This window comes from Prinia subflava, chromosome 2 (genome assembly GCF_021018805.1).
Source record: "Prinia subflava isolate CZ2003 ecotype Zambia chromosome 2, Cam_Psub_1.2, whole genome shotgun sequence".
Lineage (NCBI taxonomy): Eukaryota > Metazoa > Chordata > Aves > Passeriformes > Cisticolidae > Prinia > Prinia subflava.
The window spans coordinates 37,748,113-37,892,291 of record NC_086248.1 but is presented as its reverse complement, the minus strand read 5'-3'; the positions used below and the strand labels follow the sequence as shown (position 1 = coordinate 37,892,291).

The following is a 144,179-nucleotide window of genomic DNA, read 5'->3' as shown; positions in this document are numbered from 1 at the left end:
CACAGGGCTGACCCCTTCGTTCCGCTGAGGGGCAGCTCGGATTCCGCTTGCTCCGGTGCCTGGGCTGGCTCGGGGTGAAGCCAAGGGGCTTAGTAGCGGCACCGCGACACTTTCCTCCCCTATGCTCTTTTGAGGAGATAACTTTAACTGATGATAGTATTCTCCATCCTAGACGTTTTCTGGGAGAGGAGAAGAAAAGAAATAAAGTCGGAGGTCACTGATTCCCCAGATTCAAATTTACAGGGACTTTTGAGGTTCTTTTAAAATAGATACTCATTTCTGACTTCTGTTAGAGACACAAATCCCAAGACTGGATAGTATCCTGCCCTATCCAGTAAAGTAACTACCAACCAAGGTGCATGTAATGGTATTATTTCACTAAAGGACATCAGTTTTTTTTTATTCAGCTTCTGTGAGGACTGGAGATTAGTGCTGTAGTGTCAGTATCACTAACAGACTGTGTCAATGTGTTATTTAGGAAATTAGGTGGCATCATGCAGCTGCATGTGGTTTCAAATCCTAAAACCAATTACTGATTGCTAAAAGAATATAATCCCAGACATGACTTCTAATAGTGTATCAGTTATTCACTAAACTGAAGTGTCCTAATACTGATAAATTATCCTGTGTGAAACAGGCTTCATGTTCTTCAAAACATGGCTAATAACAAGTCAGACTTATTGACCTGACACAATTAGTAGTTAAAGTGTTAGAAAAACAAATCCAGATTTCTCTGGATCTAACACTTGTAGCTTAGAATGTCTCAAATTTTTATAATAAATTTATGAGTCCCTTTTTCTTTTTTTTTCATGTAGAAACAATAGAATATACAGGTAGTAAATAGTGTATACTTCAAATATTTTTATATCATTCACTAATATTATATTGCATTAGTGAATAATTGCAATATGTATATATGTATATAAAAACTTTTGTTAGAATATAAAAAATATAATACTACAGCATTATGAGCCTGGAATTGGACATGTGATGTGGAGTGGCTGAGATCACTTGGTTTGTTCAGCCTGGAGGAGACTGAGGAGAGACCTCATTGTGATCTTCAACATCCTCACAAGAGAGAGCAGAGGGACAGATACTGATTTCTTCACTCTCATGCCCAGTGACAGGATGCTAGGAAATGGCATGAGGTTGTGTCAGGGGAGGTTTAGGCTGGATAGCAGGAAAAAGTTCTTTACCCAGAATGTGGTTGGGCACTGGGACAGGCTGCCCAGGGAAGTGGTCACAGCACTAAGCTTGAGAGTGTTCAAGAAGCACTTGGACAATACCCTCAGACATAGGGAGTGATTCTTGGGGAATCTTGTGCATGGCCAGGACTCAATGATCCTGATGCATCCCATCCAACTCATAATATTCTATGATTTTATGATTCTACAAAGATTTTGTCAATAGACCAACATATAGTAATCACTGAACTGAGAGTCTGGAAGCAAAGGCAAAAATGTTTGAAATTGAAAAACAAATTTTAAGGAATAATTCATTGATTAAGATGTCCTTTTATTGAATTGAAAATTAAAATGCAAATTACCTGAGACTGATATTGGGCCATAATGAATAGGACAGTAATCACTGGAGAGTATTCACTATTCAATATCAAAGATACAGCATGACCAAAGAGCCACTGTTTGTTCTGAGTAAAGTAGTATCTCAGCTGATCAGTAAACCTTGAGAACTGTCTCATATTTCTGTTGCTTAGTGCAACATATTTTATTCTGTGAGGTATATTTTGCTCAGTACTATGAGCAGAAAATGGTGTGTAAAACTGTCTTGTCCCCAGAGTGATCTTTCTCAATGTTTGGCTTTCATCATCTCAAATTAGAGAAACTAGAAGATAGTTTTGCAAAATAAATTTCAAGCTACAGCATGAAGATATCAATTAATAATTGTCTCAAGTGACTTAAAAATATTTTAAAGAAAAGACAACTAGATATATATGTTCAATATATGAGCTCATAAAACCTAAACAACAAATTTGAAAAATACATTTTAAATGTGGACAAAATGAAATCAATTTATACATTAACTTGATATATTTAAATGTCTGCACCATAAGAAGCAGTTTTCTTTATGTGTCCTGTGTTATATCTGTGTATTTGAGCAAGGCAAACTAATTTTTTCATTCCTGTTTTTTGCCTCTGCACTTTGCTGAACTTGTACAACATTACACACAATCAATACTTTCAAAAACTGAAGACATCTTATTTTTCTGAAGCAGTGTTAGAACACTACAGGTACTTCTGTTGGGAGTCTGCCACTCTGTGACTAAAAATGCTCATATAGATGTTTTTACTTTTCCTGGAAGGACTTCCATTCTTCAACCAAAACCAAATGTCTTCAGTATCTCAAAAGTTGTCCATCTTAAAGGGTGTATTTTTCAACTAAATTGTAACAAATCTTAAGGTAACTTAAAATTTCTGAATATGCTAATAGATTACATAGTGATTTATATTAGTGATTTACAAAGACAAGTATTAAGTTTTCCTCTGGTAAAGTTTTCTTTACAATTAATGGATAGTAATTTATAGTTAAGATAACAGTACTAACTCTTATAATTGAAGGTAGATCTAGTTTTATGGACCACATTTTAAAATAACTGTTCCAGCAACTTTTGGATTTTGTCTTATAGATTAAGATTCTCACCTCAGAAGCAGGGTAAGGAAGAGAGGTATTTAACAATTTTATGTAATGATTACTACTTTAGAGAGTATTAAGAAATTGTAATATCCCCAGATATTACACATTTTGGTCCAAAATTTTGTATTTGTCTATAATGGATGAGCAGGTGTAACAGTTTTGCTCATTCCCATCTTTGCATGCAGGTTTTGGCTCAGGCTGCCAAGAGTTTTCTTGCTGTTTCTTGAGTGCAATGGTTGTGTTGATCCTAACTTTCAGAAAGATGAAAGAAATTTATCTGTTTCTCTGATCACAACATGAATTTTGAAATGTGGTATGAGTCTTCTATAGAGCTGCAAAAGGTGAAAAAACATTCAGAATATATACATCACAATTTTCTGAAACTTGATCACCTAATAGTTGGGATATAACATTCTTCTTTGATACTTTTACTGGCAGTACAAAAAGAATGGAGAAGGTTAACAAGTACTTTCTAGACTTCTAAAAAAATAAATCATGTTGAATGAATCACTGTCAGAACACAATTTGACTCTTTTCCTTTTCTTTTTGACTGCACCCTTCTTTTTTTTTATCTGATATTCATGATTATTCATATGAGTCATCCTCTCAGTTTTTTATCTCACTCCTAGCTGGACTTAAGCCTCACCAGGATAAAAAAATAACATTTGAAAACCCTAGATGAATCTTGTTTGCTCACTTTGAAAATGTTATTCATTACAACATGTATCTTTTAATCTTTAAACTTTGGCCACAGTTATTTTTGTTGTGAGCGGCAGGGGCAAAATGTTTGATCAGCAGCTTGCTTTCTCTGGAAATCCCTTCAAAACTAACTAACTAATCAGACTTCTATTCTTGCATCCTTTTCTCTGTTTCCACTCCTTCTATGAGTATTTCTATTAATAAAAATAGCAACAGTAATTATAACAATGTGAAGCAAACAAAAAACCACAACCTAGCATGCATTTATTTCCTGCAGGCACTAATTTGCCAAGGACATCTAAGCAATCAGAGAGTATTTCAAGGCAACTTCAGAAAATATCTGTTTTACCAACATTTAGAACTTCTAAATGTTAGTCTGCTGATGTAAGATTCTGTGGTTTGCCTGTGAATTGACTTTACAGCTTAACTTCTGGGATAAATCAGGGAAGTCAAGTAACTGACCACAGTCACAAGTTACAGTCTTAGACATTCTCCTTGTTCACATCAGTTTTACAACAATATATTCCTGCCCCACTGAAGATATGGTATCTCCTCTCTGATATCATTGTTACTGAGGGGGTCACCCTACTACCTTTAGCAAAGGTAAAGGGTTAGAGTCACATGACATTACATTGTCTCTAACGTACGGCTACAAAAGTCTTGTAATTTATTTTAGCAAGTTCAAATTATGTCCCGTATTTTTATTTAAAATGAATAATTTTATAGTGATTGAGAGATAGAAACAGATACAAAATAAAAATTGGAGAAAAACTTGTAGATCTTCATACTGAGCCAGGCAAAGCATTATTTGTAATAGTACTGAGCATAATTTCAGAAAACTCTGCAATGAAGAAAATATGTCCTTCTTACTCTTCACAAACACTTTGCCCCCCTCACCCCCCCCGATGCAATTAATCTACTATGAAAGTCATGGAAGAGGCAAGAAACCATTTTTCTCCAGAGCAGAGAACTTAAGTATGTATTAATTTATTAATGTAGAGGTTTATCTAGGGGACAGAGACATAAAATCTAAGTAACAATTTAAATGAGTGGACATGTGATATTTCACCTCCAGACAATCAAAGGATAGATGATGCTACATGCAACTGTAGTAACCCTTCATCATTTCCCTTCCTAAGCATGTAAATATATCTTACACCCACAGCAAAAACAGTAAATGAAGATCACAGAGGATGAACTGGGAATTTTAGAACATCAGGCACAGGATGCTGTCACAGGGGTAACTCAAATCATTCTAAAGAGGTTAAAGTAAAATATTTAATTGCTAAGGAAAAACCATGCTAAGCTGTCTGACAGTTCATGTGAGAGGGAGGACATGTCAGAGCTTCTCTCCACCAAACATCATCTTTCACAGCCTATATCTGCACCCAGTAGGCCAAGTGTGCTGTAGACATTGTTACAGCTAATTGAAACTTTCCTGCCATGTAATTTGTATCTGAAGCACTAGCTGTGATTTTGGATTTTTTTTTTTCTATAGGCTCTACCTGTATGCATTCTTTCCTCTTGAGTGATGTTATCTAGATTTAGTAACCTATTTTTCCTATGACTACATTTTTTTCTCTTCCTTTAATATAATTAACATTATTCTTGGCTCCACTTTTTAACTCATAACTGTTATATATCCCTCAAAGAATGCTAAAATGTGCCAAATATATAAGCAATATGGACTAAATTATATTTTCATTTTTGTAGACTTAATTTAGTCTTCTTTAATCCTTCTATCAATAAGTCCCACAGTATATCTTTTTCACCCATTCCAATAACATTTAAACCATAACCCTGATTGACCTTTAAGGGTGAGTGGGTTAGGAACAGGGAGAAATGCCAAAATATGTAGTGCAGGATGCAAGTCATGAAGAATATATTTCAAGCTTTAATTTTTCAGATCATGCTTTCCCCAAATCAAATAGGACCTAAAAGATTGAACTCTGTCTTTATTTACAACTGCTTGAATCTATTCTGAGGGTAATAGTACTAAATAATAAATTTTTTATTTCTTTCATCAAATTTCATGCACAGACAGTGCTTGAATTTCCCTACTGGATCTATGGTTTCATGGATGATACTTCATGAATAATTTCACTGTATTCACCCAAACTTATTTCCATTAGTTTAATAACTATTTTCTGCCCTCATAGCCCTCCCTGAGGCGTACTACTAATGACTCTCCTGAACCTGGACTTCGTGCCACTCATCACTACCCTTTGAACTCAGGAGTTTTCCCCAGTTTTAAATCCATGTCACTGCCCACTTATCTGGTGCATATGTAGTCAACTTGTATATGAGGATAGGAAAGTGCTGGAAAATTTACAAAACCCAATACAGGCAACATTCACTGGTACCCCCTGGCTACTCAGCAGGCCAGTCATCTCATTATTGAAGGGTCTCAGGCTCATAAAGTGTGATTTTTTTCTCCATAAATCCATGTTGACCATTTTTTTTGCTGGCTGCTTCCTGCAACGAGGAAGAATGGGGAACCAAAGAAAAGTGACCTTGGCTTGGCAGAGTACTTGGGAGGTAATTTTCCTTCTCAGGCACTTTCTTGATTTGAAGCATGGATTATTTTAAAGTACTTTAAAATAGATGGGTTGAGCTCCTTTTGCTGTAAACTAAGGGTAATTTCTGTCAGATATTCTGAAATTATCTGTAATAATAATAGATGGTGAGCAATTTTCTGCAGAAAACATGCAATTAGTCTTATTTATCCCTATTTTAATTATGTGACTTATAGAGAAAACTCATGAATACTTCTACACTGTCCAGACATACAGCAAAAAGTATTCCCATGGCAACATGAGATGGGTCTGCTTCTTGTTATTCTTGTTTCCCAAACCACCCATGCTGGCTTTTCTCTTAGAAGAACCTTTTGTGAATTAAGAGTGATGTGCTGCAGATATGGCCCTTGGGCTGCTCACAGTTCAGTCTGTGAAGTTTCTCCTGTTGTCTTTAAGACTCCATGTGCTATCTATTACACTTCCGGAAAACCTTAATTCCTACAGCAAACAGTAACATAAAATAATGATTTAAATGAAGAGCAGGCTACCATGCTGTTGAAATTACAGAGACACTGATATTTGAAAATGAATGAGCTGCTGAAGACCAGCTCCTTTAAAGCAGTCCATGGTAAAACATCCAATGGTCATATTTTTCTACTTGGATGAGGTTCAATAAAGGTGTGCTCTGAAAAAAAAATGTAGTGGGAGATTGCCTCCTCAAACCTACTCAGTTTAATACTGTTGGTGTTCAGGACTTCAACTTTGAATGTGAGTTGTTGTAGGACAAAGCTCTCAATGATGTCAAATAAAACTTCTCTCATGCTTACATAAAATAAAGCAGTAATTTAAAACCAAATTAACACACCACACACACAATAACCAAACAGATTAATCAAAAATCAATACAGAAACAACCATATTTTAATCTAGTTCCTGGAAGTCTGAAGATTTCAAGAAAGAAAAAAACTATCTGAAAGAAATATCTGAGATTCCTATTTAATTGCTTTAGAAAATACTTAACTCTAAGAAATTTGAAAATTCAAAACAAGGATATAGAGACATTTATTCTGTTTTGAACTATTCTCCTGGGTTACCACATGGCTACATTTAAAAGTCTATCTTGAGTGGCAAAGTATCTCAGTGTTATTAACTGAGGAGAGACCTCACTGCGGTCTCCATCATCCTCACCGTGGGAAGTGGAGGGGCAAGTACTGAGTCCTTCACTCTCATGACCAGTGTCAGGACTTGAAGAAGTGGTATGAAGTTGTGTCAGGGTAGATTTAGACTTGATACCAGGAAAAGGTTCTTCACCCAGAGGGTGATTGGACACTGGAACAGGGTCCCCAGGGAAGTGGTCACAGCACCAAGCCTGACAGAGTTCAAGAAGCATTTGGACAATGCTCTCAGGCACAGGGTGTGACTCTTGGAGTGTTTTGCATAGGGCCAGGAGCCGAACTTGATGATTGTGATGGGTCCCTTCCAAATCAATATATTCTATGATTCTGATTCTTTGATATATGAAGAACAGATTGACTGCTCTGTTACATGAAGCACTGAGATCCATACAAAAAGTTACCATCAAAATGCCTTAAGGAATATTGCTTTCAAGTCATTTAACCAGAATTCTGTATTATGCCTAGTGTTTATGTTTATGGGCACACAATCACCAGATGAAATGAGAGAACATGTGCCATGCAGCACATGGATAATTAAGTCTAATACATCTGGAACTTGTGACCTCTTCTGGGCATGGTCAAGTGAGCTGTATGCACACATGAAGTCAATCTGTGCATGCATAGTAATCATTTGTCTGGAAATTCAGGAAAAAAAATCCTGTTTTTCAAGCCTGAAGAAAATTACAGTTAAGCTAGGAAAAACAAAGATGTATTGCCACCATAGTTTTCTTGTCCTTGAAAATATGGTCACAACTTTTCTTTCTGTATCAGAGACAGTAGATATTAATCACTGATGGAATGGAAAAAATTGTGTTTTAGGAGAAATGAGGCTACAGTTCAAAGGTTTTGTGCCACTTTGATAGCAGATGTGTTTAAGAATACAGCCTCAGTCATTTGCAGGAAGATGTTTCCTCACTGTTCTCATTTCCTTTGTTCCTGTTATGAGCTCGTCTCTATTGTTCATATTTTGGAGACTTTGAATTTCTGGGATGATGCTGAAATGAGTTACTAGAGGGTTAAACTTTGAACAGTTAATGTGAGTGGCTAGTTTCAGCATTAATATACAACAAATGAGTTAAAATGTACCAAGTTTGAGCAGCTGCCCTCAGTGCTCTGTGTAGGTTCTCCCGAGCATATTTTTTCTTCGTAAGAGGTGTCATTAAAATAATCTGAAGTGCAATAGAGAATGTAGGAATACTTTCTATTCCTTTGCAGAACACAGATTTGACCAAACGAAGCCCTGAGTAACTTAATCTCATCAGACCTTCTTTGACCAAGGGTTTGCACTAGATTATTTCAAACTTGGTTCTAGCCTGGGTTACTCCACTATTCTGTGATCTTCAAAATGCACTGACTTAGGAAGTGTAATGAAATTGAGGGTTATCCCTGCATTGGGAAAAGGAGCTGGTGATATGAGTGCAATCATCTTAAGATTTTCCATTTTTCCAAAGAAAAACTATTTTTCTTCAGAAAGAAATGTATAGAAAATTTGCACTCAAACGTTCAAGTGACATTTGTAGTGGGAGATTTAGTAAATATCAGGAAACCTTAAACTGGGAAATTGTAAATTGCAGGCAAAATTCAATCCAGAGCACTATCCAAAAAGAAACTGTGTCTACAGTTTTTCAGAAACTAGGGGAGTGTAGTTTATTCGTAGTTATAAACTTTGCAATCTAACTGGGTCATGTAATTTTAGTCTGAGCTATCTTACTAGCTCCAGTAATTTCATATATAGTTTAAGCAATTACTGACCGTGAGTGATTATTTTATAATCTGGTCTTCAAATATCCATTTTCTAGATGCATAAATATTTTTACCAAGTAAAAGAAAAAAGGAAAATTTAACTGAAAGGATCATGCTATTAAGGTAAGATTAAAGTTATTTTCTCAGTAAATATATCTGACATGGATCTGACTGATTTTTGCAGAGTTGAATTTTGAAAAATCATTTTGCATTATTGAAATTTGGTATATTTATGCCAAAATATGTTTTTACAGCAATTCAAAATGAAGACATGAATGAAAAATGTGTCCTTGTTTCTATTCTAAAACAAAAATATTATTTAATGTACATGAATACTAATTTAGTTTGAAAATCTATTCAAAACCATTCATGAAAATAAATGGGGAGACAACGTTTCTTGCAAAATATTCCAGGTGGTGATAAAATCAATAAAATCAGCCTTAATATTGATTTCAGCCAAGCCATCAGAAAGGTATCATGTAATCATATTTGACCTCCAAGGGTAGAGAAGTTGAGAAAGCTCCTCCCAGGTGTGTAGCAGAGCACAGAAGGAGTGCAGGGAGAAACATCATACCTGCCTGGACAGGAGCACAGTGCCTGGCTGAGCCAACTTTTAGACTTTGAGTTTCAGGCTCAGATCCACAGGTGTGTAAAGATATCATTGTTTAGCTTTATCTGGTAAGGTTGCATGGCCCAACTCTATGTGCTTGAGTTTCTGCTGTTTCTTGCGCCACAGCCTCACTATACCAGGTTTTACAAAATGGATTGCCTCTTTTTTTCTGTTTGTTTGTCAGTATAACTTGCACAACACTTATGATAAAAGACTAAGTGTATTCCTATTTGGTTGGTAATGTTTAGATAGGTAATTGTTCAGTATCTCTGAGTGTAATTAAGAAATTATTAAAATATTTTGTAGCTTTCAGCTCTACTTTTGATACTTTCTGAAGGAAAATAAAACAATTGTAATAAGACCATATCAGACTACAAAATGCAGATTAGTGAACAGTAATGTAGCTCACCCAGCAATGCAGAGGTAACTGAAAGTAACTTAGTTATGCTTAACTTCATCACCCAAATATTTCTATGGAATCCACAGAGGTAAATGGGCCTCTGAGAAGAGTGATTCCCTTCATTATAAGGTAGGAGCACTGAAAAGCCTGAATCTTCTGCAGAAAATCTTTAATACTTACCAGTTGTGAATACTGTCTGGAAAAGTATACTGGTTAAAATCACCAGACTAAGTTTTCCTGGACAAAAGATAGTTCTAAACACCTCATTTCTGTTATGCTTTCCTTATCATGCACCCCTCATCATATTTGTTTATAAAGTATTGGGCAAGACTGACCATTGGACTGACACAGTATGGTTATTCTTAAATTCAGTGCATTTATTACTTCTCAGATTTAGAATAATCTAGGAGCAGAAGTCTATCATTCATGTAAATGTGGCGGCAAACTTCATCCAAAAGAACTCAATGCACACACGCAGTTATGTCAACTGTTCTGGAACAGGAAAATAATAAGCATATCTCCACATCTAAAGCATTATATTTTGTCTAAGTAGCATGAGATGAAGATGTTCTGTCTGGAGACAATTACAAAGAGCACTGAAGTAATTACATCCATCTTTTCAATCAACTTTTTTTTCCTGCTTTTCATTATATAATTTGTGTGTGTAAATTTAATCATCTTGGTGGCTGATGAATTAAAAATAAATAAATAGCGATGTGTTCTGTGGTTTATACATAACTTGTCAAGCTGAGAGGTTGGAAACATATTTCTTCTTTCATTCAAAGGAAAGCAGGATACAGGATCCTGATACAGGATACATTTCTTTATTTTCATGTGACAATACTTCTCCTTAGCTGTGGGTGGTGAGTTGCAGTGGTGTAGATCTGCCTTATACAGGAAATAAATATGTGAGATAATTATACAAAGGAGGAAAAAATTACAGGCTGAGGAAGTGAGGAATAAAAAATTTTCCTAACGTCTGTTCTTTGCATTACAAAGGATCAAATTCAATTATGTGCCAGACCCCTAAAATTATGAAACTTTCAATATATCCCTTTTATGATTTCTTACTCTCTGTTTCTCTTAAACTTCAAGACTGATATCTGCTTATATTTTTAGATAATTTTTCATCCTTAAATTTGAAAATATATTTCCCAAATCTCAATTCTTACATTTTAAAATAGGTAATTCTAACACCTGGTATTCTTAGAAATGTAATAAGTATCAAATGAGTTTATAATGAACATGAAGGATATGGCAGAAGAAAAAATTAATTCATATGCAGGATATTTGTGTTTATTTTCTGCAATTATTTTAGCAAATAAGCACCCTGTCAGAAATGCTCACGGAACTAACAAGTAGAAAGGTCAAGAAACTGTAAAATGTATAGATATTTCCCCAGCAATGAAATAGAGAAAAATGACACTCATGCTTAATTACATTTAGCATTAAAAAAGTTAACAAACTCTGGACAGCTGAAAAAAACCTGATACATAAAACTCATTTTTAGATTTAAGTGCATCCAGTCCCGGATCATAACGATCCAGCTGTTTTTTGGTTGTTGTTTTCATTAAGAAATGAAATCACCAAAGCTCAGAGATCAATCACTTACTTTAAAGAACATCACTGATTCTTTTTTTCTGTATGCTAAACAAAAATCTCCCGCTTGGCTTCAAGAACAAAGTACCAAAATAAATAACATTCAAGTATTGCAGGAAGATTACACCTTTCTATTGAAAAATGCACCCCTTACAAATCACCTGGTTTGTATAATTGAATTTTCTATGCAAGACAGATTCAGGCTTCACTAGGAATCAGATCAGAAGTCAGAGCTTAGAGTTTCTCGTTCTTGTTGCAGCGGTGCATGGATATTTCAAACAGCTAAAGAAAACAGCTTGGATGGAGTTTTAAAAACAAGTAGACAACAATGGAACAAAAATCAAATAGACTCCATTTCCTTGATGGTATGGAACATTTATTCTGACTACCTTCTCAGAGTGTTTTATGAGTTCTTTTCAAGACTTATCCTAAAAATCTTTCATTTGTATGATCTTTTATAAGCTTGTTAGATAGATGTCTGGTGTACTGAAAATTTGAATTTCTTTAACTGCAGATAAAATCATCTAGGCTGACATTTGTCTGCTTTATTTATAGTGTAGAAATAGTTAATATGCTGTTCTCAAAGACAGTGCTTGTGTCTGAACTTTAAAAAGTAAGAGAAAAATTAACCAGTGAAATACTAAAGTGAAAAAAAAACCAAACCAAACTATTAAGTGCTTTATACTTTAATTTTGCTGATAGAAGAGTTTTCATACATAATCCCCATCATGGTAGCTAGTGCTATTAGACAATCTAATTAGCTATTAACAACTACATTTGCAAAGAAATTTTTACCCAAATAGACATATTTGTAAACACTTTATGTGAACTATCAATTTCTTGAATGAAATCTTATTATTTTGTGGAGTGTTTATTTGGAAAAAAAAAAAAAAAAAAAAGATGGATTATGGGACATGAAGTATAATGCATCAAAAGATACCTTAATGGAGAAATACCCATATTTGTCTAGAAAATCACTGGTTTTGTTTATTATAAAAAATGAATCCTCTATGGTCAAAGCAGAGACAGATGAGCAAAGTGCATTCATGGAAAACATTGCTGCACTCAATACAGTTGCTGCTGTTACTTATTTGTCTTCTGTTTCATACTTCAAGGGATGCATTTTCTTCATGATCTCCATCTGCTGTTGCAGGAAAAATGTGCCTAAACTTGGATTCTTTTGTTTCTCAGACTAACAAAATCCACTTGCACCTAAACATATGAGTAATAAATATGAATTCTGAAAAAACAAACCAAACTAAAATGAAGAAAACTGTACAAAGCATCTCATTATTAAACAAATAAACAACACAAAACCCCCACCCTGGATTCTAGATACCAAAGCAGAATACAAACATTCAAAAATATCAAAATCTAACTTTTAAATGTACTCTTATTTACTTTCTGAAGGACAATACTGAATGCCTTGTAGCCACTGAGAATTATTAAACTTTATGACAAAGTCTTAAATATATTTTCAAAGAAACAAGAAGAGTAATTAGAACTAGCCTCACTATAGATGATATGGATACTTATGGAGATTTTTTATTCATTGATTGTTGGTTTGTGATTTGTGGTTTTTGTGGAATTTTTTTCCCCCCACAGGAATAAAAATCTGATATTGAAAAAAAAAAAAACAGTGACGACATATCCAGGTTGGCTCAATGAAATGAAGTCTAAAGTTTCCTATTAAATGCAAAAGAAAACAGATGAGGTATATTTCCAAGCTGGTAAAAAAAACCCCAAAAAACTATAGAAACAAAATATATTCCTTAAATAAAAGGTGAGAAAAATATACTTTAAAAGCATTCTATCTTTAATAATTTGCAAGTACATTTATAGATTATTAAAAGTATAAAAATTTAAAATTTTACAGGTTTGAATTTTTTATAATGTCAACGTTTTTCTCTTTTCATTGTAATTTCTGTGTCTGACCTTAGAGAAACAGTAGCCATCTTCTTTACAGGATATTTAATCTATAATCTAAGATCTATTTAATCTATAATCTAAGATTTCACTGCTTACTTACTTACACTGATCATGTCTTCTGTTGGGGGTTAGATTTGGTTTTTTTTTCTTCCCACAGAATTTTTTCCCATAAGTTTCCAAGAAGCCTTGATGACTACTTAGTCAGAACAAAAGGAGTACCTGAGGGATATGGCAGCACGAGGCTACACCTATTGTTTCTGAGTCCCTGGGAGTGTCCCTCAGAGGGGAGAGATGATGAGCTTTGGGAAAGGCAAGAAGACAGATCTGGGGGAGGGCACTCTTGCTCTCAGCGCTGAGGAGGACGGTCAGGCTGCCCTCTGCCTCTGCCTCGTCCTGGGAAAATCTATCGTCATCTGCTGTGTACCCGGGAATCCTGAACTCGTTTTCTCCAGCCTCTCCCCCCACCGCCGCTGCTTCTTCGGAGCTTTGAGGTTCCCCTGCTGCTCTGTAGCCCTGCACTGCCCAGCCCTGCCGGGACACCCCTGCTGCTCCAGCTGCCAGCGCAGAGCTCCTCATCTCATCCACCAGCCCGGGACTTTCCTCCCTTCCAGCTCGGCCTCTCGGAGTCCTGCAGGGGCGCCGAGATCAAACTGCTCTGGGCTTTTGTGAAAGAAAGCCCTCAAGGTTCTTTGTTCTGTTTATTATTGATGCTGTAGTTGTTGTTTGTTTATCGTTTTGTCATATATACTAGTAAAGAACTGTTATTCCTACCCCCATACCTCTGTCTGAAAGCTCCTTTAATTTTTTTTTTTAATTAGAATAATTTAGAGAGAAGAAATTTGAATTCTCCATCTCTAGGGAAGTCCTACCCCTTCCTAGCAGATATCTGTCTTTCAAACCAAGACATCTTCCCTCTAACCTTTCTACAGAGAAAAAACAGGGGACTATCTAGCAATGTGTAAGTGAAATAAGAAAATATAATCCTAATGACATTGTGTCTCAGTAGTAGTATAAACTGAGTGAATAAACTGAATCTTGCTATCCAAAATAGTGAAGGATAAATTTCTCCTCTGTTTCTTTTCTACTGTCTGGAAAAAGCTCAACTAATGTGTCAATAAAAGATAACATCCCTTAATCAATCAGGACAATGACATGTGAGAATGGAGTTGAATTTTGGTACCATTCACTCCTCCTACCTGCTTGCAGCCTTTTCTTCTCTGCTAATTTCAATATAGTTACACAGAAAGTTCTAGTAAAGATAAGATGCAGGTGTTGATGTGTCATTTCTGTGGCATAGCATAGTCGATGCTGAGAGTCGTCTAGGTATAAATCTGCTCTCAAAAAATTGATTAAGAATAAAGTATATATTTATATTTGACAGATCTGCTTGTGCATAGCTGTTTGCTTAAAATGATCTCCAGTAATTTAAAAAGATTTTTTTCTGTCCCTCATTTGTCCCTCATAAGATCAAGACAGGTATAAAAAGGGAACATCATTGTGTTTGCACATTGTCAGAAGAGCTCTTAATTTCTAATTATATAGCCACATGTTCTTCTGCACTTCTATAACTCACTGGAATTACTGAGATGTCAACAAAGCTCTAATTTGGTCTGCATAAAATTGTTCTTGTTGTTGAGGATGAAAAAATCCAAAATAGAATTAGGTAGGCAGGCTTTTATTTAGAAATGTAACCCACTGGATTTCACTCAGAGAAGCACATCATATAATGGGCACTCTACAACAACAACACTTCTAATACCAAAGATTTGCACTACTTAATTCTTTAATGTTTTGGATTATTTTGATTCTAATTAATTGTTTTCCTGTTACACTTCAGTGTTACAGTAAGAAAATCAGATTAAATAAAGGTCTAAATAACTCTAGAAAAATGTCTTTGCCCTTTAACCTTTTTTTCCTAAAAATGGCACTTCTTTCCATAAACTGTGCTCTGGAAGGCAAGAGTAATTTTTTTTTTTTAAATTTGGATAGTAGTAATATTAGCCTTTAAAAAAGAAACAAAATCAAAATAATTTTATTACAATAATAGGAAAGAACCACAAACTCTGGATTTCATTTTGACTTTCCCTTTTGACTTCTTGTTTTACACAAAAAAATCTCAAAAATAATGTAGATTGGCCCAGTCTAGCATACTAGAGAAGTGATCAAATTTGTATGAATATGGACCAACTCCAGAATTAGTGAAGTAACTGGGAAGAGTTTCTGGTCAATAATTACCTGAACCCCTACCTACCTTGTTGCCCTTCATTTTAAATAGAAAAAGAAGTAATGAAAGAACCTGATTATCCATTAAAATTATTAATGTTTATGCTAGTATAAACCATCTGCTCTACGGGTTTTTTCATCCATGCAACTAGTTCAACAGCATAGGGTAATCTATTATCTGCTACGACTTGCACTTTCATGATTAAAACTGTGTTATCAAAAATCCAGAAATATTACAAGATGTGCAAATAAGAGATCTGAGTTTCTAATAAAGGTGTTTAAATTACTCTCTTATTAGTCATATACTTTTGTTAGAAATGTACATCTTTGGAATAATATGTACTTTATGCTATAAAGAAATGAAAACTTAGCTGAATTTATTATGAAATGTTAGGTAGATAGCTTATGATTTCTCAATCAATGTTTTTGTTAACTTAAATCATATTTAAGATTATTGTCATTTTCTCTCATACATGCTTGAATCAATCCTGCTAACCTACTATATATTATTTGAAATCTGGATATTATGAAGCATCTGAGCCTCTGGATGTTTTTATAAACTCATATGGGAAAACCTATTACATTTTCTTCATCAGTGACATATGGAACAAATTAAAATGAAATATTTTTATATTGTTTTACTTAGTGTAAATTGAAAAGCTAGATCATATCTCAATCAAAATGTTTTTGCTCTCCTAGAACTGGCAGACCTCTTCAATGTATGTGAGATTCTCCAGCTATAATATGTCTTTAAACTTTTGAACGTTTATGACTATGAAAAAGATTTCATAAAATATAATGATCATAAAAGCTGACAAAACTGGGAATAGCCACAGGCAAATTTGGATTCACTAACCACTGTGTCACTTTGCAACAGTGCAGTCATAAAATAATACTATGTTTGGATATGCTGATTTGATTTACATTTCATCTGGAAGTTGCAGAGGTGTGTTATGCACACACAAAGAGAGAACAGCTAGACAGAAGGAGAGAAAACCTCGATGCTGACTTAAATCCTCTCTACCATAGGCAAAACTCATAGAAAATTAATCCATTTTTATAAACCAAAACTATTTCTGAACATTTTGTACAGCATTTAATCAGATGAACTGCTCCCTTGATAAATCTGCAAGTGACTAGGGAAAAAGGCTTCAGTTAACCCACGGGTCTCAGTGAACAGAAATCCCTTGGAGAGAGTTTTTGGAATGATATTTTTCCAAACATAGTCTGTGTTTAACCTTTGTAAATGTCTATATATGGTCTGTAAGCATTTTTTTGCAACTACTGTGTTGCAAAATCAATCTAGCAGTCTAATCCAGAACAGGTGTCCCATGAATGCCTTTGCAGGATTAACACAGAGAGCACAGCCTTATGGACGATTTTAGTAACTATGATTAGCATCAAGAGGCAAATCCCCCTCCATATTCTTGGTGTGAAAGGATCCCATTTCAGCACGTGTGCTGCTCCTCCGCACAAGAAAGGGAGCAGGATGTGGGGTCAGGCTGAAGTGGCAAGGCTAAGCTGGAGATGGAGGAATCAATGTGCTGCAGTGCAGGAGGCAGCAGTCAGCAGAAAAATGTCATCAACTTCATAAATTCTCCATTCAACATACCCCAATAACTGGTAATCAAGAAATGTCATAGACATTGCATAGACTCTAAATGAGCTGTTTTAATGCCCTGTTCTTGACAAACTTATTTCATTTTCTGAAAAATTAATACTAAAATGATCCAAAACAGTCTCGTGGTGGAAATTAAAAGAGAGAAAATATCACCACATTAAGGATTTTTTAGAAGTCTTTTAAACTGTGTAAATACAGACAAGCAGATAACATATTTTCTGGATTTAAAAATCTTCCAGATTTAATCAATCAGATGGAAAAAGTTTTCAAATACTTGAAATTATTAGCATTATAAAATGACAAGAGTTACAGGAAGTATTACTCATGCTTTTAAAATGAATTAAAACAAAATTCTGACTTTTCAAGAAGATTTTATTACAAATATTTTCATTTGTAAAAAAGGTGTTTTAGTGATAACACTTTTGCTCTCATGTGTTGCCTGTACATTTAACCTAAATATTTAATACAATTAAACTTCATTTAGCAGAAACAGACTTTTGCCAAATGCTCATCTCTAGCTGTGGCCACATTATATGGGAAGTAAACAGTGCCATAAACTCCACAGCCCTCCCTCCCAGTGCCAGCTGCAGTTCTTTAGCTTTGCTTTTGCTAGTATAAATGCCTGATTGCATATCTTTCCAATAAACTATAGTCTTTTTTACATATCGTTTTAAACTAAAAAAATTTATAGAAAGGATAAATAGGGTTTAAAAATATAATCACATTGTCATAATTTCTTAAACTGCAATCAGAAATAATTTCTTATTATCTAGTTGATCAAATTGGATCCCACAGTGCCAGACCACTTCCAATTAAGATAGAAATAAATTACATCCCAACAATAAAAGCTGGGCCAAGTCTTCATTTATGCTTTTAGTAACCCTTAGTGGATTACTTTCAAATGGAGTTCTCCCTGAATCCAATGAAGTCCACAGAATCCTATTACAAGGAGTTCAATCAAGCTTTGTTGCAGTGGCAGAGGATAGCTTTTTGGGGTTTGTTTTGAACCTGAGTCCTAGATCTTTAGTGGATGTTCCCTTGTTCTTCTGATGCAAAAGACACAACAAATATGAAAAAGGTCTCCCAGCATCTCCATGCCCCATGCATCTGTGAATCTCTTTTACAATATTTCTTACCTGTCTCTTCTGAAGAGTGAAAACTCCTAATTAATTATTCCTCCTATGGAAGTTCAACTTTTGATGTTGCTTGGCTGAATCATTTCCTGGTATTATTTTGACATTAAGTCAACACAGCAAATATAGTACTCATAATATAGATGTACCATGGATTTATATGGTAGAGTGGTCCTGTGATGTTTCAAGTTCTCTCCTTCCTTACAGTCTGTAACCTCTGATTTGCTTTTTAGACCACCTTTCAGTGCTAAGCTGATGTTCTAACTGAACATTCCTTAAGGTCTTGTGGCAAATGTTAATCTGCCCAACATTTGGCATGTGAAATAATTATTGTTTGTTCTCCCTGCTCTTGCCAAGTGCATCACTTGACACTCATCACCACCCAGTTGAACTGGACTTTTTACTTCCTAGGTGCTCAGTTTTTAAAACCTTTTTGGAATTCTGTATGCAATACCACCTTGAAAAAGTCACTGTCACCAACAGACCTTGCAAGTTTCCTAACTTCTCCACTTTTCCAGGTTATTTGCAGGCATATTCAACAGCACAGGTAGAGCACCAGCTCAGATAGGATCTAGCTGAAAATCTAAAATCAAAGCCAAACCAACCAACCAGACAAATCCAAAAAACCACCACCAACAAAAACCAACCAACCACCTAAAAAATCCCAAACAAACAAAAAAATCCCCCCCAAAAAACAAAAAACTCCAAACAAACAGAACCCAAACAAACAAAACATGACAGAACAAAATAGAGTACAATGTGATTTCTTTATTTTTTGATAAACTCAATCACTGGCTACAACAAGATCTTAAGCTACGGGGAGAATATGGATCAGAAAGGCAGTAGCTTTAAAAGGACTGTTAAACAAAATTTAAATTCTGTTTGAAGTTCAGAGACAACTGATGTGATACTCAGCTTACTTGGCTACCATGGAAACCCCATGATTTATTACTTAGCTATGATTGTTAAAACCACCTGTGGGGGGAAAAAAACCCCAAACAATAAAATAACCCCATAGCTTTATAGAAGCTTATTTCACTGTTTATTTACAATTAGTGTAGGTATAATCAAGAATAATTTTGTCTTGATTATTTCCATAAACTATGATTTATAATTATACCTGGGAACAGTTATTTTGGTCATTTCCTTATAGCAGAATAAAAATTTTATCCTGTCTTGGAATCTTTCATGAACAGATTTTATAACCAATTAAGCTGTTGGTCTGAGATTGCATGGGAAATATTAAGGCCTGTATATTTTAATTATGCTGAAGGTATTTTTTTCAGGTATTTATTTCCAGTTTATGTGTAGTAGATATGTGTAACAGAATAAAATAAAGAAAGCAAAGTAGTGAAAACAGAAGTCATTGTCACAACCAAAACAGATTCATTATCTAAGGGATAGAAAAACTCCTTCAAATCAGCTCTCTTTTCCCCACCATAGATGAGTGTGATATTTTGATGGGCTTTTGCATAATATGATAATGCTTTCTCCACATTTTCATTCCAGAAATGGGTCAGTGGCACGAAAGGTGGGTCACCAGCAGTTTGCTTCAGAATGAGTACAGTAAGAACCGTCTTCTAGCTAGGATGTGGAATCCTTAAGGGAAAATGGAAGGTGCAGGGAATTCTCAACTGCAGTGTTTAGTGTGAGCTCCATTAGGGGCAATTAAACACAATGAGTCAATCCATGCACATCAGCCCATGGGGGATTCTCCATTAACCTGTCATATCCTTAATGAGCTGTCACTCAGACAATGCCAACCCATGTGGAATCCTTCTTTTTTTCTTCTGACTGTTCTTCACTAGGTGAAGGCAAAATAATGATGAAATGGAACAAACTGAGCATGAATGTCTTTCCAGATATATTTCTGTAATTCTCATATTTCTGGAGATTAGCCAGAAAGGTGTTTTAAAGCTTGCTAAAATGGTATTCAACCTTTGGCAGGAGCAGCTAACAAGGCAGTGGCCTCAAAAGAGATCTGTGCACCAGGATTGTCAGAGCACATTTTTCAGCTAGGTAAGAGTTGTCACCCCACCAGAAATTTCTGGGGTGGTAGATACCTGAAATCAATCTTGTCATCAAGGTCTGTGCAAGTCTGTGCAAGCACTTGATGAAGGGTTCTCCTGCTGTTCTTTCTGGTAAGTAGCAATGCTGCTACTACACGTTTCACCAGTGGGTTGGTATCTTTTTACTTTATTAATGAGAGTGGTGTTGCTACTTAGGCCAGAAATACTGGAAAGCAAAAAATTCATCACAGATTTGTTGAGATGTAAAAGCAGCTGAATCCAGAACGCTGGTGTAAAAGTGTGTCCCACCTTTCTGGAGACTCGAAAAAGGCTTTAGTGAACCAGGGGATGAAGTCATGATCCCTCTTTTATTGCAGAAACATCTGGAGTAGAATTTTCTTCAGTGAGCAACACAGCCCCCAGACACTGTGGATGCTGAAGAATGTAAAAAAAAAAGCTATCCTTTGCTTGCTTCTCTTGAGTCTCTTTACCTACTTGAACCTGGAGTACTTCTGCCTCACTGCATTTTTCTAAGCCCAGTGCTCTAGGAACAATAGTGAGCAGTTTGGAGTGGATTTCAGACAGATTTAAGACCCAAGCTTCTCGCTGGCTTAGATTAAAGAATCAAGGTGCCTTTCAGGAGCTGGTCATTGACTTTATGAGAGGATTTAGGAAGACAGCAAAAGAGAGTGCTGTGGTTGTCACCAAAACCCTGTGATTTGAAGTACAAGTTGCATAGATCTTGTCCCACCTGAATAGCAAGTACAGCCCAGCACCTCAGACTGCTTAAATGTGACATTAATTGTTACACAGGAGTTCTTTACCAGACTGGATTATTACGGAAGAATTCTTCAGCCTCAAAGGAAAACTATCTTTCAACAGAGGAAACAGGTGTAAAAATCACAAGACCTTCTCAATCAGGGACCTCACAATTGCAGTGCCTTCTGCATACTCTGTGCCAGTCTTACTAGCTGAATCTCCCTGTGGTTGGAGCAACGGCTCCACAGTGGTACTTTCAGGAGTTTTGGAGAAGCTTCTACTGCCTGGCTGGGGAGAAAGGAAGATTCTTAGACCATTGTTATTATTTTATAGTTCTGATTCTGGAGTTTGACAGTATTTAAATATTCAGAGAAAAACTTATGCAGAAAAAATTAAAATAAACAGAAAAAGTTGCTTTATGTGGATTCTGCCTCAGCTTTCAGTTTGGAGCCGCTTTGGTGGATCTGTTTCTCAGCTGAGTGAGAAGGAGCAGCAGAGGACCTTATTCTGATATCTGAATGGACTTGCTCTGGGAAATAGCAAAGACAATATATCTCTATATACACTATAATTTACAATGTGATCTCCCCTTCCTCTGCCCCTCCTCCTCTTGCTCCCTCTTCTGCTCCTCATCCTCATCCCCCTCCACCCAATCACATTCTGTGGTCAGCATTTGGGCAAAAGATTTTGTCAGTGGTGGCTGCACATGATGACTTTTAGCTACTGATGTGGTAAAGCAGAAGGAAAAGACTGCTTCTAAAAATGGGCAAATGAAGGAGGAGATCAAAACTGATAAGGAAGGGTAAGACTGAGTTTAGCAAGATCTAAGAAATGCAAGGCAGATCAGCCACCCTGAGGAGGGAAAACTAGACCTTCCATCCCCTTTCTCTGAAGGTCCTTCCTCAAAGGAAGTGCTCTGAGGATCTGAGAAGGGCAGAGAAAGTAGGAGACAACTTTTCCCATGATGACTGACCCATATCACAAAAAAGAACGTGAGGTTGCAACTGTGGTCCATGGAGACTTTGGGTCCTGCAACATCTGGGTAATGATGTTCATGTCAGCAGAAAGAGCTGGATGATGGCAATGGCCCTGAGGTTGTGATGTACTGGATGCTGGTGTGAAGTTCAGAGACTTTTGAATGCAGAGAGGTAATATAAGGTGGAGGGTTTGGGCGGGGGGGGGAGCGTGGGAACCACAGTATTTGATTTCATATGCTTTTTTCTTATTTAGGTAATGAAAAACAACCAAGTGAAGGTCAGGATATTATAAGGAGAAAATTTTTACTTATTAGAATTTATCAGGGATGAATAAATGAGTGGCAGAAAAAGACAGTGACTGTCCAATTTAGTTAACTTTTAAAAAACACTTTGATAAGGTCAGGCTAGAAGCTGCTGTGAGATGCAAAAGATCTTTTGCTCTCTGGAATTTTAAATTGGTCTGACTGTTTTTAATACTGTAAGGGATTCAGAAGACTGTATTGTTGTATATTTCTAACTTTAAACAAGAATAAGATTTAGGTGATGACATTAACATAATAGTGAGAGGTTTATGGGTTTCCCTTTTGGCAGTGGGGACTGAAAATACAGAACAAGACTCTCCCCCCTGGTGCCCACTAACTGTAAAAGTGGCAATGGGCACAAACTGAAACCTCAAATTGGAAAGAAAAAGGTACATTTAAGCACCAGAAGACAGCTTGTTTCTTTGAGAGTGGCTGAACACCGAACAGCTTGCTGAGCTGTTGCAGTTTTAGACCAAAAAACAGTGTGAAAACCAATGCTGACACACTAGCAGTGAAATCAGCTGAGTATACTTTATGCTAAATGCTACACCATAGAAGATGGGGCTTTTCAGTCTTTGGAGAGCCTCAAAACTCAACTGGACAAGGTCTTGAGCAACCAGTGTTAGCTTGCCCTTCTTTCAGCAGGAGCTAAATTATGCAGTCTCCAGACACCCCTTCCAACCTTAACAATGCTGTGATTTTGTGAAAGTTTTCACTAAATTGGAAAAAAACTTAATTAACTTTATTAATATAAAGAAATACAAATTTCTGTCTTAGAAAGAATGTAGATGCACCCAATATTTTGTGATGTATGATCTGCTTTTTTGCAAATATGATTGTCTTATAGCCTTGCCTGCTCTTGTCTCTAATGGTTGTTCAGCTTGTAGTCACCTACAGAAACAATAATGTGATCATTCTGTCTTCAGGACCAGTATGAAAATGAGATGTGTATCACAAGCTAAGAGGGAACTTGTTTGAGTAATGGCTAGGGATACATTGATTTTTGTTGTATTGATATAAATCTTGGGTAATCAGTAGTACAGCTGGTTGCAGAAAATGAATAACTGATCTCCATACCTACAATAATTTGAGTCTAATTAGTGCAAGCTATAACCAAATTGTATTTGGCACCATTCTTTATTTTACCCAAGAGACATTGTGATGAGTGAGGGAACCAGAATGACCATAAACAGGATGGGGTTGAGTGGACACAGGGTTCCCTCTAAACAGCAGAAAACAATATTTAAGAGCATGGCAGAGTATGACATAAGTATCCGTGACTACATGGGGGTAAATCCAGGTTCTGTTGGGTCCAGACTGGGCTTCTACCAAGGTGTCACTGCCTGGTAGCTCCCAAGCTGGCTTCATTCTGTCTAAGTGACAAGCCACGTGGCAGAGAGGCAGGAGAAGACTAAGAAGCTTTCCATACTTTTCATTTCTCTAAAGCAATTTTCTAGGATGAGAGATGAGGGTCGCTAATGGAATGGCATGCCTGCTTCTTGTGTCTGTATTTTAAAACTCTTAAGACAAATTGACAAGAGGAGAAAAAGACATTGAAGATTGATTTGGTAAGTGGAAAAAACACATTATAATCAAAGATTAATGAAGTTCAGTACATTTTATTTAATCAACCATATGTTCTGGAGATGTAGCATAGAATTCCTGCCTTTGTATCTTTTTTCTTTGGTTTTTTTTTCACAGTTGGTAGTTTCATTTTTTTCCTGAATCTAGTAATACCAGGAGCTTGAAAATGCATCTCAAAAGACTGGGGTACTAGGGCATCTAACTACTCTGCTAGTCAACGTAAGCCATAGAGTCTCTGCCTTCAGCATATGAGGGAGAAATATTCATTCTGGGACTGTAATTTTTTTCATTATAATGTATGCTTATGACAAAATGAGGAAGAGAATCCCAGGTTAAAACTCAACCTTGAATTGATAGATTGCTAAAGCTGGAAGATAAAATGGCCCTTGTCAACTTGAAAGTTATATATTCAGGGTGGTATCAAGAGACTCAGTAATTTCCAGATAAGTTCTATGACCTGTGTTAAACAGTAAATTGTACTTGATCATCCTTTTAATGAATGTCTGATGGCTAATATTTTAAAAAACATATGTGTGCTCCAGAGGAACATCCCAATAGTAGATTTTTGAAGCAAATGATCAAGATAATTTTTGAAAGACAGAGCAAAGTCTTAAGGATATTTTTTTCATACCGGTTTTGAAGCAGCTTTCATTGGATTGCTGTTTATCTAAATGTCATTCACTTATGTCATTCTTGTATGTCACATGTGAATACCCATGTTTTCAGACAAAAAAACCTTGAGTAAATAAATTTGAATTGTTAAAACAATTGGTTGCTGTCTTCGTGTTTTAGAAGCAAAAACTTGGTCTTTCTTTGTTACAAGCATACAGGTGTATTCCATCAAGACGAAGCAACAGTATTGAGAATAATTCTTTCTGTTGACTCTCTGCCACAAAAATACAACTTGAATTTTTCATGCATGTGATGCACTGTCTGAGAGAGTTTCTTACATGACAGTTGAGGAAGTGTTATCATTGTCAGTGAGTTAAAAGTGCTGGGAATAAACTTCCATGTCTATTAATACTATAGAAAACAAGAAAATTTCATAGATGGAATTTCATCAGTAGTCTGTGAGTAGATTAAATTGTGCCTGCCAGTGGTCACTTCAATCTAAACTATTCTAGGATTCTATGCAATATAATTTACAAGATTGGAAAACAAGAGCTTTTGACAAATCATTGACTTAATTATCTCAGTAAATAAATTTGTGACAGTACCTATTCTTACTCTTGTTATTGTATTATTGTTATTGTTACTGTTAGTATTTATTGGAAAAAACCCCAGCCAACATGTTCGGCTCACATGAAAGGTTGACTTAAATATATAAAAAAATTAAAATCTTCAAAATACCTTTTAGTAACTTCATTGGTGTTCCAGGGCTCAGCAAGGGGTCAGACTGTTTTATGGCATCTTCCTTTGGACAATCTGCAGGGGTTGTGATTGTCTGTTGAGGACCTGTCCTGGTCCTGTTCCCTATGATGGGAAGTATAAGAGATATTGCCAAGAGACAAGAGTTTTTGACAGTCCTAAGGAAGGCCACCCAAGGGAAAAAAAATCCAAGATATTTTGCTTTCTTCATATTGTTCAAGCCTTTTTAATCCAGAAGAAGAGTGTCGGGATGCTAACCAGGACTCCTACTTACAGGTAATGTTTTATGTCCCAGGGCAAGAAAATTCACAAATCTTGTATCTCCTGGAACATGTCAGAAGAAAAAAAAAAAGTCTTCTTTAAAATGAAGACAATAATGTTTAACTGCTCTTCAAGCATGCAGAATACCAAGCGGAAGAAAACTCTGAGGTAACTTTGAGGCAGTGGAACCAGTCATGGGATTGACTTTCAGCTTGAGATGTGCTGTATCAAACAGATTACCCCCTGACCTTCAGCTCCTTCTTCTGCTTTAATATATAAATTTTTCTTTCCCAGACAAAAAAAAAAAAAAAAAAAAAAAAAAAAAAAAAAAAAAAAAAAAAAAAAAAATTACCACCAAAAAATGTCTTCAGTTAAGTCAGAATTCCCCATAGTGCCTCAAAAGATTTTTTTCTCTACCCTCTCATTAAAAACAGCACAAACCCAAAGCTGCTGTATAATTTTATATATATAAAATTTTGCCTACAAGTCCACCTCTAGCTTTACTATCCCATCATAGAAAGTAAAAGAGAATTAAAACACATTTTCAGGCCATAAAAATAAGCACAAGCCATCAAGGGAAAATAAAATTATTATAAAACCTCTGAAACAGTCTGAATGCTTTGCATAACCTCCACTTAAAAAGTCTGTTATTATGTTCTACTCAAACATGACAAATACCCTATGATAGTAAGTAATGGGCATGCTATCATTAAATTAAACTGTACAAACGAAAAGGGCTATTTTATTCAAATATTGAAAAGCCAGAGAACAAAGTAGGAATTTCAGCATGGGTAGGGTACAATGCTGAAAGTACAATCTACATTGGTAAATGCCAATCTGACCCAAATTGCCTTTAATAGAATTCACTGGAGAATCATTTCAATTAGGTGTTAATAATGAAATGTCCCCTTTTTTTTAATATTAATGACTTTTTGTGTAATTTCATTGGAAAATTCAGAGAACAGTTACTCAAAGTTCTGTATTCTTTGTAAAGGCAGACACCTGGCTTAGTATGAGAGAATGAGAGGAGTGAGGAATGTGATTTGGCATAGTATAGCCAGGAACACAGAGGACACTGTGTAGGTATTTCAAAATTTTGCTACTTGCCCGATCAATCTGTGACCCTCTTTCTTCTGCAAAATGACTATTTTTACAAGATGGAGGCTCTAATATTAAAAATGTTGTTTAAGATATATGTGATTTTCTGGTACTCTCACTTATTTTTGAAAAAAAAATTGCATTTCCATTAAATAGAACTTATATTTTAATGTACTAAATTTTAATTGTATTACAATTAAATTCTATAATTAATCAACATGAACTGCCACAGGAACTGTCATGGTGAAATACAATGGTGTTCAAAATGTTTTGAAACATTTTAAAAGTTATGTGTTTGGACTGGTAAAAGTAATAATACACTTATAGAATTATAGAATCATTAAAGTTAGAATCATTAAAGGTAAAAGACCTCCAAGATCATCAAGTCCAACTTCTGACCAAACACCACCACATCAATCATAGCATGCCATGTCCAGTTGTTTCTTGAGCAGCTTCAGGGATGGTGACTCCACAACCTCCCTGGGCAGCCCATTCCAAGTTCAAACAATTTTTCAGTAGAGAACCTTTTGCTGATGTGCAGCTGAGCCCCCCCGGTGCAGCTTGAGGCCGGTTCCTCTGGTCCTGTCAGTGGCTGCCTGAGAAGAGGCCGAGCCCCACCTGGCTCAAGCCTTCTCTCATGTAGATGTAGGGAGCAGTGAGGTCTCCCTTGAGCCTCCTTTCCTCCCAGCTCCCTCAGCCATTCCTCACAGGAATTACACTCCAGACCCTTCTCCAGGTCTGTCGCCCTCTCTCGACTCTCTCCAGCACCTCAAGGTCCCTCTTGTCCCTCCATCCCAGAGCTGGACACAGGATTTGAGGCGTGGCCTCACCAGGGTCGAGCACAGAAAGACAATCACTGTCCTAGTCCTGCTAGCCACACTATTTTTGTTACAAAAAGATATTTTGAAATATATAATCCATGTGTAACAAAATTTATGTGATATTTACCTCTCCTAAAATGTTAGACTGCTTCCTAACTAGGACATATTTATTTAATTAAGCATTTTTTTCCTTACTTCTTTTGCTTTGGAGTGTAAAAAAGTTTGATTTTTTTGGTGTTGCTTAATTAAAGATAAAACAATTGCATGTAAGGAATAAGTACGACTCCTTTCACAGCTTTGCAGATTTTGCTGCATTAAGCATTTTTGTGGAACTTCTGCAGATTTTTAAGAACAAATGATGCACAAAGCCAGAGCAAATTGGGCCCTAAGTGGGTGGGTGGGCGAAATAGAGGATTTAAAGGATTAACATTTATTGGAGTACCTTATATAAAAGATTTTTGCTGTAGAATAATGCAAATCAAGAAGATAAAAAAGCAGGTACCTGGTCATTTTTGAAGTGGAACGTGATATTAAAAAAAGAAAAAAAACAGAAGCTCTATCATGAGGCTAAACTTTAAAACCCCCTTCAACTCATCATCTACTGAAAAGTATGAAGAATGCATGGGTAATGTTGAGAACAGCAAAACTCTGGAAGAGCTTCCATTTCCAGCATTGCCCTCAATGCGCACAGAACTGCAGGGCTCTGGTAGATTTATTGAACCCATCCAGCCACACAGAAAATATCATCAGGAACTCCGAGTGCCTAAGACAGATATAAATTCCATATAGTAGCTTGAAGAGAAATCCCTGATACAAACTAAATTTACTTTTGAATTCTGCAGAAATTGTTATATCTAGTGGTATAAAATCTGAACCTAGTCAGTCCTCCTTTGCAGGTGTGTGGGTAATTAGTAAAGACAGAGTGAAAGATGTAGTTTATGTTAGAGAGATGTGTACATTTCTAGATAACTTAGCATCTTTGTTTTGTAGGCTGTCCTCCACAATGTGACAGAGGATTCTACTCCATAATATATTAGACATAAGGCAATCTTAGTAACAAAAGATTAACAACATCAAAAAACCCCATATAAATTCTTTTTCTTTCTCTTTGCGTGTCTCCTTAGGTGCACTTTAAGACAGCTTCACACTACTCAGCTAACTGCAAAATAAAAAGAAAAAACCATCAAACCACAAGCCAACAGTGCATATAAATCATGTCTGGATGCATTTCTATCTCTTAAATACATTTATTGTGTATCTTTCTTCTAAAAATATATAAAAATATTCTATAATTGAAGTTAATAGTTGAAAAAGCGATAAAAGAATTTGAAATGTTTTTGTTTAAAGAGAGAAATAGAAAGGCACATGAAGGATATTCAAAACAATGAATACAATTAGTAAGTCAATCTCAGTTCTCTCTTAGGAAAGAGATCACATGGTTTCTGTTTTTTAATCAGCCTAAGCAATTCCTCTTACATTGGAATTAGTTAAACAAATGATAAAACTAGGTATGTTGTCACTTAACCTCCATTCTGAATTATTAATTGCCTTATGCTAGCCTTTAGAATGTCAGAATTTTTCCTGCAAGGTTTATGTAGATGCACAAAGTGGCAATCCCTGCACTAGACATTGGTTAAACAAAAGAGGCACAGAGAAATGGAAAATTCATGCAGGATTGCTTGTTTGGGGAGCATACACCTTACTTATACAAGTAAAGATTGCACCATGTAATCCTTCTGATTCTGAGTTGTTTTCCTAAAGGAAAAGTTACAGGCGTGAACAATTGCTTCCAAGAAAAATACTTAAATTTATAAGCACGTATAAATATTTGAAAGCTAGTAATATTTGATGTTTTAAGTTTATGTGTGTTTTCTAATGCAATGACAAAGAGACCATATATGAGAATGAATTTTTGAAAGAAATATTTAAAATTAGAGCCATGAAAATCTTGTCAGTGAGACTATGTCTTGGATGGTTTCTCAAGAAAAACAATTGAAGTGAATGGGATTGAACTTTTAGTCACCACTTTGACTACTTTTCAACATCTTAAAATCTTGTACAAATGGAATTTTAAAGAAAAAGATATCAAAAAAGATGATGGATGAGTTGAACAAAGAACCCAGATTTCTGGGGATGAAAAAAGCTACTCAATCACTTTATGTCTTTTCTTAGCAACTTATATAGATCTTTCTTCATTAAATGCATAAACGGTGTATTTATATTGGAAGATATAGCTGAAATGCTAAAATAAAGCCACATAAAATATTGCGCTATGAAGCAGATACCTAACAAATGTCACACCAAACAAAACAAAACAAATCCTCCCACGGGTTTTGTTTTGCTTCTCTTTTTTTTTTTTTTTTAATTAGAACTGCAGTCCACGTTTTCACCATTATTACAAACACTGATAAACAACCTTCTCATAACTTCCAATCTTTAGATACTGTGCTGGGACTCTTTGCTTCAAACCTAGATGCATTCCCTTAGGCCCATGCTGAAGATTGAACACAAAACACTGACAATTGCACAGAACCAGTGGGAAATTTATGCTGCATTTGGTTATTCAAACCAGTTGAGTTGAAGTGACTGGCAGCATTCAGGGCATGAGTTAAGATACTTTTTTCTGTGTACTTTTCACGTGGTGTGTATAGGTGCTTTCTAAGCAGGCTAGAGGTTGGACTCTATCGTGCTGATTAGACAGGAGAAAGAAAATTGAGGAGAGTGTGACTGGAATAATAAGGGATCCTGCAGAAGTGAGAAGTGTATATTAAAGCTAAAGCAATTTCTTGGTGTGAAAAAAAAAAATGCTGCAACTTAATATTAAAGAGGTAGATATATAGCACTATGTCCAAATGATTGAATCAATTACAATGCAAAAATAGACAATACTTTGCTTGATTTCCAAACATAGTGAATCCAAATAGACTACTTAAAAGTCACTATTTTGAAGCTAAATTGGAAAAAACAAAGAGCATGTTATGGCAGAGAAAGAAAAAAAAAAAAAGCAATGGTAAAGAAAATTAGTAGAAAAATATTAAAAAATTAAGAAATGTCTTTCTTTTTTTCCATATTTACTAAAAGCTAAAATATCAGAGTGAAGTTTTTTGAGATTAGTCTCAACTGCCATGTTTACTTAATTTTTAATAAATTTAGTAATGGTTCAGTAAAAGATAGATATTCAATATTGTACTAAAAGTAAAATGATTAAATCATAACAAAGAAGAAATTATAAAGAAAAGAATCCATTACTTTGCACCTTAAGGAGAAGTAGCGCAGAGTGAGTAAGGCTTGATTTCAGAGGGTTTAAAGCTTGTTTTCTTGGTTGTTTCAGTACTTTTGAAATTCCTGTGCTGCCAGGAATTTTGCAAATACTTGCCAAACAAGGTGTGCCTTTTAAAAATCATAATATTTTGGACAGAGTATTCTCTACTATATTTCAGAAAAGGTAGCTTTTTTATATTTAAGGAGAAAATTATACGAAATATTAAATTTATTTTTTTACAGAGTTGTATTGCCACTTACCTTGAAGGCTGGGAATAGTTTGTGGAAATAGAGCACCTTCATCTAAGGATTTTCCCAAATTGATATTATCTTGAAAGGTCATTTATATTAAAACACAAATAAGTTGGCACAGAAGATCTAGTTTAGTGTCTTTATTTTTCAGGAAGCAAAAATTCCAAGGATAATTTTGTTACTGGATGAGTTCTGCTGGATTATACTTCCCTTGCTATGTACTTAATCTTTTGCTGTTGTTGTTGGTTTTTTTACCACTTCTAATTTTTTTGGGTTTTTTTTTCCCAATTTATACTGAACTGAATTCCTTAAGGATGGGGCTTCTCTTTCTTAGTGGCTTTCTCTTTCCTTTACCTCTACCAAAACTACTCAACCAGTGTCTTCAGTGTGTAGTTTTGTTCACACTCATCCTGAACTTGTCATTAATATACTGTTCTGCCCTGTTATTTTTGCCCACTGCTTCTAAATCTCCATTGTGCACTTGGACCTCAATATACACAATTCTACATTGGAGAACTAATTTATTTACTTTTTATTCTTTTCCTTGCAGCTGACTTAGACATTTCTAGTGCACAGATATGCTGGGAGACAGGATATTTGTAGTCCTTGCTTGCCACCTGTGTGTTCAAAAGTGAAATATTAAAAGTATACATATCCTATAATTATTTCCAGCATCATTTGGTTCCATTCATACATTATATTTATGTCCTGACTGGGTTCTTATAACTCACAAGATTCATGTGAAAATTAGTGGCAACAAGATCTTCCCCAAAGTTTACTTCCTTACAGGCTATTGGTACTACTTTTAGTACTACTAAAATCCTGTGTAAGGTACCAATTTTATTTATACAAACTTAAAGATAGATCCTACTTGATATTTTAATAAAATCTCTTTTATCACTATGCACATCACTAATTATTCTCTTGTTTGTTTGTCGGAGTTTTTTTGTTGTTGTTGTTGATTGTTCTTGGTGTTTTTTTGGAGGGAATATTTAACTCTTTCTTGAAGGAAGAACAATCCTAACTAAAAAGTCAAAGCATATTTTCCCATAGTTTAGATTTATCTGGAATACAAAACCCACTAGAGATCTGTGAAAGAAAAAGCATGTGTAAGTTAAAAGAAGCGTGAATGCAAATGCACAGAGAAATTCTCACTCCTTACACATGCCCACATTCATACACACTCCTTAGTGTATGTAATTAAATATTCTTCAAAGCACTTGGGCAGATTCTGACTACTGAAAGTGGTAATTAATAATAAAAAATAATAATTTTCAGAAGTACTTTCAGTAATGTTCTTTTGCATCCTTTATGGCCTCCGGCAGGTCAGTAGAGCTTTCCTTTACCTCAGTAAATCTCCACGTGAACCAGACACTCCATTCCCACAGTGAAAACCAGAACGTACATTAATTCGATGTGAACAAAAGGGATAGCTTACACACATGGACAAACACAGAACCTGAGTCACTGCATATGCTTGAAATCATGCAAGTATTTTCACATTTGTAGACACAGAATGCCATATCTATGGCATATTTTCAGTGTTGGGAATGTTTCTGTTTTATCACACAATGATGTAAAGCCAGGTTGTATATGTTCGACAATTTAGAACCATCTGTTCTGCAGAAAAAAGGTAACTACTGAGTCAGCCTGAGGTCAGAGATAAAGAATAACTTGAAGCGCAGCAGACAAAAACAGGCCTTTTCTGTTGAAGTTAAATTACCAGTAAGGTAAACCACCCATGAGGTGTCCAGCTGGGAAGTGAGTGAAGTGAGCAACAAAAGCCTCAAGGTGAAACTGCTTCCTCTACACATACTGTCATTTATATTGTTGTAAGCCTCCTTGAATTTTCATCAGCACTTAGAAGTGAAAAAATACAAAAACAAAAAAGCAGATGACAGGAGTTTACTATTGAAAGAATACTTTATAAATAATGTAATAGACTAATTTGATGCAACATTTTGAGACCCATTTACTTAAGTTATTAAGCAGAAACTTCATATAGCTTTTGAAAATGCCTTTGAAATACTGATATTTCATTTTTTTAAAGGAATTATTTACATACTTACATATTTAACAGATGAATATATATGTATATAAGTATGTTGCAATACATTTCTATTCATTAATGTAAACTGTTACAGTTAATAGCTTATGTCTCCTTTGAGAGGTTCTTAGCAAAGGCTTTTTGGTTTTTTGGTTTGATTCTGGATTGTATTGGTACTTCCCTCAATAAATGTCTGTATATTAATAGGTAGAAATTTATAAAATATTTTCCTGCCCTACTTGTTGTATATGCCTCATTGTCATATTGAAATACAAGGAAACATACAGCCTGCTGAGTCATTCTTTTGATCTCTTCAACTAAAATGGGCACTGAATCAGCAACTCTGTACATCTGTGATCTTAAACCTATGTAAATCTAATTAGTGCTAACTTTGACTTTATTAAGATTGCATTGCCTTGTTCTGTGATCAAAACTGATCACTATTATATTTAATCCTAAATATAAGCCTTTTATTCAGGCTTTGAGTGAAAACTCTTTCAAAGAAAATCTTTGGCAAGATTTCATTCTTGCCAAAATGGAGATGTAATTCATTCTTCTTTAATGTGAGGTTTTGCACAAGGCTTATTCAGCTCACATTCTTATTGCTGATGTTGTCTGAATTGTTACTTCAAATATCAGCAACCAGAACAGCAGAGAGAATATTTTCTACATTGTTATAAATCACAACAAAATCTTCAGGCCCTGCATTAGTGCTGAATATATAGGCATTATAAACACCATGCAAAACCAAAACTGTACTGAGGATGGATTCCCTTTTGTGCATGTTCTGTGTATGTCTATTTGGGCTTTACCTGTCAGGCAGCTTAGCACCACACAGCTGCCCACTCACACAGACACCCCTCACCCCCTCTGCAGTGGGATGGTAGACAGAATTGAGGAAAAAAAAAAGTAAAATTTGTAGGTTGAAATAGACAGTTTAATAGGACAGAAAAGGAAGACAATACAATAACATTAAAATTAACCTTAAAACTAGCAATACTATCATTATCGTTATCATTACTGTTATTGTTTTAAATTCCAGGGATGCACAATGTGATTGCCCACCACATGCCAACTTTAAACCAGGACAACTTCTCAGACACATCTTATTTAAAGTACCTAATTTTGAAGCATATTCAACTAAGTTCTCAGTGAAACAGGGTACAGGACAGAGGAGTTTTATTTTTGCACCAACACTTTTAATCTCGCTTATTCATAAAAGTTTTTAAAGTGCATAAATTGCAAGTGGATTTAAAGTATCTGAACTGTAATTACTGTCATTAGTGCTGTACCATCTGCATCTTTCAGGAACCAGCAGTTTGAACTAATCACCAATAATTGTTTTCAAGATGTTTAGCACATCTTAAATTTAAACATCAAAACAAAAGTTTATATTCGGCAGTGATTTCTGCCAGTCTTCTTTTTCCAGCATCCTACATCTACACTACTTTGATGTCCTGGATTAAGCCCTACATGATCTTCTCCCCTAGCTAAAACCTAATACATAGTTTTGGAAAGTGTTTGATAGTTTCTGGTTTCCTTTTTCCCCTTAGTAGCCCACATTACAGAGCCATCGTACATCATTGCAGGGGATCAGAACCCTTCCTGGGACCATAGCATGGAAAATTAATTACTTTCCAATACAAACACCACAATTCCTTCTTAAATCACCTCTTATAGTCACTGAAGAAATGTCTGGGGAAAGTTTTATCTGTGTAAATCTATCACACCTGACACAAAAGGAACAGATCACTTCAGCTTTAATAGAAACTACCATCGTGCTCTGACTAAGATAAAAGCATTTTTAGCTAATGTATAGGTGTGCACTTTTAATAATTTCACTCTTTGCTTTGTGAAACAGGCTTCTCCCTTTTTATGGTTGCTAAAAGGATTTGACAGGCCTCGTGTGAAAATGACTTTAACATTGTACTTCACTTCAAATACAAGAACACTCTAATACATATATTCAATATTTTCATATAAAACCACCAAAAAGAAGACATTTTAATGAAACAGGATTTTTAAAGAATGTTTAACAAATGAGAGTTAATAGCATTTTCTTCAGGCTTCTTAGTGTTTTATTTCTTTTCTTTTTGACAGTTAAACTTTGACAAACTGCAATAGGTATCTGATGCCTGTTCATACATAGAACTGCTTTGTATGAAAGAGATTTTAGAATGGAAATTCTTTGGGGCAAATGTATTATGCTACCAGTTTTATTTCTTAACCTTAACAGAATCTACTTATATATCAGCCTTCAGGGTCTTAGTGATATTGTGTAATCTTGTCCCAAATTCTTCTGATAGAGAATAGATCTGAAAAGGTTCTGTCTCCATCAGCCCTTTAGTTTTATAGTATTGTTAAGACACAGAATAACCTGAATTATTAAATAGCACAGATAACCCTGTGACATGCAAGAGAATTACCTCAGATACTTATGAAATATCCTACCAAACCAAAACCTGAACTGTGCAGACCTGTTCATTAATGCTGTCCTTCCTACACCAGCTGTACCTATGCTGAATCTCATCTGTGTTTTATTCTCAGCGCCTTCATCTGTTGAACAGTAGGGTCAGTGCCTCAATGTGACTTTAACAAAGAAATAGTCCCAATAGTCTTTGTTCCATATATTGAGACCAACATCTAAATTATAAGTCATAGGATAGTAAGCAACTAATAGCTCTCTACCTCCTGAATGAGTATCAATATTTTATTTCTGATCAGGAAAGTACTCCTGAAGAAAATACAAAATAGATGATGTCCAACACCAGCTTTGTTCCTTTCTCAGATTTACACTTGTTGTACTGCACTAATGATTATAGCCATGGATTATTCCATAAACTTATGCCAGGAAGAGATTTTTTTTCTTATAACAGAACATCAGAAGCTGTTGGGTTGGTGGGAACTTGTATAGATAAACCAATACAACCACCCTACTCAAAGCAGGTGAACTACAACAGATTGCTCAGATGCATGTTTACTCCATGTTTAGTAACACACTCAATGTCTCTTCAGACAGATGGAGACTTCATGGCCTTTCTGGGCAATCTATGTCATTGTGTAACCACTCTTCAAGAACTGAAATCTATTTTCTTGTGTTCAGATGGAACAATGAGTTTGAATTTGTGCCCATTGCCGCTTTTCTGTCACTGGGCACTTCCTTCTTCATTACCTCCCATCAAACTTTTATATACATTGATAATATCCATTCTGAACTTTCTCCAGACTTAATAGTCCCAGTTCTCTCAGCTTTTCCTCATATCAGGTACTCTAGTCCACTCTCATCTTTGTTGCCTTCACCACACTCAGTCCAGCCATCCATTTCTTTCTTGTCATGGAGTATCCAGAATTAGACAAAGTATCCCAGACACCACTTCACCAGGACTGTGAAAAGGAAAAGCATCCCTTTGCTAGACCAGCTGACATCACTCTTGCTAATGCAGTGGAGGAGGATGTTGGCTGCCTTTGCAGTTTGTTGAAAGGCTCCCTAACTGGGTCATCTTCCTTTAGTGGTAAGTTCTCCTAACTACAGATTTTCTCTCTGATTTTAGAGGCCTGAGACACCTGTAAGGCAGTTCAACTGGTAACGGCTGAGGCAAACAAGGCATTGAGAAACTCAGCCTTTTCCATACCTTTTGTCACCGGTTTCTCTGGCCCATTCAGCAGCAGGCTCACATTTCCCGAAGTGTTGTTTTTGTAGTTTAAGTATTTGTAGAACATTTTATGGGTCCTTTTCTGACATGTGGATTATTATACAATATACAAGAAAATAATTGTAAATCTGATTTTTAGAGTGTTTTTCTTTGTTTTCAAGAGGTATAGATCCTCTTAAGAAAGAGGTATTTTTTGTTTTTCCACAGTTCAAAAATTCTTTCAGTGAACTGTTCCATGAGTCTGAATCTCCTAGGAAGGCTTTTAACAATTTGTACATACCTGAGTAATGATATACTGGGTCCATTTGAATATTAACTCCACTGAATCAATCCAGCTTCTTGGAAATCGTTGTAGTTTAGGAATCGTATTTCCTAATTTAGCGCTTGCACTGAAACACTCCAAACAATGTGCTGCACACTCACTCCTCCCTTCTCCCCACAAGTGAGATGGAGAGGAGAACTGGAAGGAAAAAGGTAAAGATAAGGGTCGAAATAAGAACAATTTACTGGAAACAGCAAGTGAAGTAGGAAAATTAACATGAACAGCAGCATTACTAATAACAGAATGTACAGGAGAAGTGAATGTTTCATAGACAAGGGCTCACTGTATGGAACCTGACATTACCCTGACCACCCATTTCATCACTGGCCCAACCAGGATATATTATTATTATTATATATTCTATATTTTATAGAATAACCTCAGGGTCCTGGCCCTGCCCCTCCTGGCTGTTGCATCAATTAACCCTGTCCCAGTTGAAACCAGGCCAGGTATGTAAGGCCAGATAATTAAACTGAACATTTTTGAAGCCTTGTTTTGAAGATATTTTGTTATTTAACCATGTTAACAGAGTAGTGGAGTATTTATTTATTCTTTGTTTTTCTTGGTTTGATTTTAAAGATTATCATGTTTGTAAGAAATTATTTTTTAAAGTTTTTTTCCCAGTAGAAATTTTACATGAAATATTTCCAAGTGACAATGATTACTTAAAGAGCAGAGGATGGAATGAATCAAAAGCAGAGATTGATATCTTTTAGCTTGGCCCTGATTCCTTAGAACTGATAAACATATAATTATGTATTCTGAGTTTCTTTAAATATATCTAGTAGTATGTATATATGGCATTTTCAGTATATGTGCACACACAAAGCAGTCTCTGAATAAAAGAAAAAGATACAGCTAAACTTTATAGCATAATCCGGGCTAACCTTTCCAATTTTTAATTGGTAATGAAATACAGAGCCCTAAAAGTCTTTGTGTATTGTAAAGCTACTGCATTCAAAACCCAAGATCCTAACTTTGAAAGCATATTCTTACATTTACAGATTTAGAAAAGCATCAAAGGTTATTTGACTTTAGCAGAGAGATATAAACATCAATCAAGGATTTTATCTAAAATATGTATTTTGATAAACCATTTCAAGTTTTCAGATCAGTAAACAGAATTTGGATGTCATTGATCAAAAAATTATAATAAAATTAAAACAATGTATATGGTTTCATAAGAATTTTCTATTATTATGTGTCTTTTACCATCTTTATTACTCATAACCCTTCTAAGATTATAGATTTTTTTGAGATATAAATTTTGTTTTCTTTCACTTAGCTACAATAGAATCAATGTGTATTGCAAAATGGAGACTTCAAAAAGGAGTAGTAGTTTATCCATATGTATCACTTGCAATATTTATTGACATGTTTATTACAAGGGATTTTTTTTCAATTACCTCCAAAATGTGAAGATGGTGATCACAAGATTTTCAAGCAAAGAAATGATCCTCTACTAAAGGCATCCCTACACTGTAGCAATGACCCAACATGAAAGTTAGGGGGAAATATTTATTTATGAGTGGTATGGACAAACATTTGGAATTTAGAAGAAGTTCATAGAAATAGAAATATATCCTGCCCAAATCTTTTGATTGTTGTGTGCTTATCCTTCCAACCTTCATCCTACATCTATTTACTGATCAACTTGCTCTTCCTTTCTCTAAAGAGGACATACAATTTTTGGAATGTATTACATGTATCATCACTTAACACATGTACTGCCAGAGCATTTAAAGATTAAATAAACAAAGTTAAGTACATGCTTATTCATAGATGGGGAATCTATTATACCCAAAAGGTTTTAGGATGCAAAATAACATCCTGAAATACCAAGGGTTTTCAATTCTGTATTACTACATATTACATGAATGTGCTGAAATCCTTGATCTATGAATTTTAGTGAGAAATCATAACAATTTCATATCCTATTTATTCTTTCCAGTATGGAAAAAAAAATAACATATTCACAAGCTCATTTGGGACAGGATGATAACAAAATAATTTAGATGTGTACCTACAGAAAAAAATCATCTGGGTTAATACTTCATTATTTTGCTTTTGACCTCAAACTTAGGTGCACTGTGACTGCAATCAACATCCAACACCTAGATGACAAAATTATACTTGATTAGAGGCATAGTTATGAACTCTACAGCAATTTTTTTCATATTTTAGAAGAAAGTAAAGCTGACTTAAAGTATATATTTCAGATCCATTCAAAATAAATGAAAAGAGTGATGTCAGATATGGGATATATTAACTCCACACTTTCTCCTTGATTCTTGGAACAGGGCCTCAAATGAGTAAATAAAGAGACTATTTCTTTTTTATTAAAGGTGGCATATTGTCCTTAAAATATTTTAAATTGGGCTAATTTTATTTGTACAACTATGTATATTTGGATGAAATTCCCAACAGAAAAAATAAATCTGCAGGAAAAAAGCATTAGCAATGCTCATGCAAATTAATATATGCAGCCGAATTTAGGTAATCACTTTGACAGTTTGAATATGGCAATCTTCTAATGAGCATGCAGCAGCAGTACTATCTGACTTTGATGGTAGGGAACAACACAGATATTGTAGTTGAAAATAGTACAACTCCCAGAACCACACATGAAATTTTCTGGAAGTGATTCTTGAATATATTTGTGCAATCCCTTCATCAATTAAACTTTCTTCAAATAAATAAAAAAAAAAGTCAAAAGTGACAATGATTTCTTCTGGAAATTACATGGCTAAAAGTCTGTCATTCATCCTGAATTGAATACTACACCCAAATTTATCAGGTCTTTGTTGATTTCTAGATTAATTTTGTGCTTATGGAAGTGGGGAAAAAATGCTTCTAAAGATCTGTAATGGCAGGAAAATTTGGATAGAGTACTGACTGAAGCAGAAAGCAGAGACAAGCTATCTCTCATACAAATAAATTTTAAACAGAACCTGTAGTAATAATTGCTTTGTATATTGTCTTTGTACTTGTATATTGTCTTTCTTGTACAGACTAGCAACATTATAGAAATAAATATTTTGTATTGCATGCTAACTCAGCAGAATAAATGACAAAAATTAGTTGTCCTTTCCCTTGGGTCATTCCTGGGGTTGATATGGTTACAATTGGACCAGAAAATGGCATCAGGTGTTATGACTTTTTAGGGTTCTACACTTGTTTTCATCGATATATTAGATCAGAAGTTGACAAATATGGAGTTTGCCATCAATCAGTGTTGCAGAATACAGTGCCCCTGGCAAAACCACTGTTCAAGCTGTTCGCTGAAGCTGTTCACTGTTATCAGAAGCTTCAAAATCATCTTGTGCCAAGAAAAAAAAGAAAAATCACTATTGATAATAACTGAATTCCAATAATGACTTTATATGTAGGATAATTAGCAGCACTGTAAGATCTTGAGAGTGTTGAGCATCAGGCTAAAGTGTTGACTGTTTTGACTTGGGAAAAATATGTTACAAACTAGTAGGTGCAGTCAGATATTCCTCCTTTTACATGAACTAGCCCACTATCTGTATGTGTCATGAACACTCCCATCTGTATAAGACTGAATCCTCATTAAAGCTTTGATCACTTTGCTGGTTTCTGTTGTTGTTGCTCATTTTGTTTTCTGTTAAAAAGAACATTTAACCTTCTCAGGTTTCCATTTACTTTCTTTTCATAAAGACTTTATTTGCCTCACACTAGGTTGAAGTAAAAGATACTTCAGCACTGGAAACTTAAATAATATAATTAACACAGGTATTCACACCTGATTTTTTTTTCCTTTTCTTTTTTGACAACATTTTTACTTATAAATATTTTTAAGGAGGAACGGAAAATAGAAGCTCACAGAAATATAGCAGGGAATGTTTTGAAATTCATGGCTATTTGGGAGGATGGGCCATAATGGAGCTGTTACTCTTGCTCATGTCAACGTGTACTCAGAGTGTAATCCATGGATTATAAACACAATGGACCAGAGCAGATCCTGCTGTATGAATGGCTGCTGATATGCATAAAACCCAACATTCTTCAGATAATTATTTTGTCTAAATTTAGAATGTGAAACGTTGACATTATCAAAGGTACTTTTGGTTGGGTGTCAGAGTAGACGATATTACAGGACTTAGCATGTGTTAGCATTAATTGACTATTGTGTCTGTCAAGCAAATAAACTCCTACATAATGGAATTAAACAGAGCACTAGAATGAAAACTGCCTGGAATGCTACCATAAGAAAATGTAGCTGGAAGATGGGTAATTATAAAGAAATTCTGTACAAATTTTCTTCATGAACTCTGAAGTTTCACTGTACATAGATTTAATTAGTTTTGTGTTCTTTGTATGCAGCAAGCTTATAAGGAAAACTTTCCAAAAAGAGAATTACTTTTCCATTATAATGTTCCAAACTGTCTGTATGTTGCTATTTCATTTTTGATGGGTGTTTTATACTGAAAAATTAGATTGTTGCAGGAGTGGTTTATATCTGAAAAAGGCCTTTTCATTCACTATGTGTGGAATTTGTAGTTTTTTTACTTCTCTTTGTTTTGGTTTGGTTTAGTTTCTGTGATTTTGTTTTTGATACCTAGACATAGGTGCTTTTTTTTTTTTTTTTTTTTTTTTTTTTGCCAGCTAGATATTTTGAGAAACAGATACATTTTTAAGTTGAAAGAAGAGAAAATTGTAATAAACTTATAACTGCATTTCTGTGTTAGCTTCAGCAGTAAAACTTTGCTCAATTGGACCAACAGAGAAAGTTACGGTGAATATCTGACTTCCTGCCATAAAGCTCAGCATGTAATAATAAATGCCAATAACAGTTGCTGTTATTGCTCACTGAAAAACAGAAAATTATGCTTTCTAAAGGACACCTTGAGGAGTAAGGACACTGTGGGTTAGCAAATGAAAACCTGTGAAAGAAGTAGTGAAAAAGATCAAAATACATAAGAGTAATTAGTATCAGGGGTCTTCAGCATATTCACAGACAATCAATTATTTATTCCATCCTTCTTATAATCAATATAGAGCTGTGAAACTCATTAAGTATAATTTTATTTTATGGTAACTCATAATCCATAGAGTACTAAACTGGAGATTAGTAAAGAAAAGCACTGAGTTTACTTGAATGACTATGAAATGGTCATTCAGCAGCAACATACTCCTTTAAGTACACCCATTCATTAGGAAAAGGGTTTGTATTTGGATACAGTAATTACAATGGCAACATAACTTTTCTCTTTGTGTAGGTTACTCAGTTACAGGTGGAGACTTTTATAGCCTCCATGATACAGATTTTGTGCAAACAAAACTTCAGTTATCTTTAATGGCAGTGTGCACAGATACAGGACAAAGGAAAACATAAGCAAAAGAAGAGAACCTGGAGAACCAGAGTGAAGTTCTAGAAGAGTCTATGTAATTTTAGCCATTAATAGAACCAGTGGAATCATTATATTTGAGAAATATGAGACTTGAGTAGGTATGAGAGTTTTACATCAACTACTTAATGATTCAAACTGGGCAGGCCTCTGAAGCAAACACTACATGCTGAATGCACTCAGGGCTTTATTGGATATGTTAACATGGTCATTCTGGTTTCTGAGGACCACTCTTCTTTCTCATTCATGCCACATCCATCTGCCCTCTACTGTCTTTGTAGAGTCACTTCCACACCCTTCTTGCCCTGTGGTTTACTTCTGAAAATATTCCATGGGTTACAAAGAACTACAAGAGCTGTTGTTGTGGAGCAGCAAAAATTTTTGAGAAATTTGAGTGGATTTTTACGAACACTACAGACATGGGGTCTGATTCAGTGGTTGCTGCTGTTAGCTGCTCAAGTACAAAAGTAATATTTAAACTGCGGCCACAAATGTAAAATAGGCTCATCCCTCCTTCCTCCACATGCAGCCCATCATTCTTGATAATTGATTTACTAGTTGCAAAAAAAATGAAGTTTGATTCTGTAGATGAAATAAATTTCCAGTTGGTGAGCTGATTTACATCCAGAACTATTTTTTTCTTTAATTAAACTGATAGAGCAAGCTGTAATATTTCACTGACCTAATGCTTTATCACACTTGTGCTTAAGGTAAGTGTAACTTCATATTCACTAGGTTTATTTTTCTGAAGATCTGTATTTGCAGGCAGGAAATGTGCAGATATTTCCCAGAAATTTCCTGACAGTGTGTACAAAAGTTTAATCAGCACATATGTTTAGATTTTTTAGATAATATTGGATATTTTTATCTACAAATGCCTTTCAAAGCAGGAATATCTCATGTTCTTAAATATATTTTAAAAGTGGTATGAGAAAAATAAATACAATAATCTATGTCAAAAACAGACTATATCAAACTCTGATAAGTCTTATACACCCTTGTGACACCTTATGTGTATCATAATATGGAAGATATAATAATGATCTACTTGGGACTGCTGTATCATGAACTATAATGAGATCATAAACTCACAAAAAATAAAGCAAAATGCAATTAATATTTATATGCTGTTGTAGCTTACTGCTGATTTCTTATTAAAATAAAATATTAATTACAACTTTAGATAGAAAATCTCAATGGAAACAACACTATTTTATTAAAAAAAAGAATTATGAAATTAAGAATATTTTAATAAATAATATCCAAACACCTGTTGAACAACATTTTAAGTTCTTTGAAGTCTAATTTAGAATTAAAATGTGATAGATAATTTTAGATGTACTGAGAGAGTAAAGCGAGAGAGTAAAGTAAGAGATTCTTCGTGAAAATAAATGACATGACTTGAACTAGAGAAGATAAAAAGGAGTCGTACACTAGGAATCAGAGCTCTGCAAGCTTGGAATAAAATCTCAGCAAAGCTCACACCACCACTGACATTGTATGAGCAGAGTGATTCCTATGAGACTTTTCATTACATTCACAGATGACCTCTATTACACTGCTTTTTCTTGACAATTCTGAGAGGAAAGGACATTCCAGAATGCTATGAAATTGCAAGCTGAAGAATACATATATAAAAAAGGGAAGTTGAAAGTTACACTCACAGCTCTACAGCTATGTGGCTCAGTGGTCAAATGGTCAATTATCTGTCAGCAAAGTGCTTTTGGAAATATCTCATCTGGCAGCACAGCTCATCCGCAAAAATACCCTCAGTTGAAAATAAGTGAAAATAAAATGCAATATAATGTTATTTTTAAAGGACTATGAGAAATATTACATGGGATGAGTTTTTAATTCTACTTTAGCATGTGGTTTTATCCTATCTTTCAAAAAGCAATTTTATTGAAAAGGCAATGCCCCCATGGAAGGAAAGATGGAAGGAAGGAAGGAGGGAAGGAAGGAAGAAAGGAAGGAAGAAAGGAAGGAAGAAAGGAAGGAAGAAAGGAAGGAAGGAAAGTTCTATTTTCAAATATGAAATCATTTTTTTTATAATGACTTTTTTTTTTAGACTAGATTACATGATTCCCCTTGTAAGCTGTGTGGTTGTCAGCATATGTTGCAAAAGTTATGAAGAATGAGAAATAAATTCCCATTCTAGTGAATCCAAAATACAACCCAAAGAAAATAAAACATAACCTGTCAACCCACACCAGCTCATTTGTAAAAAGACACTTATACTCTTGTGTGTCATCCAACAAATAGTGTTGAATCTTGCACTAAGTACATCTAGAGAGGATTCAATTTTATCAGAAAATAAAGTTAATTGTTTCAAGTTATTTAATATCTTGAATGAAAGTTAATGATTCAAACTGAATATTTCATCCATGCTGAAGAATCTAGACAAGGGTGATCAAAAATTTCTTTTGTCCTATTCCAGCGTACAAGAAGGGAATACAGGTGACCCCATAAGTAACAGCTGTGTTAATTACCCAATACAGCCTCACCCCTGATGAGTCACAGCTATATCCAATAAATACAAGTGTGATGAAAGGCGGTGAGTTATCTGGTGAAGGGAATCATCATTGAGGATCATGAGTATGAGGATCATGAAGAAGAAGGAGCCTGGAGAGAGACAATCACTGCTGTGAGGTCAGTCTGGTCCTGCAGTTAGAGCCTGCTGTTGGAACCTGCAGTCACAGTCTAGCTGGGTAAAAGCCTGCAGTCAGAGCCTGCAAACTGATACCTGCAGTCACAGTTTAGCAGGAAATAGCCAGCAGTCAGAGACTGCAAGGGAAACCTACAGCAGGAGCTTGCTGCATCCAGAGGCAGGGAATAGTTGGAGTCAGGATGGCTGAGCTGTGAAGAGGAATAAACCAGGACCTTTGTCATGCTTTGATAAACAGGAAGTCTGTGGCTCATATTTATCCTCTAACAAGATGGTTATTGCAACACTCTAGTATTGTCTGTACTTTCTGGTAGGCATTGTATTTCTCCTTTTCCCTTAATGGTGAAGACTCCTGCAAGTACATTTGACCTTCTTTCCCTTTCTATGGAAAGAAAAAGGTTTGTTAAAATTTTTTGTATATGGAAAAGGGAATGATTCTTGTTAGGAGATAAGAAGAGTTATTGTACAGCATTTGTATTGTCTAAATTTGCTCTGGTGAAATACTGTGTTATTTTCATTAGACTCCTTTTTAATAATACATTTTCTATAGGCAGCAGAGAAAACATATGTCCTCTACAAAGGAATTCAGAGCCAAACACATTAAAGAGAAAGATCACCTGTAACTGAAAGAAAATATTTTACACAGAAATATTGTCTTAGTGAGATGATGATTTATAATATGATAACATGAGGTACAAAAACACCAATCAAGGATGATCAGAATTAAAAGTCTGGCAAATGAGATTTGCCTTTGCCATGAAGAAACAGTACCTCACCTTTGAGTAATGCATCATGGCTGTGAGAAACAGATAAACAAGAGAAATCTTTTGTTGTGGAGAAATGGCTATATCCATGCAGATCCTTGGCTGTAGTAATGTAAGCATATATCCTTTGGCAGTAGCAGTTTTAATCTTCTTTTATGCTTGATCTGCATTAGATATGACTTGTCTAGTGACAGATCCTGGCTCTTTGGCTCAGACTGAGGACGCTTAATGTGCAGTGCTTTCTCTTCAGTGCCAATGGTTGGCCAACTTAATCCACACAGTGGAGTCCAGTGCTGAGGGCACAATTTCTTTATACAGTTCTATATCCGTAATTAGCACTCCAAGCTCCATATGCTTTTTTACATGGTGATACAAAGGAAAAGAAAAGCATCAGGCCACTGTGGTTTCCCTAGATTCCTGTTAGGTAAGATGACAGTAACAGAAGGGCTTCTCCTGAAGGTGCCATTTCTCACAGCTGTGGGTTCAAATTTGTGTATGGAATAAGTTTAAGCTCAGAAACTGAAAAAAAAAGTATATTTTTGAACTCATCTTCTTATTGCACACTTGGAATTCTCTTATTCCTTTAGATGGTTGGATGTTTTCCCATTTTCTTATACTGGCAAACATTCAAGGGCAAGCAGTCTGACACATGAAAAAAATGTGAAATGACAGACATTCTACAAATCGGCAACTCAGCTAGTGAAAATAGAGAATATGAACTGAAACTCGCCCTGAGAAGAAAATCTTGACCCAACACTGTGGGAGAAAGAGCAAGCCAAGCAATTTCAAAATTAAGGGATCAAGGTGAACTGGATCATTTGATCATTTTCCTTGAAGCAGTGCCAAATATTTGAAGGCAAATTGAATTTGCAGCAAGGAACTTCAACACATCAGGTAGAATATGAGCTAGCTTGAAGAAAAAAAACATCTATGAAGAGGTGGAAAAACATCAGATGAGATCCTCACTCCTGATAGCATTTCTTTGAACAGCTCTGGTTTCTCAGAGGAGCTGCTAAATTATTCTGAATCTAAGCATCTGAATACCTCTTCTGCAAGGGAGAGGCAGTGCAGTAGCTGCTTAGTTACATGGCTGTGTTAGCTGTCTTAAGGGACCCTACAGCGCACACAGCACTTATTGGATAGTCTGACACATCAGAAGAGTTACAACTTTTGTTTTAACCCTATTTCTTACAGTGACTAAAATAGTACCAGTATCTACTCTACAAACACTTGAGCCTAAACAGTAGAGGAAAAGAGGTGAGGCAACAGTAACATTGCTTTTCTGTTAAATTCTGCCCCAAAACACCATGAGTGAGGGGGTTATGGGGTGTTGTTTGATTTTGGGGGTGTTTTTTTGATTTTGTTTAAACTGGGGGTTTGTGTTTTATTTGTTGTTGGGGTTTTGTTGCCTTTTTTGGGGGATTTTTTTTTTAAGAGAATAGTAGCGAATAGCTATTGGAATTTCTCTTTTCTATTTTTTTCTTTTTTTTTTTGCCTTCCTTTTCTTTTAGCCAGGGCTTTTGTGTAAAAGAACGTACCACAACAATATGCATCTGTCAAAAGCTCCATGATGTTGCTTAAATGCAGATTAAGAATTTAATTTTAATTGCTCATGCTAGCTAAAATCCCAGAAAAATTTAAAAAAAGAAAATTTAGGTTAAACTGTTAACATGAGAATCATGTACTACAGAACAGTTTTCTGACTATACATGGAACAACAAAGAAACAGTCATTTAATTCAACTGAGTGGCAGCAAGGTATTTCTGTAACTGAGGCTTCTGGCAAATTACAATTTGCCATGCATTTTGCATGCAGCCTAAGTAAAGTCTCAGGTTATCATCGTGTCTTTTTTAGGCTGACAGAGCCAGAGATTTAGAAGGATTTAGTCTTTTCCACTGAATGCAGTGAAGCCACATGCATAGAAATTCTACTGTCTAAAGGAATTCCTGTTTTTTGAATGATGTGTGCTACTCTGACTCCTCATAATGAGCATGATGGTGTTCCAAGACCTAAGAAAGGGGAAAATGGAAAATCCATCCATATTTTTTTCAAAAAGGAGAAAAGCACTCTGTGCTGCAAACAAGACTATGAAAGGTCACTTCCTGGCTTTCCTGGTTTTTCAGGTCTCAGCATCTGCTTAAGGTCCATCTAGGGACACTCTCAAGCTGTCCTGGTTGCTCCTGTCAGACTATTTAGCCTCACCTCTTTCTGGAGCACTCGTACAAGCCTCCAGATTTCCAGCTTGATCACTCTCTGCTTAAGCACACAGGTTTTGTACTGTTATTGAACAGGTCCTCATACCAAATAACTTTGAGAGCAAGAAGGCAACTAAAAAGAGAAAGGTGAAACAAAATTTGGCCAGAGGCAGTTCCCTCTATAACCTGTTTTTTAAGGAGACGGTGAGTGGGACATGAAAGTCCTTCCTTTCCATGCTCTGAATCAAATAAGTTTGTTGGCCAGCAGCCTGATGTGTTACTCAGAATGCTTGTTGACCATTCCCTCTTGGAAGTTTGATATAATTAAGGATTATCTAAAACTTTCTTCTCCCTTCCAGCAGAAAAAGAAGAGAGAATTAAAATTTTGATATGTGTTTTATGTGTTGCACAAGGCATAGAAGGAATTTCACAACAGATAGACTTGTGCATTTATTTCCTCATTAAGCATCTGAAATTGAAAATTTCCTCTACTACCTATTCCCTAATCTTACAAATGCAAAAAAAGGCAAAAAAAACACCCCAAAAACCCCCACTCAAACCAACAAAACTAAACCCAACAAAAAACCAACCAAAACAACCCCAAACAAACAGAAAAAACAGTAAAACCCCTGCTTTTAAAGGCTCTTCTGATTATTTAGTACATATCACTGAAAAAAAATTAAAACAACAGGAAAATATACAGGTAGTGTGAATACTGTCATTACTGTAATACTCATGCAAAGAGTAATCTCAGTGTGAATAATGCTTAGGTTATACCTTTGAAACTCCTTTTGATTGGACTACATTTTTGTGCTTGACATACTTATCTCTATCTTTCTTAAACACCTGAGAAACTATTAAGAGATTTGACATAAAATAGCAAGATTATCATTAATCCATCCAAAAATTGTCTGGTTATACCCCAATATTTCTATTAAGCAAGTGTAAGAAATGTTGAGAGATGTACTTCTATGAAATGGAATTTTCTGTATTTAAATTCCTGTATAAGAAAACAGTAAATTCCATCAAGTAGAATCAAGATAAGATATATGTTAAAGATAAGAGTAGATGAGTTTATTTTGTTTGAAATAGAAATCTAGGTAGTTTTCATTACCTGAGACAGAGAAATACTCTCACAAGTCATGATCCCTTCAATTAATTTCCTTCATGATGGACTGTCACCTGCAATTGTCCATGACAGAATTCAACTAGATCTCTAATTTTAGATGTCTTAAGCTAGCTATGATATATCTCACTCCAAACTAAGGAGCTGCCTGCATGGTCATCTCTTCTAAATAATATCACTGAATGTGAGATCTAGCCTACACAGCCTTTAGTATTTAATATAGAAATTTTATTCTTTAAAACAATATATTATTAGACTCTCTTTTAACAGAGACACTAGAAAACTAAACCTGAGTAGAAAAACCTACAAATTAACCCTACACCAGAACTATGCTTTTTCATGGGTGTTTTTATCTTGGTGGCAATAACACATGGATGTTATGGTGTATGTTTCACTAATTTGGACCTCTTAGTTGACCTGTCTTGCAAAGTTGCACTGCTGTTTAGCAGTGAATCTTTTGGTAAAATTTGAGATTCATGACAAGTTTTTATCCTTTGAGAAAATATATAGCACACAGAATGCAAAGGCTACAGGATATAAATTTGTGGTTGTTTGTTGACGTATCCTTTAAAACCTTCTAAATTAAAATAAGCTAACACTATAAAATGTTATCTTGACTATCAGAAAAAAAATGAAGTTATGCACTCATTAAAAACATAAATAAGTGGTAGATACATTTGACATCACCATGACCATGAATTGATTCCTTCACATAAAGATCAAATCTAAGAAAAAACCTGGGTGAGGAGCAGAGATTTGTGCAATGGTTTTATGATCATGGTATGCTATGCCTAGAAAAGAAGAATAACTGAAATACTGACAAAATTCTGGATCCAAATGGTTTCTTTCTAAAAATTTATTAAATATAAAAGAAGAGGAGATGAGAAAAAGCCTTTTCCCAAGGTTTTCATCACTCACTAAGAAGCAAAGAACTAATACAGGGGACACCTATTTGTTACTACATTGTTACAAATGTACTTGTACAAGAGTACTATTGTACTCAGTACAATAATTCTGTGTATCATAAATATATAAATACATTTACCCATCAGATGTTTTACGTTGAACCTCCAGTCTGCAGAGGGCTGACATGGAATAGAGTCTGATCTTGAAGCTGAAAGTGATATTAAAAAAAAAACAAACCAAAACACTCATGCTGGGGACCAAATAGTATTTGTCTTGGTTCGGGGCAAATTTTGTGAGGAAATTTTTGAAGGGGTCTTTCTAGACAGCAAATTTAATTAGTCTCTGTCCTTACTGTTCAGGAGGAAAATCTCCTTCAAGAGAAGTGGAAAAAAATGATTATTTAACAAGCAAAGTATGAGAAAATTAATGAAAAACATGAGAAAATTAATAGTATTCAACAGTGGAACTTCTTGTTTTGAAGAGATGGTAAATTCAGAGAGAGTCCTTCTTGTGGTATGTAGCTCAACTCGCTCAGTTTTTCATCAGTCCTTTCTGTGCTGGAAGATGCTGCATCCAAGGCTCCTGTGGGTTACATACATGAACTTCTGGTGGTTTTTTGGGGTTTTGGTCTAGAGTAGGTCCTAAGAAAAAGAAAAACCACAGTTCAGGAAACCTTTTTGCCTCAGTTAGTTAAAAAAAACTGACTAAAAGTAAAGGAGAGCTCTCTCGTGCTGCAGACAATACAGCCCGTGAGAAGGAATGCACAGGAGCAAGGGCAGTTTCTGAAAATAAACTCTGTGCTTCTTTTACCCCACCTTTGCTCTCAGAACCAGTCTTAAAGGTGCAGAACTTAATATCCAGCATAAACAGAACAGATGACTGGGGATACAAGCATCTTAAAGTCACCCTAGGACAATTACACACAACTGTGTATAATCAAACTCTTTAGAAAGAAAGAAATTCAAATTAGACATTGACATTGCTCTCAGGACTGGAAAACTATTTACAATAGAAAAATGAGGGTGATTTATATAATTGCAAATCTTACTTACAGGGAAGTAGCAAACTATGCTGCATATCCAACACAAAAAGAAGAGTCAGAGAATATATACAAAGGACATTCTTTAGGAAACATTCGTTAATGTTTAGAACAGTCTGGAGGTTTTTTGAGATAATGTTGAATGTAATTAACAGAAATGTGGGAGGGCACATAGTGGGCAGAGAAATAGAATACTATGAGAACTAATGGATTCCTCTCTCAGCTTTAAATCCGAGTCTGTTTTGTGAACTTTGCTGAAATATTTAGCTTTCCCAAATCTTTCTTTTCCATTCTGCTAAGAACAGACTATCTGATCCTCATCAGTATTGAGTGGACTAATTTAATTTTGTCAAATCCTTTTAAGTCCTTGAAGGAAAACCACTTCATCCACAGTACTGTGAGTACTACCAACCTTCTTTAAAATCACAATTAGCAGTGGTTGTTCTTTCCTTTGTTTTAGTTATTGGAGTCAAAGAATTATTTGAAAGTATAGTTTTTCATAAAGCATATTCTTTCTATGTAGAAAATACATCAGAAATATTTTCTATAGTTCAGTAGAAAGGTAACTATCCTTTGGTTTTGCTTTCTTATTGGTACACAAAAATACAACACTGTGCGCACCCTCGAGTGCTTCCAAAGGAGCAAAGCTTTTGAACAATGCTTAGGGCTTTCTTCTTGGATGAAAGAGCTACTGTTTTGAGCCTGGTGTTTCCGTCTCCTCGGAAAACGCAATTTTATCAGGTGATCGGGTATGGTTTTTTGTTTGGGGGTTTTTTTGGTGGTTTGGGGGTTTTGTGTTTGTTTGTTTGTTTGTTGTTTGTGCTTTTTTTATTTGTTTCTTTTTGGTTTGTTTTTTTTTTAACTGTTGGTGCTTTTTTAAAAGCATTATATTTTAAAATGGAAAATAACTCGTTTCCTTAAAGAATTTATTTGAGATGCTATAGACCAAGAGGCTAGAAGCTGTTGCCAGGAGTTGAAAAGCCATAGATTCAGTGGTGATTAATTTATTAACTTTGAGACAACACATGTCTTTTACATGTCTTTCTGTAGTGCCTTCTTCCCTCCGTTCCTTTTACATTGAGTTTTGGGTATTTTCTCAAAGCTATGAATTTTCTCTTGGGGACAATTGCTACAATTATTATAATTATTGCATTACAGATACCAAGATCCATATCTGATATCATTGGGAATTTCCCATATCCTGTTTAATAATTCAAGAATTATAAAGAGGACAAAATAATTACCATTACTGTAAATTCTAAGAGCCAGATTCATTCTCTAACACACATATCCCATTGGTGTCAGTGTAAGTTGCCTATGCATTCCAGCGGTCGAGAATTTTCTTGAATAGAAAAAAACATTTTAGCATAATCTGAGGACATATTAGCAGGAAGTACTTGGATGAAAGTGTGTATAGCACAATGCTGGATGAATATCTGCAGATGTATTTCTTTAAGTCTTTAGAAAAACTGGAAAAGGGTCACGGAAATGTAGACTGGACAAATTATTCTGATAAAGTATTGTCGAAAAAAGCAGTTCTGGAATAAAAATAAATCAGTTATCCTACTCTGTGATTTTGACCACTAATGTCTGTGATTCTTTTAGTCTAAGATAATAGAAAACAAAATCACCAAAAAATTTCTAGCATTTACAAATGGAGTATAACAAAAACATTTAAGCTTTTTCATATACTTCAACTTTTTCCAGTTTTAATGCTAGAATAGATTCAATAAAAATCACAGAATAACTGTTTAAACTTTACCCAGAAAGATGATTATAATTTTCCATTACACTATTTAATTGGGTCTACTGTAAAACACAAAGAAATGGTAAGATTTAATTTTGGCTAAATCAGAAAAGTGCTAAGTAAGGATCCATATGAGAGATGCAAAATGCATTTGGGAAAGTTCTAATATCTAATACAGGAAGACCGGTTCTTTTTCTTTTTTTTTCAATTTTTATTCAACCAAGTCACAGAAGAACAAAACGTCTGACAGAGTAAATGGGAATAAAGAAAACGAATTACAAATACCATAAAGGAAAAAAAAAAAAAAAAAAGATACTGGAAGTGTACAGGAAATGTTAGTCAGAACTTTTAGCAAGAAGGGAAGCAAAATACCTCATCTAACACAAAAAATGAGGTTAGGTTAAAAGAGTAAGTATTAGGGAGGTTGTTGGCTACAACAGACTCTGTTACACTTTAAGCAAAAAAAAAAAAAAAAAAAAAAAAAGACAGTTTTACAGCAGCTGTCATTAAATAATAAGGTAGAGTCTGGTTTTATTCCTTCAAGCTGCAGTGTTATAACCTGACAAGATAACATCATCATAATGCAAAGAAGTCTTGAAACTCATTCACGTAATTTTTCTTTAGCCGATATATATTCAAGAGAGAGTAAAAGAAAAATCCTTGTCACTGTAGTTCAGGTCCTAAACTGCTATGGATCCATTGCTTTGGTCCACAAAGGAGGATTGGGTTCTTGTATGTAAACTCTACCATGTAAAAATATGTTTGCACACACAGTGATCCAAAACTGAAGTTGCAAATATCATATTAATAGGAAGGCCTTTAAGATGCAGAAAAAATAAAGTTCACTTCTGCTGGTCAGTGAATGGACCAGTTCTGTACTATAACCTCTCTATATACATAAGTACCATAGAAATACATCTTAGAGCAAATCGAAGCAAATAAACTGGTCAAAGCTACATGTCAACTGTCAAAGCTGTATAGAGAGCATAAGGGAATAACTAATGTAGTTAAAAAAAGTCCTAACATTTCAACAAATAGAAATCAATTTCACATTTAGAATCTTAACACCATGTATTTTATTCCTTGTGATTTATGAAACATTGAGATCTATATTGATTTAGAACTTCTGATTTTTTATTTTTTTTTTTTAGTTCATTGCCTTCCTTTTTAATGGCAAAGAAACATGAAGTTGCTTGAATTTCCTGTTGACCTGAATTTAGTATTTCACAGTATCTCTGTACAGTTCTCAAATGACTGAAGAAATTTCTTTCAACTGTATTGGATTCTTTTGGTTTAAAATGACATGAAATATTTTCATGGTTTTTTGGGAAAGGGAGAAATCTTTTTTTGACAAGAGAAAAATTTGGAGGCTTTGTACAAAATGAAAGGCCAGAATGACCAGGTTATTTACAAAAGAGCAAAATCATAATAAGCAAAATTGAAAGTTTCTATTACAAGGGGATCTTGATAAAAATTCTTGCTTTCTTTCCCAGAACTGTGCCCTTTCTGGTTGGTGAGAAATTATTCTTGACAAATGTTTTATTTCCCCAGATCCAGTCATATTCAAAAGAAGTAATTAATCTATGGAATAGATATGGTTGCATTTTCTTGGTTTCACTCTTGTTATCGTATAAAAACTTTTTAATGAAACAATTGATTTCTAGAGACCCTTTTAACTCACCAGACAAATGCAGGGAGCCAACAATAGAAGTGGTCAAGTTGCAAGATCTTTGTTTTCAATGCAGACCACTGAAGGTTACCAAGTTTACCAAGGCAAGAAACACATTATGAATATCTTAAATCTAGATGAGTAAACTTTTTTTTCATAAGAGTAGGGTTGGCTTACCAGTTTTTTGTAATTGGCATTAATATTCACTTATGAGGGTGTCTTGGTTTGAAAGACAGATATTTGCTAGGAAGGGCCAGGACCTCCCTAGAGATGGAGAATTCAAATCCCCTCCCTCCAAATTATTCCAATTAAAAAAATTAAAGGAGCTTTCAGACAGAGGTATGGGGGTAGGAATAACAGTTCTTTACTAGTATATATGACAAAACGACAAACAAACAACAATTACAGCATCAATAATAAACAGAACAAAGAACCTTGAGGGCTTTCTTTTACAAAAGCCCAGAGCAGTTTGATCTCGGCGCCCCTGCAGGACTCCGAGAGGCCGAGCTGGAAGGGAGGAAAGTCCCGGGCTGGTGGATGAGATGAGGAGCTCTGCGCTGGCAGCTGGAACAGCAGGGGTGTTCCGGCAGGGCTGGGCAGGGCAGGGCTACAGAGTAGCCGGGGAACCTCAAAGCTCCGAAGAAGCAGCGGCGGTGGGGAGAGGCTGGAGAAAGTGAGTTCAGGATTCCCGGGTACACAGCAGATGACGATAGATTTCCCAGTATGAGACAGAGGCAGAGGGCAGCCTGACCGTCCTCCTCGAGTGCCTTCCCCTCCCCCAGATCTGTCTTCTTGCCTTTCCCAAAGCTCATCATCTCTCCCATCTGAGGGACACTCCCAGGGACTCAGAAACAATAGGTGTAGCCTTGTGCTGCCATATCTCTCAAGTACCCCTTTTTGTTCTGACTAAGTAGTCATCAAGGCTTCTTGGAAACTTATGGGAAAAAATTCTGTGGGAAGAAAAAAATCCAAATCTAACCCCCAACAGAGGGTTTTTTGAATAGTGTTTTTTCTTTTGAAAAAGATTTTTCTTTCGAAAAAGTTTTTTCTTTCCCTCCTCTCATTTGAATCATTCAGTTTAGTGATGTCATAGGAGCATCTGATCCGGCACTTAGCAGAAGCAGTAGAAGAAGAAAACTTAGCACTTAGCGAAGAAAACAAGGGTTGTTCTTAAAGTAGAAAACAGATGCAGTTCTGAAGGTTCCTTCCTTTCCACTTTCCTCCATCTCCTGCTTATTTTTGAGGAATGACATATGAACGATTAGAGTATTAAATTCAGATAATTTCTGCCAGAAAGTATGTGAAGTCTAAATCCAACAACTGGTTTTATTTTTTTTTAAATCTTTTTGCTCACCAATGTGATGAATCAGTCATCCATTCAAAATTCAAAAATAATAAAAAAATACACCTTTGTACAGCCAGATGGAGTAGACTTACTGCAGCAATTATTGAGCTGAATTTATTTCTAGAAGGACTGATTTCATCATAATTTCAGTCCCTTCTAAACAGAGGACTAAAGTTTCACTGCAGATACTGTAATAGATATTCCTCAGACTATGCTGAAGCAATTGGTCTCTGTCTTTCTGTGATACAATGCAATCATTATGAGTGTTTTTCTTTTGTTTCTTCTTGTTTCCCCAAGGATTCTCTGCCTGCTGTACTCTACTCACACTTAATGTTTATACATTCTTCACTGCTTGGATACCTGGTATCCATTTTAGGATAATGGCGCTCTTGCAATCAACTCACATCAGACCACCCAGACAGTTCCTCCTCTTTTCTCCTTGAAGCTGCAGCTTCCTGATTATCAGTTTGGCTGCGTTTCATCAGAAGATCTATAATACTTCCAGATTTTTTTTAGATATCATTCAGATGAAGTTTTCTAACCCTTGCATTTTACTAAAGAAATATGCTTATATAATAATTTTTTTGTGTATTTGAGGGCAATTTAGTTTGTAATTTGCTAATTTATTCCTATGGTATCTTGAAAAAGTGATAGTATAGACAATATTGTTTCTGATTTTATATGTACCTTACAATAGATGAAAATCTGTGCATGCCTAATGAAAACCACCTAGACTGAACTATAATTTATTTTCCTGTGATTTACAGTCAAATGTTCCATTTCCACAATAATTTGAGATCACCTCTATGCAGTTCTAATGCATTTACAAGTCATATATGTTCCAAAACATTTTTATGTGATTATACTCTTACAGATTTGCCTTAATGCCTGCGATTGCAGAGGCATTTCTGAAAACATTTTTTGAAGCTTAGTTTACATGGTTTGTCACCTCCAGACTTCTTTACTAACAGACTAAGCCATTTAAAATCTACAATTAGCACTTGGTCTAGAATAAGTTGAAAAACTCATCAAACTGGTGATTTAAGGTCTTTTCTTCACAGTGTTTAACAGTCACCAGCTGACTGAAAGGCAATTCCGAAGTGTGGACTTTACTTACCTACAGTGTGTGTCTCTCTCCTTCCACAAATATGTATAAATAAAGAATAAATGGCTATGTTATGATAAATATTGGATTAATGCCACTGGCAGAGTAAGTAAATGTGGATTCATGATTAATTCTGTAGTGACAAAACTGTTGAGCTGACAAATATGTAACCTAATTGAGATTGCTCTATCATTAAGTACATTATTTGTTATTCTGTAATTTGATTGCTCCTGGATCTTCAAAAGGCCTCATCCTGTTAAATCCTGACTTGATTTAACCATTTAAGTTTAAAAGTAGAGTTAGCAGATTAATTTTTCATTTCAAAAGAGACTTAATACTCTCTCTTCTTCACTGTGAGGAAAACAGGTAGCCAAACCAGAAATGTTAAGTGTGTCAGAATTCTCACCTATTCTCTCTCTCTCTTAAGTTTAATTTTCTCATGAAGAATAAAAGTAAAAAGAAACATTTTTTGGTGGTTTTTTTGTTTGTTTGTTTGTTTTTTGGTTTTTGTTTGTTTGTTTGTTTGGTTTTTGTTTGTTTTTTTGCTTTAGACCTTCCTTTTAGAAATATCACAATTGTTTATTTTGTTTATTTTAAAAAAGCGCCAAACAACATTTTAAGGAACATAAAGGCAGTTTTACATGTTCTTCTATGTTTATTGAGGGAATATAATACTAGATTTGTCATTTTAGGTGGAAAAATATTTTTTTCTAATATAAATGGAAAATTATAAGTATTTTATTGTAAAATAAAGGTATGTAGTGTGTAGCAAATGTTATTTGAATAACTATAGTATTTTCTATATTACTTACCATTTACACTGATTGCTCAGAAAGAATAATGGATAGGAATTAGCTTATAAAGGAGGGTAAATTCAAAGGTCAAAGTACAAAAATCAGTGGACTTATAGGAATACAAAAAAAAGAAATATGAAAACAACAAAAAAAATTGTATGTGACTAATATGAGGCAGAATGACAAAGACATTGTTGATTCTGTTAGGTACTGCAAAAATTTTTGAGGTAGATATTTCATATGTGCAACATAGAGCAATCTTTTGTGACACCATAATATTATAGAATAAGCAGTCATGAAAAGCTTTGTAACTGTGAGTGTATTTTCAGCAGGTAGTGAAATTCCATAGATCATTAATCAGTCATTAATGGAAAAGATTGAAATATCTTCATTTTAACAGATGCCAGAATAGATGAGGGAAGAACTCTTCTCTGATGACTCAGCTAAGTATCATTGCTGTGATTCTCCTGAGTGCATCTTATATCCTTCAAGGCTTATTAACTGCCTCATCATGAGCTGAAACAGTTTCTAATACTATAGCATGATTTGTGCTGCCTGAAACACAACTTTAAATTGTGATGTCCATTGAAATGTGCATTAAAGTGGAACTAGAAGGCAATGAACCCCCTGAGCGTGTTTTCATTGGTTTTTGCATCTTTCAGACTGGATACAGGCTTATCTCTGCAGATGAACAGAGAATAGTCTCTTACAATAGCATCATTACCATAAAGGAATTATGGTTCAGAAGTTAGAGAATAAGCTTAGGCTTCAATTGCCACAAATTCTACTCCTGATTTTTCCATTACCTTGCAGTGTCTCAGTTTTTTATAGTGGAGGAGATGATGATCCACTCCCATGCTGACACTGCTGGTTCTGGGACTCCTGAGCTGCTTCATAGATGTTAAGAGTTTCCTCCCTGGCAAAACCAACATGATGTGCACTCTCTCAGATTAAAATCCAATGGAAGAGGAAGTGTCTGAATCATTTACATTGCTGGAGAAGTAAAAGGAATTTTCAAAGGAATGTGGTCAAGATAAAGTCCTGATCATATCAGTAGTGCATTTGTCAAGCAGTTGGAATACAATTGCTTGTAACATATCCAAAATGAGACAGCTTCTATCATAGAGAAAATGTGCCTTCATGTCAAATGACTCCAATAGATATTCATATTAATATCCTCTGGACTGGTGTGAGTGCAGCTGAAGGGGTAAGAGCATTAGATAGACTTCCAAGATGGTTTTGTGAATGTTCTTTTTTCAAATACAAGCTCACTCTTTTTTTCTTATGCTGCCTTTTGGTTCACTTAAGCCTTTGGATAGCTGTCCCATTTGCTGGCTTTTGTGACTCCAGCCCCTAATACCACCTGTGTATTGAGTAGGCAATCCTAATATTGCTAACACTGTGGTTGGGCAGGGGCCAGACATTTCCGTTTTATGGCAGTGAAATGCTTTTGATAATTTATTACTGTGCAGGCAACTTCACCAACACTTGTTAACACAAGGCAGTGAAGTGCTAAGTTTAGTATACCTCAAAGATTTGCTTTAATTCTTAGATTTAAAATCTTGGCTTCCTAGAGCTAGGAAAAAAACCAGCAAATATGTGTTCATATGAGCCTGTTAGAAACATATATATAAATTCTGTTATCACTTATTAATTTAGGGCACTCTACTCACACAGAGTTCAGAAAATTAACCTCCAAGATGTACAGTTTACATTTTTTTGCAAAATATAGCAAGCAGAAAAATAGAAAAAAATGTCTTTGGTCTATTGCAAGATGTCAATCAAGTCAAAACATACAAGCCCATCGAAAAAGAAAAATAAAAAACAAAGTATACATACATATATATGAGCAAGTCCCTAAAGGCTGACTGGAGTGTCTTTGCAGCACCTAAACTGAGCTGTATATGCTTCTGGTGCCAAATGCATTCTTATGCCAGCTATCATTTTTAAAGCAATGAATAAATCCAGTTTCAATCTGTTTGACAGGAAAATAGATTTACTATAACAGAGTAGCTGGTCAAATATAGCTCCAAATGAAGCTTGCACTTTAGCTGATTTGTCAATAATTATAAAATTACTGATTAGTATAAGATGTGAGCTGGCTGGATCCCCTGAGTACTCGGTTCTAAAAAAAAATCCATCATACTTTTGTCAGCCTACCTGGAGATTAATGAAAGGTTCACACAGAAATAGCATTCTATGATTGCTCACAAAACACATAACAGCAATTATGGAATAGATCAACTAGCTTTTGTAATAGCAACCATGCTCCACATGATCTTCCTTGCTGGTTATTTAAAGACCCACAGCAGTTTATAAAATAGCAGAGTAGAGTATTTATTAGGTGTGGTTATGCCATGGTCTCATTTCCTTTTAAATCACCTATTTTTTTTCATTAATTTCAATGGGATTTAAATGGTAGCTATAATAATAGAGGTGACTAATGCAATCACCTTTGTGGTCACTGATTTTTATTCCTCCTCAGCTGGTAGTGACAAATGCTTTCATAATTAAATTGATGGGAATGTCATCTATAACAAACCAGGGAAATGGGACTTCTGAAGGTTTCCTCAGTTGCTGCAGTTTTGTTTTCCGTCTCTTTCCCTGTGTTTCACAGCCTTCCCCAAATCAGTGCTCCTGATCCTCACCTTCCTAGGCACATAAGCTCATGTCACCCCTTAGGAGAGGATTAGGTTCACCTTGGTAGTGAGTCAAGGTGACAGAAACCTGAAAATCAAGGAATTAGTCTTGTTTGTGAGTGCAGCTTCCAGAGGCACTCTGATCGTAGATTTGGTTTTTATGTGAAAGAAAAGCACAGTCCCTTCTTTTCAATCTATTTTTTGCTGTTCAATTTGCTGGGTGTACTGAAACCCAATCTAAAGCTCCTCACTTGCCATGCACTTTCCTCAGTATGCAGGGAGGGGACATCTCAGAATTTCAGTTCTAGGAACTATTCCCAAATTCTGCTGTAGTTTTCCTTTTAGTTTCCTAAAGCAAAAAGGGTTATGAACTACCTTTAAAACCACTGTTTCCACTGCTGGTGCCAGATTAAAGATTGATGTTTTCAAATAGAAGATATTATCTCATTTTCCTTTTCCCCTTTTTCCTTTTTCCTTTTTCCTTTTTCCTTTTTCCTTTTTCCTTTTTCCTTTTTCCTTTTTCCTTTTTCCTTTTTCCTTTTTCCTTTTTCCTTTTTCCTTTTCCTTTTCCTTTTCCTTTTCCTTTTCCTTTTCCTTTTCCTTTTCCTTTTCCTTTTCCTTTTCCTTTTCCTTTCTTCTTTTCCTTTTTCTTTTTCTTTCTTCTTTTCCTTTTTCTTTTTCCTCTTTTTCTTCTCTTCTTTTTCTTTTTCCTCTTTTTTTCTCTTCTTTTTTTTCTTTTTCCTCTTTTTCTCCTCTTCTTTTTCTTTTTTCAAAATATTGAAAGCTTGGTTTCTAAATCTTTTTGCCTAAATTGCTTCTTTTAAAATATCAGCATTTTTCTTAGATGTTTTAAAGGTCATAGAATTGTCATCTGTAAAATAATCCCATTAAAAATTTATTATTTCATTTGAAGAATTTGTGATATTTCTTTAGTGTTCTATGCCAGGACAAGGCAAAATAAAACACTTCTGTTATCAATACTTCTCCCTCTCACACTTCCCATGAAAGCTTCTTCCTATACAGATTAACATATCTTGCTTTGTCTTTTCCTCTTATTTTGTGATGCATTCATTCATACATTCACTCACTGATTCATTCATTCATTCAACCAGTGATCTGACCACTCCTGTGCAGTTAGCACAGACACCCTCCACAGTTAACAAATATGGCACAGGAATCATAAGGGAATGTTTCCACCTGGAACAGCATCTGGAGACAATGCAGTAAGCCCAGAGCATATCAAAGGTCACAGAGCATCTATCCATATGCAAGGTGCTGAGTCAAGTCTCTTGTCAATACTGTCACTTGGGCCAGTTCAGTTGCCTAAATTTGTGCCTCTGGCCATTTAAAAAGGGGTAAGGAATGTCACCTGGCTTCCATCTGCCAGCACAGAAAAGTACAGATGTCCACAGGTATTCAGTCTTTTTTATTCTCATAACTGAGAAGTTGCCCATTACTCCAATCTGTGGCAAAGTAGATAAAGAGAAGGCTTCACCTGTGCAACTATTACTGCAAAAGCAGACTTATAAGGTAGCACTGCAGGTGCATTATTTTCTTTTCCTGTGAATGTTGACTAAATTACATGAAACCAAAAATTCTTCCTGAAGGACTGGAGCAGCCTTCAACTTCTCCATTTAAAGAGTCTGATAACATTATAATACTGCTTTTGAGAGCTCAGAGCCCCATTGTGGTTATTACCTGACAATTCTTTGTTCAGGACTGCATCCTTTCTACAATTGTATACATTGTGTAGGCCAAGACACTGACTGCACATGTATCTAACAATTCTTCCCCATTCAGCAATCCCTTGTAGTCTCTCAATACTTACACTGAAAACCACTGTCAATTTTTCAGATCCTTGTGTATAACATCAGCTTATGGTTGTTGTAAAATGATCTGAACTTCTATCCAGGGGAGATAAGTAAAATTGGTAAGGGTTACCTTGCATGAGAGGGACTGAGGTGTTTTTTTGGATGGCATAGATGTTTCCATTAGGACTCATTAACTTCTGCAAAGAGGGTGTTCAGCTGTGAAAGGAATACACATTTTGTCTGTTGAGGTCCTGATTTCCTTTGTGTACACACAACTCTCCAAAGTCTGCATGCATGCATGTGTACTTACACATTCATGCCTCTCAGTATATATCCAAGCTTATAGTTGGATGTATAAAAAGCAACAAGTAATTATGGATATAAATACATACAAAATGTATTTAGTATTTGATCATGAAGTACTCAAAACTTTAATAAAAACCATTAGCAACAGCCTGAGATCTCAGTTTTTATTTTAATGAGAAGAATTATGTCTTTCACACAGTTGAGGATAAAGCCTCAACTTTGTGTCCTCTAATATTTCTGCTTTTGTAACACATAGAAGACATTTGGAAAAAAAACCCAAACAATCTAAAGCCAGAAAACCAGTCAACTTGTTTTTAAAGTTAGAATATTTTAATCAAATGCTACAAATGACTGAGAAAAGAAAAAGTAGATGACTAATGATTTTTAAGCCTCCGAGTTAATACTAGCAATCACTAGAGGGGAAATGACATCATTTACTGCATGGCGAAATTGCAGCAAAGCTGTGATACTACCTAATATTAATAATAGACATAATTTTAATTCTCAGACACATTGACAGAAGAAGTAATAAAGAAAAAACCAAATACTGACACCATGATTCATCGATGGGGGTCAAATTCCAGGGGGTAGTGGCTAAACCTGTTCTTGCAGAATTATACACATGAACAGAACCAGAGCCAAATTTATATTTTGCTTACATTTCCACTAGGCTATCCTTGGTTAGTAGCAATGCTTCTACTCAGCTGTTCACTGATTCTTCTGCCCTTTGGCAGGACCAAAGAGAATAAGTACGAAAAAAAGAAATAAAACTGTTTGTGGGTTGAGATAAAAATAGATTTAGAAAAAAGGAATAGTTTACCACCATGGGCAAAGGAGACTTGATTTGGGGAAAACTGACAAATAAAATAAATACTTAATTATTAATTCAGGTAAGAGGAAAGAAAAGGGAGGAGGTTGCAGGCAGTAGACATTACTTTTTGTCTGCTGATGCTTTTTCACCATGTTTTTCCTCTGCTCCAATATGTGCTCCCTGTGGCCTGCAGTGTGTATCTGCACGATTGTGTGGGTCCTTGCAAGGGCTGCCAGGAATGGCTTCTCCTCCACAGACCACCTGCTGCTTCTCCTCTGGCTTTGGTATTCCCTCAACTCTTTCTTACTCTTTTTGCTTCCTTTTGCTCTGCCTTTGAAGAGAATTTGCCCTCACATAACATCTTCCCCTTCAGTCTCTCACTGACAGCACCTCACCAGCTGCAATCAATGCAGAATTTTTAAGAAATTCTCCCTGCTTAGATAGCTCCTATAAGTAATATATTGCTGACAGGAATTCCTTCTACTGTGCCCTCTAAAGTATTTTTTAAATTTTGGACATTTGATAATTGTAAATTTTCTCAGATACTGTGAACCTACTCCAATATTTATATGCTCATACTAAAGTAACCAAGACATGTCTATTAGTGATTGATAATTTATTGTGACTACAGAAATTTTGCAGATAAATAGACAAATAAAGAAGAAATATTATCTGTTAGAGGAGCTAAGGCACACTATCTGACCTCTATAAGTTTGGTGGGTTTTTTTTTTGGTTTTTTTTTTTTTTTTTTTTTTAGAAAATCTGGCGGTGTCAAAATTGCACAACCTAAAACTAAGCAGTTTTTTCCTTGTGTGATGAAAAGACTGCAGGGTGAAACTGCTGTCCACTAGCCACAGCATCTCTTTTTATTTCCATTAATTGAATGAATGATTGACATAATTTAATTTTAATATTTTTAAAATCTCATTTAAAGAGGCTGCCCTATTTTGGTCACATCCTATCATGCGTTAGCAGTAACCCCAGCATAATGGGGTACTGCCATAATATTTTAATGTTGCAGTATAATATTTCTGTTGAAAATTATGATTGGAGCCTATTCCTGCTCAGATAAAACAGAACTATTCAGTGCCAGGATTCCAGTGGGTCACAGTACACTACATTTCTTAGGGCTTGCTTTAGCATATGTAAAATACAGTTATGGGCAAATCAGGAAAACAAGATTTATTATTTGCTGCTTTTGTGGTTCACCTAAAATTATGGTATATTAATATGGAATGATCTATAGGAATCTTTGTTTTAGAGAAAACAGTAAAGAGTTCTTATGAGAGATTATAATATGTAATCACAACCGCAGAATTTGCATTCAAACTTCCAGGTTTTGTCCTGTCATTTTTGCAATTTCCATCCATCTAAGGATTCAGTACTGTAATGTACTTCTCTTAACCACTAAAAATGCATAAGGAATATAAGGAGGAAAAAAAAAATCAATGTGTAATTAGTCTTTCCAGAAAACATTTTCATAAGTGCATAAAACTGGCTTAAGTAATTTTAATATAAAATTAAAGGGCACAGCTCTAGAGAAATCACAGTCATCATAATAAAACATCTTCATAACTAGAGGATTTTGGTCTACTAACTTAATGCAAATATTAACACAGAAGCTATTTCTACCTCTTTGCTCTTTGTAATGATTTGGATTATAAAGACCAAAACATATATATTTTCATGGGGGCCTCATATGTGTTGTAGAACCTGTTCCTTTCTGCATAAATTGCAGTTTAACTTGCTTTAGTCAGCAGCAGACTAGGCTCACCTTTCTACTGGTGACAATAACTGGTATAAGGGCAAGTAACTTACACCAAAATCCTAATCCTTTTACTTCTAAATTTGGCCTTGATGCCTTCTCACTATCATTGATAAACACTCTGAAAAGTGGAGGTTTTTTTGAAATAAAAGGTTCTCAGTAAATTGGTACAGACGGCTCCATCAGAACCTAATTATGACTGTGGAGCCGGAAAATAGATTGCATTTCCCATACATTATTAATGCTCTTCAAATCCTCATTTGTCATGTTCAAGGTTATGTAGAGATGACATTCAAGGAATCCAAACTTCTTGCTAAACTCATTTCAACAATCCAAGTCCTTTATAGGAACAACTTCTTAGGCTCTTGGATAATATTAAAACTGTAACACATTTCTCATGGGACAGTACACAAACCATAAATTTGTAAGAAAGTTATTGATGATGAAAATTAAGTTCAGCACCATAAGAAATAATTTCATTAGCAGACTTTCACTTATGTAATGATTAATAAAATGTGTATATAAAGAAATAATTTGTTTTGTAGGACAATATGATGTTTACTGCATGCACACTTTAACAATTAGGCACATTAAGACCTGCAGTTAATACAGAGGCTCATGACTAGAAGGTGGCACAAAATATTATTAGTAAATGAACATTGGTTCTGAAAATTCTTAATAGAAGAAAACATACTTCAAGTGAACAACATAAAATAAATAAGCAGTTTCTGCTGTTAGAAGTATAGGAGGCGTTTTATAAAAAAACTAAAATCTTATTGTTCACACTTACTTATTTAAGTACTCCAAAAAAAACTAATATAAGCTTTGTATGAGTAAAATAAGTCTTAGACTTTCAGTATTCTGACAGTTCAAAAATAACTTTGAATATAAAAGTGAAATGAAATGATCTGGTCTTTTCATAGCATCCAAATTCCTCTTAGTTTGCTGGTGTGTCCAGTAATATTGGAGGAGTTGGTGATGTTACAGGGGCTTTATCATGTCTTGGTATTTCAGTACAGGAAAGTACTCTGCTTTATTTCAGCTTAAGTAAACTAATTCCTAATGGAAAAAGTGAACATCTACCATTTTATCTATGATGGAAGATATCTAAAACATCTGAAAAGTATAAAACTTTTCCCATTCTATTCACTACTGTTTATACTTGCTGAAGGCATAAACCACTTGTAGAAGAAAAACTGTGTAACAAATTAGGTACTGGTGTGTAGCTGTTGGTCACTTACCACAGAGTTATCCCGAAAACAGCTACTTAAACCTTTATAGTGCCTTATCATGGCAAGCCATCTTATCTTACTTTACAATATTACATTAAAATTCAAGGCTAATCCATTTTACAGATTTACTGTTCAGATAAAATGAGATAAAATCCAAGGGACCAAATTCAACATGTATGCAACTTCTATCATCTTGTACAGTTTCATAGATGATAACTACTCCACTGAAACCCAACTGGTCTTAAATTTATATCTAAAAAAGGTAATCGTAAGCCAGGGGAAATTTAACATAGTTAAACCCCTCCTTTTATTGACCTTTTTCAGTAATCTCTTTGATATTGTTTCACATACTAGGATTTGAGTAAGACCTTATTATTATCACTGTCCTCTCATATCATGATTCTCCATCTTCTTGATTCTGCTGAGAAGCTGTTCCTCTTCCAATGGGTGTATGTGTGTGTTTGAAGCAGACATTGTGCATTGGCACAATATATTTTGCTAATATGATGTGGAAATAAATAACAAATATACAATATCCTCATGATACTGCGAAGGAGAATAAAACCTCTCTTTAAACAAAATTTCTCAAACACTGAGGAAACATGAATCTGAGTCAACATATTGGTCTATTTTTACAAGCATATGTAGAATAGAGTCTGGAAAACTTTGTTTAAGTAAGGATACTTTGATTCTCTAGTCAATAAAAAGATAAAATAAAAAGATGTAAAAATCAAACCTACTTAGTTGTCATATCAAGTAACAACAAAAGACAACATACAGATATGGGCAGAAAAATGAACACTTACAAAGATGCATATGGCCAAAGGATTAGACATAAACTTGATGCAAAAAAATATAGGAGCCAAAGACATCTAGTCTGCTTAACACAAAGAACTAATTGCAGTCTAAATTTTAGGTGTTCAAACAAGTGCTGAAGTATATATATTGACTAGGAAAACATGACTGTTAAAAGTCTCCAGAAAAATATTCAGCACGTCTATGTGAACACCACAAGTTCTGCCCACAAGTTTAGTGATTGTTTGACATGACCCATTTGACTGAAGTGAGTGAATATGTTCCCACAGTTTCTACACTGGAACTGGAACACGGGTTTTGTAATTCAGTACCTGCTTAGACAACTTGCAAAATGAGAGTTTATTGATAGTGACCATATTTTGATAGATATTTTGAACCCTTTTTGTTTTAATGGTCATTTCAGTACACTACCTATTGCTTTCTTATTTCTTGCAAGTACCACATTGCAATTTATTACTTGCTATATATGATATCTTTTCTTTCTCTCTTTAGTCTCCATGAATTTAGAAATATAAAGATTTATTTCTCTTCACCAATAAACATTTGTGTTTTGAAAGGAATTATTTTGGAATGTTTTTAAGCTGTCCTCCAAGCAATTACATGTTCATTTTGATTACAGAAATTCTCACATTTTTTCTTTCAAATATTTTCAAGTTTTGCTTCTTTGCAAATTCTTGAGAAAAAAGTCTCCAACCTTGGTGTCTACAAAAGAGCAAAAAGGAAATGCAACGTGCAAATTGAATAAACAAAATTTAAGCAAAACATAATTCACAAAATCTTTAATGTCTACATTGTCCACATGAATTTCATACCTAATCTTTTCGTTCCAATTTAGCATATAATAAATGCCAATTATAAGTTTTAATTTTTCCCCATTAATTTTTCTGTTCATATGTCTAATCAACATGTCCTTCCTTCAGTTCCTAATGTCATCTGGAACAATGAAGTGCCCACAACTGCATAAACATTCGGCATGAATGGTCACATATAGCTATATGGAAAGAGGTTTTCATTCTTTTTGTTTCTGATTTGATTGGTTTACATACTATAGAAGATAAAACTGTCTGTGTTTTAATTTTTTCCTCCATAATATAAGCAGCTAAAAGCTTCTTTGTTTCTAAGAAGCTTCTTTCCTCCATTTTATAAGAATCTAAAAGCTTCTTTGTTTCTGCCCGTCCATTTAGGGCAGAAAGTCCCACTCAGTGTTATACTGTGCTCCAAGTACTTTATATCTGTGACTATCTATGTTTTGGTTTATTAGCCCTCCCAGGTGTCTGTATGCAGGTTTGCAGCCTGAAGATCCTTTAATTATTTCCAGTCTACAATTAACATCTTAGTTTTTAGATGTTTTTGTATTTCTCATTTCTCATTTTTTGCATCATCTCTTAATGTAGTATGGAAATGTAATTAATGCATTGTTTGCTTTTTCTTTTTCAGTTCATTAATAGAAGTAGGTAATGATTCTTTCATTTCACTCAGGCATAAATAACTGAAATAATCAATATTGAGATTACATTGAAAATTAGAACACTATTGTAAACATTAATCTGAAGCTCTACAAGTTTGAGGTGAAAAAGAGAAAGATTCAATAAACTTTAATTAACTAAACAGTATATTTTGCATATAAAATGATGTGATAGGTATGAAATTTTTTAAAGGAAACAATGGCTTGTGTCATGGGTTGACATTTGACAAAATGCCAATGCACCCATGAGGGTATATTTTACCTAATGAACTCCTGTGAGATGTGGTCAAGAACAGAGCAGAGCAGGCCTACTTCTTGAAACAGACAGACAATTTATTATATTACATAACAATGGACAATAGAAAAGGAAAGAAAAACCCAGCCACCCAAAAGCAGAAGAGAAAACCTCCCAAAACACTGCTTCTCCTCCCCCCAATTTCCATTCCATACATGCTCACTCAGTTGTCTCCAGCACATTACCTTCATCTACTTGCTTAATCCCCCAACAACCCTGGGTTCCTAATCCAAACCATCATCCTTTAAAATTCAGACAATCCACATTCCATCCAGGACGAGAGGAGTCTCTCTCGCACCACAGACCCTCCCCCACAGGAAACACAGGTCCACCATCCCGTGTTCCCACGTCACCCATGGCACTGCCTCGAAGAGTCTGCCAGGGTGACACCCTCCTTTCCATGTCCGGCACTCTCACTGCCGTCCATGGACCTGCACTGCAACAGGGCTCTTTTTAAGGATGTTTTGGCCAAGTACCAAAAACCAGCCATCTTCTCATTTTGGGACTCAGGTCCCCCCCATTTACCCCTGGGGCCGGGGGCTCCACGAAGCAGGCCAAAACGTCTCTGGGTTTGAGCCAAAAACATCCACCCAAACACAGTCTTATTTATAGTCAGGAGGGTCCAGGGTCCGTCTATGGCTATATTATGCAAGAAAAGTCCGGCCTCATAAGCCACTCCTCTTCATTCCGGCAATCGAAGGGGCTTCTTTTCATCTCACATTACCCTCTCGGTCCCAGGCTGTCCTCTCTCTTCTAAAACCACCAACTATGAGAATACAGCGTCCAGGGATAACTCTCTTCTGCCTTAGAAAGAGTTAAAAGCTTTATCTCCCACCACCAAGGTCAGGCACAGGCGATCGCAGACACTGCAGCTCTCACAAGCAGCTCCAACTCGGCACCTTCTCTCTGTGGGGGGAGGAGAGAGACTGGACCGGGGGGGGGGAAGGGGGGGGGAACGGGATGGGACAGGGAGGGGGACGGAAGGCACCTCCAAAGTTCTCCCTCCACCCCTCCATTCTAGATGGAAGCTGGACCAGCTCCACTCCAGCTCCCTCTGTTCCCCACCCCAAGGCCCACCTTGCTAAGCCAGGCCCACCTTGCTCCCCTCCCCCACCCGGCCTAGCCAGGCCGGCAGGGGAGAGGAGAAGACGCTCCCTCTCCGAAAGCAGAGCAGGAAAGAGCGAGTCCTGCTGGGAAATCCGGCTTTTAACCCCTCGTGTCCTCAGAGGCGTGTCCACCTCTTAGTGGCCAACAAAGGTGCCAATATTCAGATCTAAAGACTATTTGGTTTGACCACTACTTCCAAAAAACTCACTTCCCTTCAAACCACGACAGCTTGTTAGCTTCAAGTCTTCATCAGATTAAAGCTCATACACTGCTAAACATCTTTATCTTTGCACATAGGTGCACTTTGCTAATCAGTTTAGCACAATGCTGAAGCAAAGGAGCACAATATAAGAGTACAAATTTGTTACAGCCAAGATAGGAATGTAGATGGAAGTCCTTTCATCTTTATAAGTTGGTCCCTTCTACTCCTGGTCAATCAAGTCAGGCACAGTGCCATGCCAGTCTCTCAAGCATTTTATTCTAAGGTCTAAAATGAGACCTTTATTGGTTTGACACATCAGTCAAGTGTTAATTTGTTATTTGTTGAGCCAACATAGCATCAATCTTCATGATAGTCTCGAGTTCTTCACTTGGAACTACTTTGAAGATTCATATCCTCTGATATATTCTTTCCTGAAAATTTTTATGCATTTCCTTTTTCTCCCATTTTTTTTCCTTTTCATTACTCAAGCTCTATAAAGACATTGTTCTTGATGATTACCATCAAAGCATACAGTTATTTATGTCACAAATAAAAAAAAAAGGAGAAAGTAAAAATATCATTTTTCTATTTTTTTCTCCACTTTAACTGTCCTTTTTCAGGAAAAAGTTAGAACATACAGGCCCAGATTGATGGATTGTCTGATCCAGCATTTTGTCTGCATCAGAGGTTGATTTTTTTTTTACATAAGAATAATATTTGGGAAGATATATTCTTCTACCTAATGCTCTCTAAATCCCAAACTGGTTTTTTTAACAGGAAACACCTGATTCTGTATTTCTTTTACATGAACTGTCTTTCTGTCTGCTCTTGAGTCTGTGAAAGTGTCCCCATTCATGTAAAGGAATTGCACTTCTGCTCCAGCTTCTGAATATCTGCCTCCTTCTTCTTCTTGTTTTGAATTGGCATCTGACTGGCTTGGTACTCTGAGCTTCCTGTGCCATAAGAGTCAGCAAACAGTTAATAACTGTGTGCACAATCCTGACACTGTGCATAAATTCATAGGGCCCAATTATATCTTTCTTCAGTTACCACTTTTCCATATTCGGTAGCTTTGGGATATTTGCATTCTTCATGTGGGTGTGACTCCATATGCTCAAACTTCCTTGTTGCTGATTTTTTTTTAACTCTGTGCAATATTTTTGAGAGGACAGACCCAAAACTAAAGACATTACTCGACATGTGGCTGAATCATGTATTTATTGAGAGAAAGAATGATTTTTCTCTGTAATCACATCTGTTTACCTTCTCCGCATGATACTGAACTTTGAGCTTGTCGTAGTTGCGGGGGGAGGTGAATTTTTCCAGGGGGATGTGAGCAGGCCAATCAGTGATCAGCTTTTCTGCTAGCACCTGAATTGGTCACTCGGAGGTTTGGACACGCCTCTGAAGACACAAAGAGTTAAAAGCAGGACTCCAGGGGGGTTTGGCCTCTTTTGGGTTCCAGTTTCAGCAGTGGAAACATCTCCTCTTCCCTGCTCAGCTCTGGGCAGAGTGGGGGAGGGGAGCCAGGTGTCCGGGCTCAGGAAAACCACACCGAACTAAAGTAAGCTGGGGCCCCGGGGGGAGAAGAGAGTGGACAGGACTGGAACTGAGCTGCCCTGTCCAGGATGGAGGGGTGGAAAACTGTGGAAGTGCCTTCTGTGTGTGCTCACCCCCCTTCCCCCCAAACTCCGGGAGAAGGTGCTCAGCCATGTGGGGGTTGCCGAGCCTGGGAGTGCCTGAGCCCGCACCCTGCCGGGAGATAGAAACTGTTAACTCTTGTGTAGCAGAAAGAAACTTTTCTTAGACATTGATTCTCATGACTGGTGGTTTCGGAGGAGAGAGGGAAGCGGCCTAGGACCGAGATGACAAAAAGAGATAAAAAAAAACCAACCCAGATGGGCAGAGATTGAAGAGGAGTGGCTTTTGAGCTAGACTTTTCTTGCATAATGTTAGCCATAGACTGAACTTAAGTCTCTTTTAAACATAAACTGCATTTTAAGTAGATACAGCTGCCCCTACTTTTGCTACAGTGACTGGCACTTGAAGAGTGGAGTGAGCAGAGAAGAGAGGTAGAGAGTGTAGTAGAGCCCTCTGCCCTCAGGGCAGACCTGCTCTGAGAAACCTCAGGCCCCTGGGTAAAAAAGGACCGAGCTCGGCATGCAAGTATCCTTAAAAGAGCCCTGTATGCAGTTTTCAGCCTGTGGACAGCGGTGAGAGCGCTGGACATAAGAAAAAGAGAGTGTCACCCTGGCAGACTTCTCTGGGCGGTGCCAAGGGTGACATGGAAACACATAAGGAGTGGACCCGTGTTTTCTAAAGAACAGTCTGTGGTGTGAGAGAGACTCCTCTCTCCCTTGCTAAACTGAAGATTAGGGTTTTTTTTGAGTGGTGATTGTTTGATTTAAAACCCAAAGGTTTAGTCTGTGAAGAGTAATGTGTGAGGGGTAGAAAATGGGGGAAGAAAAGAAATGTTCTAAGAAGTTTTTATTTCTGTCTCTGTGTGTGTTTAAGAGTTTTCTGTCTCTGTTCTTATGTAATGTAATAAAGTTTTAGGGATTTTTTTTGTTTTCAAGATTTAAGCCTGCTCTGCTCTGTTCCTGATCACATCCCACAGTAGTTGTTAGAGAAAAAACATATATTCATAAGTGCATTAACATCTGGCCAGTGCTAACCCATGACAGAGCATTACAGAATATTCGGAGTCCAAGATCCTGTTCCTGATAAATCCAAGTTCAATCCACAGGCAATTTTCCCAAATTTTGATTTCTCTTTTACATATTTGTGTGCTATGTTTCTGTGTGCATAGATATAAAGATACATGAATCAATTCACAGTCATCTGAACTGAGTTTAATCTGAAGTTTTATTTCCATTTTGTTTCCTTTTAAAGATTTTTAGTGAAATAAATTTATTATCCTATATTTTATAGAGTTATACAGTTTCTTTATATGCCCAAGTTTTTTGAAAATAACAAAAAAGTAATGGACAAAGCCTATTTTGAGTAATAATGAGTAAATTTAATTGAATTTGTATTGACTGTTTCAATCTCTACCTTCTGCCCCAGGAGGTGTTCCCTGTGTCCTTCTTCTCCTGGACTGAATAAAATCCTACATAAACATTTGGTGAAAGCACAGAATTTAATGCAAATGCTTAAAAAGACTATCAAACATTTAGGAATGGTCAGGATTCCCTTCAGTTATGTAACTTTTAGATAGATGCTGTCAACTGCACAATTCTAGTATTAAGTTTATGTCATTGCATCAGGTTTTTTACAGATAGGTGCCAGTGCCTTCCTCCAGCTAAAACATTCTGAAATATTCTGAAGACAAAAAGTGACAATGTGCTTGCACAGAAACTTGTGAAGTGTTGTCTCCTTGTGAATCCATGTATTATCTAAAGAATTTCAAACTAGGCCATTACAGTCAGTTCCAGTGCAGAGCTGTCTAGCTCATGATTTGAAGGTATACGAAGCCAGCTGGGTGTGCTCTTGTCTCCATCTCCAGGATGCTTACCTAATGTCATCTGTCATATAATGGATGTATTTTGGGGTGGGAAAGTAGGGGGAATGCAGCCTTGTCTGAGTTCTTTGTAACAGAAAAACATGGACCCTGGGGTGTCCATATGCCACACATTTTCTCTGTCTCTTCCACTGAAAACATAACCAAAAACCACATAATAAAGACTGAGTGAGAGCAGATTTTTTTTCCTAAGACATGGGTACTGACCTAATTCCAAAATAGAAGTAAGGACTTTCATATAAGGAACATAATGGTGAAAATTTGAAAATGTATCTATATTTTATCTTTGATTTTATATGCCATATGTTAGCATATTATATTAAATAAATAGAGAATGTACTGAATAGATTATTAAATTAATAAATAATACAATTATTTAGAAATAGAATATTCAGAAATAATTCAGTGTGCTTTAAGATATTTGTTCTTTGAAGGTTACATTTTAGAATACATTTGGGATACATATTGAAACATTTCCAGTAATATTTATGTCCTTGACTACAGGACTTATTGCAGTCTGTATTGCAGAACAGGTGAAAAACATTTTGTGCAGCCCAGTTAAATTCACCTATCTCAGCTTCAAGGACATCCCCAAGTTTCTGCATTATTCTGTAGCAGAAAGAGATAGTTTTCTCTTTGGATTCGGCTGCAGATGTTTTGGTGACTAAATTTTAATGACATATTCCCTTTTTTCCTCATGGTTTTTGGTGATAAATCATAGCTGCTGAATTTTCTGTTGTGCATTGTTTAGTACCAAATAACATTGTTCATGCAGCTTGCCCTCATTATTTGAAAATCAGGAATCACAGACTTTGAAGTTGTGCATTTTTCACCTTTTTATGATTCATTTCCTCACACAAGTACAGTGTTTGATACTAATTTAATTTAGCACAATATGTTGCCATGTAGTGTTTAGTCTGTATGAATATTTTAGGAACATAAAAGAGACTCACAGTGACATGGCGATGACTTACAAAACAAAGAATATCAAAGAAGTAGTTGAAGAATTATTTTGCTATTGTACTCAGCCTTCTTTCCTCTCAGCTGGGAAGATGATATGCAGTTGTAATGCCTTGTCCCCTTTGCATGTTCCTAATTTCATTAGGCAGAAGGAGTATGGCTGTGGAACTCAGATCCATCTGTTTATCTACCAATAACATAACAATTTACTGGGTTCTACATACATGTGTACATGTAAAAACAGACACACACATACTTACATTCCTGTATTTCAGTCTTGAGAAGTTAGCAGAATTTAGTATGATTCAAGGGCTTTTAAAGACTTCAGAATGATATCTTGGCATCAAACATTAACATGCATTAATACTGAGAAAATGGAAAAAGACTCATTAAACCCTGACAGAAAGGGAGGCCTGGCAGTACAATGATGTACAGTAGTGATTTCATCTATTCTTTTTTTGCTCTACTTTTCTTGTCTTCAGGAGTTGTTTAGCTGGGCTAAGACCACTGATTTCTAATTTGGAGGACTACATTTCACTAAATATACTTATCTTTTCAGTTTCCTCAGGCCATTTAGAAGATTAAAGTTTTCCTTGTGAAGCAATTCAAAGAAAGGTTCTTGCTTTCATTTCAATGTATACGTGGGACGAAGGGCAGATTGAAGTGGGCCATGGTGTGTGACATATACATGTGTAGGACACTGGTAATTATCCTACAATCTATCTGTTTCTTTAATCAATTAATATTTAGTGAAAAGATAGCGAGTACAGAAGTCTGTAAGTGTAAATGTGGAAAGGAAATTTGATGACGAAGCAAGAGACATAGTGGAAAAACTCCAATATACAATATTCCAAATCAATAATTTCTGAAAAGTATTACTGGTCATGATTAAAAGGCTGTATTTATTGGTTAGATTGTTCTCCATTTGCTTAAGTGCAAGTGAAGCATCGTGGCCATTATCCATCTAAATAAGTCCTCCACGAGATTTTCCTACTATCCCTCACTTTATAGCTCTAGCAGTAGAATCCACTTCAATAACAATATTGCTTTTATTACTTGGCTATGTATGTGACTCCTGTTACACTGAACATTAGTTCAATCAAGTACCTTTTATTTAATATCTTACATCTTACATTGGATTGTTTTTGCTTCTGGTGAGTTTCATAGCTTCTATAGATTACCATAGTATAAAACACATTAAACTGGAAAAAAAATAGAATCAATGATATTGTCTTTCTAAGTGTCTTGAATGACTCAATCAGCATTTATCTCAGTGATTTCCTCTGCTAGAGGGAATTTTTTAAAAGCTGAATCATTTAAATGATACTAAAAAGCACAAAGAACAATTAATCATGCAAGTTTCTTTTTTTTCTTTCAACATTATTACTGTAAAATTTTCATTGAGTTTTCTTGCCACATGTCATCCACTGCTGGATTGATATGGCTACGTGCCACAAAACAGCCAAGAAAGGTATCAGATATTTTTTCTGTGAACCCTTTGGCTCTGCAGAGAGGTAAATCCAAAGATTATCTTGGAGTAGCTCAGAAACATGGAGAAACTGATTTATCTCTCTGAAGACAGGAGGTCACAGGAAGGTTTCATGTTCTGTTCCATTCCAGCAAAGATCAAGGCATCTGAGAAGAGCCTCACACAAACTATTTTATACCTTCACTAGGCATACAGAATAAAAAATGACACCTTATCTCTTCCTTCAGGATATCAGGACACTTAATTTTCCAGTTAAACAAATATAGATGTCAACTTAATGCTGTAAAATAAACACTGCATAAGCCACCTTAATATGCTGCTACTATAACAAATACATTAGTGCTGGAGATCATGATAAGTGTTAACTTAGAAGGGAAAGAATTTCTCCCCCACAAGAAAGTTAAATATGGTAATCCTGAAAAACTCAAATTTGCAGAACCTGATATAAGAGTCTGTCATAAAAAAACATTTCTTCCCCGTTCCCCCATGTCCTCTTCCTGATTCGGTGAAATACAAAGTGCACTAAAATCCTTGGAATACTTACAGTAGCCTGTTACTCACAGGCAAAAAGGATAGAACCAGATTACTTTAAAGACTGAGTAAGATCGTATATAATAAGCCATGTTAAATACTGATTTTATAGTATTTCAGTAACTTTAGCTCTGGATTTTTTTTTGTCCCTGCTCATAAGCAAAAATTATTCTTAGAATTCAGTCTTAATATATGTTTATCAAGAACAAAAGAGACCCTAATAAAGAGCTTGCTGTTCTGTTTGTTCACTTTCTAACTTTCTCGCTTAATGATTAATTTCTAAAGAAATATCTCTTGAATTATACAACCTGTAACAAACACTTAGTTTTTGTGACCAAAAATAAACACCACATTCTATATTTTGACATTCTGATCTCCAAAATTACTGAATACTTGCAAGTCCCAGGTATTCAGTATGAGTAATTCAATTTGTACTTTCTGTCCTGTGAATCATCATGACAAAGAACAAGCTCAAGTATTCACTGGCTGATGGGTAGGTATTAGGGAATGGTAAATCTCATTAATTTCTCTCATGAAATTATCTGGTACTAATGTGATAACAAAGCAGAAGCAAAATAACAAGATATGTGTTGTTTAGATGGTGATTTGCTCTGTGTGTTTTTATAATTTCAATCAAAATAACAATTCTTTTATCTTTATGACATCTGAAGTAGATGCTGAGACACTTTAATTTTTTTCTATTATATTTGGATGATTATTCCAGACAAAAAGCATGATCAAATAATGATGTCTTTTGATCTATTTAGTTTCTTAGTGTCTATTTCTGAGACACTGTAGGCTTTTTACATACCTGTGATACCTTTAGAAGCGTATCTTTTTGTGAAATTTGATGAAAGACTAAGAACTTATTCCAGTGCACACTACAAACCTCCCCTTCACACCCCAATATTCTCTATTTTTGTTTTTTTCCATCCATCCCATTCCCTACCCTCTGTGGTCTGTCTTCTCCATTAATCCTAATAGCATGTTCAAGGCTGAGTATTTATTCCTTCTTGTTCAGTCTTTTACATTTTGTTTTCTCCTACAGAGGATTTTTGGTGGGGGTTTTTTTAGGTATGAAGCAACAGATTGGAACTCTATATAGACTTGATATAAGTATAATTTTAGCTCACCTAATTGTTCTTTGGAACATATAAAATGAAATTTAGTGTTTGGCATATTTTAGAAGAGCACTTTTTTAGCTAAAATATGCTCAGGAGATTGCTATTTAAATGACAAGATAACTGTTATTTAATGGTGCGTTTATTTTAAGACCAGAGGATCAGTGACTTTTTTTTTTTTTAACTTTGTAAACTTGAAGTGGTGGCTTTCACCTTTCAGAATTCATGCATGTTTTTTCCTGTGGAATCAATATGAGAATAGCAACATTTTCTGGATTAAAAACTCTGTGTTGCTTTAGTGAAAAGTTTATTTCTTTGCTTGAGTAATTCCTCTGACCTTTTTTTTTCTATTTCATTTTTATTTATATAGAATAAGACATCAGTTATTTCTCAATTTAAATTGCTTTTTATCCATGCAGGACAAATTAAAATAGAACTCTTAAGAGAATCATATCATCTTGATTACCATAATAAAGTAGAGGCTGGTTCCACCACTGTTGCTCACTGACCTGTGTCAATGAGTTCTTATTTCAAATTCCAGCTCTGTAAGTGACTTTAGGCTACTTAGCTAATCTCTGTGTATTTGGATTTCTTCCTCTGAAAATTATTTATAATCTTTTTTAGAGCTTTACAAATAATTTAGTTTGGTTTATAATAATAAAACCTCTCAAAACTTTGTTTATTATTGCAATCATACAACACTAAATTCTCATGTAGTCATGATATTATTTCTATTGTAAATTTTCAGAAAAAGTGGATGAAAATACAACACAATCATGAGTTCTACCTTTAGGCTGTAGGCCCAGAAAGACTGTGAAGATTACCATGAGCACTGGGGGGGGTTACCTGGGCTTTTTCCATCCTTGGGATCATGACCCATGGCAACCAATCTGTGTCACTGAGCAAAGGTCTGAACAAAGAGCAAAAGTGGAAAACCAGACAAAAATCCCAGCCAACCCAGGATACTAATGTGAAGAATCTCCTTGTCTATAAGTCTTGTCTCCTACTACATTCATAATTTTACTTTTTTCTGGTTGGTGTTAAGTCCCTTTCCTTCCTTTCCACATACTTCAAACACTACACCATATTTAACTCAGCATTCAAGACTCTTGTTATTTGTAATGGGCCATAAATATAATAAATTACTATCCTTCACCCAAGAAAAGTTTTTCCCTTTGAATATACAGCATCTTTAAAGGTTTGATCCATGTTTTTCTAGGCTTGTATCAAGCTAAAGCCCTGCCTATACGTGAAACACAAAGATTTGACCAAGGGAAAAAAAGTAATGTGGAAGGAGAGGGGAGAGAAAAAGAGAGAGAGAGAGAGAGAAAGCAAACAGCTTTCCAGTAGATTTTACTGTGTTACTTAGTATGCTTATTTTTTTTTAGTTACCTACTATTTACTGATAAGTTCTAAATCAGAATTCTACATGGGGTGCTTTTTAGTCATAACTTACAGCAATTGAGGAAGGACCATAGGAAAGCAGTAGAAGATGAAATCTTGCTGAGTGGGATGAAAACACAGTATAGCTGGGGTAGGTGAATGACTCACATTTGCAGAATGAAGGAAAATTCTCTTTTGATATGTTCTTCCCCTGATGTGGATTTCCTATACTTTCTCTGTTTCCTTATAGTCTTCCCCCTCCTGCCACAAATCCATTCGAATGACACCTTTCCCCAGCATGATGCCTCTAGCATGAGGCTTCCAGCTTTCACAGAGTCACAAAATAAGCCAATTTAATGAAATTTATTCTCACTGCGTTATTTTTCTATCACTTTAATCTCCCAATTCCCTATTCAGTCAGACTCATCTCAATGGAAGCAGTGGGCCTATCCCATTCTAAAAGGTGTTGACCTGGTCCAGAGGCAGCTCTTTCAGACTCTGTAAAAGATACAGCCAAAGCAGATGTCCATATACCAAGAAATTGTGTATATCAATCACAATAGCATCACTTTGTACAGAACATTTCATCTACAATACTTTTGTGTAGAACATCTCTTATATATTAAAATATGTAAGTAAAAGCAGTAGCAAAACAATTTTCAGATCTGGGATGAAACAGCCATAAAGAACAAGCTGTAAGTATTTTTCATAAGCATATGGGATATGCGACCACTAAAGGGGTAAAGATGAACAGATGTAGCTCAACCTAGGAGACACACAAGCTGGCGAAGAACAAGATATGAGTAAAAGAGTGCAAACAGACAGGACCTTCTGCCAAATTCATAGGAGACAGAAAAAATCAGAAAACAGATCAGGATCAAATGAGACATATCCTTTTGAGAGGGAGGCAATAGCATAATAGCAACAAGTATAACCAAGAAAAATAAAACAAAAAAGATGACAGCCCACTACAGTTCTGACAGAAGAGCCTCAACGTCAGCAACTGAAGATTATCAAGTGCACTTCCCATCAGCACCAACTACATAAGACCATCCTGGTGATATTGCATTCTCACCACTACCATAGGACACAAATATAAAGATTAGGAGTTTTGTAATAGTAAGAGTTTATCATTACCATGATTCATTATGTTAATAGATTTAATGAAATCTTTATCTCCAAGTTAGCATGCTGCTAGCTGCATCAGTTTTCTACACATTCTCATCACAGCAATCTGCCATTGCCTAATTCACATATTTACATGTGATGTTTGGATAGCTAGATATATAGATAGAGACAGATATAGAGAGATATAGATAGATAGATAGATATGCACAAATACATACACATAGAGATATGTATATATATAGATGTTCAGTTACAACAAAGGACTGTGGAGAGCTTACCTCTAAGATAAATATCTCAAGTTAGCAATATGATTTTTCTATTGCTCTTTGACCACAGAGCTATTCTGAGCAAATTCTCGTTTCACTTCTTATTTTCACCATCCCATTTGAGGTTTCAAATTATTTCTCCTTAGTTTACTAAATTACTTTAACTTAGTGATACAAGTGCATATTCCAAATTTTATTAAAGTATATGAGCCATTAGGAATAAGAACTGGTTGAATGGCTCACAGGATGTACTATTGATCTTGTGTGTGTGCCAGTATTTCTAAAAATATCAGCATCGAGGGAATTGTGAGCAACATAGACATCTTTTATCACTTTGTTTGTTGTTTTTGAAGATATATATGCACTCTTTGGCCATTAAGTTTTCATTCCATTCTTTAATACAGCAGAGGGTAGAGCTCATTTATCATATGCCAGGCTTGGAAACTATAGTTATAACTCTCAACATTTAGAGTAGCAAACAGAAAATGTTACCTTTAATATAGAAACAGGTTTAGTCAGTCAAAGTAAAGGAATCTTCATTGTTTTCCACTGAATACTGCTCTCTGCTTTCTATTCAGTATATTTGGTGTTTTTACAGAAAACTAAAATATCATTGTTACAGTATTCAGTATGCTAAATGTCTGGTTAGTACCTTATATTTGTATTTACAAATAAAAATGCTTAATATTCACTTGCTTACAACTATCATTTGTTTTAGCATTAGAAAGTAGAAATATAAGAACTTTATTTATATGTATAAGCTCTACATTAGAGATCTTGGTTACCACACTTTTAATATGACAAAATAATGACTGTGTATAAATAAGTGTGGTCAAATACAGAAACAAGAGATGGCTTAACAAAACCTGTCTCTCAGAGCGATCAAGTATTTCAAAGCTAAATTTTGATGCAAAATAGATTTTTGCTTTCCTGAAGCTTGGTATGGACTATGTTTCAGTCAGATTTGCATACAAAGACATGTATATTTGAACAAGGAAGGGTTGTGTAGCATCCCTAACAACAATATTTATTATTTTTTTTTTCCTGGGGTAGATATAATTTTCTCAGTTGTAGTTGATATTATTGCAAACAGCTTGGAAAAACCCAAACAAAATGCTTCTTCCAGCAGGATCCATCTTTATTACGCACAATTCAGTATTCATATATGAGAAAGTTTAAAGAAAGTCTTGGGAAGGAGCAGGAGGGAAGACAAAACAGCCAACACCTCCAGGCACTCCTTAGAGCAGATGTTTCTACCCTTATCAATCCTCACTCAAACATGCCATCCCCAGCGTCCTGGGAGACAAAAAGGGAGGCATCCACACCTGGTGTTTATGGCTGTAGTCATTCCTCTGGTATGCACCTTTCCCAGGATAGCAGAGAGTGTTTATCAAAGTTAAGATAAGTGTAACAAATTGCTCTTCTACACAGGGCTCTCTCAAGGCCAGAATGGCTGCTGCAGGCCCTCTCTTCTGCAGATATGTTGCTATGTTCTGGATTTATGACTAAAACAATGTCAATAACACACACCTTTTTATTTGCTGAGCAATATTTACACACCCACTACCAAAGAATGATAACTTCTTTACAATTAGTAATCTGTATAGCTGTTCCTTAAAAAAAATTGTCTGACTTATTCCAATGTATGTCAGTAAAAGTATTATATTCAAATGACTTTTTATTATTACTTTTATTATTTTTATTGTTTTTATTTTATTTTTACTTTTATTTTTATTTTTAATTTTTATTTTTTTAATTGTATTTAAAAGGTTCCTGTTAAGAAATCCTTTCTTAGATGCATATGTTGTCGGACTCTTGACTGACTAGTATCTTAACTTTTAGTTTCTCACCATTCCTTAACCCAAACTTCTCAAACTTTTTTCTCATTCCAAGAGATGTGAACCGATTTTTACATTGTCATAGACTATCTGCTTTTCTTTTCAAAGGCTATGGTTCTCTTTTTCCAAATGATGTTTTCCTTATTTTCTATTTATAAAGTTAAGCCCCACAAGTGGTTGTTTTTATGGAGACACCTCAGTACTTTCATACTTCCACATATTGTAGGTTTTTTTCATAGGAACTACAGTAACTGTTTATTCAGAATTAGACACCTGTTCCCTAATTCACCTTGCACAGCGACAGAACATTCGCAAAAATCCCTGTTTTCAAGAGACGGGAGAAATTGCATTCAGGATGTTGATGCTGACACTAAGTTGCATTTAAAACGGAGATGCAAAATCACTTTGTTTATGTTACAGTTTGCATGTAAAGAAAACCCACAGCTGGTGCAGCTCTAAACTTGGAACAGGCTGAGATTCCCTACCATGACTTTGATGTCAAGCAGACTGTCTTTATGTCTCTCTAGCAAAGAATGAATAAGGCAGAGCTAGTCTATTTATAACTTTTGATATTTTCTTGTGAAGTAAGTCAAACACAGACAAGGCTATAGGTTTGTTGGCAAACATATGAAAGTCTCTGAAAAATCTGTCTTTCATAATTCCCATTTATGAGAAAATTCTTGACAACTGATTATAATGTAGATTATTAGCCTTGGCTCCAGTGTTACCAGTGGCAAATTGCACTGTGGGAAAAATCTAACTGTCTCTGTGAGTAGCAGAGTGATACTTAATTTTATGAAGGATAGATCTTGCATGTCAGTGTAATGCCTCGCACACTTATGACCTCCAGGCTGAAAATAAAAGGGCAGCCTGAAAAAGTTCCTGTTGGTGTAGGATCCAGCAGATAATCTTAAACTTAGAGGCACAGATTGCTGTGAATAATCTCCTGTATGTTTTTGTCTCTATTCCAATTTACCACTAAATAAAAAGGAACTTTCTTCAGTGGGATTGATATTGGATAATTGAGAAATTCCCATCTGACAAAAAAACCAGACAGCTGAATTATGTAAGACAAATAAATAAACTTCAAAAAAAATCACAATGAATTTAAAATTTTCTCATTAATAGGATTCAGACTTGGTAACAGTAACCATATATCCTCAGTAGAGAATGATAATTACTAAATGAAAAAAGATTCAGAGTTAATTTTAAAACTTTTACTGATTTGACTTTCCAAGAGTAAGTTAGCTATATATCTGTCTATCTATCTATCTATCTATGCATGCAATCAATAATTGCAACTGATTACTTTTCCCTGTTCAGTGCAAAAACAGAAATAGATTTTTATTGTAATATCAGGAAGGAACTCGTTTAAGGTGGAAGAACTACCACAGCAAGTAGGAGAGCGTAAGCATGATATGGGAGAAGGGAAAGCCTAATGAGGTGGGTGGTTTTTTAAACGTTAAAATACCTCTGGGAAGCTAAAGGTGTGGGGCCACTAAGAAAAAAAGGAACTCTAGAGAAGAGTTGCCTTTGCACTATCTAACATACCATATAGAGTCTTAGTTACGTTTTAGATATGTCACTAACAATATCCATTGCTTAGGGGCCAAATCAAAGGCAATAGTACTTGCCAACAGGATCACCAATGAGTTGTAGAGAGCTTTAAAGTAGGAACAACCTGGGAGATAATAAATAGTAATCAAGTAAGAAGGTGACAGATTGGACTAAAAAGTTGAATGTGCAAGTTTACACACTCAGAGTGCAACCTCTGGAAGTTTTAAGATGATTCCAAATTAGGAGCCAACAGAGCCAACACGCCAGCAGGTTGTGCTGTCATTCAGAAGGATCTCTACAGGCTGGAAAAATAAGACAACTGGAATCTTGTAAAGTTCAGCAACTAGAAAAGCACAGTCCCTGCACAGGCTGTCTGCCTGGACAACAGCTCGGCAGAACAGGACTTGGATGTCCTGGTGAACAAACTGAACATGTTTCCCCAGTGTGCCCTTGTATGAGAGAGCATCCTGGGCTGTGTTAGGAAGAGAATTGCCAGCAGGTCAGTGAGAGTGCAAAGACAGTGTATAGACTTTCACCTCGGCAAGAGACAAGCAACAAATGCATGGTAGATAAGCCAGAGAATTACTGATGACAGAATATTAAGATTTCTCTGTCATTTATTGTCACTGGAATTTTGTTCTCTTTACCTTGGAAATATATAAAATCTTTGAAAATATATACAATAAACTTATGTTTTCATCTTTTTTAGTGCTTTTGGACTTTTAAGAAATATACTTTAATATTATGGAAGAAAGTTCCCAACATCAATTTCCAAATAGAAAACCACTGCCATAAATTTAACAAAGATTTAGTCCTAGGAATTATAGACTAATATCCTCATTTCACTCTAGGAAGACAAGGGATACCATAAAGAAGAGCACTTCTTTAGAGATATGAAGTAAAAGGAGCAGGTGGCTTTCCAAGCATCAGAAATGGTCAATAAAAAGAGTTGATTCAACATAACCTTCCCAAGGAAAAAAAAAAATAACCTGATGGCATAAAGCAAAGGAGAGTGTAGTCAGTGATGTATGCATACTGGAATGTACTCACTTTCCTGAATTGCAGAGATTATTTACTAGCAGTAGACTAATGTTATTCTATCTGCTTCTTCTGGTTCACAGATAATACTTAGAAAACGGGGGGAGTGGCTAGATTTTTAAGATGATAGTGAATTTAAGAAGCCTGCCTTTTCTTTATAATTTCTTTTTTAAGAAAAACCAAAACCATAATACAAACCAAACCACCAACCAACCAAACAAGCAAAAGCCCAACACAAACCTTTTCAAAAAGTTTTCTTACATACTGTGCAATTTGTTTTTGATCTGATCAGACAGATACTCCATGTTACTTTGTTAGAAAAGTTGCTAGGTCAGGTTTCATTAAGGTATATTCTTTTTTTATTATCTATATTTAAAAAAAAGGCTGAAAGCATCAATCTGTGAAGCTCAAATACCAGTATGACACACAAACACATTAAAATGCTTAATGACCAGAGGAAAACTAAATTACTCTAGAGAATACATTATAATTACCTCAAGCAAATGTAGATGAAGTTTTATCTTGTCATTTTGATCCCATTAATCTATCCAATATTGAATTTTATTGTTTTCTGAAAGTTTGTTCATAGCTCTTCCTCTTTCTTTATCTGAAGACTGATTTCTAGCTCTTTCCATATTGTTCCTCTTGTTACTTAATTCCATATTTTGGTCTGTTTGTTTTTTAATTGACTCTGGAAGAACTGTATTTAGGATAGTAACCTTATTAATTATAGTATTTATTTTTTTTTTCATTTTTCATGTCTTTGTATACCACTACCCTGAGTGGTTTATAGCCATCAATTATTTCTTTATTTTTCCACATGCAGTCATTACATTCTCAAGAAGAATGTCAGCATCTGCACTCCACAACTGTATTCACTTAGGTATAAGCCAGGCTTGCTACATTTCCCAGAACATAACAATTCTGAAGATTTAAGAACTAAAACCACAAAGATATCTGAGACTCAGTGACAAGATCCCTTTGTTATGTACTCTGCTACTCTATGAAATCTGCATTGCTAATTGATGGACACAGGCAGAACAGTACTGAGGAAAATTTACAATCCTTTAGAAAGATTTACAAAGCACAACTTGAAGAGCATGGAGAACTTTACTCCACAGAAAATTTAGATATGAAATGAAACCCTGCTTACCTCTCTCAATAAAATAAGCATCCACCTTGAGGATAGAACTGTTTTTTCTGCTATATTCTCACTGCTATGAATACAGTGTTGGAGGTAAATATGCCAGATCATCTTATTTTTTGAACAAACACTTAATATTCTAGTAATAAATGTAGTCAGACAAAATCCTAGTGGCAGAAATACAAATATTCCTGCTTCTGGTTTAACATTAAGAGTTTTACTTATATTGTTCACTGTCTTACAGGCATGGGTTTAGAGATACACTCAGAGTTGTGTATCTGAACCTGTTCCACTAAAATATCTGCTTTATATTTATAAAAGGATGGGTCTCTCTGTGTCTATATAAATAACCTTGATGCTGCAGCTTTAGTCACACCTTTAATCAAAATTTTTGCCACAGATAATTAAAGAGTTTTCACAATGTCGAAGAGCAATTAGAAGAAGACTTTGAGTCAGACACTCTTGTAAATTCAAATTTCCCACGTCCTAGTTTTCAAGATTCTGTAAGCATTATGTTATTGTTGAGGTGTTCTACTTAAGGACAAGTTTGGTGATTATGGCTGAAAATATATTATTCTATATTTTCCTTCTGGTTTGCAGCTAATACTCAGAAGATGGGTTTTGGCAGGAACTTATATATCTAGGTATTTTGGGTGCCAGATCACTGAAAACACTGTGGACTGAATTTGTAATTAAGCAAAAAAATCAGTCAAAAAACCTAGCCTTGAAATGACAAGCTCTTTATTTATTGAAATGGTGACTAAATTCTGAAATCCTCTAACACATATATATTCCCTATATTTTCAAAAATCTTTCCTTAGAGTTAATGTTTATTTATTACCATTTCTACCCAGTTATTACTTTATTAACATTTTTATTATTTGTGGGGTTTAAAGTCTGGTAATTTTTCTTCTACAAATTCATTTTTGTTAAAAATTCTTCTTGTCTGAAGCTGCTGGTAATTTTTACCTAAAACATTTAGTCTTAAAAGTTTTTAAAATGATATCATAGAATGAAGAAGATGGATGTTATTAATTACTCTAATAAAAATTTCCTGACTTGAGCAACACTGTCACACGGCTTAGCTTCCCCATTTTTTTAATTAGTGTTCATTCCTCATTTTTTAAGTATCAATTTCCTATGTTTCAGAAAATATTTTTTAAAAAATTATAAAATTTCAAAATAGTTGGGATTAGTATCATCAAATGCAAAGGCTAATAACTGATGTGACAAAGAAATTATTTCCTCTCTTTTATTGTTTCATCAAGCTAGGGAGTTTGAAGTCATAATATTGAATAATACCCTGACAAATAATATTTTCTGCAATTAAATATTAATTGTCACTATTACTGAGTTTGAAAAGGTAGGGGTTTCCTTTATGAACAAATTCTCAATTTTAAAGACAAACTTATAAACCAAAAACCCACACATGGATTTTGATGAAGGTTTTGACTTTCAGATAGATCAACATGATCTAGCCACAGTTTTGTTAACTTGTTGCTCTATGGTCCTACTGGATCCTTTCATTGTTTTTAGCTCCTTATTGATGTTTTCTTTCGTTCCACAATCTCAGCTGATATATAGAAAACAATTTAAGGGCTCTTTTTGTTCCAGAAGTTTATTTGTTTTAAGTCCCTCTGATGATGTTAGCCTTTTAAGCTAAAAAATTCCTACAGTGATAATATTTCTAACAATTTCTTCAACCTTCAACATTAATTGTAGTCTTTCATCTCATTTTCCTTCATTAATTTAAGTTACTGCTTTAGGCTGCCTGCAAGGTTTGTAATATCAAGCACAAGTACAGTAAACATTGGGATGCGAATATCATTTGTTTTAATTATCCACATCAAATAATGCTATCCTTGTCTTTCAGAAGAAAAGATGTTAAGAAGCTCCTACCCTTTCTTCTCCATTTCTCTGTTGTCGAAGGTATAGTTGATTCATGTTTTAGAGATGTCTTTGGTGTTTTGACTTGTAAGACAATGGAATTAAACAGCATTCTGATTCCATCATTCTATTTTAATTAAAGAGGCATTTTCTGGAATCTCTTCATGTTAACAGTTTAGACCTCTCAGTTATTAAAAAGAAAAAAGATATTAAACCCTTTTCTGTTAGGATAAGTCTTGTATAGCCATGTTTGTATCAAAGAGAATGAATTCCTGTTTAAACAAACCTTTATTGGCTGCTAGGTTTAGCAGATGTTCATTATTTCTTGTCCTGTAAAAATTTATTTTTCACTGGTTACTAAAGCTTTAATATTGATGGTAGTTTTAGAGAGTGGAACTTACTTTCTCATTGCTAATCACTGAGTATGGGATGGAAGGGAAGAGAAGCATACTCAGGGAAGAGAAGCAGAAAAGCATTTGATCTTCTAATGTGAGGTTTCAGTTTAATTTAGGAGCTCAGATCCAAATTTTTTATCCTTAAAATTCCTATTCAGCTAATTTCTAAAAACTAACAACTTATCTCTTAAGGACTTTCATCTTTTTTCTTCCCAGAAGTCTTCCTGAGTTTGAGTTTAAAGTTCTTCTCTTTAGATAGAATTAAAAGGTTTGATAATTTCTAACTTAAATAGAGGAAAGGTATTTTATTTTTTAAATCTGATTAAGGTCTTGACCTAGTAAACTATTATATCTATGGGAACAGTCCCACAAAATACAGTGTTGATTAAAAAAACAAATCCTTTCTGATAACTCCTTTTGGTCATCAGCAGAAATAACCTGTTTAAGAATAATTAAATACCTGTGGTTTAAGAAGAATGAGTCCAAACTTCTTGTGTTTCTACTAAAAAAAAAATTAAGGTCCAAATCCCAAGAGATGATAGACTGAGTCTTCCTCTGAAGGAAGGGGCCCTAAAAAAAAGCTGTAGAAGGATACCTTCGAGGGCATGTAGTGCTGGAAGTGTTCAAGGCTAGGCTGGATGGGGTTTTGAGGAAGCTGGTTTACTGGAAGGTGCCCCTGCCCAGGATGACAGGGGGATTGGAACCAGGTGATCTTTAAGGTCCCTTCCAATCCCAAACCTGCTGTGATTCTCTGTTCTCCTTCCACAGATGGAGTAGGGAATCAATATGAGGGATTATATAAGTGATATATATAGATAATCCCACTTATATTAGATATATAAGTGGGATTATCTTTTGATTGGTACTAGCAGGTGACCACATTACTTAAACCAAAGATCTTTTAAATAAAGAAACTGTTTCATCTGCAAATTTATCAAAACTAGTGTAAACACTCCAAATGACAAAAGAGTTCCAACATGGCAAATGTCTCCATGCAAGTGTTTAATCAGCTATATCTCCTTTTATTTAGTACATCCCTGGTTTCCTCATCTTGGTAGTGTCACTAAGAAAAGACTTCCTAGGTTAAGAATAACTCACCATTACAATGCAGTGGCAGAGCTGCAGATCTATGAGGAAACTGTAAAATCACATAGGTATAATTCTGCTCTTAAAGTCAATATGCATTACTTAGAATGTCTGAAAGAAAAAAAACCCCACAACTGAGTTTGTTCTTTCCCTGACAACTAAGATCTGTAGATAAAATAAAAGCATTTGGTAGAATTTGTCCCATGTATTTTATCCCATATGAAGACCATAATCCCTATCTACTTAATAGATTTAAATTCCATCTATTCCATCTTTAGCTAACTGTTTGCCTGTTAACTCAATTTTCCTGACAACTTTAGACAATGAGTTCTGTTATGCATGGATAACCTTTATACATCATAAATCCTATGAAAATTATGTCAGCAATGCCTTGATACCAAAACACGATTCCCAAAGCAAGTTCATGACTATAGGTTTTTTTGTATAGGCAGAGACCTAAATGCATGCAGCCATTCCAGTTTTGGGTCTAAGCCAGTGACATGCTTTCATACATAAAGTTTTCCTGGAAGGCATTCATTATTAACGAATATAAATGCCATCTCAACCTGTTTTTCAAGAACTATCTCTAGTTTACAAGCAGTAGCATTATGTAAGTTTTCCCATGGTCTGGAGTGCTCCAGTCCTCCCCTATTGTTCTTAATTGGAAACTGACTGCAAGCATTAACTCTGCAGATTGTACAGAAACTCATTCCAGGAAACAGACTTCAGGGCTCAGCCCAGTCAAGAGCAGGATGACTGAAAGAATAAGAATGGCTGATATTCACAGTAAATCACAAACTTTTCCATTTCATAAAGAATGTCCATATTCATATCTCAGTAACCATTGTACTGGTTAATTCTGGTTATTTGGCATTTGGTTTGGAACTGTTTTCAAACTGAAATGAGGAAAGTATAAAGTATTGTGAGAGCCTTGTGAGGAATAACTATTGTCAGAGGAAATCTGGCTTATAAAGGAGCTGTGTTACTGTCTTCTCTGAAGAAACAGTCATTGGGTGGTTAGAGAATGATGCCTTTTACTTCTGCTGTGCAGAGCACCTGTCACTACATTTGCAATGTCTCTGTGACATATTTGCTCCCTTGGAGGTTTTAACTTGACTTTCCCTCCCAACTCCCAACCCCAAATGATAAAGAGCTTGTGTTTATTTGACATTGAATTTCATTTTTTTTTTAATTCTTTCAGAATTATTGCCCTCAGAACATCACCCAGGGAATTATAAGTCTGCCTTTCCTAATCTTACCTCAGCATGGTGCCAATTACCTTATCTATTCTCAGCACAGCAATCACCTCCAGACAGCCATATAAAGAGCCTGACAATATACATCACTGTCTGTAAAACACCTCAAAAGTCTGGGCAGCAGCCAGATTTCAAAAGACCTTGGACAAATTTCTGAATTGTGTCCCATACACCTTAAAATGATTTGAGAAGATTTAGTCCACAACATGGTTTGAATTTTGAATTATCTTTCAACACTAGAAACAAATGGCAAACCTTGAAGGATTTCTAGTGCTCTCTTCTTGTACTTAAAAATCCTAGATCCCCATCCCACACTTGCATATGTGCCTTGCTCAATATGTGTAAGCATTTTCTCATGTCACTTCTTTCCATCTTCACCCAACACTGAATCAGACTCCTTCTTTTAATGTTTCTGGAGGTAAGCATACTGTTTTCAATGGTGAACTGTTGCTCTTTTGATTTGATTGGGGATTTATCCAGTGTCTGACTGAATGGCTCATGGGCATGCAACAAGCAAATCCACTGCATGTGGGCCAGTTCATTGCACACCCACCACACGTGTGATGGTGCCTGTTTGCCCACTTCCCCTGAGTAATGGGAGCTCTGGAGGGCAATTAATTAAATCATTACATATTACTTTGATTTGTTATCTCCTTTCCACTTATATGTTCCTCCAGCCTGTTTCCCACCTCCTTCTTGAGATTCCCAGCGATACCTGGAATCTTGCCTCAATTTGCTATCCACCCCTCTGCCCAGTGTTGGGGTAATAGGGATACAAATGACAACACAGACGAAAGTGGAGAGGAAAAGATGTTCTTGTGCTGAGTTTTCAATAGAATTGAAGTGCCTAGGCAGTGTGAAAAATACCATTAGTCCAAATCTGCCTCATTAGGCACTTAAATGCTCCCAAAGATCCTGCTTTAAGAGATATAAGACAGAAAAATTCTCTGAAAGCAGAGATGCACCTAAAGGGGAAATGAAGCAAAGAAAAGTGGAAATAAAACATGTGGAAAAGAAAAACTGCCAGGACTCAGCAGGAGCAGTAAATCCCCAGGGGGAGTGGCAGGGGTGCTGCAGGTTCATCAGAGTGGGGCCCAGCAGACAGGGCACATCCCACCACCCCAGCCAGGAGTAGGAAATCCATGGAGCAACCCCAGCCATGGGTACAAGGCACATTCCTGGATTCCTGGGGTTAGGCTAGATGAGGCCGGCCCAAGTCATAGGTCTGGAGGTGGACCCCCAGACAGGCAGGGCAGGGATGTTGGGAGATGGAGCTGGGTCAGATGGCATTGCTGGGGCAGGCGCTGATGGGCCAGGGGTGTGAAATGAGTTCCTGGGCCAAGAATGGAAGAAGGAACCCCTGAGGGTTGGGCAGGCTGTGGGTGCCCCCAGAGCCCTGACAGATAAATTCAAGTTAAACACTTCATTCTTTGTAACCTCCTATTAGGCACCTATTCCCTGCTTCACATACCCCAGATTATTTTAGAATATGCTTTTTGAACCGTATTCATTCCACTTGACCTTACAATGACCAAGAGCCTTAGGGCAGATTTGTAGCACTTCTAGTTTCCTTGACCAAAGGGAGAGACATGGACCTTCAGAAGGCTTTTCAGTCTAAGGGCTGAACTTTCCTCTGAGAGTATCTTGGTGGCTACTTCAAGTAGCTCTCTCTTTTGACTTTACAAGGTTGACTACACTCCCAAGTATTTCAGTTAGGTGCCTCAAATTGGGTAGGATGAATTTGTGAGTTATTACCTATGATCTCTTCCCAGACATGACTCTTCACTACTTCTTACAAAGGCCTGAAAATTCAGTCCTGAGAAGATGTCATGGCCTAATCCCACTTTTCTAATTGGCTGTGATCCTGACAAAAAAATGCATTTACTACAGGTAAGTAACATAACATTGTTGCTTTCAGAAAGAGGAGCACACACTCAACTTCCTTACAGCTCTCTTGCCTCTTTCCTCTATGGAAAGAAAAAAATTACCTAGAAGTTTAATGCTGATTTCCCCTAATCTGCACTAGGAGATTGAGTCATAAAAGCAAAAATAGTCCTGGAGGCAGAAATAGTTGTAAAATCATGTTAAAGACAAATGCTCCTCCTGGGCTGAGGCAATATAAGTTTCAAACAACCAAAAACTAGGTAGAACAGTGAGAAGAGAAGCACATTTCCTGCCTTTTGCAAGGAAGTTACTCATGTCAGGATACCACAGTCTTCAGATGGTAGAAGCCTGCTGGTGGCCAGACCACAGACTAAAGCAAATTCCATCTATGGCATTAGCAAAGGAGATTTTGTAGAAGGAGAGAACAACCCGCTATATTCTATTTTATTATGGTAAATCCCTCAGGTGATTTAAATAGGACACAGGCTCCATGTGAGAAGGTTCAGGGGGATTGCTCCATCTATTCCATCCACTTTCACTGTGAATCTGAACCAACATATTTAAACCAAACCCAACAAAAATGAGAGAGTCCTGTAGAAGCCAAAACATTTTAAGCTGCTTCTAAAAACAGTTCATGGAATTCTTTAGCTTAGTCCTGCTTATGCAAAAGCAGGGGAAAAGTGCATTAATCAAAGCCATGTGGGAACTGTGCAACATTATAAATGGGAGAGATTAAAAAAATATAAAATGGAGAGAGCCAACAATGTAAAAAGATATGAAGAGGCTCAGAAAGTGGATCAGAGAGACCAGGGGACTCAAACTGTGGCCAAGAGAACAACAGGGGAGCCAAAGGACAAACTGAAAGAAAAGCAGAAGGCAAACTGCAACTCAGTACCATGCCAAAACACAGCTAAGAAATTAAAAGAAAGACCTGGAGAAAAACAGTATCAACAAAAAATTCAGCGTATACTCTGGGAACAGCATTATTGCTCTACTGCTGGCTACCTACAGGATGATTTCTGTAGACATAAGGAGACAAAATTACTGAGTAACTCATAACTCGTAGACCTACCTGAATGTTGCCAGTGTTTGCTGACTTTTAAGCCTTCAACCTCACAATTAATTTTTAGATTTTTTTTTCTAGTATAAAAGTTGTTTTTCTGTTCCAGTGATTGACATTTTATAGGCTTAATATGATTTTTTTTTGTGTTTGTGTGCTTGTGTTTGTGTGTTTGCATAGTGTTTGCATTTCTCAATATGTATCTTTTTAAAAGTAGATTTAAATCCATGAATTATAACTTTATTCTTTTGGTACAGCAAAATCTGCTTTTAAATTAACATGGTTTTTTAATTAAAAAAAAATCTTCTTTCCTGTTAGAAATCTTGTCCTTTGTTTAGGTCCTTTCTTAAGACAGTTCATGATAATTTGCATTAAAAAAATTAGTCAAAGTCAAATCTTGAAGCTATCTTGAAGCTATCTTGAAGCTATATTTTCCAAAAACTGTCATATTAACAGAAATTGAATTTTTGGGTTTTTTTTTGTTGTTGTTTTGTTTTTGTTTTTGGGTTGTTTTTGTTTTTGTTTTTGTTTTTTTACTTAGTTGCCTCCTCTCCATGCTCTACTGAGCTCAGGCATCACAGTTCAGTAAGAACAAAGTTGCTGGATCTTTTTCCTTTACAGATTTTGCTTTATTTTGGGTTGTGCACATATTTATCTACACCTCTTATTAGATTCTTGGTATTATATAATTCCTACACCACCCCATAAAATAGTGGTTTTTTCCATGATGTGGGCTTTTTCCATGTTTCTGTGTACTTGCAACCTTTGAAAACATGATTTCTTCATACTATTTTGTTTTGCTAAGTATAATACATAATGTAAGAAAACATCAAAGAATTCCAAGGGAGACAGCCTATCCTTGCACGTGTGGGTAGGTACTTAACAGAATCAATATTCATTTTTAACCACTTACTACATGTGCTGAATCATTAATGCCATATTTCCAAACACACAGTTGCCAATGTTTGTTTGTTTGTTTGTTTGGGTTTTTTGAAGTGTTTCCAGAAAGTTTTTTCACTGCTTTCTTTGGCTGTGGAAGTCTCATTTTCTCAGTCTATCTCAGCAAAAATGGAGATAGAAAATCAACATCTGTCATTAGTGTTTAGAGAAAATTGTTTGATCATGAAAAACTAAAACAACTGTCTTGAAACTACCAGTCCTTTTATTTTCTTTTAAGGAATCTTAGTAGTATTTCAATAATAATATTTTTCTTCTACATTCAGTGTTCTGAGGTTCCCTGTATTTTCTTTAGCTGCAAGGTGTTCAAAACAGCATTGCCTGGGTACCACACTCCACAGCTGCCTTCTACAAAGGATAGTGGACATTAAATGATTGACATCCCCATACAATTTTCATTCAGCTACTTATATTTTGTGGAGTCTCATAAGATATATTGCAGAATGCCTCTGTAGCTCTCAGGAATCTTTGCAAAGACTAAACAAATTCAGAAGGGATAGTTAAACCATTGATATATGATTATAGCAGGAGTAAGTACAACAGTAAAATTAACCTTATAGGCAAGATTTATGGATCCAACATGACAACTTCTTCAATTAGCTGAAATATTCAGCCTCAGTATAAATAGCCTTCAAGGCAGGAGTAAGGATGCACTGATTAACATAGTAAACAATCTTGCTTATCAGTTAATAAACAAAACAACAAAAAAAATCTATATTTAGTGATCTGCTGGTAGACAGTCAAGCCCCAAATAAACAACAGTTGTGTTAAGATCTAAATAAGACAGAGGATGTTCTGAGTTGTAGATGGAAATTTGTGAGAAAAGGCTGTGTTCATAATAAAGGAAACTAAAATGTCACGTGATTTACAGATAGAGAATTCAAGATGTTATATAATTATAGTATTTTTTAATAACCTTTTGGCTGGGGGAAGATGCCTTGTTTTCAGTTTCATTGTTTACATTAATTATATATTGAAACCTTATTTATTATGCATGAAAGCTAACAAGGGTAGAGACCTATCCTTCTGCTCATAGTAATTGTCTTCAACTGTATGAAATATTGGAGAGAAATGTTGTAAAATATTAGAGATTAATTTTAACTTCTCCTTTGTGTATTTTATTTTCCATCATCCGTATATATTCAGTGTTGACTGAGGCAGAAAATCTATCTGTCATAGAATATGATATTTTTATCATCTATGGTTTTTAATGCACCACTCAAACATCACACTGTGCATATCTGAGTTTGGGTCCTAGTGTCCCAGAAAGTTTGCACAATGCAGGCATAATTTATTTTCAAATACATGGATTTTTCCAGATGTCATTACAATCAAATGCAGTTTTATGACATTTAATGATGTTGTGCATCTGGTTCCTTGCTGTTTGAAAGAACAGAATGAAAATGTGAGGAAGTTACGTAGCATAACCTTATTAGCTTATGAATGAATCTTTGAATATTCTGATTATTGCCTCTTGCAAGGAAGATCTGTAGTTAAAATTTCCACAGGCAGTTAAAACTGATGGCAGTTCTAATAAAAAGCTCTAATTTAGGAAAGTATCAAATCCTTCTTTAAATCCCATGATATTAACTTTAATAACTGAAATAGAATTTTCTAAGCTCCATTGATTTATTTTGTTCATCTAACAAAGTTTGGTATTTTCTAGGGAGGGAAAAAAAAAACAAACAGAGTTTTCTGCATTAAAAAGATTTGTAATGAAAAATAAGTATCAGAAAGCTGCTTTCAATGTATATTTCATTATTCAGAAAGGAAAAGCAAGGCTTATTTTTTTAACTCATCAATGAGCTTTTAATAATTTTTGGTGGACTATATGAAAAATCCTGATGGAGGCATTGTATCAAAAAGAAGATATGTTTGGGGGGAAATCTCTTCAGATCTCTTTGTTTAAAAGCTACTTATTTCTTCTATACTGTGTCCAGTTAAAAAGATAATGAACATTTCTTGTTCAAGCCCTGCTGCTTTTGTCATTCATGTTTAGCTTTAAAATCTGGATCTTACTCTTTTATTTTTTAATTATCTTTTATATTTTATGTTATTTTACATAATATTTGTACCAATAATTAAGAAGAACAATGGAAAGTCTGTTTTCTATCCAAGAATATTCTCAAACCTAATTTTCTCAAAAATTTTAAACTAACATTTTCTACTCTGGAGAATAATTATAAAGCACTGAGGCTTAAATCATAGGCAGCTCAGTACACAGTTATGTGGTGATATAATCTAGTTTTTCAAAGAAAATAGACTTTTCTACTCAAAAAAGCTTAATTTTTTTTTGTACCAACTGATCAACTGAAAAATTTTTATGTCATGATAGTCAGATTAGTCATAACACTTTAACTTCATGTCTAAATACAATAATTTCTCAAGGGCAGCTATCAGTACTGCCAGTACTTCTAAAGATCATGTGAAATTTCATCCAACTTTTTTCTGTGTATCCTGTTTTCAGTTATTTTTTGCAAGGTTTTAATATAAGGTCTAACAAACTATTCATATAAAGAATGAAGACAGTAAGCCAAAATCTGAGGCTGAAGGAAAAGATGTACAGTTAAAAACCCTGAACATTACTGATTAAAAACATTCCTCCCTGTAATAATATCTTAAATAAATTCCAATTCTTAAAACATGAAACAGATTCTTGACATGAGGTATAAAAAACAGATTTGTATTTAGTAGTTTTGAGACCATGCAAAGAAAAAAATAAGATCAAATATTTAACAATATGATATGAGTTTCCGTCCCCCTAGATTATTCTCACATTCAAATTCTAACCTTATACAACAGTGAGGAACTTTATGAAAGACCTCATGTATGTTTGTGAGCTGGGAAAACACACTTTGTATTTGAAAACAAGAACTTAATGAAAGTCTAATTAAAGTCTTAGTGGGTGAATCAAAAAGTGAATATAAATCTGTTTAGAATTATACTAGTACTAACTGTCTAAAATATTCAGTTACAGAGTATCCCAAATTAAGTAACAGTTAAAGCTGACACACACAAACATTGTAATAGCTACCATTTCTTCTGAGGTTATGTTTCACATTTTCAGTGGATTGTTTGGCAAGGCATAAGCATCCCAACCTATTTTGAAATTAATTTTCCTGTTGTGGGTTTTTTCACCTTGTTATAAGGTGTCATTGAGGTTATTCAGTACAGTTTTAAACAGCCAACTTCCTTTGCTCGGCATGTCATGTTACATCTACATTTTACATATGCTAGATAGTTTTAATTGCTCTCTCTGTTATTTGCAAAAGGTAGTTATATTCTGTTCCCAAGGCTGTATTCCTGTAGTAAATAATAATTGACCATTTCTGAGTAGAGTTTATAGCTTTGGAACATCTGATATCATTCCGTGCTTGCAGTTTCAAGGCTTCTGATACCATCATGTTTAGGGAGGCCTGTTATAAACCATTATTTGACTTCACAGCCTTCAAGTCAAGCCTAGGTAATGTTTTATTATTGCAAGATAGTCAAAGATACAGCTCAGTTTTAGGGCCATTAATAGCTGCCTCCACAAAAATTATGATTGATGAGGAGATGCATATGTACGTCCATAGATGCACTATACTTCTGTAGCTACCTGTTATTAATATCTATTAGTTTTGGCATACCTCTCTGAATTTATCAAAATTGCTTCTCAACACTATTCAGGTAGCTTTCCAGTACTTAACTGTTTCATGCACTTTCCTTGCAAGGCCTAAATCCCAAATTGCCAGTTCACCTCTCTCCTGGGTATATTGCTGGAACAAAATGTACACTTTTTCTATTTGAGATGGGAAATCACAGAAAAAGTAAAGTGTCACAGAAATGTTGTAGTTATGAATACCTCCAGAATGTTTCTGTTGAACAAAAGTTAATTCTACAGTCAAGGTAGTCCTTAAAAAGATTCATTTTTCTTTCTTCTAGGAGTTACACTGTTGTTTCACTTCTGTCATTTAATCAAATACAACTTTGTTACATACAGATCAAAGGAAGATTGGTGAGATTAGCTAGCTGTAATTTTTGTAATAAAAGTTTTGATGTGCTCTCTCTTTCTGCTTCTTTAGCTGAAAGTCTCTGAACAGTTAATTAAACTCCTTCATAAGTATTAATGACTAATGGAGACTGTAGGGAAAGATATATGGAGTGAAAAGGATCTGTTGTTTGCATCCCCCCTCTTCCATTTTATTGTAAGATCATTTTTCATAGTTTCTCCTATAATTTCTCTCTGTACTCTTATTTTTTGCGTACCAGAAGCTATACTCAAAGAGTGGGAGAGAAGAAAGTATGAGAAAGTAAAGGAATACTGAATGTCGTTCATTATTATTAAAATTCAATAGAAAATTGAAGGTAATATTACTATAAATTTGCAACCAACTAAGACTACTATTTCCAGGGCACAGCTGAAGCACTAGTATGTCTCAGAGATGATTTCCAATAGTTGGATGCAGTTACAAGTCTTTGGGGTAAGAAAAAGTAATCACATGAATAAAAACCCTTTTGTGACATTTGCCTCAGACACTTTCAATTTACCAGCCTTGTTTTCACCTTTGTACTGAATTGGTGTCATGAAGTGTTTAGGGCAAATGTTTGGTAATATTTTAAGGACACAATTTTCACCTGAATAAAAACATTTTGTGGACTTTTCTTGAAAGTAGCAAAATTCTCATTTTCATCTAAATTAGTTTCATTGAAAGGTTCCAATGGAGACACAGCCTATACTTGATCTTGAGAATTGCTTAGACCTCTGCATGCAGTCTCACTGAATTTGTGAGATAAAGTCCTCGGTCTCTTACAAACAGCAACGCCTTTTTCTGTTTTATAGATTTGTCTATGATTTTTGTACTCATATAAACTTACAAACATTCACGTCTTGTGGGGATGCTTTCCTTCTTTTTTATTTGTTTTAAATCAGACACCTTTTTATTTCATTTTGTTCCTCTTCTATTCATACTAGATATTCACTGTCATCAGACAATGAATGATTGTTCCTTACTTCCATTGTCTGAGGCAATTTTGATTTTAAAGACCAGAACCATCAGAACCCTTACACTTTTCTTTCACATGTTGAGTAGGTCTAGTGTACTTAACTATTGTTAAGTCTTATATATCACACATACAGATTACATATGTACAAAAAATTTTCCTTAAGACTGAAAATATTTAACTCTTAAGTCAGGAAGTAAATAAGGCAAGATGGCTGTAATAGTGTTGGTTGGATAGTGTTTTTGAGTAAACCTGCTTCAGAGTTTCTGATTTGGAATGAGTAAGTGCTGACTTATGCTACACTTCAGATCTTCACTACAGAGCTTTGCTACAGAGCCTCTACTAGTGTAATTTTCTTTCTGCAAGTTGTCCATGCATACAATTTGTTGCTTCTAAGTTAATAAGAAATTGAATAAAAAATTCAAACTCTCAGTTCCCTCCATGTAGAAAAACCAATTAAAGTAACTAACTGGGTATTTTGTACTCTTATTAATAGAGAGGAGAATTACAAGAACTGCATCTGTCTTCTAGATTCTTTAAACTGTAGATGCAGTTTTATCAGTATATTTTTAATACCTCTCTTCTCCTCTCACTGCCTTTTTTTTATGTTTAAAGATTTATCATCAAATGGAAGAAAATAAAGTGAATTTCATGGATCTCTCAACATACCAGTGAAGAATTGGTTCAAATGTTTTGATCACTAGAGAAGATATACTTCCTTGATGTCATAGTGACCCACTTTTTGAATCCTAGAAAAAAAATAGAAAATCTATCATGGGTTACTTGGAAAAGCAGAAATTTTGTTAATGAAGGAGTTATATTTAATAAAGTAGGCTTATAAAAAAGATTCATACCTTTAATTTTAGATTATTCTCTGCTTCTAAAAATCAACTTTGCTGCTAATCATGTCAAAACCTGCAAAATTTCCCTGCTATTGTAGTATATTTAAATAAAATAATAACAATACTGGACATCAAAATATTGTTTAAGAAAAAAATAACATAAAATTCTAATTTCCTAAGTAATTTTTAATTGACTCCATGGTACCCAGCAAGGTTTCTTTTTCACATTTAGGGCATGATTAAAAGAAGTCCTGACTATCCTTGCCAACAGGACCATGGACAGTGCCAAACTGGTTGCAATGACTTAAAATGACTACAACTCGGCCACCTGTAACAATAAAATTAGTAAAAATACATAGCATAAAGTATATAAAGTACAAATCTTTATATTTTAACTACTAATGCCAATTTTTAATGGCATCATGTTGCTGCATATAATCTGATATTTTTAACCATAAATGTCTTTAAAAATTGTTACTTTTCTTTTGAATAGGTGATATAACAGCAGTCTAAGGAGTGTTTCTTTAGTTTGTACTGCAGAGCAACTGTTCAGATTATGAGGAAAACTGTCTACAAAAGCTTATGAAGACCTCCACTGTGTGCAGTGTTGTGAGGAGCTCCAAGTCTTTGTTGCTGTTTCAAGACCAGTAAAATTACGCGAACAAGGATAAAAATGCAAAAAGTGGTCCTCTCATATGCTTTGTAGAGAGAAGTAGTATATGTAACAGATATATAAACTTTATCAAATTATCAAGGAAATATTCATTACATCAATACTCCCTTGTCTAAGGGTCATATTCCATCCAAGCAAAGCTTTATTACAGAACATGCAATAAATTGTGTTAGTGATATCATGGAAATGATTTGCAGCATAAAATACTGTTCCTTACAAATAAACTTGACAGTCTGGCTCAAACAGGATTAAATGAAGAGTGAAAGTAAAAAAAAGGAATCACTTCAAATTACAGCACTGGAATGAAACCCTGAACTACCTCCTATAAAACTATTTATAGGCTTCAGCTGTTCTCATACTGAGGACATAAAAAATCCTTGTTTGCTGGTGCTTACATGTCTTTAAGAGAAAACTGTCCCCACAAAATCTTTCCATGTAACTGAAATCTCTAATTACTCTTTGATCTATGTGTATTTTATTCATTTCCTTTATTAATGTATTTTGGCCAGAGTCCCCTGCTGACAACAGACTTATTTAATAATTCTCTGTAAAGAACTCCACAACATTTTTATATAGCATGAGATGCAATTCGACCATTAATTGACCATTAATCACTAGTGTTCAGAAGAAAAAAAAATCAAAACCAACAAAGCTGGTAGTAAATTTATTCACTTCATCAAGCTGTCTTCATTGCTCAGTATCTCAGGAGACAATTTTGCATTTCTGTTTTTAGAAACATCCTGCCAGAGTAGTGGTGTATTGCTTTCTAAAGCCCCAAAAAAACCTGTGCCCTGGTGCAGATTCTGCAGTTCCACTCAACTCTTCTCTGGATGTTTATTTACTTATGGAGAAGAAGCCAGTTACAGCCCCCTTTGATTATGAAGAATGCACAGCTGTAAAATGAGATTTTAGGAAACTAAAGTTTAGATTATCAGAAGAGTGGCTCTAGGAACACAGCCTAAGATCTGTAGTCCCTGTGTGAGTATGATAGCTGTGGTGTTATGGATCACATCCCTGGTTTTTGTTCTGTGTGTACTTTTAGGATGGGATTGATCTCACCTTTAGAATTATAAAAGTAGGCATTTAATTAAAGCTTGATGTTTAGCCAAATAGAAACTAGTTTACATATGATACCTAACTTCCAAAAATTTAACATGCACTATGATATTAAAAATAAAATGTAAATAAATGTTATTATTTGCAAACATAAGTCTTAAAATAAAATAATAAAAATATTAAGAAAATAATTTTCATGACTTCTAATTTTATTAAATCTTTTTAGGATCAGGAGTAGCTTCCATCTTTAGCTCTTCATTGTCAATTGGAGTCAAAAATTCTTCTCCTGCTGTTCCTGGATAAAGGAATTGTGCAGCCTTTATTATTCTTCCAAGTCAAATTTCCTGTGGACTTTTAAAATTTTAAAGTAGATATACTGAAACTAAGGCACACGTTTACACAGAACTCACTTTAGTTACTGTGGTGGGTTGGCCCCGGCTGAGCACCAGGTACCCACTAAAGCCTCCCTGTTGCTCCCCTCCTCAGCTGGAAAATGGGGAGAAAACACAACAAAAGTCTTGTGGACCAAAATAAGGACAGGGAGAGATCACTCACCAATTACTGTCTTGGGCAAAACAGAATCAACTTAAGGGAATTAGTTTAATATATTGCCAGTCAAATCAGAGTAGGGAAAAGACAAATCCAAATCTTAAAAGCACCTTGCCCTCACCTCTCCCTTCTTCCTGGGCTTGGCTTTCTTCCTGAATTCTCTGCCTCATCCCTGGCAGCAGCACAGAGAGACAGGGAATGGGGGTTGGGGACTGTTCATTACTTGTCTCCCCTGCACCTTCATCCTCAGCGAGAGGACTCCTCACATGTGAGACAGTTCTCCATTAACTTCTCCAGCAGAAGTCCTCCCACTGGCTGCAGTTCTTCATGAACTGCTCCAGTGTGGATCAAGGGATCCACAGGATGCAGACTCCCAGGAATAAGTCACAAGTCCTGCCAGCAAAATGTGCTCTAGCGTGGGCTCTGTTCTCCATGGGTCCACAGCTCCTGTCAGAAGCCTGCTCCTGCCCATCCCACAGGGCAGCAGCCTCCTTTGGGGATCCACCTGCCCAAGCATGAGACTCTCCATGGTGGATATCTGCTTCACGGTATGACACGGCCAGTAGATCCCAGCTAGCTCTGATTCCTGGCTGTGCCAAGGGCCAATCCCAAATCCGCCAGCAGCCTTGGGTAACAGTGCAGAACAAGGCTGTTCTACAGCAACAGGTGTTGCAGTGTCTAGACTTCAGAGCAAGGACTAGAGAAGGCTCTTTTCCTTGTGATTTCTCAGAGACCTTTATTCCCCAAGAGGAGGGGACAAAAAAGAGGACTAGACAAAGCCCATGTGTACTTTTAAACCAGGGGTGAGAGGTGAGAAACAAGCAGGTGATTGGCCCCAGGGCAGACTGACAGGTTTTTCTGTAACATTGGGCAGGGTCAGGGGAAAGCTGGATAGCAGACCAAAGCTTACAGAGGCAGGGCAGGGGCAGAAGAGGTGGACAAAGAGACAGGGAGGAGGTACCTTTGGATGGTACGTGACTTACCGGAGTGGGGGAAACAGGGAAGAACTATTGAGACACATAACTCCAAAACAGCTTAACCAAAACCCACCAACACAACAATGGAGGTTTCTGATGGGATCAGCCTTGCCCAGTGGCAGGTCCACCTTAGAAGCGGGTGGCATTGGTCCCATCAAACATAAGAGGAGCTTCTAGCAGTTTCTCACAGAAGCCACCCCTGCAGCCTGCCCCAATACCAAACCTTGCCATGCAAACTCAATGAAATTACCTTGGTGACATAACTGAGATATTGTTTGCCATTAGTAATTTCTGAGCCCAATCCTATTTTCATGCATGTCAATGTTACAGAAGCATTTTCTTTAATGGAATATTATCTTTTCCCTTAAAAATATAGAAGTAAAAAATATTGAGGAATATTATCTGGACCACTTATGAAGTCATTCCTCTTTCCCAGTGTCAATTTCTTTTGAAGTATGAGTTAAGACAATTTTCCTGTTTAAAAAGACCCTGACATAACTTAATTAAGCAATGAGAACTGGCAGTCCAACCCTGTATTTATCATTTCTAGTTATGATGTAAATCCTAACAGTGTTTTATAGTTATTGGCTCAAAAAAAATTCCAGATCACAGAATCTACCACTGTAGGGAATAAAAAAGTGTCACTGCTGGTTCAGATATTGTAGATAGCCAAAGGAAAACTGGATATTTGCTTTCACATATTGTATACAGATATAAGCACACTTCAGTGCAAGCAGTTGTAAATTCCAGTTTGAATATATCTGAGAAATATTATCATTTTATTTGACACAAGAAAAAATCATATTCATCCCAATATGAGTATCCCAATTCACTGCAATATTGCACAGTTCAATACAATGAGAAATTAATCAAAATTAAATTTGTTATTAATTATTATACCAATTTGTTACACTAAAAAGATCAAATTTTTAAAAAATCAGTGGGCTGAGCTGCCTACTGTGGTTAAACTATAACACTCACCGTAATTTAATTGATAGCTGCGGGTTAATCAGTGAGTAATCATATGTTCTCTAAGTAACAATAAAACAAATTTGAGAGGCTGAGGACATCTGAGAAGTCCACAAAGCAGCTGACTGATACTGCATTGGATGAGCAGAGACATTCTGGACTGGCAGAGGAAACTATATAGGATAACCTGAAGCCTTTATGTTTAGGCAATGAAGACCTAAACATTGAATTTAGAAATCCCAAGACCAGCATAGAAGGAAGAGGACTAAATAAGAATAACATATGTTGAATATAAGGAATTCAGCAAAATTGTTTACTGCAAATACTGAACAGGTTGAAAACAATAAGAGATTAATACCCAGCTCTTTACCAAAAAGCCTCATTCAATCATGTATATTTAAGACAGTCTTGTAATATGAATGGAATGTAATAAAATAATGGATGAGTATTTAATTATTCTATGCTCCCTTGTCAGAACTTGTTTTAGTACTCGGTCTGGAGGCATGTCTTTGGAAACATCAGCTGAATTGAAAAGATAATTAAATTAGAGAATTTAGACATAAGCCTGGAGTCTTCCAGGCTCTCAGTACGTGTACAGAGTCCTCATTTTCTGGACTGGACATATATGTCTATATATTTCTGCTTGAAAGATAGTAGCTATGAGATAATCAAATGTGCTGCTAATGTGGGAAAAAATTTACTAAGTCAGGGCTGTGATATATGATATTTATCATTATTTTTATTATTTGAACTTATGAAACAGTACAAATTTTACTTTAACTTTGATAATGACACCTTGTGAAACTCACTATTATTTTCTATTTTAATCCCCATTATTTTCTAAATGGCCTCAATAAATGTCAATGAAGATTCTATTTTTGTTACCCATAATGGTGTACATTTTTGCTGTGCCACATCTAATTGAGTTCCTGCAAATTCTGCAAATGTGTGTGAACTAGAAATCACTGCTGAATTTAGGCTAATATCTATCTAGAAGTCAACTGTGTTAATGCAGGTAATCCAAGTAAAAATCATGGCAAGAAAGTTATTATAGTCTGCAATTCATATAATGCATTTTGCAATGTGTTAGAAATTAAGAGATTTTGCCTCCCACACAGTTTTATAATAACTCTTAGAAAATACAGTAACAATGATGATATAAGAGTTCAAGGTTATAGGATCTTCCTGCATCTCCTTTCTCTTTCTTGTTGCTACATTCATCCCTCCCATGTTTAGCTTCTTGTACCCAGTTGTCTTAATGTAGTGTTGTAGGATACTTCCATGTAATTTTAACGTTTTTTATTAAAATGCACTCCCAAGAGTGATAGCTATTGCAATATAACTGTGCTAGAAAGAGGTAAGGTTGTACAGAGCTGCCTCACTTACTCAGCAGCATCAGAGACTGTTGTGTCTCTGTACCCATTAACCCATTAAATAATTAGGCACATGGCAAAGTCTGGCAGAGGCTCAGATATTTGCAGGAAAAGGTAGATCTTTGCAGAATTTTATTAACGTCTTAAAGGCAGGCTCAGCAGGGACTTTCATGGTCTTTTTAAGATCTAGCCTGAAAAACATACATGCATAGCTGTGCTACTTAAAGCTCAGTCCTTTATAATGATGGGGTGGTTCTTTCAAGCACTTCAGACTATTAAATCACTTCTTGAATTCAGCTCTTCTCTAACCTCTACAGGACGTAAACATTCATAATGCCTAGAACTTTCCTTCTCATCATATTATTTCACAAATGTACAGTTTTTCTGACTAACATCTATTCAGAAAAAGCTTGAAGGTGAAAACCTTGAATCTTAGACCAAAACATTTGAACCTGAGTTTAATTAAGACAAAAGAATGATTTGGAACACTTCTGAAAGATTTAGATGAGACCTAAACCCGAAAGCATTTGGTGAGTTTAACATGAATCTTTCCAACAACCATGTGATGACAAAAAGTAAGGGAAAGCAAAGGCAAGCCCATGAAGATGTGTTATCAGGGCCTCTTCAGTGCAAGTGTTGATCTCTGTGAAGTGATTTAACTCCTGAGAATACATTTTTGCTTCAAAATAAATATGTTTGACAGCTTTCAGCAACTCAAACCTTCAGGTCCTCCCCAGTATAATTGGATTGTGTTTTCAAAGAGTTTCTTCCTTTATCTGGGATTGAAGCAAGCAAGCTCTCTCTTAATTATATGCTTTAATGCTTGTTGAGAGCTGAAGGATAGGAGCAAATAAGCTAAATCCCACCAGATCAAAGTATTTTTATAGAGTACAGTACTTTGCCCAGCAGCAAGAGACGTATCAAACATTGACCTCTTCACAAAGGCATTTAGCCTCATGGTTGGCCTTCTAACAGTTGTTTGTGATCTTTTCCCCTGTTTGCCACAATTCATTTCTCTTCTCTTCTGCTGGAGAATGGTTCGTAGCAGATTATAAACTATACAGTTCACTTAGTGCAGGAGTCACACCTGCTGCAGAAATTCTTGTAATACTTCAAAACTCCATAGAAATGACTTATTTTCTATTTTCCTTTTTTATTTTTCCTTCTGGCTCTCATTGTCTAGCATTCCTAACCATGTATTCATTATTAAAATCTATAAGACTGAAGCAGAATTTCTCCTACTCTAGAAGTCCTATTTCTAGTGTCAGTAAATAATGTTGTTCAGAGTTTATCTAACTTGAGCCAGTTTTCAATTTTTTACTGCACTAATTTGGATTCATCCAGTTATATGAAATGCTTACAGTTGGACTTCAGTCCTTTAGTTCCTCATCTCCAATTTTATATCTTTGCATGTATTTATTCTTTTATTGTTTTTTCCATGTTCTTTGTGGTTTCACTTTTGAGAATGAATGTAACATGTATTTTTGTTTTGAAACAAATAAAGTCCAAAGGAAATGTTCCAAAATATTTCTCTCAAATTTTGTGATTTCTAGACACACTTTGCTTTGCTTTTGCCCTTGTATGTCTCTTTTTTCTGCCCATCTTATCTGTCTTTTCTCATACTTTTTGATTCATTTTAAGCTTATGCTCTATCTAAACAAATCAGTGCTGTGTACTAGCAGTGTCTCCTTCTGACATTAATATACCAGACCAAGCCCATGTAGAAGAAAGCCTTCTCCGATTATTTCACCTCTCTTTGGACCTCCCTAGGATTGATGGACTCTAAAATTAAAGCAAAGAAGGGACTCTGCTAAATGTAGATTTCCTATTAACTTTTTTCCCATCCTGTTTTTCAAAAGTTGATTTCAGAACCGTACAACTGGAGGCCAGAATTTAGTGAACTGAATGCATCTTCACATACACAATGATAATTTCAAATGGTGTCCAGTAATTTATCACTATGACAGTAATCATATGAGTCGCACAAGTCTGTACCACTATTGTAAGCTATCATTTGTAGTGGATAAAGAATAAACATGGGGAACGAATTAACATTTGCATTTCTTCAGGTAATAAACAGAGCCCTATCAAAGTACTTGCAGGTTAGGAATTATCTAACCTCTAAGGCTTTTATCTATTCTATGACTCTTGTAAATGACCAGCATCGACAGAGAGCCTCCCTGGGCAGTGAGATCCAGATTTTGGAAGTTTTCTTGGCAGCTCTCATGAAAAAGAGCTCAAGTGAAAAGAAAGATGCTTGCCCATCTTCATACTCAGGATGCTGTTCACAGGGAGTTTTGGCCAGTGTTGTGATGCTTTGCCTTTCTTTTACAGAAATTTTTAACTTCCACTGTTAGCCATAGCTATTTCATAAAACTTTTTGATGGACCACCAAGTAATAATAAAAAAACATGATCCTTTCAGGTGATTATCTCAAGAGTAAATAAGGGCATGGGAGACTCAGATGTTATTTTTGGTCAAAATGATACAATTTTGAATGTTATTTTCATAATAAATCCTTTAACATAGGCCATTGCTAAATCCAGACTAAGAAACTGATTTCCTGATCTAGGGCTCTAGTTTAACAGATGGATAAAAGTGTTTGTACAATTGGATAATTTTAAGCTAATGATCTATTTTTTTTTTCCACAAAGGCAAAATATTCTACTAACAGCTACATAAATAAACCCTATTAATTAAGTAGTTGTCTTCAATATAATAAAAATACATGCTTTTTTACATTTAGATCATTCATTTGATAGTACTTTTTTTTTAAATCAACCATTCTATGAACTGCATGTCATAAATTGCATTGTAAGGTGTTAAAACACCTGTGCAAACTTTACAAAGCTTTACAAGCTTTACAAGCTGTAAGTTATATTAGAAATAACACATATTTTTCTACTAAATTTAGCATAATGTGTAGGCAATATCTTCAAAGGAGATAGGTTGTTTTACTCTACTAAATTATCAAACTTTAAAAATAAATACAAATCTTATTTTATTAAAACAAAAACCAAAATTAAATTACAGGAGTAAACAAGACTTAAGACCATGTGTTACCTGAAACAGTTTACAATTCTTTAATTTCAGCTTTTAATCCCTGACAAAGATATTAGTGAATAAAAGGAACTTGAAAATTAGTGGAAAAACTAAAGTGGGTGTTGTGTGGGAAATACCCAAATCCTTTTTATTTTTCACTTTTAGCATGCTGAGTAGCAATTCTCTTGCAGTTCAAAACTCCTGTGCATCACCAAAATGTTCAAATATTTTTGTTCATAATGGGTACCAAGAAACAGAAAAAGTTGATGTGAATTTTGCCTTCAGTTTTAAAGCGCAGGAAATTCTCCTAAAATGAAATCACAGACACATGGCCAAATTTTTCAATAAATTCTGTATTTCTAGATGGTGACATAATTTGAGGAATGCTACAAAATAGCTGCTGATATTAAGCATTTTTAATAATAGTTTTAGTCCTTCTTCTATTTAAAGACAGATGGTGCATGGGCAGCTCTTATCTTCCTCCACTTATACTTTTAATAAACTGTTGTTGTGTTGATACAGAACAACAGAAGCTATCGTGTTGACATAGGTTACTCAAAATTTGAGCCCTTAAATATTTGATTCAAACTTTGCAGGTTATTTTAATTGTTAATCAGTAACTACAGCTGGATGGTAATGATTAAACAATTACATTGTGAACATTTTATGGTTGGATAATATTTCATTTCAAGGAAAAGGGAAGGCAATCCAAAGGTGAGTAGGTTGTCTGCATTATAGTTACCAGGAGTAAAGTCAGCAGAACCAAGCAGTAACTGGGGGAAAAGATAATTTTGGCAGTGGGGGATTGTGACCACTGACTTACTGATCACCTACTCAAAACAGATTCCAGAATCAAGTGAAGGGAAGAGCTGCACATGCAACCTAATTAGCATGAGAAGCAAGTGATATAACTAGTAAATAGGGGCTTGAGTACTAACTAAAAATCATTATGTAATCTGTAACCAAAGAATGCTGAGGCATTTGTTTTTTAAAATATATATAAATAGTGTAGAGTTTTGATGAACGGTGAGCCAGCCTTTTATGGGTTACTACCAAGGTCCCTACTTTGCTCAAACTAGAATAAAAATTAGAAATATCTCACCTCAGTGTGTGGCAATGCACACAGAGTAAGGACTGTGCAACAATGTAAGTATCCAATCAAAACTTGGCTACACATGTAAAAGGACATATGTAAAATAAGTACAGTTCATCTAGGAAAAGTAACACTAAGAGAGAGTGGTTGGGTCAATTATTTACAGAACTGGGAAAAACTGGAAGTTAAACCTGTTTGGATTATTTTCTCTGACTTGTTTGTTCACAGTATCAAGTACCAAAAAACCCCATAGACTTCAATTTCTTTTCTGGATGTAATAAGTGAAGACTATGGGGAATGAACTAAACACCATTTTCACTGAAGTTTAATAAGTTAGTGATAACCCCGAATCTGTTCCTATTTTTCTCCTACTTAGGCTCTCTATATTTGATCCACAGTTCTGAAAGTAATTTGTTTATAAAATAATGTCCTGCAGTGTTACAGCTTTAATATAAATATCCACATATCTCCACCAGTGATAATATTAAATGCACATCATGAGTCTAGACATAGAATGAAAAAAAAAATTTAAAAAGAATGCAGGACAACTTGCATTTCTTTTACCTCAGCAAACAGGGTGAAATCAATAACCCCCAGTTTTGATATCAAATCACCTTCCTTTTACCCATTTAGAATATTATCAGATAAAATTTTTATAAGAATAATATTAACAGAATAGCTTGTAATAAAATTCCCAGTACATGCTATGTATCATGAATAAATGAAAAGTGCACATGAGATTTGCAAATAAAGATCCTAGTCACCTGGAGCAGACTTCATCTTGCTTAAGATAGGGAGGTGCTAGTTACTATGTGCTTCCATTACAGCTGATGAAAGGAAATAAGTACTTTTAGGAACACCTAGTGGCTACTTTGGGATGAGTTACATTTCATGTTAAGATGTGTATCTCCTTCAGCAGAAGTGGTGTAGGCTGATTTGCCCATACATCAATATTGGTGTTAGCCTACATTTGATCAGAAACTTAACTCTACTTTGATCCTTGCTTCCACATTTCTAACAGTAAATTTCTTCAGAATGTCACTTTAAAAATTATTAAATTATTATAATTTTCTAAAAAATTAATTCATGCCCATTTGTCCTTTTGCCATGATGTGTTTTGGATTTTTTTTATATTGATCTTATCTCTTATATTTACTCTACCAAAACATTTTATTAGCCTATTCCTATTTTTTTTTTTTTGCCATAATTATTAATTAGATTACATAAGGTCTTCCTTACAGACCAGTAAATTCTGTTTAGTGACATCTAATATAGTGATGGACCAGGAAAGGACTGAAATTAACTTATGGACAGCATAAAGAATAAATGAATATTCTACTTGTTTATAACCATGAAGAATATATTAAGAATGAAAGAAAAACAGTGTGGTTAGCGGGGAAAAAAGTAAATGAAATATCAGAATGAAAGCTTGTGTTTAAAAGATTATGATTAAGAAAAATATAGGTGATAAAAAACTTATAAAATATCTCAGTCAAAGGAACTAGTATTCTCTATCATATTATGCTGGAACATGTCATATGTGAAATTGCCAACTCATCATAAGGAAGCAGTGAGGATGTTAACACATAACAGATGGGAAAATACAGTGCCTGCTTTTAAAAGGAAAGAAAATTGCAATCTAAATAAGCGTAAACTCAATGTCATATGAATCATGGTATTGAGAGCTCTGGACATATTTCTGAAGGAAAATATAATCAAATAAATGGAAGAACTTGGAAAATGGGATGAAATGCAACACACATTTAACAAAGGTAGTTCATGCCTGATTAATTTGATATCTTCTTTGATAAGTGATTTTTTAGACAAGGGAAATGAAGTACATCTAATCTATCTGGACTGAGGCTCTATGAATAATTGATTTTTCAGTTCAAGTACTCATCTGAAAAAAAAAATTAAGACCTGTAAGACAGATAATAACAATAATGATTAGAATCAATTGGTTAAAGGTTATGGAAAAGGTAGCAATTTTAATTGCTAAATATGAACTTTCTGTACATCTATGCATTCATAAAAGAAAAATCCACACTATTTTAAAGTCAGAGTAGCAAAGAGTAAGTGAAAAAGGTAGCTATTTTCTGACTAATCTAATAGGAACTAACAGCAGTGAGATCATACAAGGCCTGTCATAGCTTTTTTAAAAATAGCTTTTTTTGTTTGGTTAGGTATTTTAATAATTTTAGGAAAGAAGGGTTTCAAAGAGACTTTTAAAATCAGCCCCAGGATATGTTAGGTTGTTTAAGGTGTTGCAAATAACAACCATTTGAAGAGCAGGAGGTGGTAGGTACTATTATGGCTTCAATATTTAAAATCAAGGAAGAATACTATTTGAACAAATGCAAAGTCAAAAACATAGATGAAGTCTTTACAGGAAAATGATAAAATTAATCTGCTTTAAAGACAAAGAAAATAAATCTAAAAAAAGTATAGATTGCAATTAAAATATTAACATTAAAAAACCTGCAAAAATTGGAAAAAGACTTTTGGAGAAAACCTACAAAAAGTGGGGAGCATAATAATCCCATTAGTAGGAACTAAATTAGTAAGTAGTAATTTGTTGACTTAATAGAAGTATCAGATGTTTTGAAACAATTTTTAATTTACCTCAGGGGAGATAAATTCTTCTTTCAGAAGAATGCTTTAGTTGGTCATAAGGCTCTATTTTTATTTAGTCAGAAAGAGAAGACATCTATATCCTCACAAATCTCATCATAAAGGTGACAGTGGTTATTATCTTGAAGAAAGGAAACCCATTCATATGGGTTGACTGCTAATTTTAAAGGGTGTCTTAGACCCTTTATCAATACGGTTATTTAAACTGCTCTTAAAAAAGCGAATGCTTCCTTATAGTGGAAAAGAAATAAGGATAATTCTTGTTCACTGCATACATAATTAAAAACAATTGTTATAGGTTTCTGCCACAGTTTTGGCAAATACATAAAGAGGTTAATTAGTTAGAAATGTAAACCCAAATCAGTCAGGATTTATTGTGGTTAGGCAAATTGCTCCTAATAAAATTAGGATGTCTGTGATTTGAATTACAGTCCCCATGAAAATGACACCTGATGCCTTTTATTATTCCTCAGAATGGAGAAAAATTTTTAGTCCAATGTAATGTAAATGTAAGTTGTTTCTATTAAAAAAATCCCACTCTATTCTGGGGAAAGACTAAGACCTGACATTCTTTCCTTCCTTCCTTCCTTCCTTCCTTCCTTCCTTCCTTCCTTCCTTCCTTCCTTCCTTCCTTCCTTCCTTCCTTCCTTCCTTCCTTCCTTCCTTCCTTCCTTCCTTCCTTCCTTCCTTCCTTCCTTCCTTCCTTCCTTCCTTCCTTCCTTCCTTCCTTCCTTCCTTCCTTCCTTCCTTCCTTCCTTCCTTCCTTCCTTCCTTCCTTCCTTCCTTCCTTCCTTCCTTCCGCCCTTCCTTCCGCCCTTCCTTCCGCCCTTCCTTCCGCCCTTCCTTCCTTCCGCCCTTCCTTTTCTTCTCCTGGAATTTTATATTTAATGAGTGGAATTTCTTCATTTAGCACTAAAAAACAGAGAGGTAGCCACTATAATTAGTTAAGAAAACTAAGACTCTGCACCATAAACTTTAGTGATCATGAAATCAACAAATATTAAATTATTGCAATTGCAGTATTTCTGATATTTTAGATTTTTGCTTCAGTTGAAGACATTTTAGTAGAAGCAAATCTAAAAGCTGAGATAAATTAATTATAGTTAGTTCTGATTTGTATGTCTCTTAAATACTTGCAAATCGGAAATGTACAGAGTATATTACATGAGCTACATGGGGAAAAATAGAATTTGAAAATGTGGAATCAATTTTAGTGAGCAACTTTTGTCTTCACAATGATTTAGTCATTTTGGTAGTCAGCTAAAGGACTCTAAGTGTTAACTCCAGTATTCATTTTCCTGAGACAATAAGATTCAAATCCTGTCTGTCTGGAAAGCTCAGTTACATGTAGGGACATGCAAGGTTATCCTTTCCACTCTCATTCTGAAAGAAATAATGTCAAAACAAGTTGATTCTGCTTCCCCAGAATGCTCAATTAATGTCATGGTCAGATTAATACCTTCTAACTTACACTGCTTTAACTGAAACACATAGCACAGAAATAAGACATAATCTGAAGTTCAGTAGGATCTCTAAGGTTTGGAGTCAGCTGCCATTGCAATTTTGCTGCAGTTACATTCTGAACACATTTATTAAAGAGAGAATAATCTGTCCACTTAAGCCATTGTAAATCCATTATTCTTTCTGGTTTCAGAAGCATGTTTATTTTATATCTGAAACTCTAAGATATATTCTTATCAGAATGAATGTCTTCTCCTGAAACACAAGAAACAATTTTTCATATAGTTGTTTACTGAAAAAAAATTTGCACTCTTTTTTTTGAACTGACATTGGCACTTCCATCAAACTTAGTAGGCAAATCATTGAGCTTTACATCAACAAGAGGTTTGCAACTGATCCAAATAAAGCAGGAGAAAACAGAAAATTCTTTACAGTTCTTTACAGTCTGTACAAATATAGCACAGGCTGGGGATGAATAGATTTAAAGAAGTACTTGGGAATTACTGGTAAATGAAAAATTAGGTATGATCAGGTAATCTGCCCTTGCAGTCCAGTTGATTAAGAGAGCAGTGAGGCATTGTATGAAGTTGCTCAGAGAAGCTGTGGATATCCCATTCCTGGAAATGTTTAAAGTCAATGTAGCTTTTAGCAACCTGGTCTAGTGGAAGGTGCCCCTGTCCATGGCACTCTCTTAGAATAAATTATTTTGAAAGGTCACTCCCAATCCAAACTATTCTATGATCTTCTAATTTTATTAAGTCTTCAGACCATCAAGAGTTGCATATGTAAGACTGTGAAGAATGACAGAAATAATTAATGAAATTATAACAACACAAACGATGAAAAAATAAATTCACAATGTAGATAGCTTCACAAAACATATATGTGAAAAAACTCCTTAACATATATTAGCTATATATATCTGAAATGTGTTTATTACTAACAAGATGTCATGAAATGCAAATTAAACCATTTAAAATTGCTGCTTCAGGTCTTTACTGAACAGAAACTGTCAAGTTTGAGATCCTATATGAACCTTAGGTTGAGTTTTTTTCAAATTTAGTGTCTTCAGGGACTTCAGTGGAAGCTCATTCAGTTCATAAGTGGGTTGTAAAGAGCAAAGATGCAAGGTTGCATAAGCAATAAGACTTGAGAATTATGCAACAAATCTTGCAGTGTCATGTACAGACATCCAAGATGAAATATATTACAATATACTGTATTGGTACCTCTTTTCATAGAGATAAACTAAAAGTTTATTAGAACAAGGAGAATACTAACTATTCTAAAGATGGGAAGGGAAGAACCGAGATAGAATGAACTTGAAGTAACAATATGTTCAGCAGTAAATATTCTAGAGGAATTAGATTTAAAACTGCAGTCATCCCAACAACATACCATGATGACAAGAAATACAGACTGTCTGGTACAATAAGAAGGGCTAATTTTACCACAACACTTAATAAAATCAGATTGGTGCCAAAAAATTGTGTCCAAATGAAAACATTTACCTGGCTGCCATAGTGAATATGGAGGAATTACGAGGCTTTGAACTGCAGAGTACTGGGCAGTTATTAGAGTTGAGATTAATGGGAAGAGGCAAGTTTAATTATGTGTATATGGCAGACAGGACTATTATCTGCCTGTAGGAATTTTACAGCTGTAGGCAGAAATGATGGGTAAAGTCTGCCCACAATTCAGCTCAGTTTATTGCAATACACTTTCAGTGGTGGAGGATGTTATCTTCATAGTAAAATACAGCTGGAATAGGCTGAAAATTTGGTTGATGAGACTGAGGTGCAGGAACAGAGTATGATCTGTCATCTGAGCATTTGAAACTTTAATGTCATAAATGGCAAGCACAGCAGCTAATGGTAGAAGTGTTTTAGGTAACACAGTAGTGATTCTATCAGGAAGGCCATCATCCACTGAAGAATTAATGATCCACATAAGAGTTTGCGTGAGAAGACACAGGCCTTTGCTGTGCAAACTTTTATTCTGATGGTTTCCTTCAGCACTGTGTTGAGCTGTGCACATCCCTTGGCTGCAGGGTACACGTAGCTGGTACTGGTAATGGAGGAGCCTGTAGGCAGCTGTCATTTGCATCAGCAATAACACCACCTGTGTGTGCTTGTATTTATCTCAGAGTGAAGCAGCCTGTTCTCGTATGAACATCCTTTTGTTTGACAATAGACATGATTAATAGGATTGTTCTTTTCTAAGAATATCCTATAAGAGCTCTAAAGACCAAAATGCCATCAAACAGATGGGACCTGCATTATGTGCTGTTCCCTGACTAGAGGTCTTTCTAATGATATACAACTGTTCCCTACATCTGAAGGCATGTAAGATTATCTATATTATTCTCTTTTTCCCTACAGTGTTAGCTCCAATTTTAAGCAGCATCTTACTGCATCCAAGTGATCTTTTCACTGGGATCTAAAAACACCAGTCTCAGTGCCTTGCAGCAAGGCACTGCAAATCCCAAGGCAGAAAAATCAGACATTTAAGCCATCTGAGAGTGTTTGTTCCCCTGCAATACAAGTTTGGGGATACGAAGGAGGTTTTTTCAGTAACTGATGGCAGCACATAGCACTACATTCAATTTTGCTTTGGGGTAGCATCTTCCAGGAAAGTAGGCATCAGTCCTTACTTTAGCTGTCCCAATTCAGAGCACCTGGAGTGCAAACACCCTTTCCATTCCATGCTGCTATTATGGAGGTGATAATTCTCCATCAGTGGAACCCAGTATAGATATCTGGGAACAATTCTATCAAAGCTTCTCACCAGCATGAGTTCCTACCTGTGCAAGGACTCTTTCTGAGTTGTCACACTTGTAAAAAGTCTGGTGTTGAATACAGGACAAGTAATTTGACAAAATATAGATCTAAATCAAGATGGCAAAGCTTATGTTAGTTATGTTAGTTATGAAGAAATAGCTATATTTCTTCATTATGAACAATGGATAAGTTTTCACAGAATGCTCTCTCTTTTGTAGAGTTCCTTGAGGCAAAATGGCTGTGACTATCTGACTTGATTTAAACTACAACTCATTTGCATCATCAAGCAATGAAAAGCAGTAAGACTGAATCACTGAAACTGAGGAAATAAACATTGCTGTGTTATTAAGATTTTTTTCAACACCACTATTTCTTCAGAGTTTATTTTGGTCAAGTAATTTCTACGATCAGAGGCACAAGTTACTATTTTCTCCATCGTTGCTATTCTACAGTAGAAGAGTCCTACAAACAGCAATTAGCAGAATGCTAGTGACTGTAAGGAACTTAGAGTCAGAGGAATGGATAGCTGTTTTTCCTTGGGAATCAAAGCACTTGGTAAGTCTGAGGAAGAAGCTTTTGTATAGCAGCTATTCCCTTTGTGTGTGAAAACAAAACAAATTTATAGAATTATCTAATTTACGCAGTTACTGAGCTTATTGATCATTGTGTCTGAATTAGGGATGCAAAGGAATGCATGAGTTTTGCTAGCTGAATGAGTGCAAAAGCTGTGCAAGATGGAATCAGTGAGGAGCAGGGAATTGTTAATTTTCTAAGTGTCTGGAATGAAATAATTGTATGTATCACTGCATGCCATGACAAAAACCAGGATAATTTTACTTGTAATTCCATCTCTGTGTGACTGGTCACCTAAACTAGAAGATAGTATTTCAGTTCCTGGACTAGATAATTAATACATTGAACAAGAAAGAAGTTAATATTACAATCAAAGCCTCAAGAAAAAGCCTAGTGCATTATGTAAGTTATCATTGATGATAACACTTAAATAAGATTTAAATCATTCTGGCTGTCTAAACTTCATCTGACTGAATAAAAAAATACATATAAAAATGACAAAGTAAATGTCTGTTCAGGGTCTAGCAGAAGACAAGACCTCAGAAGAAATGAGAAGGAAACTGAAGAGGTAAACCTTCCATGCTCTCCCTGTTAAGACAGGAAGAGTTATCTGGCACATTTCAAGAAAATCAGCCTGGAAAAATATCTGTCACTTTTCAAGAAAATCAGGCTTTTCCCTCAGGATTATATTTATTAGTCAGTGAATTATTAAATTTTCACTTTGCTCATATCGGCATTTCTGTATGAAATCACAGAAGTAATTAATTCTTCATGTGAAGATACATTTATTTTCACTGCCCTTCAGTAATAGTAGCTAACTCTTATGGAATTATTATCTGAACACATTTATTAGGCATCTGACCATTTTCAAAAGATCATGGACAATTATTTGCAATTTTGTTTTGAAGTATAACAACAGAAATATTATTTCTATCCATAAATGGTAAATAGAAATGGTATTTGTTCCTTCTTTCTCCTTAAATGACACATTAACCTTTTTGATTAATCTAGTGCTAGAAGTCACATGGCATTATTTTATTAAACAGCATTTCATGTCGGTCTAAATAGCTCCAATCAAACTTCACTTACTGTTCGCCCTTGGAGTGTTCACTTCTTCTGCTATTTGCATAAACAAATCATGTAATACACCTCTCTGATGCAAATCCCATTGATTAATATCACATATTTATCCTGCAACAAAGGACTTCATAGGTTAAAGTTTCACTGACTTGAAGAGAAACAAGTGCAGAGAATGGGAATACTCAGTCCTCAGTCATGTGAAGTTCCCTGTGGTGATGATCAGCACAAATCCACTGAAAGCAATTGAGCTAAAATGATTTTCATCTACATCTTAATTCCATCAGTTTGCCTGGAAAATGAATAGCCAGGCATTTCACTGGTAACAGCTGGGTTTGTAAGTTCCCACATTCTGTATGACCTTGTCAAATTTCCTCAATTATTATCTGAACTCCTTTGTCCTCAAGCTATAATCTACAAAACTATCCATTGAAATCGTAAACTGAATCTAGACAACTTTTTTTTTTTTCACAATGCTTATTCAAGGCTCTGATTTCATTATGCAACAACATAATATGTGTCATATTTATTTTCCTATTCATTTATTGATTGTTCCCTTTTTGCTAAATCTGAGCTTCTAATAACTAGATCAAGAAGAAGGTGGAAAAATGAAGGTCTTGAGAAGCAGTATAAAGTTGCAGAACACACACACACAAAAAGATTTCAAATAGAGGTTTAATCTTCCTCTATCCTGACCACACAATTTAAATAGGTCTGTGATAAAAACCCAATTAAATAGAGACACAACATCCCATTTTTTGAGTCCAAAAAATCAATTCCATCCTTAATTATCTACTTTTCTTTCAGAAATAAAACAAGAATTTATTTTGAACTAAAAATAACCTCCAATGTTTGTAAGGAATTTCACAACAAAGTATTGGATGCACATGTGACGTGTAAGCAACTATCTTGTACTATACCATTACCATCATGAAGTCATCACCATCTTACAACCTACCATTGCAAGTGCTTAAAAATATTGCTGCCTACACCATTTGAAGTTTGGATTAGAAGCCAGCTTCACCATCTTATTCCTCATACAGAGAAGCTTAAGTTCAGCAAAAAGTAATAAAAACCCCATACTACAGAATATTTTTAATCTGAAATAATCTTTAAGAAACAGGAGACTTGTAAGTCCAAGACTAAGACTAGGTAAAGACTTGGGACTTGAATACTGTATGCAGTAAAAGTACAAGAATATCTTCAATTTACTTATACAATTTTTTGTGTGTGAAGTCCCTCAAGAGCAGTATTTCACAGGTAAGAGTCCAAGCTGTCAGAAGGAGCAATTTTGAAGTACAGAATGCAGTTAACCAACCAGGCTTAAAAACACATTTTCTAAAATATGTTCTCTTTCTTTGACAACTGTTAGAAAAGCTGAAACTGATATTTGATTCTAGCCACTAACACTTTCTGCCTCACAAACAAAAAGATCACACAGGTTAATCCTGGATTCTGTAGATTTTAGTCAATGATTTGTCTCCGAAAAGGATTTAAGTTCCAATGTCCTGCTGAACAGGACTTTTGACCCCAGGCAATAAGGTCATATTATTATGCCTTAGTTCCTTTGTTGTAAAATAGATATTTCCAAGAAAGGTTGAGATCTACTGATAAAGAGCACTACATAAATTGTAGCTTGTCCCCAAAAAATGTATTCTTCAAAAAATCTTGCTTAAACCATTCCTGTTTTCTCTCTGAGAGGTTGTGGTGGTTTTTTTTTTGGTTTGGGTGTGGGGGTTTTTTTAGTTCCTTTTTGGGACGGAAGGAGTGGCGTGATGTCAGAGGTAGTTGTGATTATTTGCTTTAAAATATCATAATGTTTATCTTTTCAGCTTATATCATATGATTTTTTTTCCACGTGCCAGCTTCTGGGACCATTGTATGAAAATTCTACTTAAAAGAAGTAAACAAATGAGCAAAATTTTATTCAGGCTAATTTAATAGAAAAAACACCCAGGTCATAAGTAATTTAAAATTTCAGGTTATCACTTGAATGATGTGCCATAGATACCTTCAAGGCTTCAATGGGCTCTGGGCTATTTGGCAGGAATTTAAATAAATTTTAAAAATCAGGACATGCTTATGAGGTTTCTGCAAAGAGAAAAGAAGAGATGCAGCAGAAGAGGATCCAAATGTTACAAAACACATTTCCCAATAACTAGAAGTGTGTCTGATGTTTTTTTCCCCTTACAATGAATTACAGCCCTTATTTTCCCATTGAGGCAGCTGGAGCTCCATATAAAAAAGGCATGAACAGCAGTGTGAAAACTGCAGACATATTGCTGCTTTCTCTACTCAAATAAGCTCAATTCCATAGTCAAGCTGGTATTTTGCCAAATCTTGAGTAATAGTCAGAATGCATACAAGTAGTTTACAATCTTTAATTGTAAACATATTACACGGAATAAGAAAATACTTACCTGTAACAGCACTCTGACAATTCATCCAAGGCAGTGAAATTTTGTATCAGGAACATCATGATAAACTGGTGTCTAGTGCCTTCTTTTGAAACAGCCTAAAAAATAAATCAAGCATTTAATGATATTAGCATAAATCATAATTTCTTCATCTTTATTAATAGTTTACAAAAACAATTTACTTTAAGGAGTTTATTTTAATGTACTTTAATATTCTGTAAGTGTTGTTTACTTTTTTTTCTCATACATGGCTAATTTCCTGCATCAGATGCTGCACACACTCCTTTGTTTAGCCATATAACTTTCAACTACACTCCACTTAAAGATTAAAATTGACTTCCACAGAGAGACAGTGGAAAAACTTTGCCATATATATAACCTCTTCTTTAACAGCTTCAGTCATAAGTGGTAGGAGAGAAATGTTACTACTGCAGGATGCCAAAGCAGTCAGAGATTTCAATCAGAACTAAGGCTGTGCAATAAGGGATATTATTTATGTATCTTGTGAGGCACTTTACTCATTGTATGAACAGGAGTAGGAACATGAATGATTTTTTAGAGAAAGCTGCTTTAGAGAAAAACAGTTTTATTAGCAATTTTAACTTCTGTTTTATAAATACGTTTTATGAAGGAGAGATTTATTTTTTTAATAAAACAATTAGGGTTTCATTTTTGCTTCCTGGTTTGGTCAGCTTTTTTTTTTTTTTTTTTTCTGATACAATACTGTATATTTCATTTAAGAAGTTTCACATTTTTTGATATTTCAGAGAGCAACATTTTGTTGCAACTAATTTTTTAGAAAAAATATTATTTTCCCTTATCAGTCTGAATTTTTCTGTCCTCCACTATGACCAAATAGATTTACTTATTTTGAAAAATAGTATTCTTATTCCCCTGCCTCCCAAGATTTCATTATCCTTCTCAGTTGTCTCTACTTCAAAGTAAAGATTACCGTTTTCACCCTATCAGAGGTTAGAGATTTGTGATTAGCTTTTTGAAAAAGGATTCACAAAATGCATAATATCTATAGACAAACCATAAATTGTGATAAAGATGAGAAACATACTCTTTGTTTACACAATTTAAAAGTGTTGACTAAATAAAAACTAAATCCAGGAAAGAATGATCACAAAAAAGTATTATCACACCTTTAGATTATAATTAATATCTTGTTATTAAATTTTAAATCACATTAAATTCACTTACATACAGTAATGCTTTAGGAATACCATTCCCAATTTAGTGTTCCCACTGAAAAACTCCAAACCATGTGCTGCTTGCCCACTTCTCCTTCCCCCCTGCCCTTCCCTCTCCCTGTGGCAGGCTGGAGAGGAACATTGAATGCAAAAAAGGTAAAAATTACAGGCTGAGATGAGAACAAGTTACCGAAAATACTAATGAGATAAGAAAAGGAACAGGAACAGCCACAATGGCAGAGGGTACAAGAAACAAATGATTTGCGAGCTCATATCCCCAACATTATCCAACCTCTGCTGAGGCCAGTTGCACTGTTAGGCATACACCTAACATATGCTTTGAAGGAGATGTTAAAAAAATCTGGGTTTCCCTTTGTTTATGTTCCCCCTTATTTTCAATTCAGTGTTTTAAATCTATTCCCACAAATTTGAAAACATTCCCACATTTTTGAAAATTCAGCAGGAAATTGCTTAGTATATAAGTAGTAGCAAAGTTCTGGCCTTAAACAAGTTTCAGGTATCTTTGTTATGAGGGAAAAAATTCTTCTGTGTCCATGTCGAAACAGCGTGACTTCCATCAAGGGCAGCGGGGGTAAAAATGGGTATGAATCTGGCTCTAGAAGGTGAAAACTGTATATAAATACTAGGTCCAGACACTCATAAATGGGAAGTATTTCATCGTTAATTCTTACATGGGAGCCAAACAAGTGCTCTCATAATTCTTCCTCAAGCATAGTTACAAATGCAAACCATCTGGAACATGTTTTGCCTAGAAGTAAATTACTTTCTCACGTAGTGAACTGTCAAAAAGATAGACTGATTTGTAGAGTATTTTAAATATTAGCTCAGGAGTTGAGGCATTGGGTCTAATCCTTTCTCTGACACGGATTGCCTTTGTGATCTTTGGCATTTGACATAAATTGAGATATCGGGAAAGGACTTAACATGCCTAAGTTCTGATCTGAAGGCCACTTCATTGTGGAAGGACTTGTGCTCTGCAGATGTCATTATTTTTACTTTTAGAGTTCCTAGAAATGACATAAATGCATATTGGCAGAGGTCAATACACTCTGGCTATCTCAGCTTATGGTGTAGACTTAATGTTCATGGTTACGAGTTGTCTTATATAGTCTGGCAAGGATTCAAAAGGTAGATGACCATCTGGATAAGCCCTCTGTCTGGCCAGTGTATTTAGGGCATTCCTAACACCTCCCACAACACCAAATTCTTCATATAAACTAATGGGATTCATTAGTTTCATTGAAAATGTAGGAAATAAGACAATTGTGGCATATTCCCATGCTCCTTATCTTCACTTGAGGTATGCTGGTGGTCAGGGGCAGAGTCTCCTTATCTCCTTGTATTGGGAGTCATCTGCAAGGGAGCTGAACCACCTTTTGGAGATGTCCTGCTCTTTGGCTACAGAGTCTACAGTGACTAGTGGAAATGTTCCAAACCATTACAAGTATACCCTGGTACAAAGCATTCCACCATGCTGATTCCCTGAGCAAAATATCAGCATTTCAGGTTTCACCCTGCAGCGCTTGGCTTCTCCAGGAGCAGCTCAGGAAGGCAGCGTATCTCTGTGGGTGGTGGCAATTCATTCCAAATGCAAGGCTTGTCTCTGGTAGCCCACTGTAAATCTGCTCTGGAAACCTCTGGGTGTGCATGGTTGGAACAGGATCTATCACATGTGCTAAGCACAGGATCATGGAGAAAAGGAGATGAAAAGCAGGTATTCCTTCACCTAACCTTACTTAAGCATAAACCACCCTTGCTGTTGCTATGATTAGGTTAAAACGACAGGCGTGCATCACAAGTTGTAGGAAATTATTGTGATTGCTTTCATACATATTTTATTTGAGTCATGATTTTGATTAGTTTAACTAATAAGCTGTTCAGGCAAATTAAAGAAACTCCAGGGGGAGTTTTGTTTTGTTTTTGTTTTTTTTTTTAACCCAAGAGCAAGTCTCTGTGGTCAAAGTAGGTAACACTCGCTTTTCCTTAAAATATCCAAATATGTTTATTCAGACTTTTAAAAATATTTTAATAACACACTTTTCTTTAATGTTTCATATTATTTTCTTTTATCCTAAGTTTTGGCAATCACACGTAATAGTTATTGGGATTTTTGCTTTGTATGAAATATTTAATAGAATTCTTTATTTACACACTTTAAATATTCTGCAAGTGGCAGATGGTAAAATGAGAAAATATTTGTTTAAAAGTCAAAATAGTCAACAAAAGAACAGATCACCTTTCTCCTTTAAATGACAGTAATTTGGCACACCTATCTGCTTTATATCAAGCAGGAACATAAAACAACACTGTAAAACAGATTTGTAAACAAATAAAAACCCCACCAAAACAAAGAAACACTGATGTTAAGGATAAAGAAATGCAGAAAAGTGTCATCAGCATCATAATGTGTTATAAATCAGGCCATTTCTGTCTCCTCTTTTTCAGAAAATATCTGACTTAAACTATATGAGAAACTGTGAACTCTTTTTATTTTCTTATTGAACCTATAGCCTGCAACAGGCATCCCTGAGCCTTCACATTTTAATAAGTGCACTGCAAACAGGAAAATGTAGGTTGCTGGTCTCTAACTTAAGTTTCTGCTTAAGGATGCAAAATATTTGATATGACACTGGGTAGTTTCTGTGGTTTTTAACACTTAGACCTGCAACACTGTGTAGAATCCTTCATTTCAATTTTTTTAAGAGATGAAAGAAATGTTCTTTCAAATAATAAGATCATTTTATATTGTTTTTAGGTCTTCAAATAACAATCCTATTTTTTCTAATTTTAACATAAAGGCTGTAAAATCTTTTTCAGAAGTACGACCTTTGGAATACACTTGTTCAGAAATGTTAAATGAATGTTACAAACTCTGAAGTTGCATTGTTAGTATTCCCTAGACATCTTTGTTCCTCAATATAACACACTAACCTTTCAGTGTCTGATGATACAGATGGGACATTTCTGGTGAACCTTCCCTAGCTTAAGTTCACTTCTTTCATTGATTGAAACAATGAACTCCCTGGAATCCCCCTTTCTTTGAAAAAAAGACTGTCAAGAAAACCAAATTAAATATTTTCCTCCTCTTTTTGTGACAGGATTTGGTGATGAAATATTTTTCACCTCATTTTTTGGTTTACAATTTTTCAGTGGCAGAAATTATGTAATAAAAAAAATAAATGCCATAACACAAGTTTAAACTACCGAATTTTGGAATGTTCCTAAGCAGAGAAAAATGTGGAAATGCAGCCCCATATAATGTCATTTGAGGTTTATAACAATATAAATTGTGTCCCTCTTTTTTGGAGAAAGCTTTTGTGAAGAGATGTATTGCCACAAGTTTGAAATCCATGCTCTGTGACAGCTGCTGACTGGTAATGAGTTCTAATGAGCTGTCCCTTTTCTAGGAAAAAACCCCACCATTTAAGACAACAACCTCTTTGCAAATTGCAAGAGCATGGGAGCAGAAGCAACTTCTCTACTCTGAGCTGATAAGCCCATGCTGACATCAATAGCATTTCAATTCAAAAGCAAACCTACACTTCTCAATTCAAATGTGAAAACAAAATGTGAGATTAGTGTTTGCATAGACAATCAAGATTTGCATTCATTTTCTTGTGGGTTTGTTGATACAGTAATGCTTTCGTTATTTCAAAACTACTAATACCTAAGCAAACAACATAGAAAATGTAGACTAGAATATGTTAATCTAAATCTATAGATTTAAATATATTGTAAGTATTTCTATATTCTGAAAGGGATTAAATATATGTATTGATGTCAGAAAATATTTCATATACAAAGACAAATGTGCCTACTCAGAGCTGGCTCTGAGCCTGTGTATTAGTTCAGATGCTATTTTGGAAGACAGCACTATCAGAAGATAAGGACAAAAGGCCAGAGAGTAATATTATTGACTTCAGTGTTAATGACAATTTACCCCATACTGAATAAGAGGGCTAATGTTCATCCAAAAATGACCCTATGATTTCAAAACCAGAGTTAAAATTTTAGCTTTTCTAGACAATTTTCTTTATGTACTAATATTATGGTTCTTTTTTATGATGTTTGTCCACATTTTAATTGCAAGTGAACAGATTTTCTGATATTTAACCCCTCATTCAACAAAGTATATGGCATGTACAGAAATGTATATGTTGCATATTTTCTTGTAAATTCTGTGTTGTCACAACTGATGATGTACATATATGCTAGAGCTACAAAGGCTTGGCAAATTATTCCACTGCCAGCCATAAATAACTTAGTTTTCAAAACACGTTCTACATTGTTTACCTACATTTCAGTCTCTCTGATGACTGAGTAAATATGTAACCTGGAAAAAAAATGTACAGTATGTAAAGTAGCTTGCACACAGGAGAAGTTCTAAATTAAATACTTCCATTTATTTATATTTTTTAAATATCTCTGTATATATATATGCATATGTACCTATAAAATATATTTCTAACAATTCAGTAGTAATACAGCCATTGTAATTGATATTTATTCACATAATAAGTATGGCTACTGTCAACTCTGTTATTTGTGTTAAGAGAAATCTATATTAGAAGGCCGAAAGTTGTGAACCCTCATATTTGCCTTACTACTTTCAATTACCAGTAAAATATGCAGGTATCCATGGCAGGTATAAGAAATTTAATGGATACGGGATTTTATTAAGCTGATCCCTTGAAGATACAGTGGCAAAGAACATTTTTCACTAAGTTATATAGTCTTTGACTAATATCTTGAAGAAACTTTTGGCTATAAATGAATGTCTTGGTTTGGCAAGACAGATATCTGTCAGGGAAAGCTGGAGCTCTCCTTGGAATGGAGACTGTAAACCCCTCTCTCCAAATTATTATGATTTTGCAATTAGGAGCTTTCAAGCTAAAATATGGGAATAGGAATAACAGTTCTTTACTAGAAATATTAAAAATACAAATGCAGTAGTACAAAAAAATGCAAACAAACAAAAGTCCTAGAAAACCCTGACAGAGTCAGAGATATGACCTGACACCCTGTTGGAAGCAGTCCAATTAAGTCTTCCAGGAGTAACAGATGTTGTTCTGTGGAGATGATCCTGTAGAAAAAAGGGTCCAGTTCTGGTGAGATGGGTCTGGTCTTCCCCCAGGAATCCAGTGGAAAATAGATTTTTTGGTGTTCCTACATCTCAGTTTTTATCTTGGTAGGAATGGTTGCCTCCTCTCTCACTGGGTGGAGCATCTCACAATGGGATGGTGTAATGTGTCCTGTCACTGGTAAGCCTTAATGGCCCATTAACAGAAGATATCCCCTGGAATGTGGACAGTGGTGAAAGAGATAAGAAACACTGCCCCACCTGGTTTTAATAGATGGTCCATTATCAGAAGGCATCCACCCTCCTCCCCCCTGGAGTTACAAGAGATAAAGAAAAGGAAACCATGCCCCAACTGCTTTCTACAGATGAAGTAGAATACACTTGTTTTTGGTTATATGACCCAAGACAATGGACTAAAACCAGAGATCCATCTGTGGGACAGAAACATACAGAGAAATAAGAGAAGATGACTTAAACATTTTGTACAAAGGAATGCAAAGTGGATTTTCCATTAAACACAAAGAAAAAAAATTAATGAAAACCAAACAATGTTCTGTGCTTCCAGAGAAAAACCTGAAGGCACCCTGACACAGACTGGTCTTTAAACGGCATTGCTTCCTTCATGTGTAGTCAGCATCACTAAACCAGCTAAAAAAGCTGCAGTTTTCATTTTTAGGAATTTTCATATATTCCTAATTTTCACATAATGAGTTACAATAAAAAATAACATGGATAAAATAATCCATGCCTGCTTAAGTGCAAGAAGGACACAATTTTTATTAAAAACCAATCTTGTCTCTTACTTCTAGAAGACATGGTTACAAAACACTGTCATTTGTGGATGCTCCCAAAGAACAGCGCTAGGTCATATAAAAAATCTTTTCCAAATTTGACATAGAATTATAGTATCATAGAATGATTTGGGTTGGAAGGGGTCTTAAGCACCTTCTAGGTTCCAACCCCTCTGCCATGGACAGGAACTCCTTTCACCAGACCAGGTTGCTCAGAGCTCCATCCCAGCTGTATCTAAGGTCTGTTTCCTCTCATATTCACCATTCCCTTTCCCTATGCACAGCTAGTTGAGTGAGAGCAATGATTTCTCTCTCGGTGGTCTATTGCCAGCTGTTCCAAGGAAAGATCCAAGTTAAGTGGCTGAACAGCTGTCTATTCTTTTTAAACAAGTCGATAAAATATGAAGATGTTATCAGAAAACTAAAAGACTCCTCTAAGTACTTTCATTAATTTTGGTTTTTATAATCAAACACCAAGTTAAAGTTAGCTGCTCTTTTAACCTGCTCATGGCTGCTGAATTTACCTATCCTGTCTGAACTCAGAAATTCTACAGGCAAAATGTCTTTTCTTCTTTCTTGATAGTACCAGTCATTGATTTTGGCTACTTTCTGATCTGATTGAAGAACTATAAGCCTGTATCTTTGCACTAGAGGATCCAGGCACTGGAATATTATTTATGCCTGATACCTATCAAAAGATATATTTATATATATATATATATATATATATATATATATATATATTTCCTTATAGTTGATGCCAGGTGTTCAGATTTCTTTTTAAACTCATGTCATCTTTTGCTAGTATGTCAGAACCAGTGATCATTTTTTTTGATCAAAAGCAAACTTAGTGGGATTTGGTTTTTTTACGCGTGAAAAACGAATTTACAACATTTGATTGCTTCTATGCAGAGCAGAAATATTAAAGACATTTTTAAGATTTTAGTGAAAGGTTCCATTATACATCTAGCTGCCATACATAGTCGTAACATAAATGAAATAATTCAGCAAACACCTTAAAAGCATAGGAAGTGGATCATATTGACTATATTAGAAGCCACGTCCTATCAGATTTAAATTTACTTCAAGGACTTCAGTGTGCAGTGTGGACCTGTAATGGAACTGAAGAAATATAAGAAAAGCAATAGTAGCAGGAGCTTGATGAGGCCAAGGCACACTGCAAATGTCAAAAGATCCATCTATAGAGCAAAGTACTCTATAGAGCTAAGGAGGTCTGACAATTTTAAACATACTCAAATTTATAAAGTAAATATATACTAAAAATATTCATGATGTATTTTTTTTCTTATTTTAAAATAGTAACTAATTTCCTCTTTGCAACTTTCTTTCCCTATGTCACTTCTGAACGATCCACTTCCCTGACTCAATGAAGATAGATTTCTATTATTTAGCATGGGATATCCAGTCTGCTATGGAGTCATTTAAAATATATCTTTGTTAGTACCTGCCTTCTGAAGGCTTTCAACACGTATGTTATCTAATTGCTTGTGTTATTTTCTCCTGTGGTTAAGTAGACAAATGCCCTATGTACTGGTTAAAAGTAACAGAGAAACCCTTCTTGACACACAAAATCCATAGGTTAGGAGTTAATTCTCTGTTCCAAAAAATTAAGGTAATTTTTTTCTGAATCTTTATTTATCTGTGGTATATTTAATCCAGAGAACACTTTCCATTACTGCTCTTCTGCATGCAACTTTTTGATCAGGTAATCATGACTATTTGTATTCATTGAGGACAGAAACTACAGTTACCTGGACCTTTTATAAGCATTTCAAAAATATGTCCTCTGCAACACTAATCTAAAGATGAACAATTTACAGAAACACCAGAGAAAAAGGGAAACAAAGATAAGCCTCTTATATGGAAGAAAATTGAAAGTGCCAACTTTCTAAGCAACTTATCCCTATTCCAGCACACATAAAAGTGTTTCTACTCCCTGTCAAATTGAAAAAGAGACTTTCAATTCTAATAGAGAGCAGGGAAAAAAGAATAATTTGATTGACAGAGCACATGAATGGGAATGGTGAACCTGCAGATGAGGACAGAAGAAATGAGGCCACTCTGCTATGACAAGAGAGATTAAAAAAAAAAAACAAAAAAACAAAAAAACAAACAAAAAAAAAACAAACAAAAAAAAAAAAAAAAACCACAAAAAACCAAAAAGAAACCCAGAAGAAAAAAAAGTCTATATTTAGCTACATACTTTTCAATCAAATTTCACACGTTATATTGGATGAATATAGAAAGGTAGAAAGGAAAAATGTCCAGTAATGGTATTAAAAACTTTAAAAAACTTCATCACAATGGTAAAAGTAAAACATGAACTACCCCAAAACATGAATATCCCCAAAAATCTATTTTAATTCTGAAAATATACATTATTTGAAATACAAATCTAAAATGAGGCGTTTTGTGTTTTAAATCAGTTTGTTAATTTTCTAATAGTGTGTGCATGGTCAGACCAGGTTTTTTAATAGCATGCAAGATTGAACTAAATTTAAAACACAAATGAAGGATATGGAGTTAAATGGAAAATATAAAGAAATTTCACATGATAGTATCAAAGGTAAACTGTAGCAAACTAGATGAAATCTTTTCTGATAAGAAATTTTTTTAGTCAAGGAAAATACAAATCTGATCTATAAGTACTACAATTAAAAAAAAAAAAAGAAAAAGGAAAACAAAAGAAAGATGTGGCACCACCTGGAAACTTCTAGTTTAGCTGGACGAAATGGACACCATTTTCAGAATTTTAAAGGGTAAGGAACTACTAAATAAAGGAGAGCATATGCTGAAAGTCAGACTAGGAAGCTGAAAGGAGACTACTCCTGAAGTGTCTCAAGTATTGGTCTTAAAAACTTGTAACTCAAATTATGAAATAATAGCTATGCTACAGAAAAGATGATGATAATAATGGCTAGTGATGGACAGATTTGGAGACCTCCTTAGGAAAATTACGATATCATGACAGACATTCAGAAAAAGATGAAAAAGTCTAATATAAATATTTGCAATAAGATGGGAATTTACTACACCTGTATGCAGTCCTGTGTTCATGAAGTGTCTATAAGCTCAAAGCAATAGGGCTGTAATGACTGTAAGAGGCATATTTAACATAGAAATGGAAACATTGATGTTATATGAAACATTGCAAGACTTCACCTGAAAAAATTTGTGCAATGCTTAGCCAAAAAATGAAAGATGAAAGACTGAAATCAAGGAGGGTGCAAACAAGCTTTTAAAAGTATGTATGGCCTAAATTAAGAAAAAGCTATGTTTCAGCTGTTAGATGATGTGACAGAGAAATAAATAGGAAAAAACTCTCTATTAGTATATTAAGAATAGTCATAATTTCCTATTTAATCACTTTTCTTCTGCTCATCCAAGTATCCTAACAAATGAAATATGGAATACTGACCTCTTACACACAAGTAGAATGCGTGCAATTATTTAAATAATGTGGAACTTATTGTCTAAGAATCTATTTTAAAAAATCTTCTTTTCATGGTCAAGCAATCTGCCAGTGAGCCTAAACCCTAAATTTAAGCCCTGCATTTGCCTGCACTGTGATCACAGGTGTCCCATATTTTAGGTGATACCTATTTTGGAGCTTGTAAAGGTTGCTGTACTTCATTCAAGATAAAAATCTGAACTAAGAGATCTTTCATAGGTCAGAACTCTCTGCACACCTCAAAAAAAAGATTATTTTCAGTGAGTCAAGAGTTTTAGACCAAATCCATCAAAGTTTGAGTCTTTAAAAGAACATTTAAAATGCATTTGACAGAGTGGACCAAAAGCTTTTAACAGGAGTACAAAGGGATGTGGTTGTAGAGTATTTCATTACTTGGGAAGGACTACCTTTAGAAGGAAACTAATTTCTATGAAAGTGTGGACTGTGGAAAGCTTCAGAACTGAGAAGTGACAGGTTTTGTTTTGTGTTTGTGTTGCCCATATCAGCCCAGGATTGTTGTCATAGGAAGCTGTCCTACAAATGTTTAATAAATAAATGAAATATCAGCAGTGTAATCTTTCCTGTGATCCTAAATTCAGTAGAAAAATTAGATTGTGCACCTTTGTCTAAAGAAACACTGTATTTTGTTTATAAGCTGTGAGATAATCACTATGATATTCATGATAATATCCAGCACAAGACCTACCCTTGCCCTAGTATCAGTAATGGAGCAATTACTGAAATACAGCACACAGCACGGCAGCAGTGGCACCTTAGTGATGAGGTCAGGCTATCCTCTCCTCTGGAGAACATAACAAAATTAAAATGCTTGTCTGTCAGTCATTTTCTTTTCCCCTGTGCTAGGTCACCTGGCTTTCTTTGTGTGCCCTCACCCCAGCCACAGATGCCTTTAACACAAGGAGTCCTTACTTCAAATTCATAGAGGAAGAATCCTAGGTAAAATAGCTTAGATCAGTCATCTAAATTTTTAAGTCTTTAAAATCAAGTATATTTTATTCTGTCCTGAATGTTTTTGAAATCAAAGAACTGATGAAGTCTCATCCCTAGATAAAACTTCTGAGTACTCCTAGAATTTAAATAATGATATAGGAAAAATGCACTTTAAAAATAACCTAAGCCTTTATTTTTTCTACTCCAAGATTACTAAAATAGTATTTATTGCAAATTCTAATTTTCATGATAAACAAAAAATTATTAACCATTATTCAAGAGTTTAATTATAAGTGTTTATTTTTTATAAGAGTTTATTATTATTATTATAAGAGTTTTATTTATATACGTCCCTCCTTACTTTGCAAGACTCAGATAAATCTATTAAATTCTATTAATCTATAATGTCTATTTTTTAATTGTCAAGTTAACTTAATATTTTTAATGGTTATTCAGTATTGGGAGTTCTAGTCTGCAAGGTGGTAGAAACATGGACCCAGCTGTACTGTGAGCTCGGGTTGTATAGGAATTATCTTCTGTGCCTAAAACAACTCATGAGATTTTGGGAGACATAATAACACGGAAATCAAAACCTTATTAATGTGTTTCATTTTCAGAAATCTGAAGTCAAAACAAAGAAATGTGAATAGCACTTCCATAATCTGATGATAATTTATAGATTAGAAGTAAAGACAGATGGACTCTTTTCTTTGGTCTTGATGTGGCATATTTTTTTTTTATTCATCCAAATTTCTACTTAGTGTCAATCAGTACTACAGATATTCAAATATATGTAGGGCAGCAACTGATTGCCTATAGGACACCATTAGTAAAAACAGCCTCTTAAACACTGAGTTGGCTAGAGTCAGTTTAAATTAATATGCCATGTTTTAGTTTGTTTTAGGTTTACTTTTTTTGTTCTTTTATTTTTTTTCCTAAAATAAAAGATGAGCCTTCTAAATTCAAAGTACACTGGAAAAATCTAAATTTTAGCAGCTATGGTTAAAATAATAATAATAAAATAAAAAGCTAGCTTATACAATGTGTTTTATAAAACCCCATGCTGATGGACATTTAAAAATAATTAAGGAGGGCTATAGCAATCATTCGAGTCCTAGATTATCACTTCCATATTTTTGTGTAATATATTTCAAGCCTAAAATATGTGGTTATTTTGTTTTAAAATATTGATAAAACACTAGCGTTTTTCCAGCTCTTTGAACTTCTCTCAGGTCCAGGACTTCTTGAAAATCAACATTATTGGCGCATAAAAACACTTGCTCAGCTTTTTTAATCGCTTTAGAATAAAGTTATTAATCCTACTTCTTTGAAATATCTCACTTTACAAGGTGCTATTAAATATTTTCCTGAGTTACTGTTGAAATTTAAAATATTTTGTGTTATTACACTACAAGACTAAAAAGAAATACTTATTAAATAGTTCTTTTTGCATTATTGTTGAAAAAACTGACATTTTCATTTTATAAGAAATATTATAGGATATTCTCCCCGCAGTATATTGATACCTACATTTCTTCTAATTCAATGTATCCCAGGCTCTGCTTTTTTTCTTTTAGTGCTTCCCATTTCCTACAAGTTTTAGTGGTTTCATTACTTATGACTTTGCCTCCTGTCTGCAATTGTTTCTTAATTAGAATTATCTTTATATATATATATTTTTAGCTGATTGCACTGTTGTAGTTTCTGAAAGAAACTGTAGTTTCTGTAGAAACTGATGGTTTCAAGGATTTTATCCTGCTAAAGTTTTAAATTTTGTTCTTCTCACTTTCTTGCTTTCTATTTTCACTTTCCATCGATCCTGCAAGCAAACATTTTCTCTTTTCCTAATTCTAGTAAACTGCAGTGAAAAAAAAAGCAACTGCAAGGCAATAAATAGCAAACACTTATTCCTTACCCAAGTATGATCTGGTGTTAGCAATAGTGCAAAATTCCAAAGAATAAGACTTGCACTTGTCTGGAGCAGTTAAAGGACCCAACCTCTTTCAGGAGGGTGCCTTAGGCATATTTGCTGTAATCAACTCCCTCTGCCACAGTAGTGAACTAAAAATTCTCCATAAATTTTACTTCAATGGAATGTCTTCTGAGAGCCAAAAGAGATAAGAAAAACTAATTATCTAAGCCTGTGTCCTACAGAAAGCTGCTTCCCCTTATTTCCTTTTTCTTTGCTTTGTACCTGGTGATGTACCTGATCACTCATGGTGGTGAGAATTTACAGGCTGGAGTTTCCTGGGAGCCAGCAGCACTGTTATACATCTCTTCCTGGAGATGTGCACTGTTCTTTCCTTCAAAACTACTCTATCACGTTTTTTACATGATGGGCTACACTGCACCTGTAAAACAGGGCAGGGAAGTTGTCATGCTCCAGACTGGGACAGGAGGGCTCTGGAGATGACCTTCTCCTGAAGGAATCAGTGACTGGGCAGGAAAATGAAGAATTGGAGTTTACTGCCTACTAGCTTTCGGGCTGAAAAAAAAATAAAACCCATGCAACCCCTAAAGAAGAAACATAGAACAAAGGATAGGTGTGCAGATAAATGTCATCTCCTTATCTTGCAGTCAGATTTCTTTTTACTTACTGGTAATTTAAAAGAATTTTAAAAATGTGTTTCTGGCTATGTCACAAGGTCCAAATTTCTGAATTTTAAAAGCTGTAATTATTAAGCAGTATAATTGTACCTATTTAAGTTAACCCTTATAGATTTGTGTTTATTAAGGATCTCACCCACAATATAATCAAATGAAGCACCTTACAGAACACAGCTATGAGAAACAAATATGCCAAAAGGAATCTTTTTCCTCTGTATTTTTTTCTTTACAGTTGAAAAAGCCTAACAACTGTGCTTAAAATAAATTTTGTTAATCCAGTTTACTGTGAAGAAAAATAAAAGCCTAGTAGCACATATATCTCTCTGCTTTCTCTCCATGTGCATTCCAAAAATGTTTTTGTCCAAAGTCCTGCCAGCTGTGGGAGATATTGGTGCTGCAAAAAGCCAACATACCTCCACTGCTGGCTCTTCTGTGGTTTGCAACCACTCACTGACAACATTAGGATTGATCTCTAAAAAGATCAACAAAAGTAGAAAGATAGTTGCCAGTGGTGGGTCTCAATGATCCATTCTACCCTTCATTTTGTTCCTTTCAACATCTTTTAAAATAAAATTCAATGACGAATCAATTTGAGGTTGTAGTTGGTACTCTTGAATACGTGACTTCTAACTTTCCAGAAGGATCTCAGCACTGTTCAGTATTCTGTTTTTTGTTTTCCTGCTGAGGATAATGAGCAACACAGAAATTAATATGTCTTAAGGGAAATTTAAACCTAAATGGATGACTGATACCTGGTTTTGCTTCTGTCAAACAGAAGCACTTTTATTCATGTCAGTGGCACTGGTGCTACCACTTACAGAACAAGGTCATATTTAATGCTCGTCAGGCAGGGAGACTCAAACCATTTCAAAGTCTGGACTTCTTATGTGGAAAGTATTTTTAAATATTCTTCATTACAGGATGCATGTAACATTTAATGTAGGATGAAATTAATCTCTCTATATAGAAACCATTTGTTTAATTTGCATTAGATTCTTTTTTCACTCCCATTTCTTAATAAAAGTCAGATTTTGCCTGTCATAATCTTTCAAAGCACTTACTTGCACATTGCCACACTCACCACAGCTGTCCCTTGTGTGTATCAAATGCAATGTGCTACTGCCTGCATTGTCTGTATCTCAGATAAAATGTCACATGCTGCTGCTGCTGTGCAGCCTGTCACCTGGGCTTAAGTACTTCCCTATCATGGAGCTCACCTCTGACTGCATCTTGGCAGCTGCCAAATCAGTCTTACAGGAACTGTGACAAGAACTGTAATATGGAGCAAAATTCGTAAGGCATATCAAGGACAGAAACAAAGGAAAAAAGTTGTGTATGAATCCACTGCTAACACAGCACCAAAAAAAAAAAAAAAAAAAAAAGCCTTTAAGTAAGCTGCAGTTAAATGACCATATCAAATAAAGGAGGTACCTGAAGTAATACTGAACATGAATTTATGAGCACAGCTCCAAAATTTTCACCCTTGCTTAAGTCATACATTCCCTTTAGCCTAGCTCTTCCAAATTTTGCCTTTATCAGGTCAGGCCTGACTTGTTGTGTGATAGAAGCAAGACATGAGTTAGTAGCCTAGTAGTTAGGAATACTGTTCCTGAATAAACCTGTGGTTTTTTACCTGTAACAAGACAATGTTTTACTTTGTTTTGTTCTGATCTTCATAATTTTTAATTAATGAATCCTCTAAAAAGTGGAAGAAAAAACATTACAAACTTTCAAAAAACTCAAACTTTTCCGCTTGAAAATTCTGGATTGACATTTTCCACCTTAAGATCTTGCTGCTCTAAAAGTAATGCAAACATTTCTAATTGTTTGAATTAAATACCTGCTGATCTTACTGGTCCTTTAATTGCATAAAGGAAATATTGAAAGAGATGTGTTTTACCTTCTAGATCATCAGTTCTCATGTTATATTATATATGTATGACACATGCTGAAAGTTTTGTTCAATGTTTTGTATAGCAGCATCTAGTTCTCTTGTATTACACATCTAACTATTGAGTCTAGGGTGAGACTCATCAGATTAAATGATGCTTACAGTGTTTACATCTGAATTTGTCACCCCAGATTGCCTTTATCAGTGGAGATATATTGGCCATTTCAGCCTGTAATTAGTCTGGCCTGGTTTAGATAGCTGCCTTAAAATGCTATAAATTGTTTCCATTTCCCTGCAACTACTGTTACCTGAGAAGAAGCAGAGACTTGATGGTGGCATGCCCTAGGTGACTGTATCCTCCAACTCTGTATCATTCTTCCCTCAATTTCAGCTAAGAGTTAGACCTGCAAAAAGAAGATTAAACAAACTTAATTGGGCAGAAGGAGCCATCTCTCTTTTGAGGCTCTCAAGGGGTCTGACTTCATTCCATATAAGCAATGTCCCCACTAAATTTAGGAACACGAATTACAAAGTTTAGGTGCAAGGAGGATATTATGGATAAGTAAACAGAAAAATGTTACTTCTGGTTCCTCTCTGAATACAGATTGCTCAAAAAGCATCAGCTGACTGAAATATGATCCCACAGGGCTACAAATCTGCCTTTGCCCCACCCAACCAGTCCTGTGACACTGTATTGTCACAATGCACCTACCAAAGGAGCAGACGAAAACCTGCTTCAGATGGATTTGTACAGTGATAAGTTTCATGAAGATAAGGTCATCTCCACACACTTTTAGAAGCCCAGAGGCACCAAAGCAAGCAGGAAGGTGAGTTCCTCCAGGTTGGCCCCTCACAAGGCATCTCAGGAGTGTGTCAGCCCCTTGGGCAGTGACTGAGATCCATCAGCCAACAGGAGATGGTCTCCAGGCCTTCTTACACATTGTCGGTGGATACTGTCCACAGAGGTAGTGGACTCGGTGTGGAATGCGGGGGTGGGGGGGGGAGCATTTGGATTATAAAAGACTATCATGAGATAATTAGAGGACAAACTAAAGGAAAGTCAAGGGAGGGTTCTGGGTAGCTTTTGAAGTAACAAGAATGGGAAAACGGAGGTAAAGAGATAAAAAGGGCCGGGTATCTATCATCAGGCTGCTGGACAATGTGCTTCATTGGCATTCACTATGCCTGATCATCCTGATCTGGCCTGTACTCACATTAAGTTTTTTTTTTACTATTTTTCTGAGTAAGACTTTATATTCAACACCCATATGTACATGGAACCCTGAATGCCAGCAGACAGAAGTGGGGAGAGCAGGTCAGAGGGACCATGTATCTCCTGTGCCAGCAACTCGAGAGGCTGGAGTGGTGTCTGCTGGAAGGTGTTCCCTAACTAACATCCACCTGCAGTAGCTGCTCAGTGCAACAGAGGCTTGGGGCTGCCACAGAGACCTGAGTGGGCTGAGAGGATACAGGTGACTAAGCCAGCAACAGGGGAGAGTGCAAAACGTGGGGGTCAGACTGGTCAACATCTTGTGTTTATGCTCATAAAGAAACTGGGAAACCAGGGAATCCAGGGCCTGGGTGATGTGTAGACTGGGTATCTAAAGGAGGGATCCATGCTGTGTGGATAAATTGCCCACTAACAGACCTTCATCCTGAGCTGTTGGAGGTGGAAACACAAAGGCTGTCTGTGCTGCCTGTATTTGTGTGAGTACTTCTGTCTTTACTAATTTGAGTGAGCAGTCATGTGAGTATGTACGTAGGTATTGTGGAATAGTACACACGTGAGTGTATTCCTATCAAGGACACATGCTTGGCTCAGTCCGGCTGCTGGCTGGACCTGGGACCATGGCACTGTGGCAGCCTCACCTCTGCCAGACTATAGGATTCAGCAACTTGCAGTGAATTTTATATGCATTTGGCTTTATGTGTTACTTAAATGGAATGTTATAAACAGTTATAAACTTACAGAGAAATGTGAGGAACAATTTCAATCCTTTGGTTCAGATGAGAATTTCTCTTATATGAGAGACAATTTTCTCAAAAAATCAAAACTCAAGGGATTCCTTCTGTGTTTTATAATACTTTTGTTCAAAAGCTGCAATCTCTGAAAGACCTAGTTGTGAAGTGTGGGAATGAATTTTGTATTCTATTTTCATTGAAATAACTTTTGGTATTGGATAAAGCTGTGGACAGCCACTTCTTCAGTCTTTGCTATGCTGGTTATAAGTGTGGATTATTTGTGTAAACATTAAGCGAGTCATAGAAGTTTGGGGTTTGAAATCGAAGCGGGGAAAACTATCTTGAGGAAAGGAAAAATTGCACAGAGAGAGGATTTTTAGTATAACATTAAAAAACCCTCTAAATCTATTTGCCATTTGAACTTGCAGCAAGCTATATGACCAGGACTTTCTAAAATGGGAAATCTATTCCTGTGTCTATATATCTGAGGTTTTATACCACACCCATGATAATTACAATTTGGCACAATATGTTACTGAAGTTGGCTGTTACAGTTATTTCTAGAAAAGATTAAGCAATGAGAACAATCATTTCCATTTCTTTCAGAATAATAAAGGAAGCATTCTACAATAGCTGCACTTTTTTACAGGAGATTTTGTCCATTTCCTGCATTATATGTTATATGATGGGACTGATATGACCCTTAGGTATCACAGTTTCTTTGAAAGATGCAGCAATAGGAAATAGCAAGCCACAGCCACCTGGTTTGTGTGAAAACAGAAATAAATTGGAGAAAACCACTGGTTTAGTTACTGTATTCTTAATCTGATTATTTTCTCACTGCTATTCAAAAATATGTGTAGTTAATTATTTTCGTATGATGAGAAGTCATTCAGTGCTTAAAATCATCAAAATGGTCATATCAGGCTGAATCCACATCCATCTACCCATTTCCTAACAATATCTAGCAGAGGAAGAATAAATGTATGTAGTAATTCTTAGTAATGCAAGCCCAGGCTGTAGCAGGGTGCAGGGAATCCTAAACTCAGGGCCTAATCTTTCTCCTTAATAGCTCCTGATGGATTTGTCTTCTGTGAATGTATTTCATTGCTCTCTGAATCCGTGCAAATATTTGGCCTCCACAGAATTTGACTTCCATTGTTTCCATTTTATATCATGACTGGAGAGGCCATTGTATCTCTCCTTAACTTTACTATGGAAAGTGCATCACTATGCAAAATTAAAGCAACTGGAGAACCAAAAGGTAGGCATCAATAAGGTAATTTGCAAGTAATCTAGTAAGCATAGGCTTTGCACCTTCCCTCTGTAACCACACTGAAGACTGCCTTTGAAAACACAAGGTTGTTTCAGTTTGACTGGCCTGAGCTACATGAGGCCATATCACCTTTAGGGAGTCACAGAGGCAGCTAAATAAATGCACATCTTCACGTAGAAATGCCTCTTTGTGATCTGACTAAGAATACACAGACCCTCTGCAGACAAATCAGGAGCAGAACTCAGCTTTCCTTAAACTCTGTTTTTGCCATAAAACACCCAATCCCTTTATTCAGTGTTTATCCCAGATAATTTACTTTTGCCACATCTTGCTCTCTAGTGTTTGTTTGTATCAGATTTAGTTGTAAGCAAGCAGAGTATTTATTACTCCAATTACTTTATGAAGTATTGCTAGGGAGAGAAGTCCTTGATGACAAGGACCTACCATACAGTTCACATAAACTTGTATTCATTTTTTAAGGGGAAAAATGGCTGTCATTTCTAGTTGATAGAATTTATCCATGAGGTGTGAAAATCACAAACATATTCATCACAATCCTTCCTTTTCTGGTCCTGTTAATGGATGTGCATTTTTACAGTGATTGCATCCTTTTTCTATCAATTTACATAGAGAAATGATATGTTCTTTTCTATTAAATATTCTGAAAAAACCCATAATTTCAAACTCAAAATCCTTCTCATACTATAATGAATCTATTTTATTACAGTTGAAAGCATACAACAATATGTCCATTTCTATTATATTAAGATTCAGTGCAAAATACCTGTTTAATAAAATACAGCATCAGCTTGTAAAGCAATATTCACTCTTACAGGGAAAACAAAGAACCACACACCTGTGACATTGATTTAACATATGTAGTGACAAAGAATTTCCTTAAAAAAAGACAGTAAATTGTTAAGGACTGAAAAATAAATAAGGGGACAAAAAATCCCTCTGTTCACATTTTCATTTACAAAAATAATTTGTATTTTTCAAATAATGTTACTTCACTGTTCTTAAGCATACATTTAACTATGTTCTTTTCCTCTGCATCAAAGCTCAGAATCATAGCCACATATACGATAGAGATCTGCAGGTTTGTAGTGGGAGGAAGTTATATGCAATTATCTCTCTCACCTCTATCTCTTTGGACCCATCCATGATCATCCATTGGCAATGCTGCCCTTTGTAACCAGGTGAAAAGCTTCACTAAAAGCTGTTTTCTAATTCAGTTCTGTGCCATTAGACTGCTGCCAGTCAATAGCTCCAGTAATGTACAGTAAGACCTAAGTTATTAAATGCTGTGATAGTTACACTGTGATAGTTTTTTTTTTCTTTTTTGGTGGGATTATATTCTTTTCCAGATAGAGGAAAGGAATTTCTGTGGAAACAGTTTATTGAGGGTTAACACATTAAAGAAAAAAAGAAAAAAAGAAAAAAAAGAAAAAAAAGAAAAAAAAAAAAAGAAAAAAAGAAAAAAAAGGAAGGTTCAATCTTGCTCTCTCTGATGAGTGTCACAGGGCTTAAGCAGTGTCCAGCTGTGTTAGTGTGATGCAGAATCACATTTCCTTGAAGCTAAACCCACAGTGTAATGGTGCTATAGGGACTGCCACCTCTGAGCCATATTCTATTAGTATATGTAACAGGAAGATCAGATAGTTGAGGACTGATAAATATTAGTAATGGATTCATCCTCTGGAATCTGGGAAGGGCTACAGCTGCCTGGCAAGAAAGGGGAGTGAGGCTGCAGTATTTGCTTCCACAGCACCAGTCGGGAAGAGTAAAAGGAAAACTCGACAGCGTAAACTGACAGCTGCTGACTCGGGCTTTTAACAGCCTAGCCAGTGCTGTGTTGAGCAGCACACAGTGATGGTGGAAGAGGACAAACAAATGGACTGAACCAGAGAGTAAAAATTGCATGCAGTGTCTGAGAAAGGCCACTGAGCCAAATTATTCCAGTGAAATGGATGTTAAGTGCTGCAGTAGTGTAAAGTAGTCCTCTTTTGCCTTACCAATATCACGTAAGAGTACAAATCCCTCACTGACCTTCAGAGCCCAGAAATGATACTCACAGTCAGTGTGTAAGGACATATAAACTACAAGATGGAGAAAAACCAAATTGATGTTTATCTGACAAAATATTGAGACCATGTCTAGCCACATTCTCCCAGTGATCCTGGAGGATTAATTTTTCTTTCTCTTTTCCCGTCTCTGAGTCAGAGCTTTGGCATGCCATACAAAACTGGAGATATGGCACAGTGCATGCAGAGAAAATATATATCACTCCAGGCCAGAAACACTGTGACTGTAAGCAAAGGTTGTGGGACCTGTGGTTGTTTGATCCTAGCCAGTATCTAAGCACCAGCACAGACACTTGCTCCATCCATCTCCCTGTCTGCAGAAAGATAAGGAGAAAATAAAAGCAAAAGAGAGAAAACTTGTGAGGTTGTGGGATATTTTAATAAATTAAGGAAAGAGGGGGAAAAAAATCCATGCAAGAGATGCAGAGACAATCACTCACCACCCCATAACAGACCAATGTTCAGACAAGTCTGCAAGCACTGTTTTATTGATGAGCATGGCACTACATGGTATAAATTACCACTTTGGCTGGTTAAGGTCAGCTGTAGCAGCTGTGTTTCCTCCCAGATTCTTGCCAGACCCAGCCTACCCTCTGGAGAGGGCAGAATGAGTTAAAAAGAAAACCTTGATGCTGTGCATATACTGCTCAGCAGCAGTCGAAACACTGATGTATTATCACCACTGAGTTAGTTACAAACCTATAACACAGCACCATACAGGTTGCTAGGATAGAAGTTAGCTCCATCCCAGCCAGACCAGTGCAGAATCATCCACCTTGTCACAGGATGCTGATGATGCCCTTCAGACTCCAGATAGCCCTGTCCACACCTGACTTGGTGTTCAGGTCTGTTTCCAATTTAAGCAAGATGGAAATTGATATATCAGGAAAAATGGGTGAGATTGTCAGTCTTTTTTTGGGGGGGAGGCTTCTTTGGAGACACTGGATGTCTTTGAAGAAGCTGATTGAAGATATTAGTGTCAGAAATAACCTGGCAGTGTCTCAATTTGAAAATACGTTTTTTCATCCCAAATCCTTGTTTCCTGGCACAGTTCAAGGCAACTTAACTTTTGGTACCATATTTCTCACAGACATCTTTGGCAGAACTATGTTATTAACAAGGCCATTCGTTATTAGTCATATGTTCACTTCCTTCTGTGGGAATATCTGAAAAACTGCCCATGATCCAGACTTCTCAGACTAGTCCTGGCTTTCCTGGGGAAGAAGAACTCTGCAGGCATCCCCGAATATGCATACACCAGGCTTTATTCATGAGAGAGAGAGCTGATTGGGTTTGGGAGGAGGTGAGAGAATCATCTCATGCCGTAAGCTCACGGTGCTGATGACTGCCTACCAGCTGCTTGTATGGGAAGAAAGGTCCAGTGATACCCAAGATTAGCACATCACCACATGTATCTGGTACCTAAGGAATTAAAAGACAGGCAAAAGGCTGAATGAGCATCTATCATCTTTGCAGGCAGGCAATTTGTTATCACTCTCTCCCTTTTCCCATTCTATACTCCATGCTCTGCCCTCTGTCCTTCTGCCCTTCTTAAAGAGGTAGACAAGGTAGCTCACAGAGCTCCTTTTAGGGATTTCAGCCTCAGTGTGTCCTATCTCAGGGCTATTGCTTTTCCCCTGTCTTTTGCAGACTGGGGTGTCA

General features: G+C 35.4%; 2 long non-coding RNA genes across 3 annotated transcripts; both read right to left on the bottom strand.

Moving 5' to 3' along the window:
• Nucleotides 1-49,974: 49,974 nt before the first annotated feature.
• On the bottom strand, nucleotides 49,975-135,325 carry LOC134547712 (uncharacterized). The gene is made up of 3 exons (XR_010079569.1): nucleotides 134,613-135,325; nucleotides 121,190-121,284; nucleotides 49,975-50,683 (listed from the first exon to the last, which is right to left on the bottom strand). It is a non-coding gene; the product is annotated as an uncharacterized LOC134547712 (long non-coding RNA).
• LOC134547711 (uncharacterized) lies at nucleotides 68,899-70,208 on the bottom strand. Of its 2 annotated transcripts, none has more exons than XR_010079567.1 (2): nucleotides 69,959-70,208; nucleotides 68,899-69,787 (listed from the first exon to the last, which is right to left on the bottom strand). It is a non-coding gene; the product is annotated as an uncharacterized LOC134547711 (long non-coding RNA). The 2 variants fall into 2 exon arrangements; XR_010079568.1 differs by having other exon boundaries at nucleotides 69,978-70,208.
• Nucleotides 135,326-144,179: the final 8,854 nt, after the last annotated feature.